General features: G+C 33.4%; 6 protein-coding genes across 15 annotated transcripts in view; 2 read left to right on the top strand and 4 right to left on the bottom strand.

The window, feature by feature from the left end:
- Positions 1-4,310, bottom strand: part of LOC129925782 (uncharacterized) — an 11,924-nt gene extending 7,614 nt beyond the window's left edge. The window contains exon 1 of the mRNA XM_056026312.1: positions 2,821-4,310. The gene's annotated coding sequence lies outside the window, so the exon portion shown is untranslated. The remainder of the gene's footprint in view (positions 1-2,820) is intronic.
- A 10,475-nt stretch (positions 4,311-14,785) lies between these two features.
- LOC106053310 (nicolin-1-like) lies at positions 14,786-36,804 on the bottom strand. Of its 3 annotated transcripts, XM_056026327.1 has the most exons (9): positions 36,358-36,804; positions 33,192-33,212; positions 32,422-32,512; positions 24,445-24,548; positions 20,587-20,697; positions 20,382-20,456; positions 19,366-19,410; positions 16,698-16,802; positions 14,786-14,947 (listed from the first exon to the last, which is right to left on the bottom strand). In XM_056026327.1, the coding sequence occupies exons 1-9, from the start codon at positions 36,511-36,513 to the stop codon at positions 14,906-14,908; spliced, it is 750 nt and encodes a 249-aa protein (XP_055882302.1). In that variant the 5' UTR covers positions 36,514-36,804; the 3' UTR covers positions 14,786-14,905. The 3 variants fall into 3 exon arrangements, with proteins under 3 accessions (XP_055882302.1, XP_055882304.1, XP_055882303.1); XM_056026329.1 differs by lacking the exon at positions 19,366-19,410; XM_056026328.1 differs by lacking the exon at positions 33,192-33,212.
- A 132-nt stretch (positions 36,805-36,936) lies between these two features.
- Positions 36,937-44,697, top strand: LOC106053293 (F-actin-capping protein subunit alpha-2-like). Its single transcript, XM_013208827.2, has 9 exons — positions 36,937-37,087; positions 39,480-39,543; positions 39,634-39,685; positions 40,125-40,188; positions 41,032-41,130; positions 41,438-41,625; positions 42,388-42,472; positions 42,599-42,670; positions 43,282-44,697. The coding sequence occupies exons 1-9, from the start codon at positions 37,043-37,045 to the stop codon at positions 43,501-43,503; spliced, it is 891 nt and encodes a 296-aa protein (XP_013064281.2). The 5' UTR covers positions 36,937-37,042; the 3' UTR covers positions 43,504-44,697.
- Positions 44,698-51,743: 7,046 nt separating this feature from the next.
- LOC106053268 (uncharacterized) lies at positions 51,744-60,850 on the bottom strand. Of its 5 annotated transcripts, none has more exons than XM_013208804.2 (9): positions 60,831-60,850; positions 58,072-58,185; positions 56,383-56,657; positions 55,600-55,663; positions 55,268-55,398; positions 54,429-54,547; positions 53,770-53,902; positions 52,074-52,170; positions 51,744-51,975 (listed from the first exon to the last, which is right to left on the bottom strand). In XM_013208804.2, the coding sequence occupies exons 2-9, from the start codon at positions 58,136-58,138 to the stop codon at positions 51,908-51,910; spliced, it is 954 nt and encodes a 317-aa protein (XP_013064258.1). In that variant the 5' UTR covers positions 58,139-58,185; positions 60,831-60,850; the 3' UTR covers positions 51,744-51,907. The 5 variants fall into 5 exon arrangements, with proteins under 5 accessions (XP_013064258.1, XP_013064250.1, XP_055882296.1 ...); XM_013208796.2 differs by lacking the exon at positions 60,831-60,850 and adding an exon at positions 60,671-60,824; XM_056026321.1 differs by lacking the exon at positions 60,831-60,850 and adding an exon at positions 60,676-60,824.
- Positions 60,851-60,958: 108 nt separating this feature from the next.
- LOC106053301 (mitochondrial inner membrane protease ATP23 homolog) lies at positions 60,959-66,064 on the top strand. 3 transcript variants are annotated; one of them, XM_013208840.2, is made up of 6 exons: positions 60,959-61,240; positions 63,396-63,441; positions 64,203-64,284; positions 64,630-64,764; positions 65,259-65,348; positions 65,688-66,064. In XM_013208840.2, exons 1-6 carry the CDS (start codon positions 60,994-60,996, stop codon positions 65,892-65,894), a joined length of 807 nt encoding a protein of 268 aa, XP_013064294.2. In that variant the 5' UTR covers positions 60,959-60,993; the 3' UTR covers positions 65,895-66,064. The 3 variants fall into 3 exon arrangements, with proteins under 3 accessions (XP_013064294.2, XP_055882300.1, XP_055882299.1); XM_056026325.1 differs by lacking the exon at positions 60,959-61,240 and adding an exon at positions 61,352-61,370; XM_056026324.1 differs by lacking the exon at positions 60,959-61,240 and adding an exon at positions 62,696-62,828.
- Positions 66,065-76,738: 10,674 nt separating this feature from the next.
- On the bottom strand, positions 76,739-104,551 carry LOC106053260 (protein DD3-3-like). Of its 2 annotated transcripts, none has more exons than XM_056026305.1 (16): positions 104,413-104,551; positions 101,047-101,179; positions 100,537-100,590; positions 90,282-90,368; positions 89,376-89,471; positions 89,067-89,205; positions 88,130-88,249; positions 87,823-87,978; positions 87,235-87,443; positions 86,637-86,864; positions 85,796-85,966; positions 81,608-81,698; positions 80,783-80,915; positions 80,013-80,229; positions 79,133-79,250; positions 76,739-78,662 (listed from the first exon to the last, which is right to left on the bottom strand). In XM_056026305.1, the coding sequence occupies exons 2-16, from the start codon at positions 101,148-101,150 to the stop codon at positions 78,276-78,278; spliced, it is 2,310 nt and encodes a 769-aa protein (XP_055882280.1). In that variant the 5' UTR covers positions 101,151-101,179; positions 104,413-104,551; the 3' UTR covers positions 76,739-78,275. The 2 variants fall into 2 exon arrangements, with proteins under 2 accessions (XP_055882280.1, XP_055882279.1); XM_056026304.1 differs by lacking the exon at positions 104,413-104,551 and adding an exon at positions 104,359-104,380.
- Positions 104,552-105,749: the final 1,198 nt, after the last annotated feature.

Raw genomic sequence — 105,749 nt, 5'->3', positions numbered from 1 at the left:
TTATTTCTCTATCATTTATTTTTGTTTTCCTAAATAGTATTCCTTCTTCTATGACATATTTCTCCATTGGGTTATTATTTCTCCTGTCACTAATTCTGTCATATGTTTTCCCAATGATGTTATCTTGTTTTTGTTCTTGAGCCAATTTGTTTATTCCTTTCAATTCTTCTGTTTTCATTTCTTCAGTTCCATCTTTCTGTTTTTCTGCTTGCGTTTCGTCTTGTTTTTGACCTTGTATTTCAACTTCTTTCTCTTTATCTTCTTCACCATTAACTATTTCATCATTCATATCAATAAGTTCCTGAGTTTCTTGTTTTGGCTTGTTCTTAGATCTGGTTATTACCATATTACTAATGTAATTATCTGTTTCAGTATTCCTATTCTGCTGTAACCTTTCATATTTCTTTTCCCATGCTTCAATTTCCTGTCTTGAACATTCCTTCAAACCTGTTAAGTTTCCAATCAACATATCATGTCTCATGTTAGGCATGGCTACTCCCTCACAATGGCCAGTGTAAAAAGGTGTCTCAATAAACACTTTAAATACTTTAAATTCCTTTATACTGCCATCTGCCAACTCCACTTTCCTTGTATATCCCCTATAATATTGCGCCTCAATGAGATCAGCCCGAACCACGAGTGTGTTACAGCCACTATCTCGGATTGCCTTTATTGGAACATTGTTAATAAAAGCTGGGTAGAAAGCAAAATTGTTTTTATTTTCCCTAACAAAAAACACTCTGTCAGAATCTCTATTTTTATATTCCCTGCTTTTACTCCTATTGTATGTGTTATTATTGTAATTGTTGTTGTAATTGCTGTACCTATTCCTACTGTCTGCTCTGTAATTATTTCTACTATCTGTCCTATTGTAATTATGTGTACTACTTGATCTATTATAATTATTCCTACTGTTTGACCTGTTTTGTGTTCCCCTGCATCTCATAGCCATATGTCCTTTTTTCCCACATCTATAACATGTAACATCCCTGTTGTTTGACCTATCTCTACTATTGCTATATCTAAAATGTTGGCTATCCCTACTTCTATTTCTACTTCTTTCATTGTTTTCCTGTGTATATCCCACTAGATCAATATTCTTTTTATCTTTACATGAAAAAAGGTTGTTGGGATAGGCATTTTTATATGTTCTTATTATCTCAGTAACATCATCCAAAACTTTGGGATTCCTTTCTTTGATAAATGATTGTAATTGAGGGTCACACTTGGCTACAAAATTATCAAGTAATATAAAATTTTTTAATCCCTCCAAGGTACTGTCAATCTTCTCAAATCCCAGCCATTTATTAAAATAGTCTTTTTCCAAATTTATAGTGGTTTGTGGTTCTATCTGATTGGAAGGTGTGTTTTCAAAATATTTTTTTCTGAATGTGCTGGCATTGTGTCCATATGCATTCAGCAATTCCTTTTTTAAAATTTGGTAGCTATTTTGTACAGTATGATTATGGTTTTGACAAATTGTAAGAGCTTGCCCTTGTACAAAGTCTAACAAAATTTGAGACCACTCTTCCTCCCTTATATTACAATTAACCATTTTAATTTCATATCTCTTTAGGTAATCTGAAATACAATCTCTAGCCTCCTGAAAGGGTTGTAGTTTTTTCCTCAACCAATGGTTGTTATCACTTGAAATATTAGTGTTGTTTGTGTGATTATTACTATTATTGGTTTCAATGTGATTGTCTGGGGCATTGGTAGTATTAGTATTAGATCTATCATTAGTATTATTGCTATTAACTTTTTGTTTATTTTGTTCAGCTTCAATTCTCAATTTCTCAAGATCATATTGTAATTTCCTATCTGCTTCTTCTTTTATTAATTGTGCTTCCCTATCTTTTTCTTTCTCCCTTATCTGATCAATTCTATCTCTCTCTATTGTCACCATTTGCTGTACATAGCTAGTTAGGTCCTTTCCTTTAAGTTCTAGCTGTTTAGCCTCAGCAATAATTTGCTGGCGAAAAGTCTCCATATAATCAAAGTTTGGAGCTGTTGCCATTATGCTTATTTTATTTTAAACAATGTCTCAATATAGTTTTGATATGGCCTCCCTATTGGCCTAAATTTAGTCACAATTTAGTTTTCACAAAAACTCACTTTCAAATACTTCTTGTAATATATATATATTTATATATTTAAATACCTTTGCTCAGTGTTATATCAACAAATATTACCTCAGTGGACTTACTCACAACCACAATACTTGAATACAACTCAAAATTTTATATCACCTTAATTCAGTGGACTTACTTTAGACCACATAAACAAATATCAATACCTCAATACTTAATTCAATGGACTTACTTCTTGCCAATAAATACCCCTAGGACTATTCTAGTCACTAGTCTAGATTCAATACAACTTCAATACAACTTCAAATAGATAAATCAATATTATACCTCCAACAGTAAATCACAATCCAGTGATACTGACAAAAAATTGTATTCTGACCAATTAGACTGTGTTTAAACACATCTATAAAATAATGTCAACCGATTAATCGGGACAAAAGATCTATATATAAATAATTACTCCTTAGACTCAGTTGTCTTCAGGATAAAATAGATCTAAGGCTCTCATAGGTATAACAATTTAGTTAATACCTGGAAACAATCTAGAATTTATAATCTAGATTAAACGTGGCTTACCTTATCTACTTAAGATAAAATTACTAATATATAATAAGAATAGTGTAAAATAAACGTAATAAGACACACAAAAAAATAAATCTATTCTAATGAGATGAGACTTTTTAGAGGAAGTATACACTGAAAGAGACAAATAAAGATGACTTCACTTGACTTCTAAAAAAAATAAAATGTACGTGGATACGAACAAAACAAGACAATCTAAACAATCATTGAGACTTTATTAAATGGAGCAGGTCCACTTTCTAATGTGTCCTATAATGACGCCCTTATCAGGCAACCTGCTCTTAACAAAGATCTACTGTCCCTAATAGACTTAATTTAATAATAATGGAGAGAAAAAATAAACTTATCTTTAGTTAGATCCCCTTTGTTCAGTCCACGGAGCTACAACGGTCAGTTCCACACAAGTTCCCCACTGTCTTAGTCTTAGGCAAGGCAAGGTGTGCTCCCACAATGGCTACTCGACAGGCAGTACTGAGTTAGGCCAATCTCTCCTGGTGCTGCCACAGTATGGTACGAATCTCAGATAAAGTCCTCTGGTCAGGTTCCAAGGTTCCGGTTCCACTTGATGATCTGTTGGTGCTGGCTTCTGTCTTCAGGTCAGGAACATAAGTCAATACTGAGACAAGCTGGTGGTGCTGTCTCAAGAGAGGTAAAAAAAAATGACTAAGTCTAACTCTCTCTTTTGATGAATATAAATTAGTCAACTTTACAAGTTGAATAGATGGTCACGCAGTGTGGTAGTAGGGTATACCATCACTCGTGTGTAGATTAGATTGTAAGCTCAGCAACACTGCAACAGTCAATTAATAGCTTGAAAAACAAACCTGACAAGGTGACTCGATCCAACGGTCAGCTTGTAGATACTAGATATGTAGACTCAGATGACTTTCCGTACTCACAATAAACAGATAAACCTGACAAAATGAGGTATCTTCACTCTTGAGGTATATAGGTAGAGGTATACTGACGACGGACTGCCCTAAATCACTTCAACGGACGAAATAGTTCTGGATTCAGACACAATAGATATAGATCTAGTCAATATAGATCCAAGTTCAATCTAAAAATATCCAACATGGCTGACAAAGCTAGACGCTGGTAACGGTTTCGAATTTTCTCTAATAGAAAGTCTAGATCCACTGGAACAAAGATGCCAAAATCCAGCTGCAGTCCAGATAATTAGCACAGACGTAGGGTAGATCTAGTAGAAATAAACGAATGTTAATCCAGTACTTCTCCAGTGTACTTCGCCAAGTGTAGAATTGTAGATAGATATATCCAGAACACGAAGTTAACTAGATTGTAGATCAAAATGACGCCCTGGCCGTCGTGGGTCGCCACATCTGTTGATGGTCTATTTTGTTGATGAGTATATATATGTTACTGGTGCATGCGAGTCCATATGACACAACAACAGAATGAATCAAGAATATACTTAATAACGCAGGCTGATAACTTCAACAATTTAATAAACAATAAAAAGGGCACAGTCCTCTGTCGTCGCTAGCCTAGCGTCGTCCTCTTAGGCGTCTTGTCCGTTATTCTTCTTGTTCATCAACCTACTCTGTTCTTACTCGTCACATTACTTAGGAAAAACCCGATTCACATCAACTTCTACGCATCTTGTGTCATTACACTATTTATTACAAAAAAGGTCCACCTGAGATTACTTTGAAGAATTTTCCGAAAAAAAAAGGATGGTAGACATTTCTCTTAAGTGCATTGCAAACCAAACCTGAGTAATGGTGAAAGTGTTTTGCGTCCTTGGCTGATATATTCTGTGTCAGCAGACAAGATATATTGTTTCTACTGTCGTCTACTGGAAAAAACAAAAAAGTTCCTTTTTAACTGAAGGAGTTGACCAGTGGCAAAGCTGTACCACAAGGCTAGCAGAGCATGAAAAAAGACACCATGACCAGTTGCTGTGAAGCTGGAGCAAGACTAATTTAAAAAAAAAAAGCAGGCATTGACAAAGTTCACCAGGAGTTGCTTTATTCTGAAACTAAACGTTGGACTAGTTGCAATTGTACGATTTCTAGCGAAGCGCAATTTAGCTTTCAGAGGGACCATTGAAAGACTTAAAGAGCCAAGTAATGGGAATTTCCTGGTCTGGTTAAGTCTAATAGAATTACTTGCAAAGTTTGATCCAGTAATCGGGGAACAACTTCGTCGAGTTACCAATGCAGAAATTCATGATCGTTACCTGGTGTCACAGATGCCATTATAGATTTATTTGTATATTTCACATTTAAAAGCTTATGTGTAAATAGAAATATAAACCCTTGACTGAGCCTCAGGAATTACCCCACAAATCTAGATCATTGACAGCGCCTCAGGTTTTACCCGAGACGTAATTACGATGTTGCAAATCTATTGGTTGATTTGAAAATAAATAAAGACATTTTAGCGCCAGAGAATTGACGAGAGTAAAAGAAGGAGTCGATGAAAGGATTTCCTAGTAGACAGTCGCGTTTTCTAAGAGCTCCGATTTAAAGCCTTTGTAATGTTATTTGTGCTTGTTGATCTGTAACTTGTACATAAGCTGTACTTATGTTTTATATTTAAATAAAGTTCCAGAGTTGTGTTTTAACAAAGAATCTTTTATTGTGAATCCTAGATCGTCATTTATTCAACTATTTTAATTCAAGTGAAATCCCCGGCACCACAACACACGTTGTGACACCTGGGAAAGAAGATTCAAAACGAACTTATTACTGTAGTAGCTGATGCTGTTGTGAATTCTATCCTTCGAGACATCAAGAATGTAGTGATATTGGATTGTATTCCAGACATAAGTCACAACGAGCAGATGTTATCGGTATCTCTCAGATAAGGGTTAATATGAAAGAGCTTTTGGTTGTGTATGAACGTTTTAAGTTTCTTCCCGTTGTTTCTTCTTGTGACAGCGAAAAGAAGTTGGCTGGAAACATGGATGTTGTTGCAATCTTTCCAGCCAAAAGTCAAAGGAAAAGGCAGTATGATAAATTTGTGGAAAACTTCACACATCGAAAAGCTGAAGATGGCTACAGGATAAAATGTTTCAACAGAATTGTGAACACTGCAATTTACTCCTTGCAGCTGAGATTTGAACTGTAACTGTGGCATCTTAAAGTAATCAAGAATTACTTATGGTCAACAATTCACGAAGAAAGATTGAACAAGTTGGCAATTCTGGCTATTGAGCGTGATCTATGTAGGAAACAGAATTTAGATGATCTAGTATGACTTCGCTACACAAAAGGCTCGTAAAGTAAAGTTAATTTGATCGTGATTTTGTACTTAGTTAAGAATGTATAAAATGCAAAGACGAATTTATTTTTTAATACAAAATCTTAATTTTCACTTATTATCCTTATCCCTACCCAGAATAGGCCCCGCGCAATCCGTTTCGCATAGGGCCCCGCAATAGCTAGGACAGGCCCTGTCTTTAGGCTTGTTGAATAGATCTATGTCTTTAGGCTAGTTGAATAGATCAATGTCTTTAGGCTAGTTGAATAGATCTATGTTTTTAGGCTATTTGAATAGATCTATGTCTTTATGCTAGTTGAATAAATCTGTCTTTAGGCTAGTTGAATAGATCTATGTCTTTAGGCTAGTTGTAAGTCCTGTAATGATTCACATTTCAGAATGATTCCAAAGCTGGTACACATTTGAACATATCTCTACCACTTTCCTTTCTCGGATCAAGTTCAAACCACAAACCTATAGGCCTATATAAAGATCTAAGATTAAAACTTTGCACAATTATTCAATATTCGTAACCATGAATCGTTCAAAAAAATTAACATTAATTAATTAATTAGTGGTAATTATTATTTGTTTAATATTGAAAAGTGAAAATAAATATTACAGTATTGAGGGATAGGCTACGAGTATTTATATATTTTGTGTTTTTTTTTCTTAGTCTTGGTTAAGGAGGCCGTATTTAAGTTGTTTGACAAAGCGAATAGTTTTGGGTTTATTTCTTCATTTCGTTCAATGATTTCCATAAACCTAATGGGAGGTGGTTTTCCTCGTGGGTTCATGAGATAATATTGATTTTATGGCATTCATTGACAGAGATAATTAGCAATCACCTACTTAGGCTAGTTATATAGGCGTACTCTATTGTAAATGTATTTATCAATTCAAGATTTATAAAGCCTATTTATGTCACAATTTCCAATACCCATTTTTACTGTAGGCCTACTCCCTCATGGAAATAAAGGAGTCGACAACCCAAACTGGAAAATGCTTGCCCTTGGCATTGATCGTTCCTCGTGAAGTGCAGCCTTCAACCTACAATGCAAACAGGACGCCATCAGAAAAGAACTCAGAACAGGCGGTCTACAGTATAGCGCAGATGATGTAAAGGTCATCAGTTTCTGTGGCCCACGCTTAATGAGGGTGCCATGTGACCAGCGTAACGTCCAACTGCCTTTACTTTTCCCCTACTAATGCCTGGTACCCATTAGCCCGGGTTTGCTGCCCTGCTGCCTCATCGTGGCGCCCGGGTGGAATCGGTCGTAGGAGGGGACGACTATGGGCAGTGAAACAAGGCTCCCGCAGGAATGCCTAAGGGTTTTGAGAGCACGCTAATTGCACTGTGCGGGGATGTACAAAAAGCTCCCACAGCGATCTGTCAACGTCCAGGCTCTGTCCCTGAAAGGGGCGTTACATAAATGGCGTGTCCCGCACGGTTAGCCTGGTATAGTATAGGAAAACGACGGGGGATCCAGTGATGCGGCCTTCGGTCACGTCTCTAGTCCGCGAGCCCTGAGTGTCCGTGTCCACTGGAAGTGGACGCAAAACTCTGGTGAAAGGGAGCTTTTGTTCGCTTTTGCTGGCCTTAGTGTTCCAAGTGCGACGCATAACACTACTAGACAATTTCAGATGGTATCCATTAGAGCTGGGTGGACTCAGGCAACCTAAAGATCCCGAAATTAAAAATCACAGTCTTCACTAGAATTTGAACCCTGGACCCTTCGATTCGGAAGCCAAGCGCTTTACCACTCAGACACTGCGCCTAATATCAAGAAAAATAAACAAAATAAAGAGCAGAAACAGACAACAACCATGTCTTTTAGCGCGGTCTTCTTTTCAAAGCGAACATTGGATTTCCTAGGAAATGAGATTGTGCTTATATTCTATCATAATTGTAGCTTTTATATAGCTTTTATATAGCGCTACTTTCATGCCAATAGCATGCTCAGAGCGCTATAGTCCAATGGAGGGGAGGGGTGTCTGATAGAAGGTTTTTCGTGCTGCCTTTGGGCGCTCAGTAAACAACTCTGCTTGAGTCGGGTGTCGAACCTCGAGCCCCCTTCATAGGTAGCCAAGCCAAGCTCAATCGTACTTAGTCTCTCGACCACGCTTCCCACCCATGAAGAAGAAGCAATAGGCCTAAACAGCAATACATACCGTGCTTGTGTTGGGCTTCAACCCCATATAATACAATCCACTAAGCCATTGACTGACAATTCAACGTCTCTATTTTCTCAAATTCATTAGTGTAAACATAGTTGGATCAAAGTGAAGTCAATCATAATAAATAACGCTGCGTCTGTACGCATTAAAATTACATACCATCTTCAAATATTAAAGTTACGTCCCTAAACCCTCGCAGGCACGAGTTATATTTTCGACGCATTTTAAAACTTTTTTGTTTAAATATTATGAGGAAAGGTAGCCTACGAATTAGTGGCCCAGATCTTATGGTAATGCCAGGATCAATTTTGACATCGCTCCACCTCTGCTGTGCCTACTTTTTGGATTAGACGGTTAAAGATTTAAGTCCCTCTCTGACAATCCTTGTTGCTCACATTTAAAACAATAATTAAGTTAGCTAGAAATCTAGTTGTCCACAATTTTTAAAAATTCTATTTTTTTTTAATAATGTTGTTTTGAAAAATACCAGTACTTAAAAGTAAATAAACCAGCTAATCACGATGCTTTAAAATATCAATAGCTAAAGGAAGTTATTTTCATACCTTGTTTTTAAAAAAGTTCGTCAGTTTGAGTGTGAAAAGTCGAAAAAAAAAAAGCTGTGGTTTATTTATTAAATAGTGTGTCGATCCGCATATAGCCGCATATTCATAATGGCCCTGATTTGTTTTAGTAGATATTGTCATTTATTATTTATTATTATTATTACTTTTGGTTGTTTTTAGCTGCACTCATAATTCATTCACCTAGTGTTTTATCAAAATAAAAAAGTGACTATTATGACTGTAACTATAATGCATTAGGGCCAACGTGCAGCATAAACGAAGAGATTTAAAGCTTTCGCGTATTTAGTAGTTCACATCTTCAAAGCTATATAGGCCTATATTAATAAGTAAGATATTTACAATAAGTAAAACTATAAGACAAATGTGAATACGTCTTTACAATGATTACATTACAGCTTAATCTATATTTACATCGAGTAAGGTTTGAATCTTTGTCAGGAGAAAAAGTCCTGAAAAAAACTTCTCTCGTCGTTAAGTATTTCTCGTGTGCTAGAAACGCACTGTCACTTGTTACACATACCAAACAAAGATATATGTAACTTTGTTTCTGGTAGCCAACAAGCTTTTGAAAGTATGGATGAACAGCTATACTGTAATGAGTTTTAGTTTGAGCATATTGTAAGTTGTGAAATAACTATGGAGTAAACGAAATTTTAAAGACTTTCTATAGATCTGGAACTTTTTAAATCTACTCTAGTAATTATAAAGTTCTAGTTCTAGTATAGTCTTTTAGTAAAAGAGTATAATTTACTTTTTTTTTAAGTAAATCAATTTATTTTAATTAAGATAAGTATCTGAGCTTAAAAAAGAAATTGTATAGTTTACACAAATAAATGTCGAAGTTTTCCTTACCTTTAGAGCAAATAAAATTCGATTTTAGATCCATCTTTACTTACACTAGACTAACACAGTACACGTAACACTATGTAGCTCTACATCTAGATCTATCGTAACAATTAAAATACATCTACATTGCACGATAACAAAATGAAATTAATCCAACGAATGCTCTAGACTCCACGTCTTGATTTACTTGTTTTTGCCCCAAATGCTGAATGCTACGTTGATTTTTAGTTCTAGAAATCTATCAAGATCCAAACATAATGTTGCAATCATTTCGAGTTTTTCTACTCTTTGATTACAACGAACAAATCTCCTCCTCGTTTTGGTCGCCAGTAGGAGGCCCGAGATTTAAAATCAACCAATGAACCACAAGAAAATAAAACATTTATTCGATTAGTCTGTTGCGTAATTGTTTTCGTATAGCCCACTTATCAGGTTTAACAAGTCTGCCCATCTTCTATGATTGAGGGTGTGATTGTTTAGTTAGCGCCTTTCCTCACCCTCAGGCCCCCACCCCCCAAATCTCTATTGTCCATTGCTGTGTTGACAAGTGGGATAATCCAAAACGAGAGGCGTCGCATAGTCTCACCGTCTCCCCTTTGTGTTACTATCGCTTTGATCGTGGTGGACAAATGACCATAAGAACGCTGATATTTGTAATCCAATGTGGTGTCTTCAAGATAAGACAACTCAAAACATTTTCCTTTTCAGCAGTAAGTGTCCTAGTAAAGGATCTTGAAATCTTTCTCTCTCGCTCTCTCGTTATCGATCCCCCCTCTCTCTGTGTAAATGTAGGTATATATATATATTATGCAATAAAACAAAACTATGTATAAGTTTTATAAATAGCCAATTAATGTTTGAATCTATGATAGACAACGTGCGGTGCAATACTCTGCAGCACTCATAAATGGACCAAAATAGGCCTACTTACTTTACATTCTTACAAATTCGAAAGCAAATATTTTTTTTACCTATGTCTATGTCAACGGTTACATCACTGCGGCAGAATAAATCTTCTAAATTAAAAGTTTAATTATTTACCTTATTACCTTAAATCTTCAAAAGTTACCCGCTCAAATAAACACTACTTTTCAATAGTGCATCAAAAATAAAACTTGAATACAAGGGTAAAAATAGTGTTACCTAAACTGCTTGGCTGACTATCAAGCAAAGGTGTGTTTGCTGAGCGCCGCCTAAAGGCAACACATAAATCGATCGCCACTTATATTATGGGTCAAACTAATTGGACTAGAGCGCGCTGAATAAAGCATTAGAAAGTGGCACTATACAAAAGTAGTTTTAAAAGATACTTATCTAATATAACAATATAAATTGCTACTTAAATCTACATCTTTCTCAATTCGCTTTTTACGGGGAATATCTAAGCAAAGGCATAGATATAAAAAAAAAAGTTGTGTTATTCCAGAAACAATCTTTGTCAGTCGGTAAAAGACGCACTTTCCTCTATTTCTAATTCCTTTTTTCCTAATATATGTCGATAGTTAGGCTATATTTTATACCCTATATAACATGTTAATAATTTTTTACCATTGGTGTATAGACAACTTTCAAAATGAAATTAGATTTTAGGAAGCATAAAGGCCATCATGCAGAAATTCAGATCAACAAGCAAACCATAGACCAAATGTAAGAATATAACAAGAAAAGCATAAAAACTGCTTTAAAAAAAGGCTAATTAGAAGTGTAATTGTAACAATTAGTTTGGAAATATTTTTACCTATTGTTTTTGTTTAGCGCAATTTCATGCTTTTACCTTTCTCAATGCGCTATGATCCTATCACTTGTCTGGACCAGTTGGGAACAAAAAAAAGGGGTGGGGGTTAGGAAGGAAGTATCCATGATCGTTTCTGAAAGGCAGTAAGCACAACAGTTGTACGACTTGAACTCAAGCCTCCTCAAGGGCACTAATCCATCTTATACCACCACATCTGTCATGTAGGCCTACAATTTCTTTACCTTGTTCGATACCAAACAACTACAAAAATTACCAATAGTTAATTAATTCATTGGTATTTGGAACAAAAGATGATTGTACAAAATTTCAACTTGATCACTGTAGCAGGTTCTCAACTAACACATCACTTAGTGGCAGGTCAAACCTCTTAGAATCGTAATATTTTGCGACCTTATGGATTATGCTCACAGCAGCTTGCGCTTCCGTCGACTAGCGCTCAAAGCGGATCGCGCTCACGTAGTGTCTCCCGCTCTCAGTCGCCTGCACTCACAACGGATCGCCATCTTCACAGCGACTCGTGCTCATAGCGATTTGCGCTCACATCAGCTCCAATCTCCAATAAAAACTGGACCCCCCCACACACACACAGACACTCCTATCCCCTGAAAAAAATAAAGTTTAATTATTTACCTTATTACCTTAAAGTAAAAAATAAATAAAAATTTCCGCGTTCAAGTTTAGCCTTTAATTTTTTTTCTCTCCAGCATCATTATTATGTTTGTTGTATGTGATTTGTAGTTTTTGAACAAATTTTTAAGGTCCAATGGAACCTACTGTTTTGACGTCTATGGGTCTTATGGTATAGAGTAGAGTCACTATTGCGGAACAGTTTGCATCTACTTTTAGTTTTCAATTTTTTGCTCCGTAATGGTTAGACCTATGGAAAAACTAAAAGTATCTAGGCATTGCCTATCCATTTTCCGATAAAAATAGACGCTTTGTTTAGTTTTTCAACAGATATTTAAATTTTACATTCAATTCGACTGAGATATGGGTAATCACAATTACGGAACAGGATTTTTAAAGAAGTCAAAATTGCGGAACACGGTAAAAATGTCGGAACAAAGCCTATATAAAGCATATATTTATTACTCTTATACTTGAACTCCTTATCCTTTACATTAATTTTATTTTATTAAAGCTTAAGACAACACATTGTCACTTTTAGATTCTCTACCTCTTCTTTAATTGTATTTGACGTCACATTACCCTGATTTTCCTTACAAGGTTTTTTTCCCCACTATTCTTTTATTCTTTTTGTTATATTAATATTATATATATATGGTATTATGATTTGTCTTCTTTTTGCTGGACGTATGGTAATCATAAATTATATATTATATGTAATATTATTCTCTAAATGTTTTTAAATGTATGTATACTAATACAAACTCATATTTAAATTCCGATATCTAAATCAGTATGTAAATATTAAGCTAAATGATAGTAAATGCGCAGGTCAAATAAATAACATCTATAGTGTTCCACAATTGTGACTATCTTTAAAAAGGTAAAAACAGGATAAACACATCCTAATTTTTTAAAAATTGAATTCCTGGTAGATAGCTATGATATGAAGTTTTTCCACATCCATTTATAAACCGAAAAATATGTGTATCATGCAGGTGATGTGTCATTATCATTTTTAAAAAGCCTTAGCCATGGCCTATGCGGTTCTCCTGGTACGTGAAAAATAATGGACGATTCCACACCTGTCAACTTTAACCTGGAGTCAAAATTAATTTTCTGCTGTGAAAGGAAAACTTTTATATTGGAAATGTAGAGAAATGGACCATGCGAAGTACCGTTACAGTAGTTTAACAGAAAATTTCAAAATAAAATAGATTTTAACTAATTTCGACGAGCTGTTCCGCAAACATGCCTGCTCCGCAATAGTGACTCTACTATATTCCGTTAGGACAACTCTCGCTATCTGCAATAAAGTCAACAGTGAAAAATGTATTAATTGATATGAACTTTATTCAAGGGCTAGATCAAATCTAGAACCGGTGATCTAAATGACTGTTCATGTGATTGTTGTGATTATTTACACACTGAAACACAATTAGTCATTGTAAATAAACATCCGTCATTGGATTATGACCCTTCGTTGAGTTGCTTCCCTTCACGTTATTACAGTACTAGTGTAAAATGTTTTGTAAATGTTTTAGCCTACATATTTCGGATGTTACTTCAGAAGATAATCTACGTCTTAGTCCAAACCTCCCGCAGGACGACGGGAGCAGGGAAACAGAGAGTACGACTTCGGGACCATCGAGACGACCGAACGACAGTCCAGCGTGAATTCCGCACCACCAGACAGCCAGCCTATAATCTTAGCCTATAGTTGTATAGTACGCAAACTGAAAGTACGGGAGTTGAACAATTGACTATATATGTTTTCTTTCTTAGTTTGGATTAGGTGCAAGCAATGTCTTTTATACCTAATCATATGGAGTGGCCGTCTGCGTGATCAGCAATCGTTGTGGTTGGAGAAGGCAGTAAGTAGACAAGGGTTCTGTTTTCAATGAGTGTGTCATAACAAGTAGGTCAGAGCTAGGATTGAGAAGTCTTGTATTCTCTTTGTTTTGTATAAAATTAAAATTATCTTCTGTATTTAGGGACTGATTTGTAGTTATTTACAGTAAGAGTAAATTATTATACATGTACTTTGTTGTTCTTACTGATCCTACTAGCTGTATTAAATTATATTAACAAAATCATGGTTCAGGTATTTTATTTTGAGTTACTTTTTAAACCCACGAAAAGTTTACTTTTAATAAGATTTTTTAAAATTTTATATAAAAACATCATTTATATATAGTTTGATGATTGCTTTGTGAGATCAAATCATCCAATTTTTTTGTCTGTATTTTTCTCTGATTGGACTAAAAGTCCATTTAATATTCAAGATAGTCAACATGCTTATCATGTTCATTTCTATGATTAAAGAGAAGAATGTATAAATAATTATAATCACCATAAGATATTTCTAAGAAAAATATTTAAAATCCTTTTAAAAAAGTGTGGAAGAACTTCACACTTATAAATATATCTCAATAATGTAGGAATTATTTCCCTTATTCTATATTAAACAAAATAATAAATTATCAATAACTAATTGGTTATTTTTTAATTGATCCATTTTTTGATAGGAATAAAGAATAATTGATTAAAATTTCAACTTGATCTGAGAAACAATGTGAACAATTATATAAGAGAACCAAACCCTACCAATTTCGCCAAATCTGTGAATACTGAAAAATTTGATTTCCCTTGTCAGTATCAAACAAAATAATTAATTACTTCTAGTTAGTTGACTAAATGTTTTTTTTATTATTGATTCATTTCTTGTCTATGCCAATGAATATTTGTACAAAGTTTCAACTTGATTTGAGAATGGGTGTGGGAGAAATAATGTACAAACTTTTTTACCAGACAGAAAGAAGAGTGAGTTGATATAAGCTTTGTAAAAATAAATTAGCATTCAGAGAAAATATTAAATAAGAAAACACAACAAGAACATATCATTTTTTTTTAATGGAAATGTAAAAACAAAAATACAGTTCAGATTCCAAGATTCTATCAAATGTGTGCCAGATGGTCATTGTAATGACTGACTGAGCTTTTACTTTCATCTTTCATGTGTACGCCAATAAGTTGATATCATAGCAACCATCAACCTGCAAATATTAAGTAACAAAAAAGCCCCCTATAAAAACCTATTCTATTCTAGAATAGCGTAGCAAGTTAAATATAAAAAAATACTTTTTCAAAAACCTCGCTTATATTGATTGAAATTGCATCAATTATTTTGAGATCAAATATGTACTTAATTTTTAATAGATCTAGACTAACAATAATAAATGTGGAATAGGAAATATTAATAATTGTTTTAGTTGAGGCAAAGTCAATTGTGCTACTCAATTTTCATCCAGGCCTGTGAAGGTGGGTAAAATCAGTCAAACTATTGGCCTCAACACCTCATGGACATTTGATAATCCTTCCCAGGTGGAAGAATGGAAAGTTAAATTGTATACCTATAATATACAGTTAATAATGTTTATTGTTTTTATCAAATTATAAAACTTTGTATATAAGATAAGAAATGAAAAATTTTATTGGTCCAATCAAATGGAAATTCAGTTTCCATCTCAGCGTAACTACTATAACAATAACAATATAGATGCAAATACGAACTACATTCACACACGAAACAAATACTTGAATTAAATACAGGTGTTTATCTTCATTCAAGATCTTTTGGAAAACTCTTCGATGTATCCAGATTGAAGGCAAAAAATAAAGTTAGGTAGGTACTAATCAGGGAACTCCTCTACACAGATGATGCAGTTAGTGGATAGCCAAGGCAATGGGCACCATTTCATGGTTGCAGAAAAGAGTGTGGGACAATACCTTGCTGATTACCAATACCAAAGCCCTGGTCTATGAGAGCTGCAGGATGAACACTCTGCTATACGGTAGTGAAACATGGTCAACCTGCTCTTGGCAGGAAAACTCTTTAATGCATCCAGATTGAAGGCAAAAAAAAACAAAGTTAGGAAGGTACTAATCAGGGAACTCCTCTACACAGACGATGCAGTTAGTGGATAGCCAAGGCAGGAAAAAAAGCTGTATATCTTCATCCTCAGATGCTTATTGTGGATTTTAAAAATAAGATGGCAAGATTAATAACAAATGAGGAAGTACTGCGAAGAGCAAGGTGCCAGGGCATCTATGCTGTTATTAGCAGCAGACAACTTGTTCACAGAATGCCACCAGGTCAACTCCCACAAGACATTCTGTATGGTGATTTAATGAAAGGCAGGAGAGCCACAGGTTGCCCACTTTTAATGTATACTGATGAATAACAAATGCCACATGACACTCTTCAAAATTAAAACTAACAGATGGGAAAAAAAGAGGCTCTAGTTAGATTCACATGCAGAGCAAGCATAATGGACGGGTCCTGGATTGCAGATGACATACACACCAGAAGTAGAAAGAAGGGTGAACGTGCAACAGCGCCTGGTGATTACAGATGCCCAACCTGAAATAGCAGCTGTGTATCAAGGATTGACCTCTTTTGTTACATGAGAAGTTACAAAAGGAAATGGCTGTCTTTCAAGATGTAAAATGCCACAGACAATACAGAATCAGACATACTACCTGTAAAGATTAAAACTATTTGTTTTCTGTAATAAACAAAATATTATATTATTGATCAGTAATTTAAAAAAAAATCAGTGACATTGATTAAGTTAATTTTTCAAAAAGTCTATATTACTTATTAATTAATCACCACTTTGATTTAATAATAAAAAGTTTTTTGAACAATTGGCAGAAAAAAAAGTATGCATGTCAACTGGAATCTTTTTAATTCTAAATTTTAACTTTGTGTCATAATATTTATACTAAATAAAGTTGTATTACCTCATATCTTCCTATACTTTGTTCTGGCTGATTGGCAGCTGCTTCTTCTGCCAAGGCCCACATCTGTTGCAAATTTGATGACAAAATGTCAATATCTGGTACTCCCTGATTAAAAAATAAAAATAAAGTTCTACATAATTTTATAACAAGATTACCATTCTTAGTACTAGTAATCTAAATCTAATGAATAATTGTAAAAAATCTTCTTAAGGAATTAAACATTAGCATTTTAATGTAACAGTAGTAAAATAATGAAGGAATTGGGAATCATTCAAATTGAGTCAAGCCATGAGAACTGGGAGAGAAAACTAAAGATGGAATTACAGCAGAAAAGAACAAACATTTTTTTTTCTGTCTTTATTTCCTAACTTTTCTTGAGAAAAAAGAGTTTTAGATTAAATTGATAAAATATTTAATAAATGAAAATATAGAAAGGTGCCACAAATTAAAATAAGAAGCTACAGAGTCACCTTAAAGACACTCTCCACTCTAAGAATAAAAAACAATGTTTATAAAATTAAGACTACCTGCTTAATTAATTTATTTGTAAATTGAGGGACAAAAAAAAAATTTCAGAATAAATGATAAACTGGGTCAGGTGTAATTTATTTTTACATAGCCTATACCAAATCACTCTATCTGTCTGTCCAAACGTTTATACATGTTATTTTTCCAACATCCAATTTCAGATCAAGCTAAAATTTCGCAGAATTATTTCTTTTACCTGACAACACAAGAATCAATTTTAAAAATTAACCAATTAGTTTACTGACTATTGGTAATAAATTATTTTGTTTGGTATCTCAAACAATGGAAAGAAATAGTACTTGACTAATGTGCTAATGTTGAGAAAATATTTGAAATATTAAAAAATAAAAATAATTAATCCACAAACCAGGGACTTTTTGTAGTTAACAACTTAGACAATCCATGTCAATAGGAATATGTACCAAGTAAATATTTTCTGTCTAGAGTCCATGGGACACAAACTATTAAATTATATGAGCATCCAGCAAAACAAACCACCTGTACTCATTTCTATATAAATAAAAATACCAGCCTTCATTGTCTATTGAGATTAAGAGCCTGAGCTCAGCCACCCAGTATTATACTACATTACCAGTATATGTGTACTGTTAAGATTTGGATAAAATAGATTAATAAAATAGTAGATTATCAAGCCAGTGTTTCTTTAAATACATAACCTTTTATTACAAAAGATAGCATACTAGATATAGAGGTGCTAAGTAAATTGATATTTTATGAAACGAAAATTTAAAATGAAATACAAATACACAAATGTTTTTAGTTTTGCAAGGTAGGAATTGTTTTACATTAATATTTAGAATAATCTTTTTCATAGTGCCTGTAAAATAAGAGCTTCAATAGTTAGTATTAGTCAAATAGTAAATTAAATCATCTAAAAAGTTTTTAATGGAATTAAAACATAAAAAAAAAAAAGAATTAAAAAAAATATAAAAATAGTTAAGTAAATAAATTATATTCCAATACAAAAAAATGAATTAAATAAAAAATATTTAAAATAAAAAAAAACAACAGAACATGAGATTGTATAGTACACAAACTGGTTCACAATCCTGGCAGTTCAGTGGTACCCACCCACATTTTAAGTTACAAACTCACACCTAAATCACATTTCAACCAGTGACCTCTATTGACCCATAATAGAAAATTATTTTCATTAAAAGTTAGTGTAGGAGGAAAATGAAGATCTTGTTGAAAACTTTTGCAGTCTTATTGTAGATAGTTTAGACACAAAACAGATATTGAATAATTTGAATAATCTTTTTAGTCTTGTTTAAAATAGTTTATATATGTGCGTACATTTGCATACTTAATTTTTCAAGCAAAAGGGCATACTTTCATCCAACCATAAATAGTTATTGCATCTATGAACATCTGCCAAAAGGCAGGCGACTCAAAGGCAGACCCCGAATGCGATGGATAGATGACGTGGAAGCAGATCTGAAGCAGCTTGGGGTTAGGGCGTGGAGACGAAAGGCCCAGGAGAGATCTGAATGGAAGGATGTGTTAAAGCAGGCCAGAGCCCTCCATGGGCTGTAGTGCCACTGGGATGGATGGATGGATCTATGAACATATAAACATATTTAATATAATGAAGAGTATAGTGAAATAGGATTTAACATAAGATATAGTGCATATAACTACTTGCCATATTTATTCCAAAATAAGCAACTGTACTGACCAGGGCAAAAGCCAGTGACCCTCCAAAAAAGATCTTTCTGATCAGAGGCATACGCAAGCACCCATTCATGCCCTGGGCAGTGGGGTCCCTTTTGTTACTATATTTAATTCTACATTCTCTCATAAAACATTAGGTCCCTAGTGCTACCTTTGTTTATATAATATATGTATGTATTTTACAAGTGTATGAATTATTCATCGTTTCAGCTCATTGAACAAATCGATGTGGATATAAACAGTTCATAAAATTTTGTAGTCCTACTCTTCACTAGGGAAGTTGATTAATTTTAATAAACTATCTGCTTATTTAAAAACTGAAAAGCAACTAAAGTAATTTGTTATGATTATTAGTTATTGTATACAGCACATGCTGCAATTATTAAAGTTTTTTTTTTAGACATGTAAACATTAGAACTACCAATAAAAAGTTTCTCCAGCTTACCACCACCTTGGGCATTTCTGTTTTTGTCATTAAGTCATTTCCTGGCTAAGTTATGAATGTATCCATGTTATTGATAATTTTTTTCAATGTGTAATAAATCCTAATAATTTTTAGAATGTTACAAAACCTTCATATTCTTTTAAAATTAACTCACTTACTACAAATAAAAAAAAGGCATAGCAAAAGAGTAAAAAAGAATGCGTAAAGAAAAGAACTGCATCATTTTTAAGTGATGCAAATCTGATGAGTTGGATTTCTTCATACTTTGAAAAAATGAAAAAAATTTATGAAAATGGTCAAAATATTTACCTATCCTATTCTACATTAGACTATGCTTCCCCAACCCCTGACTTCTAACTCAAGTAAAGTAAACTTGTTCAGTAGAGATAAAATAATACATTTCTTTTTAGCAATGCTTTAAAAAATTGAAATTTCATAAATTTTCGGAAGTTAGTTTCTAAAATTTTAAGATTAAATAAAAGTTTTTTAGTAGGAAAAGTTGGAAGGGGAAGAAGTTGACTAAGAATTAAAGACAGAAATTAACGACTGGGGCATGGTGGCTGAGTGGTTAAGCGCTTGGCTTCCAAACTCTGGGTCCTGGGTTCAGATCTTGGTGAAGATAGGGATTTTGAATTTTGGGATTTTTAGGGTGCCCCTAGGTCCACCCAACTCTAATGGGTACCTGACTTTAGTTGGAGAAAGTAAAGGCGGTTGGTCATTGTGCTGGCCACATGACACCCTGCTTGTTAACCGTTGGCCACAGAAATAGATGACCATAACATCATCTGCCCTATAGATCACAAGGTCTGAAAGGGGAACTTTACTCTTCTATTAATGACTGCATCTTGTAAAGGTATCTTATGCTTATGCTTGCTACAATGAACTTACCCATCTGCAAAAAGATATAAAAATAAGCATACTGCAAAACTGTTCTTTTGTACAAGCATTTGCACTGTCACTTGAAATTAAGATAATTTATGTGTAAAATAAAAACTTATAGAAAACAAAAACTGTACCTCTAATTCTTTCCTTCTAGGCTTGGAACTGCCACTTTCTGTAAGCCAGTTAGGTAAAGCAAAATGTTTCCTGTTCTACAAGCATATAAAAATGCATCCTTTAAGCTGCTTTTGATATTTAATTTTAATTGTATATTCATTAAGAAAAATTGTATACAGTTATTGTATACAGTTATAAGATGAAAATAAAATAAATTATTCTTACTCCTGAAGACTTAAATAACTTTATTTTATGTATATTAAAATCCTTCCACATGGGTGATGGTTGTTGTAGGATGAAGCGTAGAGAAATAACATTGTTAAGATCACAAGCAAACTGAAAAGAATATTAAAAAAGACATAATGATTTCACAGCAAGTGGTAGACTGGATATTATGTTAGAATTGATGAACAAGACAAGACTAACGAAATTTCAAAATGTTCCTAATTAGAGTTTTCCATGGTAACAAAAATATTGTTAAATTTGTTTAAAAAGATCTAGTTTAAAAAATGTATATCTAGACCTAGGCATATGCCACTGTGATCCTAATTTTGACGACAATAAAAATATTTCAATACATTATTTTGTTCTCTATCTATTAAAACAGAGAAACAATTTTGAAGAATCAGACATTCCTGCCAAAAAGGAGATTACTATGTCCTACATTTTTTTTATGTTGCCTTGTCTTCAGGGGGCATGGCTAGGGATTTGGGGGCCCGGGGGGATCGACCTCTTTGGGGGCCCTTTGCATTGTGAAATTTGACATCATTATATGAGATGATGATATGAGATAATGTACTTAATGAATTTATAACCCTACATTCAAATTGGTACAGAATATCAGTAAAATTAACAAGAAATAATCATTAAGACTCCTTTAATGAATAATACCGTTGTTTATTGGCGAAATAATACATAAGTGACAAATCTCAATTCATATCGCTTCACGTCGTGCTTTCTGTGCAGCAAAGGCATCTACAACATCAACTACATTGATAGTGTCTAGTATTTGTGACTCCACTGACATTAAAACCATGCTAAGCCTTTCTTGTGTCATTGTGCTCCTGTGATAGTTTTTGATTAACTTGAGCTTTGAGAATGATCTCTCATATGATGCAAAGGAAGTGGCCTGAGTTAGCAGTATTCGAATGAATGTTGCAACTAGTTGCAAGGTTTGAGCACACATTATTACCATATGAAGCCAGCTTCCTCAATATGTCAATCGGTGATTGTGGCACTGGTTTGTTGATGAAATGTGCTCGTGCATCAATGACACCATTAAACAAGTGATTTGCCTGTATTTCATCAAACAGAAAAAAACAGTTTTTCATCAGCGTGTTATCAACCATAGACTCCAAAAGATGTCTTGGTTCAAGAAGAAACCCAAAGGTGTCCAATGATTTAACAGCCTTTAGAATCTGTACTTCATTTCCAGCACTTCTGTCGCAACACGTTTGAATTGCAGTTCTATTGACAGTACTGCATCAGAACTCAACTCCCCATCAAGTCTTTTCTTCTGGTAGTTTTGTTTACAGGAAATCCCTAGCATTCACTACCTTCTTTTGCTCTTTCGATGGATAGGGTGATCAATTCCATCAGTTTCTCATCATTTTGCAGAAAGTATGAAAGGGTTTTAATTTCTTCAGCAGAATCCCGTATGTGCAGTCCAGACTTTTGTGATTTCTTCTGAACTATATTGATTTGGCACAGGAGATTTGACCAGAATTCCAGATAAGTAAAAAAAATCTTAATTTTCCACTGCATAATGAAGATTCTGTACTCTGCTTCTAGTGTCCATTCTTTCAGTTGTTGATTCAGAAAGCTTGAAGATTTTGTTGAGATGCAAGGAAACTGCCGACGTAGCTTCTTCTCTTGCGGACCACCTTGTAATACTCTCCTTTTTTAAACTCCCGGCTCCAGCTTCTTTCAGTTTGGCTCATCTCTGGGGTGAATTGGAAAAAAAGTTGAACTATTTATGTACAGTACCAAAAAAGAAGGTGACAATTGCTGGATCTATCTTAGCAGAATTAAGAGGATGGCTGCCTGGTCGTGTGGTTTGCGCGCTGGACTGTCGTTCAGATTTATCGATGGTCCCGGGTTCAAACCCTGCCCGCTCCCATCCCCCGTTTGGACTAGGAAGTAATTATCTTCAACTCTGAAGGAACATCCGAAACATGTAAAACATTTTACAAATATTTTTACAAACATTAAGAGCTACCAGGTTCAGAGAGTGATTATCACAGTTCAGAAATGTTGCCTTTGGATTTATGTCTAAGAGACAGATGGCCACTCATTGTGGCTGCGTTACCATAGGTTTGACCTCTTCACAGATCAAAATCCACTCCAATGTCTTTATGAGTTTTCCGAAAAAGTTCTTCATAAGGTTTCAAAATTTCAAAGTAACAAATGAATGACTCTTTTATTTCAAAATTATCAACATCCAAGTAACGAACAATTAGAGATACCTGTTCTCCATGAGAAACATCTGGGGTGGAATCAAGTATAAGAGAAAAGTAACAAACTTGCTTAACTTTCTCAACAATTAATTCCCTAGCTTTATTGCCCATCACGTTTATGAACTCATTTAAATTTCTGGTGACAAATAATGTGTCTTCCCATATTCGATTCTATGTAAATGGTGTTTCGTAACTTCATCAAACTCTGCAAGAAATTTCAAACTTTGTGATTTATTTTGGGTAAACTCTACTGGAAACAATACTGTTCATCTATGTTTTGGAAAAATAAGCTAACTTTAACACAATCTTTGCTCCCAGTTCCTCAGATAAAATTTTAGGCTCGATATATCCAAAGTTTTTGTACTTAATGACAGCTTCTTCCACTTCTGGAGAAAGTAATTTTGGAAGACCATCACTTGACTCATCATCAATTACTTCAGATGTTTTCTCTGACTGTGGTAAAGAACATTCCCCTGGAGTCTCTTCAGCAGTACTTCTCTCATCAAGAGACATTTTCACTTCTTCGACTTCTGTATCTTTGTATGAATCATCTGAATAGTGATACTTTTCTTCGACACGTTCATGGTATCCTTTGTTTTCAGTGCTCTTATCAGGTTTCTTCTTAAATGATTGGGATGATGAAATAAACTACCTTATATACCAAGTTACTTCCTGAAAGTAACACAGCCCTAGTCAGCGCTATGGAAGTTACTTGAAATTGAGACTAACCCCGCACGGAAAGTGTTAATACTCTGTGTGGAATACATACAACATGGTCACTAACATATATAACAACATGAAAAGCAAGATTACGTGACAGTGACGTAATATTTAATTTATTTAAAAGCAAATTTCAGACACTCATTTGGAGGCCCGGGGGGATCTTAAAATTCTCCCACTTTCTCCTACGCCACTGCTTGTCTTTCATGTTAATTAGATAACTTAAAGTTGTTGATTTTCCCAGTGGTTCAGGCAACCAATACCATGCTTGAAAAGCACTAATACTGGACTAACTATGGCTAAGAAGCAATTTAGTCTTAAAAGTTAGATTTTCAAGTTCATCAGCATGGACATTTTTTTTGTACTATTCATTCACCATAACATGTAAGTACAGTTGAATCTGGTTAACTGGACCTCTGAATAATTGGGCCAATCACTTATTCAGACAGAAGCCTAATGTATTGAAACAAATCCTATTATATGTGTAATGTTATTCACTAATTTGAACACAAATTCTGTTAAATCAGACTAAAGAACAGAAGAGTGAGGAAGAAGAAGCCACTAGTTAGAGATGTGGAACTTCAACACATCCTAATCAAGCTTCAAGGCCACTGTGAAAATGAAGATATATATGCTGTGATTGTTGCTTGAATTCCAGAGCAACACATGACTGTTTCTCCAACAATAATATGATATTCCCTCCTATAAAGGATTCACTATAGCACATTTCTACTACTATTGATCTGTTGTTTTTTTCCAGTTTCCTATTTTTGTCACTATCCCTGTAAACAGAACATTTGGTTAAGGTCAGGGTCAATCAGTGCCACCAGCACAAGTCTCAGTTTAAGTACAAGCACTGCTTCCTTATTGCATTTAATTAACTTCTTTGGATTTCTATTCAACACACCTGTTTTCTTGTTATGCAGAATGTATCCTGAGAGCCCATCTCTGCATGACAATCAGGCATTAGCTTAAAAGCATTAACAACTGTTTTCCAGTCTTGATCACTTGCTGAAAAAAAAATTACTTATTCTTAAGTTTCATTTTATTTGCAATAGTAATAGTATATTAATATATTACATTTATACTTTCACAAACAGCTGTTGCTAAAAACTGTGTAAATTATAAATTTTCAAAATTTAATATTGGCTTCATAAATTTAAAATAATTATTAATTTTGTTTAAATTCAGTCCTTAAAAAGTTTTGACTTTGGTAAACCTCCCCCCCCCCCAAAAGTATTTTGTATATTAATATAATAATTTAATACTTTAAACATGGATGTCAGTGCAATCAATAATAAAATGTCAATAAAGCATCCAAAATAACAACAAGATGACCAAGTGAGTTTGCATTTCACACAACCTTGTAGATGACTAACTTTGTAGGACAAAAACTGAGGATCTTTGTTGACATTTCTTGTGATCTGGTTGGGAGCTTTTTGCAATACACATATTAATTTAAACAAAAAAAAAAAAAAAGCAAGTTAGTTTTTGGCAGACCATATTATGCATTGAACCTATTCTCTGTTTGATGAAGACACTAGTGAAATTATCTTATAAATAACACACTTTCCTTCAAAACAGAAAATAAATACTTCTACGCGTTTCCATATGCTAATCTAGTCATGCAATGTTAAATAGAGACGTAAGCTTTACTAAGTAATAGGTATTTCTGGCTGATTCAGGTGACCCATTTCATGCTCTAATGGCACTGGGGGAAAAGCAGCACTTGTATGATTATGGAATAAGAAATGCACCTTTTAAAGTTGTGTCTTTCTTAGCATTTTATTAGGTTATACTTTTGTATTTGTAAGTTACAGTTTAGTGTTTTATGTATTATTGCTACTTTTCTTTCATAATAGTCTTCTGTCCTAAGTTTAGTGATTTTACTAATGGTGTTATTCTAGTCAACTTTCAAATGTGTACATTCATTTGTTATAAACCTCATGGCTGTTCTAGTTTATTTATGTTTTCTTAAGTTGAGCAGTCCCAAACATACTCTAATATTGTCTGACCAAGCATTATAGTTTCATGTTCTTATTAATTTGTAAAATTTTAAAAAATAAATCTCAATGAATTGTTTGATTTTTTCAATAATTTCGTCAATGTGGGGATTCCACGATAACTGCATGATGATAATAAGGTGTTTATTAGTGGGTTACAGAAAAACTGACCTTTTCCTATTCAAAATAAAATTAAAAACAAAAAAGTTAATCTTTTTTTAGACTCTATGGAGCTTTTGCACTTATTTAGAGCATGATAATGATGATAGTGGAAGATTTTCAATAGCCTATTACCTTTTTCAAAACAATACTGATCATGCCTTTTTCAATTTGTTTTAAAATGTATTTTTTTATTGTTAAAAAAAAAAAAGCAAACTCTTACATAAAACTATACGCAGACTTCTATGAGAATTATTAAAATGTGAGCATTTATTTCCACTTAAAAGTGATGCTTCTTCAGAATTTAAAAAATCCAATGGCCAACAGAATCACATTTTGAACTTTAATTAACTGAACTGCAGTATATAAAGTGAATAGGCACAGTATCTTCTCTGAATATCCCATTAACCCCAAAACCTTTAATACAGCATTAAATATATTTTTTCTATTAAATATCAATTTCTATTAGTCAAACTAATACATTGCAAAAAGAATTTTTGAAAAATTCCATATAGTAAAGATTCTGTAAGATGTACACTGGCAGTGTACGCTAGCAGGAAGTGGCCCGTGAGTAAAACTATATAGAAAATTATTTTTTTTTCTTACAATCTATAAGTTACAACAGATTGGTTATAACATTTAAAAACACAAAATTAAGCATATTAACCCCAGATAACATAGGTTTTAATGTTTTATTTACTATAAAATTATAACAATATAGTAAAAGAATAGCATGAAATGTATAACATTATCTGGTACTACCCAGTACTATCCAGGTATATTTTTTTACAACAACAAATAATAATAGGGTAGTGAGATATTCAAAGATCATGTCCATAAACAAATATTTTAATAATTGAAGAGCAGTTGAACCAAATACACTGAGCCTCAACTGTATATCCCATATGCTTATCAGTTATTAATAATCATCAATTCCACATTTTTCTAATTCTTTTCATTGGGTCGCAATCATCATTTAGCATATTTAAATTTGTTAGCTTTGATAGTCTATGGACTCAATTCCCTTGTTATAATTAGCTATATATGAGTGAATAAATTATAAAAATAATTATACATAATAAATAATGGTATCTTACTCTAATCATTGACTAACAAATGTTTGCATCACATAATTGATGTTAGATGGTCAAACTTCTTCTTCTTTGTTCTCATATAGTTTTCTTTCTATTCTATTGGGGTTTTTTGGGGCCAGTGTCTTTTACGGGCCTCTTGGTAAAGAGAGCAGTTTTGGAGGACATGGTCAGCATTCTCTGGTGATGGTCAAACAAAATTTCAAACCATAGTCTGTGGGACATAACCCAGCAAACACTGAGAAGATCGGTAGACCAAGAGGCAAAGACAGCAGGATGAACATGGACACAGTTGAGGGGATTGCCCAGAACAGACTCTGTAGGTTAGTGCTTTTGCAGCCCCTATGCTCCAGTGTCAAAAGGATTAAGTCAAGTACAGACCACGCCTTCCGTCATAGCAGTTCTACTTTGTGATATTTCATAGTGAAATCAGATTTTCAATTTTTACCTTCACCTTTACCTATCCCTTAGTCTATTAGACCGTTGGGGCACCATGCAAGATTTGTTGACCGTCTTTCTCCATTCCTTTTGCCTTAGTTAGAACCTCTTTCAATAGCAGGCCCATCCATTCTTTTATGTTGTCCTCCCATAACTTTCTCTGTCTGCCTCTTCTTCTTTTTCCTGGTACTGTTCCCTGAAGGTCTTTGCGAGCCCCAAAGATCTTGTAATATGGCCATAGATTTTAAGCTTGCGTTTTTTTTTACAATAGTTAACAGATCATCATGGGGTCCAATCGCTGCAGTAACCCTGTCTCTTTGAATGTGATACCTAGGATCCTTCTGTAGCATCTCAATTCCATTGCTTGCTAGGATCCTCCTCTCTAGCTCTGCAGTCAGCGTCCAAGACTCACAAGCATATAAAAATGTGGCTATGACCAGGGAGCGTTTTAGTCTGATTTTGGTGCCGAGAGCTAAGCCTTTGTCTTTCCATATTATTTTAAGTTTTGAAAGGGCTGCTGTGGACTGTGCTATTCAGGACAGTAGTTCAGGTTTCGTTTCCTCATCTGAGACAATAGCTAAGGTATTTGAAGCTGCTAACACTAGTCAGCTTTTCACTTCCAATACTGATGCCCTTTTTAAAGCCATGTTGGTTATTGGTCATAATTTGTTTTTTTTTTGGCATATATTTGCATACTATTTGCTGCGGAAGTTTGTCAATGCGCATCACCAAGTCAGCTAGTTCTTCTTCTGTCCCTGCTAGGCCATCAATGTCATCTGCTAAGCGCAAGTTAGTAATTCTTCTTCCTCCAATGCTTACAGTGCCTTCATAGCCCTCTAGAGCATCTTCCATTATCCTTTCAAGGAAGATATTGAAAAGTGTTGGTGAAGTAGGCAGCCTTGTCTTATTCCACCTGTGGTTTTGAACCAGTCTCCAATATTATTGTTGAAATACACCGGACTGGTGGGATCAATAGTAATTATGAAATTTTTAGAAAAGATAGGGCTGATAATCATGGAGGAGTTCTTTTAGCAATACAAAAAACTCTTATAGCAGAAGAAATTACCTTACCTAACTCAAAAAATATAGAATCAACATTTTGTAAAATTAATACCACCTCAACGTCCCTAGTAATAGGCAGCATTTACAGACCACCAAATTCTAGTTTAGAATACATGCAAGAACTATGTAATCAGTTTACTACTCTTAAAGAGACAAATAAAAATGCAGTTTTTTTGGATTATGGGTGATTTCAACCTACCTGATATAAATTGGAAAACAATAACCATAGATAAACACCAAAACCTTAAGGACATAAATGAGCTTTTCATAGAAACTTTACACAACCTAAGTTTAGATCAAATCATTAAAAAGCCAACTAAATTTAACAACACATTAGATCTCTTCTTAACCAACAGACCTGGATTAGTATTATGATATCATCCCTGGTCTATCAGACCATGAGATCATAAAAAATACACAGTCACATAAAAGCAGTAGCCAATATAAAACCCAAAAGAAAAATGTTACTCTGGAACAAATGCAACCTAACACAACTACATCAAGCTTGATAACTGTCTCTCCATATAAGTAGCAGCCAACAAAACCTATCAATCATCATTAGACACAATCCAAAACCAAGCCTTGCGGCTAATTAATGGAGGTATGAGAACTACTCCCACAGCAGCCTGTGAAATAGACTCCAATATTGAATCTCTTAAGTTAAGGCGCATCAGAGCAGCATTAGAGGCTATTGAGAGATACAGAAGGTTGGAGGACAATCATCTTAATAAACTACCAACACAGAGAAATAGGAAAAACAATAAAAAAAAGCAAAGGACTCAGATCCAACTTACTGACGAACTAGCCCTAAAACACCACCTACCCAATAACAGAGAAAAAATTATCAGATTTTCAAACATTACACCCGGACTAAACTAAAAAGAACCAACCATCAAAACACATTTACTAAATAACACCTTAACAAAAGAATCAAATCCACTAGAGCTCAAAGTAGGCACCCTTGAAACAATTGAAAGCTATCAAAAAACTGCTATCCATATTTATACAGATGGATCAGCTTTCAAAGCCACCATCAATGCTGGTCTTGGTGCCTTCCTGGTCTTCCCTAAAAATAAACACTTTGAGATAAGTGCACCCTGTGGCGATTACTGCTCAAACTTCCAAGCCGAAATTGAGGCAATTACCATAGCACTACAGATAGTGGAAAACAAATTATATGAAGGAGTGCAACCACCATCAGATATTGTTGTCTTTACAGACTCCCAATCTACTCTGCAAGAACTTAACAGCAGCACCTCAAACAGCCCAAGATAGTTGACAACACTCATTGTGATAATCCATCAGATATCAAAATTAAATATCAATATCACACTACAGTGGATCCCTGGACACATTGGCATCATGGGAAATGAAAAGGCAGATAAGCTATCAAAGGCAGGTTCATCTATGGAACAACCAGATAGACCTGTTAACTACCTCACCCTAAGGTCAATGTTAGTCAACAATCACAAAGAGGAGTGGCTCAACCAATGGGCATCAGGAAACACAGGCAGAGCCATGTACAAAGAAATGACTACGCCTAACAAACTGGACAGTATTAACTTTCTCCCCCGCAAAGAACAATCTACAATCTTCCAACTAAGAACAGGACACACACCACTATTAAATTACCACCTGAACAAAATAAACTCCACACAACACACCCTTTGCAGACACTGCGCCTACCCCTTTGAAACCGTAAACCATATCCTCTTTGAATGCCCCTCCCTAATCCACCTTAGGCAGACCCTACTTCCACTACAGCCCAACATAACCAACACCCTGTACGGCAGTGCTGAACAACTGACGAAAACAGCACACTTTTTTTCCTTGGCACAGTCTGCAAAAGAGCTCACAGCTCAGCAGCAATAAAGCTGGCTAGAAGAAGAAGAAGAACATCAAGCTGCATTAAACTTTCAACAAACATTCTTATCAGAAAGAGACATTAATCAACCAGTTGATGACCTCTGGAATTTCATAAAATACTATCTTAAAAACATTATAGAAAACCATATACCAACTAAATACATATCAAACAAAATAATTAAATGCTGGTTTAATAATAGATTAAAGAAGCTTAGTAAACAGAAGGAAAACCTATTTAGAAAATTTAAAGAAACTAAGGCAGAAAGAGTTTATAAAAAGTACATACAAATTAATTAAACACCTAACCCAAAAAGTAAGCAGACAGCTGCAGAGTGAATACATCAACAAAGTAATATCTAAAGATAACAACAAAAACCTATGGTCATACATTAAGTCTAAGAAAATGGAAACAACAGGCATAGCGTAATTAAAAGGAGAAGACAACACACAATGATAATGAAACTAAAGCTAACATACTAAACAAATACTTTGCATCAGCATTCTCAGCCCCAGGAGACAAAGACATATTACTTAATGTGAACAAAGTAGACAACATAGGAGATATAGAAGTACAAGAAAAAGGAATCCAAAAACTATTAGCCAACATCAAACCTAATAAAGCATCTGGACCTGATGGTATTCCAGCTAGATTACTCAAAGAACTAAGCAATGAGCTAGCACCAGTGTTCAAAATACTTTTTCAGGCATCTCTTAACCAGGGCAGAGTACCAAGGGACTGGAAAGAAGTTAATATCACCCCTCTATTTAAAAAAGGACAATAGACCAAGTAGAAAATTTTATATACCTTGGGAGTGTAGTCAGTATATCAGGTGGAACAGATGAAGACATTAAACGCCGTATAAATCTAGCACGTCAGACATTTAAACAGCTAAAACCAACCTGGAAATCCCCTTACATCTCAAACAAGACTAAACTAAGAATCTTTAACTCTAATGTCAAGGCTGTCCTACTGTATGGTTCTGAAACATGGAGAACTGAAGCCACAACAAAAAAAATACAGACCTTCATCAACAGATGCCTGAGAAATATCCTAAAAATACACTGGTATGACAAAGTAGAAAACACCAAACTGTGGGAGATGAGTGGACAGAAAAATATAGAAATGCAGATCTTAGAGAGGAAGTGGAGATGGATTGGTCACACCCTTAGAAAAGATACCAGCAACAGAGCTAGGCAGGCCTTAGAGTGGAACCCCCAGGGAACAAGACGCAGAGGAAGACCAAAAAAAACATGGCGACACAGTGTACTTGAAGAAGCAGAGAAGACCGGGAAGAGCTGGGACACCATCAAAAAGCTAGCAAGAGACCGTGGAGAGTGGCGTGTTTTTGTCGAGGCCCTATGTTCCACGAGTAACTCAAAGGAGTGATGATGATGATGATGATTTAAAAAAGGAGAAAAATCAGACCCAGAAAACTACAGACCAGTATCACTTCACATGTAAAATCCTAGAACACATAATATAAATCACTTAGACAAACATAATGTCCTTACTCCATACCAACATTGCTTTAGGAAATATAGATCATATGAAACACAACTAATATGACTAATTGATGATTTTTCAAAAGGTTTAGGCCAATAATAGAATATGCATCCTCCATTTGGGACCCCTCAACTCAAGAAAACATTAAGAAACTGGAACAGACACAAAATAGAGCAGTGAGATTCATAACAAACGAATATTCACATTTGACTAGAGTAACACCTTTAGTTAAATCACTAAATTTAGAAAGCCTTCAGGACAGAAGACGCAAAAGTAAAGTATCAATTATACATAAAACACTAAACCATAATCTTCAAATACAAGATTTAATAAAATTCTCAGATAAAGGCACATTCCTCATCCCATATGCTAGGACAAATTTGTACAAATACTCCTTCTTCCCTAGTGCTATTAGAGCTAGCCAGGAAAACCAGTGACTTGGCAGAATTTAAGTCATTGGTTAATATGCATGACTGAATGCATGACGTGTAGGACGTAATCATCTTCTTTTTTGAAGTAATTTCTGTATTACATAAGATAAGAAGATAAGATAAGATCCTTGTAGAGGTTTTGGATAACTTTAATTGTTTTTATTGATGTTGTACTTTTCTATTTACAATATTTTCAATAGCACTTACAATTTTTGAGATATAAAATTAACAGAAAGAGACACTAAATATTTAACAGTAATGATACGAGTCAAAAAGAACAAGAATATAGTTGCTTTTTTTATACAAATACTATTACACTGGCCTACTCACAAGCTGGTTTAGTTGCCTGATCTGTTGCTTTTGTTTTCACTCTAATTGTAATAAATGCTGCATAGTCATTCTGAAACTCTACTGCACCAATCTACAAACAAACAAAATATTTTTGCTTTCATTAATTGGGATGGAAAACTTATAAGAGCTTATAAGTTAAAAAAAAATATTCTACAATTTAAACAGAGTAAAAATCTAAATAATTTTTAATTATTAAGTCAAATAAAACTTTTTACAAAATTTATTTCTAGTAATAGATAATCATACTTATAGAATTTTCATATTTACAGTATGCAATATAAATTTGTGCTCTTTTTTTTGTTTTATCTTTTTTATATTCTTATTAGAAAATTTTACATCTACCACAGATTAAGGTTTTAAAGTACATATTTTTCTTAAAAATTTAAAACAATTAAAACAAAACAAAACCAAAAGTTTAAAAGTGAAAAAAAAAAGTATATACTAGAAGAAGATAAAGTTATATTCATTTTAGATTTGTAAAGCATTTTACAGATGAAACAATTATAAAATTAACACCAAAAAATTGTTTTAAAGTAGGTGCATATATTATTGTCTACAGTTTAAACAAATACTTTGTAATAAAGGAAAATGCAAAATAACAAAGAAAAAACAAGCAATTTAAAAAATTTAAATTTAATTATTAATTTAATTGGAATAGTTAAACAATAAAAACAACATTAAAAATAAACAAACCATTAAAACTAAACATATAAAGAAAAGAAGAAACTATCTACTTAAATTATACTTACTATTTCACCACCCTCTGAAGCCTAATAAGTATATGATTATAATTTTTTTAATGTATATATTTTTAGATTTTAATTATAAGCTCATAAAATTACAATCTATTTTTAATATTTCTAACACCTTCAAAAAAATCAATAAAATACTGTTTATATGTTGAGGTTTTTAGTCTATTCCATACCCTATAAGCATACATATGTAGAAATGCTCAAATATCTATCTATCTATATATATAATTCTCTTCATGGCCTAGCAATTTCTGACACCACCAAGAAGTAATGGAAAGATAACTCTTTTATTTCTGCAATTGGACTAGAGTTACCCCACGTAACTTTTGCATTGAAAAAAAAAAAAGGGGGGGGTAGAGAACAAGCACTCTTCTTTGTATTCACCCATCACTAAATAGCAGGGCCGGACTTAACCATTGCAGGGATTTATGCGAAACGGATATTGCAGGGCCCAGTTTGGGTATGAATAAGGATAATAAGTGAAAATTAAGAGTATTAGAAAATAAATTTGTCTTTGCATTTTATTCATTCCTTACTACGTACAGAATTACGAAGAATATATCATAAAAATTATGTTTCCTACATAGATCTCCCTTAGTAGCAAGAATTACTGAAGGTTTCAATCTATCTTTGAGAATTGTTGACCTCAAGCAATTCTTCATTAGTTTGAGTCCCGAGAAGCTTCTTTCACCAGATTCCACAATTACAGGTATGGTATAATGCAGTTGTTTTTTTTATCGCGCATAGGATTGGCGTTTTCCATATTGAATGACTAACCAAAATCACAATTTTGTCTATATTTCAGGAGATTTTTTATGTTTTCAAAAGGTTTTAATAATTTCCAGAGATTTCCATGACTTTTTCGTATATTTTGCATTTCAGGAGATTTCAAGGTGCTCCTGGTAAATCAGGAGGCCGTGGAAAATCTGTTATAGATTATAAAATGGTTTCATTTAATAATTTACACCTAGAATTAGCGTGGGGCCTATGAAAATGCGGGCCCACTGCAGTCACATAGGTTGCAGTGCCCTAAGGCTGGCCCTGCAAAATAGCGGGGTATGCTAAGCAGTGGGTCAACTAGTAGGCTATATATATAATATAGATCAGTGTTTGCTAATTTTTTCATACTTTTAAAAATGTAGTGAAACACTTCGCTTATTATTTTAGGTTGGATTATTAAATATTTTAAAATATTGATTAAACCATATTCTAAATTTAGCATTCTTTTCTATTTCAAGTATTTAAAAAAAATTATAATAAAATACAGGCATAAAAATCTGAAAAAAAAAGGTGTAATAAATTTGAATATATATCTTTCCTTGAAGAGTATATCTTCTTGATATCAGGCACAGTATTGGTAAGCTGACTTCTAATGTATGGTATGGGTCAAAATTTGTTTCTATTCTTTGACTTTTTACAACACAATAAGTAAATCCTGCTTCACACAAATCTTGCCAACAACATGAGGTTGCAAACATTTGGCTACGCATCATTTTCAGCATCAACTTAGGAAATTAAAATCTCCCTTAATATGAAGGTGCTTGATTTTTTAAATTACCTCCTCCAAAGCTTGGAAGAATCAGTCCTAGACTTCTTTTGGAGCAGCAAGGGTTGGTGAGTGGACACAAATGATATTTACTTTACCTTGCAGGGACGCAAGTTCCATGTTTACTACCCTTTCATTGCCTATGGGGAACATAGAAATGCAGGGAATGATGTTTCCTATTGTGAAGCCAACACCATGTATTTGGGACTTTGTTCAAGTTTTCCTTGCCAGTAGAATGTATAATTACTTTCTGTAAGAGATCCACTGTCTGCTATTCTGGTATCTCACAGACAGGCCACATCAATGTTTAGTCTGCTGACTTCTCAGTCGATGAGTTCTGGATCAGTATTATGAGGAAACAAAATGCACAGTGAAATTTAATAAAGCACAATAAGCACCAATTGAGGTCAGCAACAGTGTCAAGCAGGGATGTGTGATCATACCTACTCTGTTTGGCCTTTTCTTTTCTTGCCAACTGCATTATGCTTAATACATTAACATCATTGAAGGTGTATTTCGACATACAAGATCCTCTGGAAAACTCTTCAATGTAACCAGATTGGGAACAAAAACCAAATATAGGAAGGTAGTAATCAGGAAGCTCCTCTAGATGCTGTTGATGCATCTGATCTATTGTTGCAGAATCTGCTACTCAGTTTCAGACCCAAGTTGACCCTGCTGCATGCCAGAAGTTTGATGTAAATATTAGTCAAAGCATGACCAAAATACTAATTCTAGTACTGGACTTGTGTGCGATGAGCACTCTGCTGTATGATAGTGAAACATGGTCAACCTACTCTTTGCAGGAAAAAAAAAATCTTCCACCTACCTCTGATGGTTAAGGCGGATTTTTAAAATAAGATAAAATAACCAATGAGGAAGTGCTGTGAAGATCAGAGGACATCCGCACTGTTATCAGCAGCAGATGCCTTGGCTGGCTTGGTCATGTTCACAGAAAATGCCACTGTAAGACATTCTGTATGGTGATCTAATAGAAGGCAGAAGAGCCACAGAAGGCCCACTGATGATTGCAAACATGACATAAAGCTCTTCAAAATCGACACTAACAGTTGGGAAAAAAAGAGTCACTGGATAGATCCCCATGGTGGGCCCTAGTTTGCAGATGACATACACACCAGAAGTAGAAAGAAGGGTTAAAGTGCAACAGCACCTTATTTTATCCAATAAAATACAGAAGTTACTTCAAAAAAGAAGATGGTCCTACGCGCCATGCATCTAGTCATGGTGATTACAGATCTACAACCTGTGACCGCAGCTGTGTATCTAGGATTGACATCTTGTCACATGAGAAGTTGCAAAGCGAAAATATATTCTCTTGAGATGTAAAATGCTACAGGCTTCACAAAAATATTTTTTAGGAACAAACTGAATTACATAATAAAATAATTGCAAGTTTTTGAAATATTGTGATACTCTTCAAACTCGACCAGAAATCATTTAATGGTTGATCTTTCTAGCTTTGCTTCACTTTCTAATTAGAGTCAGTTAACATACTAGTAGTATTACTACATAACAAAGGACTAGCTAGGTAATAATCTATTTTTTAAAGAACATATATAAAGTAGAGAAATAAGATCTAGAGATCTAGATGGCTACCTCAGGGTTGATAACACTAGGAAAATATACATCAATAGCTTTGCATCCACTGTGAAAAGGAATTCCTTGACTTGCAGTTGCTCTGCCACTACTTGGGCTTAAAGTTACTGTATGTTTTATAGTACAATTTATCGGCTTTTCCCACTTTTCGTTCATTATAGAATATAACAATTGAAATCTTGATAAATTTTGTTAATGATTTCTACAGCAAGTGGTAGATCTAGAAATTTCTAGATCTATATGTTAAGTCTAAGTCAGTTAAGTCAACTTAAGTTAAGACTTAAGTCTAAGTAAGATAAAGATTCGATGAACAATACACGGACTAACGAAATTTCAAAATGTTCCTAATTAGAGTTTTTGAGTTTTAATATGAGCCAAGCGTCCATCGCAACAAAAATTTGTAAAAATAATTGAACAATATAGATTCTAGACTCTAGTCTAAAATGTAGAGACCTAGGCATGTGTAATTGTAATCCAAATCTTGACGGCAATAAAAATATTTCAATACATTATTTTGTTCTTTAAAACAGACAAACGATTTTGAAGAATCTTTTAGTACAGAAAAGAAATCAACAGATCAATGAGAAGAATCCATATTTATAATTGTTTCATTACTTCGTATAAGTTTTACTATTAGTATCGGTATTTTCGCGAGATCTGCATCACGCACCGGACCGAAATTAAAATGGCCGACAACTACGATGATGAACCTATTTCCGATCAGGAAAAGGTAAATTTATTGTTTTTCTCCATTATCTTAAAGAATTTATTTAGTTCTAAGGGTCTTCTATTAAGCTGAAACTAAGAAATGCGCTATTTTTATTACCGAAGCTCTTACTAATGTAACATAAAAGCATTTAATGTGGATAAGATTTTAACCAGGAAGGGGAGTGGCTATTTTTGAAGAATTTTTGTTATGATTTTGCAGGTAACATAACTTCCGCATTTCTTTAATGTACAACTCTGCAATATAGATAATATAGAATCTAGATATCTATTTCATCTTATTTAATTGTCAAATTAAGCTAATTATTTAGTATTGATGCATCTCTTGGTCACAGTGATTGGTGAACAAATGATTTACAATTTACAAATCTTTCTTTTCTTTACATTTTTATGACATTTAATTTATGATTTATAATAATGACTTTTTAATGTCACATAAGACTTATGATAAGTGACATATCATAATCATTATCATATGATTAGTGATTAGACTAGCGGTAGCAGCTAGAACTTCAGTAGAATAGATAGATCTAGAGTCTACAGTCTACTCTTTTACTCTAGAATTTAGATATAGATAGGTCAATCTAGAATCTACTCTAGTCTAGAGTCTAGGTAGACTAACCTAGATATATGATACATGACATGATACTAATGATATGGTAATTATCATCAAATGACATTTGATTTAGATAATCATTATTCATCATGAATTCATGTCAGTCATGACCATGTCCTACTCATATTAGATCAAGATCTATTTTAATAATATTTTATCTATGACACTGATACACCACTTGACTTGATACAGACTCACAACTCACAGAGTCACTCAGACTTGACTTACTTGACTTAATCCTGTGCACTCCCAGGGAAGCATAGGGCAGCAACCTCACCTCTTCACTAAACTCGGTTCTGAGCAGCTTTCTTCATCTGCTCCCTTGTCATTTTAGTATCCTCAGCTTCACTGATGACTAACCTTTTCCAGGTTGCGTCCTATCCAGCTCCACTTTCACTTTTTGATATCTTGGGGTATGGGCTTTTGTCTAGTTCTCTCACACAAATCGACAATAGTTATCTTTTTACCTAACCCTAACACCAAAATCAGACTGATGCGCTCCCTGGTCATAGCCACATTTTTATATGCTTGTGAGTCTTGCACGCTGACTGCAGAGCTAGAGAGGAGGATCCTAGGTATCACTTTCAAAGACCGCATCACAAACCAAGAGAGATTAGAGTCAGGGTTACTGCAGTGAGCGAACCCCATGATGACCTGCTATTTTAGTGAAAAAATGCAAGCTCAAAATCTATGGCCATATTACAAGATCTTTGGGGCTCGCAAAGACCTTTCTTCAGGGAACAGTACCAGGAAAAAGAAGAAGAGGCAGACAGAGAACGCGATGGGAGGACAACATAAAAGAATGGACATTCCTCTGACATTAAAAGAGGTTCTAAACAAGGCAAAAGACAGGGAAGAATAGAGAAAGACGGTCAACGAGTCTTGCTTGGCGCCCTAACAGTCCAACAGACTAAGGAATAGGTAAATGTAAAAAAAAAGCCACCTAATTCCTAATATCTGGCATAGGCATCTATTAACAAAGATTGGGAGCTTTTCCATATTTTTGTTAGTGACTCTCCATGTCTCTAAAGTTAGTTTCTAGATCTAAACTAAGTCTAATAAACTAGTTAAAGACTAGAGTAGTATTAGTATTAAATATAGAATCTAGACTAATCTAGAACCAGGCTAAGCATTTAAATTTATTAAGGACTAAGGTCAGTCTAATGAATTTATTTTGTAGTCACTAGATGACCCTTCTTAAAGCAAAATAAGATCATACTGTCACAGAATCCCGGTATTAGATTTTTTTCAATGTCTTCGCACTTTAAACCTTTTCAACTATTGTACAAGAATAATTATGGTGCCTTTGGTAATCTTTTATTGAGATTTTTTTAACAAAGTAGATTAAGGTGTTACAAGTCTTGTACATTGTTAATTTTATATTTTGATCTGTCTACTAGTTTTAACTGCAAACTACTACTAGTGTTGTGTATATCTGTTAAGTAGATAACTAAGACTACTAGTTTAAACTTAAACTGTTTTAAGTAGAGATAATTAAGTACTATAAAATGGCTATCTAGGTCCTTTTAAGTGTCATGTTTACTCTTTTTATTGACATTTTAGTCGTAGGTCTTCTGGTCAAGCAAAAAAAAATACAAAATTTTCATCAACATTATTAGGTGGTCCAGATTTATTGCTAATTATAAGCAGCAGCATTCTAGGAATTGAAGATTTGGCCTTTGAATTAACTATTCAACCAACCCTTGACTGAACTTAATCATTTCTCTTTAATCTAAGCTATTCAGTTGTTTAAGTAATGTGTTTCTTGTTTTCTTTTAAGGTTAGGATAGCTTCAAATTTCATCCTCCATGCTCCCCCTGGTGAATTTAATGAAGTATTTAATGGTAAGTACCTTGATTGGCTCTTTCATTTTAGTCACATTTTTATGTTTGTTAAAATGTCAAATATTTACAAATATAAAAAATTTTTTTTAGATGTTAGAATTCTAGTGAATGAAGATAGTCTTCTGAAAGAAGGTGCATCTGGGTGAGTTAACCAGTTGTTAAAATCTTTTTTTATCTTAAACATTTTTTTGTTTGGTCTCTATCTATAAACAGATGTTCTAACATTTTAGAAAAGTTCAGGTTGCCTACAAAAGGTGAAAAAATGAATGCTCACCTTAAATATATATTAAAAACATTTTCACATATTAGTAAATTCAGTTTCACTTAAAGAAATAGTCAAGACAAAGTTATCTTATAATAAGGCTGTAAACTGTATACATTACCTTTATGTTCCATAAGTAATAAACTATATAACTAATTAATTGTTAAAAATTAAATATCTTATATCTTGTTATATAAAAAAAAAAAAGTAAAGTTCCCCTTTTAGTCGATGCAGTCCATATGGCAGATGATGTTAATTAAGGTTATCCTTTTATGCAATCTTTTGTTTTTGTTTTAAAAAAGCTTGTTTGTGTTTTTAGAGCATTTGCCCAGTACAATAAGGACCAGTTCACTCCTTGTAAAATAGAAGGCTCTGATTATCAGGTCAGTATTTCATGCTAGTGTTTAGCCTATGGTACAATAAGGAATTGTTTGCATTTTTTTTTTTTTTACATATTTTTTAGACTTCTTTTCTCTGTCATTTCTTCCTTCTGTCCAGTATTGTTTGGTATTTTTTAAATTTGAAAAAATTTAGTCATCAGTAGAGTTTGGACCCACACCAAGAAAGAGTCTGGTGTACACAAACACACCATAGATCACGTTGACACATTTTCATTACATTGAAATATGGAATAGTCTTATTCAGAAAATTCCTGTCAGTGCCTATTTTGTTTGTGAAATGAAATAAATAAATCAAAATATCCATTTAATCACAGTTTCCATTATTTTTTTATTAGAAATAAAAAATAATAATTATAAAGAGTAGAGTCTCATTATTGTCTCAACACAAAAATTATGTGTTGTATGTGAAGGTTGCTATTGTATGTGTATTATGTGATGTCAAATTTAGAAGTACAAGTGAAACCAATGTATGCTATTCAAATTCATTTGAAATAAATTGAAATATTAAAATAATTAAAAACTTAAAAACTATAAAAAAAAATAAAATATTTGAATGGGTAAAATCTTTATTGTATAAAATAAACAGCAGTATGGAGCACTGATTTGGGAATTTTGTTTACTCAGATCAAACTAATTATTTGTTATATTTATTTTGGGGAAATCATTAATAGGACCAATGGGTCTCTTCTGCTGAGGAATATAAAAACATGATATAATTTTATGTTTCAGTAATTTCAAAGTGTTTAGGTATTGGTTATGTAAAAATGTAAGTGATTATATAAATTATACATTATTATTATAAGGAATGTATTTATTAATCACCAGGTGCTTATAACAGAACATGGAGATTTAGGCAATAATAGATTCCTTGATCCAAGATCTAAACAAACGTTCCGTTATGACCATCTAAGGAAAGAAGCTCAGGTGATTTGAAATTATTTAGTATTGTCTTCATGTGATGTAATGCCTAATTAATAGCATTGTTACCTATGAATATGTAAAAACCAACTTTGACTCTGCTGGGTGGGGGTATTGTTGTGAGATTTAAAAATCTGTTGATGGGTGTAAGGCCAGATAAATTATGTAAAAAAAATTTTTCTCAACTAATACATTGTGTCTAAAGAATTCATATTGCCTTATTTGTGTTCCTGTGTCATATATAAATCCATATCATTTTAAAAAAAAGCTGTTAATGAACATTTTTGTTGTGAAATACTTTTTTTTGCTACAGGATGTTCAACCAGTAGACGTTGATCAAAAAGCTGAAAGCTGGCGTCATGCAGTGGAAGTCGCTCTCACAGCATACATTTCCTCACATTACAAATATGGTGTTACCACTATCTATGGCAGCAGAAGGGATGGAAATATAACTATCATTGCCTGCATAGAAAGCCATGCCTTTGAACCTAAAAACTGGTGGTAAGCTTGTTGTTTCTATTACTTAAGATTTACATACCTTTTTTTGTGTCTGGCCTGCTTGTACTTGTCTGTCTCTCTGGTATATTCATCAACTTCAGACAATGCATGTCACTGTATGGACGATGAACCCATATGATGAACTAATCCCTAAAGTCATCTTCTTTATGCAACTTGTACTAGTTACAAAGAAAGCTGGTCGCCCCCCCCCCTTTTCCCATCTCCATTGTGAGGTGGATAAACTCAAAAGGGATCTTAAAGCAGGAGACACGGATGAAAATGCTTGAGAAGACATAACTCTAGATCACAATATATGGAGAGAAGTGGTAGCAAGACAATAGACGGGGAAGTAGCAGCTTTCTCAGCAGTCAAAGAATAGCAAGCTGAAGGGAAAAAGACCTGCTCCTTCGACACTTTGTCAGATTCTAGTTTTACATGTGCTGTAAGCTGGCAAAAGTGACTCTCTAAAATAGGGAAACATAATATGCTCCACAAGATGAGCAATAGTCTTCTTATGACTGATGATGACCATTACTAAACCTGACCTGTTTAAATTATTGATCTTTATGAATTTTTTAAAATAGAAATTCACCTCTAAAAAAAAAATTTATTTAATATTTTTGTGACCAAAAAAGTTACTTTTAAGTTCATTAAAAAAATATGTTGTTTTTTTTTCTTATTAGTAAATTTTGTACTTTTCAGTACTGTAGTTTACAATAGGCTTGCAAAGTTTTAAAAAAATTATATTTTTATTTGATTTAACAGGAATGGTAGATGGAGAGGTCAATGGTCTGTAACATTTCCAGAATCTGGTGGTTCAGCTGAAGTGAGCGGTTTGTTGAGAGTTCAGGTGCATTTTTTATTAAGAAACATTATATCAAATTTATTATTATTTTTAATTTTAATAATTATTATTTTTTTGAACAAAATCCTTTTTTTTTTAAAAACTAATTACTTTTCTCTGTTTATATTTAAGGTCCATTATTATGAAGATGGCAATGTGCAATTAGTAAGTTCAAAAGAATTCAAGCAGAACATAAAAGTACAGGTAATATTTCCTGCTGATTTTAAGTTTGGTTTTAGTGATATCAGACACTTGAATTGTAAAGTATCTTTGTATAGGTTATGGTACATATTCACTATTTTGTCCCCATTTAGAAATGTAACCCTTAAGTTATGTACAATAATAATTAAATATTACGTTTAAATCAAGTTTTTTTTTTTTTGTGTATTTTTTTAAATTAATGCAAATGGCATTGTGCCTGCTCAGCCTGTATTGGATACTTGTATTTAGTAAATTTGGGGTAAGAGACAGGCATTGTTAATTTATACTCTGCAAATAGTACATTTATAACACGTAGTGGTTTAAGATATTTTTAGGATTTCCCATGGGGTGTGGTGGCTGAGTGGTAAAGCACTTGGCTTATGAACTAAGTGGTCTCTGGTTCAAATCCCAGTGAATAATAGGATTTTGAATTTCTGAATTTTTTTTGGGTGTCCCTGAGTCCATCCAACTCTAATGGGTACCTGGGGTAGGTAAGAATCACATGATAAGCACATGATAAGCATTTTATCTCTTTGGATTAGCACATTTTGTAAAAGTAACTATGTATCTAAGTGATACCAATTTAATGTCATTTTTTTTTCAACAATTTTTAGAATGAGGCAGAAACAGCCAAAAACTTTGTCCACTTGATTTCGGAATCAGAAGGAGAATATCAGCGAGCACTCTCAGAAAATTACCAAACCATGTCTGACACAACATTCAAAGCATTGCGTCGTCAATTACCTGTCACAAGATCAAGAATAGATTGGAACAAAATCTTGGGCTACAAAATTGGTGGCGACTTGAAAAGTAGTAAGGGAGATCAGTATGATTAGTTTGATTTTTTTATTTTATTTTTTGTAATTTATAATTTATTTTTGTTTACTGCTATCATTTGTTTTTTTCAATTCATGATAAAATTAATACTGTACATTGGCATTTATAATTTCTATTATTTTAAGAGAAAATATTGTTTTAATGTGGGTTAAATTCTTGCAAGGTAGTTACCATATTTTACAGCGTTTGTTTTGATCCTTGTTAGTAAGACAATGGTAAAGAGTTATTAAGTCCTCTGCTATTGTAGTACTTTGGGGTACATAGTAACTTGTAGACTAATAGCTACACACTTGTATGTGTGTATACATTTGGCCCTGCTCTAATCTTTCATAACAGTTGATAGATGGATGATACATTTTATTGGTACAGTTGTTAGACTATGTACATATGAAGAGTATGATGATTTGTTTTTTTCCCTTTTCCGTTCTCCTGTTCCATCAACATTTTGTTTTTTGTTAAGGTGGCATTTTATGGTTCATTGTAAGATCAGCCCATGTACAAAATGTTTGTGTGTATGTTTGTATTTTGAACAAATGATAATGCTCATTTATTTCTCTTCTCCTGTGTGCCCTTGACACCAAGTCTCTTCAAACTGGAAACGAAAAAATAACTTTATTGTAAAATATTCTAATCCAACAGCTTTTCGTTGATAATAATGCAACAATAAAAATAAAATTCCTTTTAAAAGCTCAGTTTGTTTATTTTATCCTGTCTTGTGTTCGTTTAAATTTTTAATGAAAATTATCTTTAGTCTAAATTGTGTTTCATTTAAAATTTTGTTTCCTTAAATATATAAAAAAGATTTCTACTTGCTAAAAATAACCTACCAAAAGCTTGCTAAAAAAAAATAACAAAAAGAAAATTGTTGTTTTCTCAATATTTTTTTATCTGTAATCAATCTTTCTTAAAAAAAAATTTGACAGTTATTCCTAATATCATCAAATCATGTTTTCAAATGAATTTTGATGTATTTTTGTGTATGTATTAATGTACAGTGAATAAATGCACCCATACATTTATCAAATCTATTGACACTTGAAATGAATACTTAATTGCTAGTTTAGAATACTTCAGGCTGGAGAGTATCATTCTTTTCAGTTGGTTAGGAAGTCACAAAGGCAAATATTTCTTTTTCTTATTGCATATGTGAATATGTATGAACTTATTGTATTAAAGATTTACCTTGAACAGTTTGTATATCTTACCTATGTTGTTTTTGTCTGAGTGTTGAAGTTACTTCAATTGCTACACACTTTCTGTGGCCATGCTGTCTTTCAACACATGGATCATTAAATAGGAAACTTTTATTCACAAGAGAACCAACCACCTGTAGAAGTGTATGCTTGAAGCCCATGTGTGGAATGGTAACAAAGATAGAATAGCGAATTAGGTTGTTATGTTATACAAGATGTTAGACTGAAGTAACCCATTGTGTCTTGTCTTATACATTCATTCCCTATTGTTTCTTTGCAATGTACACGGTAATAGATGCAAATTTGCTTCATTCGCAGCTAATATTTCAACACTTAGTTATCAGTATTGTAGATAAGATTATTGTAAAAAAAAAAAAAAAAAAAAAAAAAAAAAAAAAAACATTATTTTTACAATAATCTGGCAGAACAGGCAGAAGAAGCAGCAGGTAAAGGAGATATAAAACAACTATACAAAATCACCAAACTTCTCAGTACCAAAAAGGCTAATTGCAATGTTCCAGTCCGAAACAAATACGGAAAACTACTTTCTTCAATAAATGAACAACTTGAAAGATGGAAAGAATATTTTCAAGAAGTGCTCAATAGACCTAAATCACGAAATCCACCAGATCTAAATGCAGGACCAACACTAGACATAAACATGGAAGAAATAACAAAAGAAGAAATAAGGAATGCACTCAAACAAATGAAGACAGGTAAAGCAGCTGGAATTGACAACATACCACCCGAAGTCCTAAAAGAAGGAGGAAGTGAAATAGTTGACCAAATGCACAAACTATTCAACAAAATTTGGTTAACAGAAACACCTCCGGGTGAGTGGAAAAAGGGCTTGCTAATTAAAATACCAAAGAGTGGAGATCTATCACAATGTGAGAAATGGCGAGGCATCACTTTGCTGTCAGTACCAAGCAAGATTTTTAGCAGAATCCTACTAAACAGAATAAAGGGAGCATGTGATGAACACCTAAGGGAAGAACAGGCCGGATTCAGAAAAGGGAGATCTTGTGCTGACCAAATAGCTACACTCAGGATAATTGTAGAACAATGTGTCGAATGGCAATCTCCTCTCTATGCAACTTTTGTTGACTTTGAAAAAGCTTTTGATAGTGTCGACAGAGAATCTATCTGGACAGTAATGAGACATTATGGGATCCCCAATAAAATAATAACCATAATCAAGAACCTTTATGATGGTTTCACCTGCCAAGTAACCCACTGTGGCAAGCTGTCAGAGGAATTTCCAGTCACAACAGGAGTCAAACAGGGATGTCTTCTTTCACCACTCCTGTTCCTTCTAGTACTGGATTGGGTCACAAAAGAAGCCTACTCTAACGCAGGGAAAGGAATCCAATGGACTCTCACACAAAAGCTGGAAGATCTGGAATTCGCTGATGACATAGCCCTATTATCACACAGACTACAGGATATGCAAGAAAAGGTCACAGCTTTAAGCGAAGTAGGAAAAAGAGTAGGCCTCAAAATAAACCACCAAAAAACTAAAGTACTTAAAGTAAACAACCATAAACAAAGTGGAGACATAGTATTGGATTCTCAGACAATAGACCAAGTAGAAAATTTTATATACCTTGGGAGTGTAGTCAGTATATCAGGTGGAACAGATGAAGACATTAAACGCCGTATAAATCTAGCACGTCAGACATTTACACAGCTAAAACCAACCTGGAAATCTCCTTACATCTCAAACAAGACTAAACTAAGAATCTTTAATTCTAATGTCAAGGCTGTCCTACTGTATGGTTCTGAAACATGGAGAACAACTGAAGCCACAACAAAAAAATACAGACCTTCATCAACAGATGCCTGAGAAATATCCTAAAAATACACTGGTATGACAAAGTAGAAAACACCAAACTGTGGGAGATGAGTGGACAGAAAAATATAGAAGTGCAGATCTTAGAGAGGAAGTGGAGATGGATTGGTCACACCCTTAGAAAAGATACCAGCAACAGAGCTAGGCAGGCCATAGAGTGGAACCCCCAGGGAACAAGACGCAGAGGAAGACCAAAAAGAACATGGCGACGCAGTGTACTTGAAGAAGCAGAGAAGACCGGGAAGAGCTGGGACACCATCAAAAAGCTAGCAAGAGACCGTGGAGAGTGGCGTGTTTATGTCGAGGCCCTATGTTCCATGAGGAACTCAAAGGAATGATGATGATGATGATGATGATTGTAGATAAGATGTATGAAGTTTGCCTCAGTACACACCCACACATAAATCTAAGCACAGTACATGCTTTACAATGTCTTGTAACTGCTGAGCACACTTAAGAAGCTTTTTTTTAATTTTGAAAACAGACATGTTTGTCTTGACTAATTATTGTTTCTAATACATTTCAACTTTTTTTTAATGTTTAGCCTGACAATAAGAATTTATTTTTTCAGCAGCCAATGTGACTGGAAACTTAGAAATTTATGAAATATATTATTGCTTCACAAGCAAATTATAATTATTACTTATAAATAATAAACTCATTTAAAAGCATGATTGAAATATTTATATTACAAAATCAGTTTGTCTTTTGTTATCATTTGATCAGCAATGATCTAGATAATTTAAGTTCGGAAATTAGTTAAGATCAAAAATAATTTGATACTTTTAATATTTTTTTGATCTATGAAATCCCTTTCAATTTTCAAGAATATAACATTTTGTTTTTCCTGGCAACTTATTGATAAAGATGAAAATGGTATGATTGGAAAAATGCAACTCCTTTAGCATCATATAAATGACATACCTTTCATTATGAGCAGAAATGGAGTATATTACAGTAATTGCTAAATATTTTGTTTAAACAAATTCTGTACAATAAGCCAATTAGTTACTAAAATATTCATTGTTATTTGGGAAAGAGTTGCCAACTACCACTTTATAGAGAATCACAAACTACCTTCACCTTTAAATAGTGTTATTCCACAATACAACAGTCTACTGTACGGCATAATTGAGAAAGAGTTGTGAATCAAATTTAGTAAAATCTTTTCTTCCAACTTTGTTTACATTGCTTAACTGGGTTTTTTTCTTTTTGTGAAGTTTGCCTAAATGTTCCCTCCAATTTACCCAGAGCGATAATCTTGGCAAAAAGTCTTGATAAATTCAAACAATTCTACTTTCTATACATCACGTTTGGGTGTTTGTCTCATTTTTCTTCTTCCCCTTATATGATTTCAAGTAATAGGACTTGACCATACTCTTTTAGCATTCATGTATCCATTGTGATGAATTTGCATGGGATTGGAAATAATGTGGTGTTTCTTTTAATCTGCTACACTGTGTGTTATACAGTTGAGAAGAGAGAGCAACTCAGATGCACACCTATAGATGTCTTAAAAGAGCAACTCAGATGTAAGCCTATAGATATCCTAAAAATTCAATATGGTTGGCATTGTGAAAGAGGGCCTTCATAATGCCAATAATATTATCAATGCTGTGTCTCATCTATTAAGCTTTTCTTTTGACTGGGGTGAATGGTTTTCATTGAACATTCTACAATTCTTATGATTTCTTGTTTTGTGTAGTGAAATGTTTCAGCATTGGACCCTCTTCCTTTGTCTTCCTGATGGTCTAAAATACTTCTTACTAATACTGATTGTAGCTGTTTAAGTGATTCATGAAGTGGTTAAAGCATATTTTCTTTGTAATATATGTTTGATCAAAAGAAAAATGTTTGTGGAATTGCAAAAACTTTATTAAATGGACAAACATTAAATAGTGGAAGAAGAGCTTAGGTAATATTCATATATATATATGGCTCCTTTTGTCTCGAAAGGCAATGGATGCGCTTAAGTGAGTCACTGGTTTTGGCTTAATCTTGAGACGGGGCAGAATCTGGTGTGGCTAATCAAGCCAATTCTAGAACGGCAGACTTTGCCACAATTCGTACATTTGTATGCCTCTGATTTAGGGCTAGCAGACAGGGCAGCTTTCTTTTTTTCCCTCTTGATTAAAGCCGCTTCAATTCTTTTGTTCTCAGCAAGGGTTGTCCCAGCACGCACAGTCTGTCTCCATGCACTCCGGTCTTTGGCTATGTTTTCCCACATACTTTCACTGATGCCTGAGGCTCTCATGTCTCGCTTGCAGACATCTCTATATGTTAGTCTTGGGCGGCCCTTGGGTCTGATTCCTTCCACAAGCTCAGCATATAAGATATCTTTCGGGATTCTACCATCTGGCATGCGGGTGACATGTCCGAGCCAGCGTAATCTCCTTTGTGTCAGGAGAGCATACATGCTGTTCATATTGGCCAGTCTCAAAACTTCCTGATTGGAGACATGGTCCCTCCAAGAGATGCCCATTATGCGTCTCAGGCAGCGCAAGTGGAAACTATTCAATCTGTGCTCTTGGTACATGTATGTTGACCAGCTTTCACTGCCATAAAGGAGAGTGCTCACAACACAGGCGTTGTAGACTAGGATTTTGGTCGCTGTGGTCAATTTACCATTTTCCCAGACGCGCTTGGAGAGTTTTGCCAATGCTGTGGTAGCTTTTCCTATCCTTTTTGTCAGCTCGATGTCTAAGTCTAGGTTACTGACAATTGTTGAACCCAAGTAGGTAAATTCCTGCACCACTGAAAGGGTGTGGTTCCCAATTTGTATTATAGGTATTTCTGCAACGTCTTGTGCCAGGATTTCGGTCTTGGAGAGACTTATAGTAAGGCTAAACTCTTGACAAGCAGCTGCTAAGGCGTTCACTAGCTTCTGTAGACCTCCTTGTGAGTGAGATACGAGTGCCGCGTCATCGGCAAACAGCAGCTCCCTTATCAAGATACGACGCCTTTTCGTTTTGGCTTTAAGACGTGCCAGGTTAAAGAGCCTTCCATCGGATCTGCTATGGATGTATATTCCGTCTTCCAGGGATTTAAAAGCACTGGATAGTACGACTGAGAAGAAGATGCCAAAAAGTGTAGGGGCCAGTACACATCCTTGTTTTACACCGCTCTTAATGGAGAATGGCCTGGAGGAAGAACTTTCAAACTGAACGGTGCCCTGCATATTTTCGTGAAAAGCTGACACTAGTTTTCTTAACTTATTTGGACAGCCGATTCTCTCTAGTACAGCAAACAGACCGCTTCTGCTAACAAGGTCAAAGGCCTTGGTCAAATCAATAAAAGCTATGAAGAGGGGCTGCTTTTGTTCTCTGCTCTTCTCCTGTAGCTGCCGCAGAGAGAAAATCATATCTGTTGTAGATCTTCCTGCCCTAAAGCCACACTGCGACTCTGGATAAACACGATCTGCCAGGATCTGTAATCGCTTTAGTAACACTCTAGCAAAAGCCTTTCCGACTATGCTAAGCAGTGAGATGCCTCTGTAATTGTTACAATCAGAGCGGTCGCCTTTATTTTTATAAATTGTAACAATGTTGGAGTCTTTCAATTCCTGGGGGACCATTCCTTGTTCCCAGCACAAGCTTAGCAGTTCATGGAGTGGTTTGATTAGGCCTGAATTACTTCAGCAGGAATGCCATCTCCTCCGGGTGTTTTCCCATGTGCAAGCATGTCAATGGCAATGCTCAGCTCCTTTACTGAGGGCGTTTCGTCTAATTCCGTCAAAACTGGAAGTGATGGGAAGTTGGAAACAGCATTTGGTGAGATGGCGTTTTCAATCTGGTAGAGTTCTGCATAGTGTTCTACCCATCGTTCCATTTGCAGCGCACGATCGCTGATGATTGAGCCATCTTTTGACTTGAGTGGAGCACACTTGCTGGTGTGAGGTCCAAAGGCTTTTCTCATGCCCTCATATAGTCCTCTTATGTTACCACAGTCGGCACAAGATTGAATATCTTCGCATAGCTCCTGCCAGTATTTGTTAGCACATTGTCTCGCTACTCTTTGGGCATTGTTACGTGCAGCTCTGAGCCTTTTTAAGTTGCTTGGGGTGGGATCCTTCTTGTAGATTAGCATGGCTGCTCTCTTGTTCGTAGTGGCAGTTTCCATTTCTGGTAGACTAGCTTCAAACCAGTCTTCGCTTTTCTTGGTTTTGTTTCCAAAGACCAGTGATGATGTTTGGTAGATTGTATCACGCATAAACGTCCAGCTTTTTTCTACCTCAGTCACAGAGAAGTTTTTAAAAGCTTCCTCTAATTTGTTCTCAAATTCGGTGCAAAGATCAGGATTTTTTATGCTAGTAGTATTCAGGCGTGATTTTCTTTTTCCCTGTGAAGTGTGGATCTTAGTTGGCAGCAGTCTTGTCCGGCATGACACTAAAGTATGATCAGTATCACAATCCGCGCTTTGGTAGCTACGTGTCAGCAGTATATTTCCAATGTCCTTTTTTCGTGTCAGTATCATATCCAGCTGGTGCCAGTGCCCAGACCTAGGGTGCCTCCATGAGACACAGTGCTGTGGTTTTGTTCTGAAGTATGTGTTGGTAATGCAGAGCTTATGGTATGTGCAGAATTCAAGCAGTCTTTGTCCGTTCTCATTCATCTTTCCGATTCCAAAAAGCCCAAGACAGTCTGGCCAGGTAGTGTGATCTGATCCTACTCTGGCATTGAAGTCACCTAGAAGGATCATATGTTCTTTTTGAGGAATGTTTGCAATGGCTTCTTTGAGGTCTTCATATACTGTACATCATTTATATGATATTGCATTGCAAAAGCAACAAATGTAATAAGGAACTAAGTAAATGCTATATCTATTTTCTTCTATGACTTTCAACATCATCTATTATCAAAACACCACATGTGGTCCCATATCTTCACTGCCTGGTATCTTTTAATTATTTTTATGTTAATTTAAAAGGTTTCCAACTCTATTCACTATTAATGTCGCCAAAATTTGATGACAGATTTTAGTTGTGCTTTTGGCTGATATTACTCAAATTATAAGTTAATATTTAAAAATGTTAGAACCTTTTTTTCCAAGAGCAAAAAGTCATAACAACTAATGATGTAGATGGAGTCATGTATTAGTGCAGGCAACTATCAATTCAGTATTTTTAAATTATCAAAGTTGAAAGAACTTGAATCACAGATTTAATCCACTTAAGAATAAACTTGTTTAAAATAAAAATTGATGTCAATTTATTTTAAATACAGCATAATTTAACAATATTTATATAGATAAATATAAAACAAAAACTTAAGGACTTGTAACTTGTGTTAACTCTATAATCTGAACAAATGGGATTCAAATTTTTAACAAAACACAGAATAGCAAATACTGAATATCTTATTATCGTCCATCATAATAGGTCTGTAGAGGAGAATGCAACTGCTCTATGTAATAGCTTACATTAGGATCTGAAAATAGACCAAACAAGTATTGAAGATTTCCATAGCATCTATCTGCAGTTAAATAAAAAAAAATATTGCCCAAATTAAAAGTGTAAATTATTTACCAGAATCTGGATTCAAATACCCATGACGGATAAGGAATTCAAGACAAATAGCTGCACAATTAGGCTTAAAATTGCCTCCAACAAGTAAGTCTTTTAACTACAATAAGGAAGAAACAATGACAATATTGACTAAAAGTACTTGAAAAATGTTTCAAAAGTAAATGTATTTGTGTTGGCCTCCTAATATTGTAATATATATGTTACCGGCAAAGTGCGAAATGCAGGCATGCTATAGAATGTAATAAAAATGAGTGAAAAAAAATAAATAACAGGATTTCTTTGGACTAAAATTACCTATTAGGCTCATATCTTAATACACCTATGCTAAGTGCAATTTCAATCTTTAAATAATCAAATATTTTTTTGATCTTCAAATCATATTTTAAAACAGTAATATACATTGGTAAATATAAAATTCTTTAGTTTCTTCTAAGTAGACTAAAATGATAAATTAAAAATGGCAAAACATTGAGCAGGTAAAACTGTCTACATCTAAACAGAATCAAAGTAATTCATAAACTCTTAAATGCTGCTCTTATTTTTAAATATTTTTGTTAGTTTCTTCTTAAATAGAAATACAAAATAAATATAACAATGTTCTAATAAGTTGTCTTAACTTATACAATGAAAGGATAATTTTTAAAAATCTTTCGATAAAGGAATGAAAAGTCTACATATTCTAATTGTATGGATTTATATTGTATTTTCAACTTTTCCTTTGTTCTTATAAATTATGTTGAGAAAAAACGCATTTGAGACCCACTGATGCTTAGTAGACATGTTCAAACCCATAGGAGGATATTAAAAGATATAAAACCTCACAGAAGACCGAAGATCAAGACAAACTGAACATTAAAAACTAGACTTATAAAGTATTTAATGAGAAATGTTAGTGCTAGGCTGTAAAATTAATTATTATGTACTTATATAATGGCGAAATGTGTCATTTCAGACAAAAATGAAATGCACCAAAGCTTTGTTTAACACTATAAATGAACTAGTGTTTTCCATGATCATCACAACAACATGTACAATTACGTAGTACAAAGCTTGCACACTAAGGCTGTCGTAATTAAACATACCGGTATTCCACACTTTAGAAAACAAGACTAAATTCTATAGATTACTGGTGAATAGAAATATTATTTTGAGAAATTTATATCATTAATAAAATACTTTAAAAAATCATTTAACACTTTGCCTAACAAAGTTGTAGTCATTCTGTAGGAGGCCTGGGCATTTTATACAAAGCTTAGGCAAAGTAGGAAATGGAAAAATCATTTCTCACTTTGTCTGGATTATTTGGGCATTCTATAGATTGCTGGTGACATATATATTAGAAATGTTCAATTACAAATGATAACAGGTTGGCTACCAGAATAAAAATAATTCATATTTCAGAAATCATTTACTAACAAAACAAAAGTAACCATTAGGACTAAAACAGAAAGATTTAAAAACTCCTTTATCCCACTTTCGGTCAGAGTGTTACAAGGTCATCTGTCATCATTGAGAAGTACATAGAAGTCTAATTCATTAAGCCCTGGTTGTGAGTTTGTGTTTCGTGTGTGAATGTTGTTCGTATTTGCACTTATAATGTTATTGTTACAGTAGTGGTCAATTGTAGTCAAACTGAATTTCCATTTGATTAGACAAATAAAAATTATCTTATCTTACTGTAAGACAGTGATCTCACCTCTTCCAGTGAAACAAGAAGAAATTCTGCAACCTCTCCATCAGCATTAACAGGAGTGAAATCTCCAGGGAGTTCAAGGTCATAAACAAATTGACACTCAGGGAACAATCCCCTCTCATCTTCATAAAAATAACTGTGGAATGAGAATAAAACAAATTTGTTTCGTTTTACATGTATTAGATGTTCCTTCATAATTGAAGATTTACTAAAGGATGTTTACAATTAACATATTATTCTACAGTATAACACAGTAGTTCTTTGTTTATGAATTCTCAAATACATAATGCATTTAAAAAAAAAAGGAAAAAAAGCTTCAATATATTTAATCAATAAATCTGTTTTTGTTATCGATCTAGATTAATAGATAGAGTGAGTGGAAAAAGACAATGATACCAGGGACATCAAAGTATATGCTTTCTATGTTTCTTTAATGGAACCTGAAAATCTAGTATTAAGCCAAAGTACATTTCAAAGACAATTTTAAAATTGTATTTTAGTTCATATTAATCATCCATTTAACTATATAGTTAAAGATCATGTTTTATTATTGTAGAGCATAAAATATTAGAGCCTTTATTTATATAAATCTGTGGGTGAAATAAACACAAATATTTGAGCTATAAAATACTCATGACATGAACTTAACTTTAAAGATGCACCTTAAAGTACCAACAAATGTCAAGTCCTCCAATAGTTCATCAGAGATGCTGGCCTCTTCTTTACACTCTTTCTTAACACACTCTAGAATCCCAAGTCTAGCAGTTAGACCCCCTGCACACTGTTATCAAAAGTAATTGACAATACATGTTACTATGAAATCCATTTCTTAAACAGAGAAACTGAGTGTTGGCAAACCAACAAACATTAGATACAATTATAGAGTAGCACTTAGCAATAACGGACTGAATTAATTTTTTTTTGTAACGAAGGGATAGTACTAAATACATTTCTTCTCTCAGATGTTTTTATCAACACAATAATTTGCCTTAATTTTGTAATTGCAGTGTCTTTAATTACTATAAATAACCAGACGCCATGTGTTATTTTCTTTTTTTTTTTGTTCCATAGCTCCAACTCAAAAGTACTGTTGCTGTACTAAAAGACCTTATGGCATCAGTGATATTTTGTGATAATTTTTTTAAATTAGGCCTATTTGACTAGAAATTATTATCTAGACCATTCAAACCAGGAAGATGTAACTTACATTTTGATCTTAGTCAAATGTTTTTTTTTTTTTTTTCTTATGCCACAATGATTAATTTTACAGATTAATTTTACACTTAATTTTTTTTTTCCCCACAAAGAAGGAAAAATATGATCTTGGGTTTTACATATCTCCAATGGTCTACATGACATCTAGGTAGAAGCTTTAATTATCTTGATCAACAGAACGTCTAAATATAAGCTAATTTTAGACTTCTTAAACAATACTAAACAAATAGTGAGCCTGTTTATACATTTTTAATAATTAAACTTTAAAAACATAATTTACACATACCAAATTGTCATACATACTTGGAAACGTTTGTTTTGTTTTGGATCTTTTTCCAAGCCATATTTTTATTTCTCCATTTGGGCTCTTTACAAAACCATTCACATGAACACCATACTGAATAGTTCCAAACAATCCTAAATGTATGATTTTAAGAAATGTATAGAACTAGAAATAATGAGCAAATTAAAGAGTTATGCAACTTTTTGTCAAAAACAAGATCCTGAACAATAAGCTATTTAGTGCACATGTAAGTCAAATGGTTTTATATTTGCATTGGATTGAAAATTTGTTTCATTTTATAGAATTTGTGTATGGTTTTAAAATGACATACTAACCACAAGCTGATCTTTCGATTTCCAAAAGAGGTTCATCTGTAAACTTTTGAGAAACAGAATAGTTCTAAGAAAAAAAAAAAAATAATTATAAAAACAACAGTTTTTCTTTCCTTACAGGTGTCTCTAATTTTTTTGAATCAGCTGAATAAAAATAAATATAAAAATATTCAAATGATGTAGCACAAAACTTAAACATACTGTTTCCTTGAAGGTAACCATAACCTATATTTAAAGAAAACGTGACAGTGAATTTACCATGGTATGCTGTTAGTAACAAAGATACTTGGGGACTAATCTAGCTCACTAGCCATTTATCACAATATTACTAACTGAAACTGAAATAACAGAGTTTACAGCTAATGTAATAATTGCAGTTTATATTCAAGAACAATGTACTTTTTTAGCCTTTATAAGAATGTATACAATTAAGGAAGATGTAAAATAATTCATGGAAACTCATGTAGTGACATATTAGTATTATGTCTTGAAATGATAGCTTGAAATAATGCCCGGTGCCATGATATTGATACCACACTGACAGGATTTATATTACCTTATTTAGGATTAAACAAAATTAAACAATATAAACAATATATTCTAAATATAAATATATATGTTATATGGAAAGAAAGTAAGCAGAAAAAAAGTGCTGGCTATCATCTTGAAAGAATTCAGTGAATCGTCATTTAACATTTTGTATGTCTTTAAGAGCTTGGCAATGATTAACAGTACGACATATATTAGCTCAATAAGTGCAAAATATTTTTGTATGTACCATTTTACCTCGTTTCTCCAGCCTCTGAGTGGTAAAATAATATTCTTTTGTCTTAAATTTTCTAGCATGCCATGTATGGCAATGGTTCTCTCTTGGTGGGTCTTGAAGGATGATGACAGATGAACACCAGGTTTAAGAAGTGTACTTGTATGTCCTGAAGCATTCACCTCTACAAATTCAAGCACATCTGTGTAGTTTTTAAGATGTTCCCAAAAATCAGGCCTTATCAAACCAATCATCTTATTTTCAACATAAAAGGACTTGCATCCTCTTTGCAAAGCATCTAAAGTAATAAATAAAATATTTTTAGAAATGTTTTAGTTAATAATATTTATTTTAAAAAATTTAATAATAACATTTATTAAAAAAAATAAAAGTAATTATTTATTGTACTTGCATTTCGCATAAGATATGGTCACCACTAGACTAAAGTCAACATTAAAACTGTTTTGTTGCCCAATCAAGGATTTTGAATATAAAGTCAAGTGGATTGGATTTTTTTTTTATTTTGTAGCACTCTGAATTGCTTCTAAAGCATTGGCTAAGAAAGAGATACTAAGTATGCTGAGCATTTCATCTCTGTTCATCTATGGAAATGAAGAGGCAAAGAGACAAGCTTAAGTTGCTCCCTCCCTTTAATAAACAGTGGGTCTTACCTCCACAATGCAGTGCATAACCTAAAAAAAAATTCCTTAAATAAAGAAGGGACCATCAAAAGTTCAAAGTAAGAGAAGCTCTAGTTGGGATTCAAATACAGTACAATGTTGTTTATCCAAAACATCAAATATCTGAACTGCCATTTTTTAGTTTTTTTTTACAGTACGGTATTTAAGTGCTCTTGCAAAATGATCGACGTTGGTGCAGCAAAAGATCAGCAATTATTTAAATAAAGGTAGGCTATTACATATAACACTTTGTTCCCCTATATATTTTATTTGAATTTTATATTTACATATGGCATAAGAATTTTCTTTATATTGTTGGTGAATTAGGCCATTTTTTAATTTGGTTGAATCCGGATGATCAAAAATCACAACAGACCTCATTCCCAATTAATCCAGATAATGGACGTTCTACTATAATATGACAAACTGTAAAACATTGAGTTGCCTGCAAGAGTGATCATAAATATGTTGAGAAAAATATGTATGAAGGACATACAAGAAGACATCCTCTATCCAATGAGATTCTGTGTACAGTACTGTAGGCCATAGACATATGTGAAACCAACATTACCTGCCCCATGGAATTCCAGGTATTAAACAGACCTTATCACCCATAATTCTATGCCCTCTATGAAATAGGATTTTCAAACAAATTACATATATGTGGTTCTTAAAAAGTAACATACATGTTGCAATTTTAAATTCTATCTAGCTAGTCTATATTCCTTTCAGGAGCAACATAACTCTACATATATAAAAGTTTGTAGCACTTTAAGTTTCAGATGTTCATTAGAAAAAGATAACTAGGTCCTAGCCCAAAACCATGCCAGGAGAGCTTGGAAATATCTCATATATGTATTTACAAGACTAGAGCTAATTCACATATTATATATAAAACACATATTATATGCTAGTAATAATTTTAGTTATTAGTTAATAAAACACACAAATTATGCTAGAAATATTTAAGTTATTAGTTATAAGTGTTTTAAATTGGTTATAAGTTGTGGTAATTCATTTTATAATGTCTACCTTTAATTGTCACTTTATTGAGGTTGTTCAATAAATGTAATATTTTATTAGAAAATATTTGATCCATTGACTTGATACACTGAGCTAACAATTTCCAGTTGTAGACAAAAAAATCTGTATAAGAAAAAATAGATATGAAAACGAGACTTAATTAAGACTTCAATTGAGTTTTAAATCAACAGAAGCTTGAAAAACTTTAATTTAACTTATGAACTACAAATGCTTTTGTATAGTGATCCCATTCAGAGTAAAGCTACTATTGTTTTCAGTGGCATCACTAGCAGGGTGCAAGGGGATGCAGTCCACATCAGGTGACACCCACTACAGGCCTTCCCATACAACGTTGCCTGCACTGGCTTGGACATGTTCCCTGGATGGAGGACAGTCGGGAATTCTTTAGGACAAATCGCGTCTGGCTCAAGAAAAACTGGTTGTCCCCCACCTCTGTTACATGGATGTAATAAAACAGGACCTAAAAACAATGAACATTGATATTGATAATTGGGAAGACAGCCATAGACCGCACTAGATGGAGAGAGACGATAACCAAGAAAGCTATGGACAAAAAACATGGGCCTCAGCTCTGAAGAAAAGCATGGCATAAGAAAAATAGCCGACTCCTATACCACCAAAATGAAAGCCACCTTAACCTGCGATATATGTGGACGGGAGTGTCTTTCCAAAATAGGGCTCCACAGTCACGAAAAAGTGTGCGAGATGAACCATAGTCATTCTACAACTAAAGGAGGCCAACAACAAATATAGATCTATATGTCATATATTATTTGACTCATAATGTCTCTTTCATAAATATAGATCTGGATTTTTGTCTATACAATATGACTCATATATTATACTTTATAGTAGACAATATATAGAGATACGTCACAATAGAGACGATTAGAGTAGAAGACTAGACGACCATTTTCCTCTGTAAATAAATGTTTTAAAGGTTTACTAAGCGTTATCCAGTTCATTAAAGAGCATTTGAAAATGTGAGCAGCTGTGTGGACTCGCATATATGTGTTATAAGTCTTGATTAGAGCATAGTTAGTGGTATTACAGAACCATAAATCTGCTTCTAGATAGACATAAAATATTCAAATAGATGTCATAAGAAAGATGATGCTTACTATTTATTTTATAAGCTATCCCAACAAGACCAACGTCTAATCTTTCGACTCAGGACCGGACACAACAGAATGCGACAACACATGTACCGGAAGCTCAAAATTGGAACCAGTGAAATCTGCCCACCATTTATCTTATCACCAGAGAATGCAGACCACGTCCTCCAAAACTGCTCTCTTTATCAAGAGGCCCGTATAAAACATTGGCCCCAAATCACCACAATAGAAAGAAAACTATATGGAGAGCTCCCTGATTTGGAAACCACTGCGCAGTTCATCTCATGTATTGGTCTAGTCATCTGAACACTCCAACATAACAATGAGAATGAAGAAGAAGAAGAATGTCATAAGAAATCACTGAATGATAAAAAGATCATTTTTCATCAAACATCTGTCTGTAGCACTTAAATGTCTTGAGAGATGATCTTCTCATTTTGACTGAAGAAGCCAATCCTAGCTTGATATGCAGATGCAATCACAGGTAGGGAATAGATCTGTAATCACAAGGCGCTATTGCACTTTCACCCTTCTTTCTTCTACCTGGTGTGTACCCCTATGCCATAGAATCTACAATTCAGGACCATTTCTTTATGCTTGCATGCTCTCCATGTAGATCAATCCAGTGCCTCTTTTTCCCCAACTGTTAGTGTTGGTTTGGAAGAGCTTCATGTCGCATTTGCATACATCAGTATACCTTTAAAGTTGGCAACCAGCTTGAACTCCCCTGCCTTCTAGACTCTATTAATTATATATAAGGTCTTGTGGGACATAATGTCACTTAACACACACTACATACATTCTAATAATAGATCTATATTTCTATATTATAGACAATATACTTTACATACTAGAGCCTACATATTAATTATATAATATATTATATATTATATATATATATATAGGCATATTGCCGCATATATATATATATATATATATATATAATACATATATAGGCCCTATATATATATATATATATATATATAATATATATATATATATAGGCTACATATAGTTTATAGATCTATACTATTACTATTATAATTATTTTTTAATAAATCTAAATCTTGACTAGCTGGGAAAAAATGTAAAATATATAAATATGTACAATACTGACAATAGCCTATAAAAAATAAAATATAAGTAAAAGGCTATAGATAGTTAGTATACTTGGAATACTAGTAATTCACTAAATCTAGTAGTAATAGTATTACTGTATTAGTCTAATTAAATCTAGTTAACAATACTGCATTAACACTCAGACTCTCAGTGTGACTCAGTATAGTATACTAGACTACTAAGTCTAAGACACTGTCACTGTGACTAAGTGAGTGAGTACTTGCGTCTCGTCAACTTGTCTATACTAGTGACTAGTCTATAGTATAGATAGTATAGTATTAGTATAGCATACTATGTGACTTATGTCTATGTGTATGGCGACTATGGCCTATGTATGGGGTCTATCAGTTTACCTTGCCTTATCTTATATAATAACTATAGTGTCTAAAGACTAAGCCCGTCTGGTATCTATATAGAGTCTAGATCCAAAGTCACGTAAGTGTAAGTCTATGTCTATGGCCACTATGGGTTGAGACTTGACTCTTGAGAGCCAGTCAGCCAGTAAAGTTTTACCCTAGAATGTTATAACTAGAGTCTAGGTCTATGATCTTATCTTTCAACGGATATAGGTCCGTGGCAGAGTGTCAGACATAGACAGTTATAAATATATATTTTATATAGGTCTGTGGGTTGTCAGTGGCTCTTTTCTTAACGGAGTTAAAAATAATAGTTTAAGATGGCAGCTTCCTCAAAGTCGACTGAAACAAAAGAAAGTCAAGCAAATACTGTAAAGGAAAATAACACATCTAGTAGCGATAGTGGTATTACTAATCCAAAAGATGGCGAAGATTTTGGATACTTTTTCTTTCCTGAAAGAGATAGACTTAAGAAGCAAGAAAAGTCTTTTCTTAGTAAACTTTGGAATCGCGAGGACATTACAAATTTCAAATGCAAAGCGAATGTTTTGTCTTGTATGAAAAGCAGTAAGTTTATTAAATTATTATTAATTCTTTTAATGACACTAAATAACTAATTTAGACTGGGGATTTAGTATTAACAACTCAGCAAAGCATTGTTCCAGACTCTTTTCTGCAGCTTTGACATTGTCACAGTGTGCTCATTGAAGTTATCCTGTTAGTTATTAATTTAATTAATCATCATAATTAATGTCCTTATCTGACTTATCAACTATAATCAAGAATCAAGTACACATTTTGATTAGTGAATTAGTGATAATAATAGAACCAAGCAGCTAGTCTAGCAGTTTATAAGCCAGTAAAGTAAAGATGTCAAAGTACCTACTGTTATTAATGTCCTTATCAAGAATCAAGTACACATTAGTGATAATAATAGAACCAAGCCACAAGGTTTAACAGAAATAAAATTTAATAATCAACCATTTCCAGGAGTTGGCCATTAAAGGTTATGTAAGGCTCATTGCTTGTGTTTTGGGCTAGTACTTTGGTTTTGCTTCAAAATGACTAATTATGTTTAAATAAGTAATAATTAAGGAAGATGTTTCTAACATACGTTCTTTGCATTTAATATTTCTTACGTACGTTCTTTGCACAATAAAATAAAACAAAAATGTGCATGTTTGCATGTGTGTATTTTTTTGCCTTGCATTAAAACCTTTAGAAAGAAAGCTAATTTCATTGTTTAATTATTTTGACTTAATAAATAACGGAAAACCTTACAGTAAATTTTAAAATTGCATAAAATAAATTTAATAATAGTACCGCAGTTAGATCTAGCAAACAAAGAAACAATATGCTGGAGCATAAAAAAACAACAAAAAACCCTTGACCTCTTACTAGTGGACGGGTATAATTTATCTATATGCTTGACTGACCATGCCAATGTGTTATCTTTTTTGACTGACACCCAACTCTATTGCGTGCGTATGCTCAAGGAAAAAACAATGCTTGATGGTTAACACAAACAACTATACACACCACACTAGGACTACATGTGTAGGCTCACTAGGTATATCTGACCAGGTTGTTGGTCTGAAATTCATGAACACATATACAAGGCAGATTGCACTTTACTTATGAGAGATTTACATTAGTAACTAGTTAAATATATACTAACATTATTTACATTGACCTTCCTAAACACATCCTTTACAGTTGGTGGCATCGTACATACACACAGACACACTCATGCTATACAGATTTTTAGAAATACTGTTAAGCTTGAATAAATCAAACAGTAACAGAGTTTAAAACAATAAGGTATATAAAAGGAAAAAAAATAAAACCAACCAATATAGGTATGTTATTTAAGAGTTTCGTAAAATGTTCAGCAACACAAGCTATTAACAAGACACTTAGGGCCCCGGGCGAATATCAAATTTTACTATCAGGTCATATCCGGCCCCGGCCGGATATCAAAAAGTACTATCCGGTGCATCCCTAATATATATTATATTGAAGAGTTTTCCTAAGGATATTGTATACAGAGATACACATTAAAATAAATCTTCCTTTGTGAGGTTGTAAACATGTTGACAAATCTTGCATGGTGCCCCAACGATCCAACAGACTAATAGATAGGTAAAGGTAAAAGGTAAAAACATGATGCAATAGGCAGGAAAATAATATAAAATAGAAGAAATGCAAGCACACATGCCTGTTCAACACCACTGGTGAGTTCAAAATGGGCTGAGTGAGCTCCATTAAATTTCACCTTACTTTTGTTCCCTCTTGAAAAAAAATAGTCTTAATAGGAATCTGGGTTTGGATTCTATTCTATGCATATTATTTACTTTTATATTATTTAGCATCTTTCTCCATTATACAATGGTGATGCCAGTTTTTTTTTTTTAATATATTTATATATGCAAATCCATACGCAATCCACTCCTAACACACACACACACACATATATATATATATATATATATATATGTAAAAAAAACTCATATCCTGGTTTATAGATATTCTTAAGATTTTAGAATCAGGAACAATTTCATTATTTAAAAGTATTAAATTAAGAAAAATTTTACAATTCATTTTATTATACATCCACAGGTGCTCCCTAGATTGGGTACTTTGTGAATTTTAAAGAAATTCTGTTATAATTTTGTTTTAATTAAATGTATAGTATTTAATTTTCAAATATCTTTTTTCTAAGATGATAAAGTAAAATTGATGGTGACTGCTCTGGAAAGTCATGGATGGTGAGTATTACAAATTTCATATGTATAATATATTTTTAAGTTATTAAGAATAAAAAATTATCTTAGATTTTCACTTAGATGTATTTAATAAAACTAACATATATAAATATAAATTTATAAATATATAAATAAATGTATTTATTAAAACTAACATTTAAGTCTAAGTATGTGAGTATAAAAGTATGTAGCATAAAGTATAAATAAGTACATTTATAAATGTATTTAATAAAACTAACATCAAGTATAAGTATATCTAGGTTTTTCCTGTGTTGTGGGTAGCTTTTACTTGGACAGGATTTTGCCATGCTGTATCTAGCTATCCCTAATTTTTTTTTTCTTTCATTTGTTGAGAGTGATTTTGTTAGATGAGTCATAAATAAATTACTTCTATGTGGTTGCATTATTTGCTTGCTGTAAAATAAATACATTTATTTGGGCCCACTCCATTAATCAGAGGAGAGAAGGATTATTTTACTTCTTTTGACGATGAACATCCACAAAAGAGGTATGAATCAGTCACATATACTGCATTTAAAGTACTGACACAAAAAAGATATAGGAAATCAATAGCACCTACCTGCATTTGAAAGTATGCCGATTTTCTTCACTGCCTAGGAGTTATTAATGGAAAACATTCATCTTGCTTCTCTGTTCAACATTGGATTTATGTATTTTAATTCAAAAGAATATTATTCAGCAATCGCTAGACAAATGTGTGGCAATAATCAAAGCTTGTATTTTAATTTTACTTTCTATTTAAGTCCTGTAGAGTTGGATCGCCATATATCATGTGAGATGTGTAGAGACAGAGTGAATGGTGGGTTTGATCCTAAATCAATGCAGGTAAATATAATAAAAATAAAATAAGTAGTTCTCTACTGTATTGAAACTTTGCAGTCTTGTAATTAACAAAAAAAAACTTTATATTTTGAAGGAAATTTTGTTTTACAATTTTGCTGTTTAGACAACAGTTAAGCAAGCAACATGTTAAATATGCACAGATACATAAATGTGCATTCATTTTAAAGATATCTGTCATACATTTAAAAATGGATTGTAGAAGTTAGTTATGGCTATATAATTTATATAAAATAATTTTTAGAAAAATAGTATAGAAATGTGGCCTACATAGAAACAAAATGCCATTTCTTTAAAAATGTTTCTATTTGTTTTGTACATTTATTTCAGGTTGTAATTTGTCAAAACAATGTACACACTCAAGATGTATGTTGCAATGTCTTAGCACATGAATTGTTACATGCATTTGATTATTGTCGAGCTAAAGTCAACTTTGAAAATTTGAGACATTTAGCATGCTCAGAGGTTAGTATGTTAAGACAAAAGTGCATTTATGCTTGAACTAAAAACCATATGTATCTATATATAAAGGACATATGTGTATATGTATGTATGTATTATTTTTTTTTCAAAATGGCTCTGCAACATGCAATTTGTGCTTTCAAAGTAATGCACAAATTGTAAGACAAATTTCCTTACGGACAATAAAGATTATTATTATTATTTAAATTTATATTACACACAAATGTAATGGACATAGAGTGAGTGGTTAGTTGTCTAATAAATGTCCTAGTTAGAATACCACTGCCTACACTTAACCAGGATGTTTGGGCAAATATATGTAAAAGTTTGTTTGTTGCTTTTTTTTTCTCCAGAGAAAGTAACTTTGCAGTACAAAAATAAAGCCTAGCCTAGTACTTGTGAATCTAAATGAAAATATGAAAATATCAAATATATATCTTAAAAAAGAGAAGTATTTGAGAGAATTATTATTTTTTACTTATCTATTCTGTTGTCAGATTAGAGCTGCCAATATGTTTCATTGTTCTCTTGGGGCAGCCATGAGCTCAGGAGAGGCATCTTTATTTCATGTGAAGGAGAGACATCAGGTGAGGCTTACTTTCATCTCCTTTATTAATTTTGTTTACCAGTCTACACTATATATGTACTGACAAGTCGGGGTACATATTTATGTATCATGAAAAGTTGGTTTATAGCTAGACCTTTATCCACCCATTTGAAAATGTTAAGTTTACAACTAAAAAAATAATCAGAATATTAAGAATAGTAGAAGTTGAAGCATCCCTTTATGTAAAACTCTTTTGCACATCTCACTGGGTTGGCTTAAGAATCCTGTTAACAAGTGAAGTTCTGCAGGCACTCTTCTCCCCACCCCCAAAAAAATGAATATGTAATTTTAAATTTTCATATTTTTTCTACATTTGCAGCTATGTGTCAAAAATAAAGCCCTCCAATCTATGAGACTTGTTAGAAATGTAACTGAATTTGAAGCCATGATGGTGATAGATGACGTCTTTGACAAATGCTACAATGACACAGAGCCATTTGGCAGGAGGTGTTTTAAAAACTTGGGCCGAGCAAAAAGGGCTTTAAATGAATCGAGGAATTATTATGATTTTAGTGATATTGATTGATGTAAAAGTGTAATTAGTTCTAAAATGTTGAGTCATATTTTATTAAAATCTATTCATTGTTAGATACATTTGTATGAAAGTTGGTTTGTGTATGCTTTAGTATATATTTATCTTAATATAATCCATTTATGATGTATGCAATAAAAGATTTAACAATTTTTTTTCAATGATAGTAGAGTTTGTGTAGTAATGCTCAGCTTTTTTTTTTTAGTTTAGGCTCTAAGTGACACAGCTCAAAAAGTTAAATGACATTTCTTCTAGCCCTCTGAGGCTCTTGTACAGTTTGTGGCTCTTAAAAATACTAGTAACACCCTCCTCATCTGCTTCAATTAGCCGTGTGTTGAGCGTTGATTAGACCACAAGGCACACAATTAAATGTTAGCCACAGAAACAGTTGAATATCTTTTCCTTCAAAGTGTAACTTATGGATTCATGTCACAGGAAGAGTTACATGTTGGTAATAAAATACTATACTTTGACTAACTTTTTAGTATCTGTAATAATAATTGCAAGAAGAGAAAAAAAAAACAATCTTCATTCCACTTTAATACTTTTTTAAAAGTTATAGTCATTGAATCAAGTAAAGAGTCAATGTAATTACTGAGGTTAAATTAGATATATATTAGATTTATAATTTAGTTTAGTGCATTAATATAGTAAGAGTTTGTAAATTCAGTGAGTGCTGTTATCTTGCAAGCTGCATGTGAAATAAAACTAATTTAAAATTGTATTGAATCTAAACAAAGAAATATTTGTAAAATTATTTAAGAGCTGTAGAGTGATAAGGATATTAAGTTTATGGATAACTGATCATAGTGCTTAAAACTACATGCATTAAAATCTTTAGTGTAGATCATGCATGTCAAACACAGCATTCGTGGGCTGCATGTGGCCCGCTTGGCCATCTAAAAAATTATCAAAATAATGTTAAACTATTGCACTGTAAAATAAGAGGTGACAAGCTACTTGAATTGAATAATAGTATTTGTTAAAGTGAACAACGAGAGTGAGTCTGCAGTGAAAGCAAGCTACATTTAGTCAAACTTATTTGCAAGCCTTATCAAATCATTTAGTGAACGTGATTTTATGAAGGATTGTGTCGTTAAAGCTGCCGAAGTAATTTGTCCAGAAAAGGTGAAATAATTCAAAGAAATAGCATTAACTAGAAACACTGTGGCAGATAGAATAAATGACATGTCAATCAGCATGCGTGAACAATTAAAGAACAAAATAGTTGATTTTGAATGATTTTTTTTCGCTCTCGATAAGTCAACTGATGTAACTGGTGTAGCACAGTTGGCTATATTCATAAGGGCCTGTGACAGGAATTTTAAGATACATGAGGAGCTACTTGAGTTCTGTTCTATGCATAACACCACAAACAAGGATGTTTTTGATAAATAACAGGAGGTGATATTGTTTACCTTTGGTAAAGCTAGCTAGTCTTACAACGGATAGCGCACCAACCATGAAATGAAATGGTTTTGATGCAAAGCTACTTGTAAAAATTAGTGAGACTGATGCTAATTTTAAATTTTCTGTGCAAAGCAATTAGATTTCCAACATGTCATAAGACCGGTTTCAGTAGCTCTCTTTAAATCATCACCAATTGTTTATGTTTCTGGATGACATTGGACACGACTTTGATTGTATTCCCTACTACACAGTAGTCCGCTGGCTCTCCTGTCATAAAGTATTGAAGAAATTTATTGCACTGCATGAAGAAATCATATTGTTTCTGAACATGAAAGGTGAACCTGCTGAGCATTTCCAAACTGACGAATGGGTTCAGGATTTGGCATTTGCAGTTGGTCTTACTGGTCACCTGCAAGACTTGAATTTGAAACTTCAAAGTAGAAATAATTGTCACAACTGCGTGTGATGATGTGAAGTGCTTTCAAGCAAAATTACGACTGTAGATAAACCAAATATGAAGAGAAAATCTTGTTCACTTCTCAACATGTCAAGAACTAAAAAGATTAAGTCATCTGATCAAAATTTGTCATCAGTGATGAAAGTGTCAGTGGCATACAAACCTTAATAAACTTGTATCCCAGAAACGCTGTCAAGCATCAGGACAAACAAAATAGTGGGAAGCGTGGTCGAGAGGCTAAGTGCGCTTGAACTTGGCTACCTATAAAGGGGGCTCGAGGTTCGACACCCGACTCGGGCAGAGTTGTGTTTACTGAGTGCCTAAAGGCAGCACGGAAAAACCTTCTCCTAGATACCCCTGTTGATGGTCTATTTTGTTGATGAGTATATATATGTTACTGGTGCATGCGAGTCCATATGACACAACAACAGAATGAATCAAGAATATACTTAATAACGCAGGCTGATAACTTCAACAATTTAATAAACAATAAAAAGGGCACAGTCCTCTGTCGTCGCTAGCCTAGCGTCGTCCTCTTAGGCGTCTTGTCCGTTATTCTTCTTGTTCATTATCCTACTCTGTTCTTACTCGTCACATTACTTAGGAAAAACCCGATTCACATCAACTTCTACGCATCTTGTGTCATTACATATTTCCTCCCCCCTTTATCAAAAAAAAAAATTTTGTCAATTTTTTTTTTTCAGTCTAAAACACTATCCCTACTGTCATGTCTGTACAATATACATGGCCAAAATTTTGGGGAAAGACAAAACAAACATATATCTTGATCTTGATGGACATCATCATGTTTCCCATCTTCATCAGTTCCCTGGTGAAATTGTCCATGTTCCTATGTCACAAAGTTCACACTGTAGTTGAATGTTGACACCAAGAAAACAATACAGTTCCAATACAGTTATTAGTAAGAAAATATCTGGTATGCGGTGTTCTAATCATCACTCATTGACGATAAAATAGTATAGTACAGTGTAATAGTTTCACCAACCAATAGTACTAAGTCCATCAAGACATGTATACAGTCCCCATACGACGATGCCTTTGTCGATTCCACAGACATAAAACAGTTTTTCAGAGTAAATACACATGTATATAGTCCACATACGAAGATGCCTTTGCTGACTCCATAGGCATAAATCAGAGTTTTTCAGAGTAAATACTGTTATTGGCTATATGTTTGTTGGTGGTTGCCTCATATCACACCAAACCCCTCCTGTCAGACAAAATGTAATATTTGTGTCAAAACAACTTTCCAAATTATTCTACCTAACTTTTTTGTTGGGTACCAATAAGTATATTTTCTCTCCACTTACCATTTCCAAACTGACCTAGCCTTTTACTAATGGATGATAATGATTATATAAAAAAAATAATGACTGTAGATGATCATACTTACTTTAATTTACACCTTTGACTTCAATTATTGAAATTTTATAATTATCTCCCTTGATTTAATAAAATTCCCAATTTATATTTTACTGAGTTATCTTCCTTTAAAGGAAATAAAATATATATATAGTCCATATATAAACAACTTATTCATACCCATTGACTAGAACATATACATATATATACATGCATAAACAAATCAAAATGAATAATCATTATTTACAACAGTTTATCTCACTGTAACTCTTGACAACATGTCAGCTACAATATTAATTTCTCCCCTAATAGCCTCCAATTGAAAATTATATTCTTGTAAAATTAGAAACCACCTGTATAATCTACCATTTTTAATACTTTTTTCTTGCATAAACTTAAGAGGCCTGTGATCAGATAACAATATGAATTTGTTTCCCAGTAAATAGCTTTCCAACTTAGTTACAACCCAAACAACAGCTAAAGCCTCCTTCTCTATGACACTGTATCTCTTCTCAGTATCAGATAATTTCCTACTTACATAAATTATTGGGTGTAATTTATCATACTGTTGCATCAAACAACCTCCTATAGCACTACCAGAAGCATCAGTAGTGACATAGAATATTTTAGAAACATCCGGTAATCTCAATATTAAATTTGTAGAAAAAATATGCTTAACTTTCTCTATAGCTTCTACACACTTTCTATTACAAGTCACTTTTCTAGGCTGTCCTTTCTTTAATAACTGGTTTAATGGATCAACTATCTCTGCTAAATTTGGTATGTATTTTCTATAATAGTTTATCATCCCTAGTATTGATTTAATCTGTTTTTGTGTTGTTGGTATTTCTATTTCTAATATCTTCTTTACATTATCTTCAATGGGACTGATAGTATTATTTTTAACTCTATGTCCTAAAAATGTGATTTCTTCTAAGCCAATCTCTACCTTTTCTGCTTGAACTGTTAGACCATTTTGTTTAATTAACTCAAAAATCTCCCTAATTCCTTTTAAATGTTCTTTCCAATCCTCATGAAAAATGCATATATCATCTAAGTAACAGATTACATTTTTTCTATGACCTATAACCGACATCATCATCCTATTAAAGGTAGCTGGAGCATTTATAAGCCCAAAGCTCATAAAGTTCCATTGGAATATTCCATAAGGAGTGATAAATGCAGTATAAGGTTTAGCTCTATTGGTTAAAGGAATTTGCCAATATCCTTTTGTCAGATCCAATTTTGTAAATACTTTAGCATTGGACAATTTGTGTAATATGTCATCAATGTTAGGCATAGGGTAAGGATCAAATTCAGTTATTTTATTTAACTGTCTATAATCTATGCATAACCTTATATCCCCATTCTTTTTCTTTGCTATAACTATTGGTGAAGCATAAGCTGAATTGGATGGTTCTATTATTCCTAGTTTTAATAAGTTGTCTATTTCATCTTTAAATTTTCCCTGTAAGTGTAATGGAATCCTATAAGGCTTCATGAAAATAGGTTAGTCACTAGTTAACTTTATGTCATGCTTTATGATATTTGTTTTTCCTGGCAAACTGGAAAAAATTTCTTTAAAATCACTGATTACATTTATTATGTCTTTTGTTTTTTCTGGAGATAAATTTTCTAAATTCAGTTTTTCCCATGTTTGGTTATCTTTAGTTTCTAGTATAGGAATATTTTTAATATCATTTTCATTAGTTTCCTCATTGATTAAAACAATTAAACATTCATCTACTTGATTTTCATTTTCCACAGTTTCTGTATCTAACTTTTGAGTTTGATTTTCATTGTTTACTTCTGTATCCAAATTTTGAAATTGATTTTCATTTCTCTCATTGTATAACTTCAAATTATTTATATGATATGTTTTTATTTTTCCATTCATATTAATCTTATAGTTTACTTCACTTGTTTTATTTGTAACAACAAATGGACCCTTCCACTGTTTTCCTAATTTGTTTTTTAAGTCAATTACCAAAAGTAATACCTTGTCTCCTACCTCCAATGTTCTTAATTTTCTTTTTTCATTTAAGTTCTCATGTACTGTTTCTTTATATTTCATGTTATTCTCAAAAGCTTCCGCCCATATTTGTTTTAAATCTAAAGCTGTTTCATTGTCATTTTCCTTTTCTATTTTATTTAAGATCAAACTTTCTTTAAAAATTTGTATTTCATCCCTAGGTTTCCTTCCATGTACTAACTCATATGGTGAAAATTGAGTTGCCTCATGAATATTATTTCTAATAGAAAATAGAACAAAATTAATATATTGATCCCAGTTTTTCTGATTATTTTCTACAATTTTAGCTAAGGATCTTTTTATAACACCGTTTAGGCGTTCACAAAGCCCGTTGGCTTCCGGGTGGAATGGCGATGATTTAATGTGTTCTATACCATATTTTAATGTCCATCTTTTAAATAACTCAGATGTAAACATAGAAGCATTGTCTGATAGTAATGTTTTTGGTATCCCATGTCTGACTATGAACTTTTGATCTAAAGCATTAATAATATTTTCTGTGTCTATATTGGATAATACCACTGCTTCAGGATATCTACTGAACATGTCTACTATTGTCAATATGTACTTATTATTATGTTCTGTTTTAGTTAAAGGTCCTATGATGTCTATTGCTATTTTTTGAAATGGTTTATTTGGTTCATCCATTGACTGTAATGGAGCTTTACCTAATTTACCCTTAAGTCCCCTTCTTTGACACATATCACATGATCTTATGTATTTTGATATGGTTCCTTTCATTTTAGGCCAAAATACTTGAGTTGCTAAATTTCTAAAACATTTCTTTATACCTCTATGTCCACTTAAATTACTGTCATGTGACAAAATCATGACATCCTTCCAATACTTTTGTGGTAAGACTAATTGTTTTATTTCTCTATCATTTATTTTTGTTTTTCTAAATAGTATTCCTTCTTCTATGACATATTTCTCCATTGGGTTATTATTTCTCCTGTCACTAATTCTGTCATATGTTTTCCCAATGATGTTATCTTGTTTTTGTTCTTGAGCCAATTTGTTTATTCCTTTCAATTCTTCTGTTTTCATTTCTTCAGTTCCATCTTTCTGTTTTTCTGCTTGCGTTTCGTCTTGTTTTTGACCTTGTATTTCAACCTCTTTCTCTTTATCTTCTTCACCATTAACTATTTCATCATTCATATCAATAAGTTCCTGAGTTTCTTGTTTTGGCTTGTTCTTAGATCTGGTTATTACCATATTACTAATGTAATTATCTGTTTCAGTATTCCTATTCTGCTGTAACCTTTCATATTTCTTTTCCCATGCTTCAATTTCCTGTCTTGAACATTCCTTCAAACCTGTTAAGTTTCCAATCAACATATCATGTCTCATGTTAGGCATGGCTACTCCCTCACAATGGCCAGTGTAAAAAGGTGTCTCAATAAACACTTTAAATACTTTAAATTCCTTTATACTGCCATCTGCCAACTCCACTTTCCTTGTATATCCCCTATAATATTGCGCCTCAATGAGATCAGCCCGAACCACGAGTGTGTTACAGCCACTATCTCGGATTGCCTTTATTGGAACATTGTTAATAAAAACTGGGTAGAAAGCAAAATTGTTTTTATTTTCCCTAACAAAAAACACTCTGTCAGAATCTCTATTTTTATATTCCCTGCTTTTACTCCTATTGTATGTGTTATTATTGTAATTGTTGTTGTAATTGCTGTACCTATTCCTACTGTCTGCTCTGTAATTATTTCTACTATCTGTCCTATTGTAATTATGTGTACTACTTGATCTATTATAATTATTCCTACTGTTTGACCTGTTTTGTGTTCCCCTGCATCTCATAGCCATATGTCCTTTTTTCCCACATCTATAACATGTAACATCCCTGTTGTTTGACCTATCTCTACTATTGCTATATCTAAAATGTTGGCTATCCCTACTTCTATTTCTACTTCTTTCATTGTTTTCCTGTGTATATCCCACTAGATCAATATTCTTTTTATCTTTACATGAAAAAAGGTTGTTGGGATAGGCATTTTTATATGTTCTTATTATCTCAGTAACATCATCCAAAACTTTGGGATTCCTTTCTTTGATAAATGATTGTAATTGAGGGTCACACTTGGCTACAAAATTATCAAGTAATATAAAATTTTTTAATCCCTCAAAGGTACTGTCAATCTTCTCAAATCCCAGCCATTTATTAAAATAGTCTTTTTCCAAATTTATAGTGGTTTGTGGTTCTATCTGATTGGAAGGTGTGTTTTCAAAATATTTTTTTCTGAATGTGCTGGCATTGTGTCCATATGCATTCAGCAATTCCTTTTTTAAAATTTGGTAGCTATTTTGTACAGTATGATTATGGTTTTGACAAATTGTAAGAGCTTGCCCTTGTACAAAGTCTAACAAAATTTGAGACCACTCTTCCTCCCTTATATTGCAATTAACCATTTTAATTTCATATCTCTTTAGGTAGTCTGAAATACAATCTCTAGCCTCCTGAAATGGTTGTAGTTTTTTCCTCAACCAATGGTTGTTATCACTTGAAATATTAGTGTTGTTTGTGTGATTATTACTATTATTGGTTTCAATGTGATTGTCTGGGGCATTGGTAGTATTAGTATTAGATCTATCATTAGTATTATTGCTATTAACTTTTTGTTTATTTTGTTCAGCTTCAATTCTCAATTTCTCAAGATCATATTGTAATTTCCTATCTGCTTCTTCTTTTATTAATTGTGCTTCCCTATCTTTTTCTTTCTCCCTTATCTGATCAATTCTATCTCTCTCTATTGTCACCATTTGCTGTACATAGCTAGTTAGGTCCTTCCCTTTAAGTTCTAATTGTTTAGCCTCAGCAATAATTTGCTGGCGAAAAGTCTCCATATAATCAAAGTTTGGAGCTGTTGCCATTATGCTTATTTTATTTTAAACAATGTCTCGATATAGTTTTGATATGGCCTCCCTATTGGCCTAAATATCCCAATTTAGTTTTCACAAAAACTCACTTTCAAATACTTCTTGTAATATATATATATTTAAATACCTTTGCTCAATGTTATATTAACAAATATTACCTCAGTGGACTTACTCACAACCACAATACTTGAATACAACTCAAAATTTTATATCACCTTAATTCAGTGGACTTACTTTAGACCACATAAACAAATATCATATTATATACTTTTATCAATACCTCAATACTTAATTCAATGGACTTACTTCTTGCCAATAAATACCCCTAGGACTATTCTAGTCACTAGTCTAGATTCAATACAACTTCAATACAACTTCAAATAGATAAATCAATATTATACCTCCAACAGTAAATCACAATCCAGTGATACTGACAAAAAATTTTATTCTGACCAATTAGACTGTGTTTAAACACATCTATAAAATAATGTCAACCGATTAATCGGGACAAAAGATCTATATATAAATAATTACTCCTTAGACTCAGTTGTCTTCAGGATAAAATAGATCTAAGGCTCTCATAGGTATAACAATTTAGTTAATACCTGGAAACAATCTAGAATTTATAATCTAGATTAAACGTGGCTTACCTTATCTACTTAAGATAAAATTACTAATATATAATAAGAATAGTGTAAAATAAACGTAATAAGACACAAAAAAATAAATCTATTCTAATGAGATGAGACTTTTTAGAGGAAGTATACACTGAAAGAGACAAATAAAGATGACTTCAACTGACTTCTAAAAAAAATAAAATGTACGTGGATACGAACAAAACAAGACAATCTAAACAATCATCGAGACTTTATTAAATGGAGCAGGTCCACTTTCTAATGTGTCCTATAATGACGCCCTTATCAGGCAACCTGCTCTTAACAAAGATCTACTGTCCCTAATAGACTTAATTTAATAATAATGGAGAGAAAAAATAAACTTATCTTTAGTTAGATCCCCTTTGTTCAGTCCACGGAGCTACAACGGTCAGTTCCACACAAGTTCCCCACTGTCTTTGTCTTAGGCAAGGCAAGGTGTGCTCCCACAAAGGCTATTCGACAGGCAGTACTGAGTTAGGCCAATCTCTCCTGGTGCTGCCACAGTATGGTACGAATCTCAGATAAAGTCCTCTGGTCAGGTTCCAAGGTTCCGGTTCCACTTGATGATCTGTTGGTGCTGGCTTCTGTCTTCAGGTCAGGAACATAAGTCAATACTGAGACAAGCTGGTGGTGCTGTCTCAAGAGAGGTAAAAAAAAATGACTAAGTCCAACTCTCTCTTTTGATGAATATAAATTAGTCAACTTTACAAGTTGATTAGATGGTCACGCAGTGTGGTAGTAGGGTATACCATCACTCGTGTGTAGATTAGATTGCAAGCTCAGCAACACTGCAACAGTCAATTAATAGCTTGAAAAACAAACCTGACAAGGTGACTCGATCCAACGGTCAGCTTGTAGATACTAGATATGTAGACTCAGATGACTTTCCGTACTCCCAATCAACAGATAAACCTGACAAAATGAGGTATCTTCACTCTTGAGGTATATAGGTAGAGGTATACTGACGACGGACTGCCCTAAATCACTTCAACGGACGAAATAGTTCTGGATTCAGACACAATAGATATAGATCTAGTCAATATACTTATATAGATCCAAGTTCAATCTAAAAATATCCAACATGGCTGACAAAGCTAGACGCTGGTAACGGTTTCGAATTTTCTCTAATAGAAAGTCTAGGTCCACTGGAACAAAGATGCCAAAATCCAGCTGCAGTCCAGATAATTAGCACAGACGTAGGGTAGATCTAGTAGAAATAAACGAATGTTAATCCAGTACTTCTCCAGTGTACTTCGCCAAGTGTAGAATTGTAGATAGATATATCCAGAACATGAAGTTAACTAGATTGTAGATCAAAATGACGCCCTGGCCGTCGTGGGTCGCCACATCTGTTGATGGTCTATTTTGTTGATGAGTATATATATGTTACTGGTGCATGCGAGTCCATATGACACAACAACAGAATGAATCAAGAATATACTTAATAACGCAGGCTGATAACTTCAACAATTTAATAAACAATAAAAAGGGCACAGTCCTCTGTCGTCGCTAGCCTAGCGTCGTCCTCTTAGGCGTCTTGTCCGTTATTCTTCTTGTTCATTATCCTACTCTGTTCTTACTCGTCACATTACTTAGGAAAAACCCGATTCACATCAACTTCTACGCATCTTGTGTCATTACACCCCCTCCCCCCACCCCATCCAGGTCCACAAATGAGATTGGACCAAAGCGCTCTGAGCATGCTATAAGCATGAAAGTAGCGCTATATAAAAGTCATAATTACTTTTATTAATAGTGCGTATTCATAGTAAATTGTACTACAAATTGAGCTAAGTAAGGGACAGATAGCATTAATTATTGTATTGTTTCTAATTTACATAAAACTAGTAGGCGGTTTTGCAACTGATTTTTGGCTGCGACTCCTCAGGTCATAGTAAATTTTTATGTGACCCATACACCTTAATGAGTTTGACATGCCTGGTGTAGATGCTTTTATGAGCCACACTTATGTAGCTACTTAGAAAAGTAAATATAAACAAGATAAGAATTTTGATGACTGCCTGCAGTAATTTTATTACAAATTTAGTGGAATGTTTTGAACAATGTATATAATAATAATACAGTAAACTTAAAACAAAATTACATACATGAAATACAAAGCATTAATCTTCTTAACATTGTTAATATTTTATACAAATTTTAAAAAAAATGTTCTTGATTTTCTGCAAATATTTACAAAAAAAAAAGAAGCTTTAAAAAAAAGTGTATGGCACTTTTAAAAATCAAAAGTTCACAGTAAACCATTGATAAAAACCAAGTTACAATGAACAAAACATTGATAAATTGTACAAGACAGAATGTTTCATAGGTAGAATCTGAATCAAAATGAGCTTAAATGGTAAATAAAACATTTTCTCTTTTTTTTTTTCTTTCTAAAACAAATATTTAACTTATTTCTTAACAGGAATTCTTTTTAATGAAAGCATTGATAAATAATATTCAAAAGTTTACAAAAAAAGTGAAGAGTTAAAAGTCTGGCACTTTTAAAATAAAAAAAACTCACAATAAACCATTTATAAAAACCATTTTATAAATTACCAAAATATTGATAAATTAGATATATATATACTCAAGGAGAACGGGTTATGGTACCAATTTTTCCATGTTACTTTTTAACACCCAAGAAGTTATTATTGGATTCAAAAATAAAATTATTTCTGAACATATAACTTAAGGGGGAAATAATGTCTGCACATTTCTGAACATCATTACCAGCATCCCTCCTTGTGAATGAACTTACAAAAAGTAGGCAAACAGGTATCTATATAATTAATAAGACTCAGAATAAATGACATAAAAAGTTTCTAGTCCTAAAAATGGAACCAGTATGGGTAGTCTACAGTAGATGAAATAAATTATACAAAACAGACTGTTTCATAGGCAAAAATGTGAATCACAATGAGATTTAATGGTAAAACATTTTCTTTTTTTTTCTAAAACATGAATATTTAAATTATTTATTACAAGAGGATTGTTTTTTTATTTTTTTAAATGAATGCATTGATGAACATAGGAATAAATTATGTACTATATTTATAAAGTTAAAAGTTTAGGCTCGCTTCAAGACTCATGAATGTCAATATGGTAAATGGTGTATATGTAACAGATAACAAGCATATCATATAGCATCTACATTTCCATGTAAGGCACTTACTGAAGGTGACTGAACTTGAGGACATATTCTGCATGACATGTAGGACGTAATCATCTTCTTTTTTGAAGTAACGTTTGTATCATATAAGATAAGACATACTGAAATCCTAAATTTAAAATCCTAGTCTTCACTAGGATTTAAACTACCAGGAAATAGAAACCTTAACAATTGGGCCATTATGCCTCATGAATAGTTGACATGACATATATAATTAGATGACCAGCATCTATCACTCTGCAAAGAGCCATAAATTACAATTTTTAAAAAAATGGCGTATAATCCATGTAATTGTTTCCCTCCAAAAATATACAGGAATGGTTTTGTATTTTATTGACATTGACCTTGTGGTTGACATCATGTTTTCTAACACTTAAACTTTGCTCTGTGTTGATCTTTTGGCTGCCCTGCAAGTCTTCCCTATTGCCTGCCACTTCTTAGGGTTTCTCCTAAAATAAATCACAGATGCCACAATGATAGCCACCACAACGATGCAAGCAATAACTATTCCGACGATCATTCCAACATTTGTTTCCTTACGGGCCACATAGACCCCTCCCCTGGTGGCCTGCAATTTGGCCACACCACTGCCAATGTCAGCATTAACTTTGGACCAACCAGAAAACTGGACAGCATGGTACACTTCTACACCGCTGGAGTCATCATTTAGTTTCAGTTCCAAGGTGAAGGACTTTCCTTCCTCAGAGATTAGTTCTTCGGGATGAATGACAAAGAAGTCACTTGCATAACTATCCCCCTGCTGTAATGAAACATTTAGAAAAATTAAGCGCAACAAACAATGCAAAAATGGATGTTACTACTTTCACTTAGTAAAATAAGGCAAGGATTAGTTATATGAAAAAAAAAACTAATCAAAGAATGTCATTCATAATGTCAATAGATATAACAACTATTGAACCCTAGCTTGGAGTGAGTTATGGACAAACTTAAATCTTTAACCTCTTTTAGCATACCATCATTTTAATATGCTGCTGTATTAATTGAAAATGAAAGGCAAAATTTAAAAGATGATTTCCAAAAAGATGTAATCACATGATAATATTTTCATTGTTAGGCACAATTCTACAAGTAACCCATTGCATTTATTTCAAAAGGAAACACATGAATATTATACTTTCAAAAAATTTATTTATTTAAAAATTTATTCAAAGTCAAAATTGATATTTGCACTTTAAAGCTATTTACAAACTGAAATAAACAATTGCTCACTGTAAGTTCTCTGTTGGCAGCACTAAGGGCAGCCTTTCCATCTTCAACACTCATCTTGACTATTCTAACATTTTGCAGTGTACCAAATGTGTCCTCTTGCACTACCAGTTTGGCTAACCTGATGAAAAAAATGAATTTCATGATGCATGGCAAATGAAAATCTGTAAAATAAATTATTTTCAAGTTAATTTAGACGCATTTAGGTTAAACCAGAAAGACCTGTTTCATCACAACTATATATGACATTTCACTGAACCTTAACTAAATAAGGGATGTAGTGGCTGAGAGGTAAAGTGCTTGGCTTATAAACCAAGGGAGTCTCAGGTTCAAATCCCATGAAGACTGGGATTTTGAATTTCAGGATTTTTAAGGCACCCCTTAGTATATCCAAATATAGTGTGTTATTAGCATTAGTGGGGAATAGTAAAGGCAGATTGATCATTGTCGTGGCCACATGACACCCTCAGTAACCATGGGCCACATTACATTTACTTACTTTTTTATTTAAAATGTTTGAATTGAGGATTCATGTTTATACTTAGTCGAAGAACCAATTTTCTAAATTTTTGGTAGATAACCTAGAGTTTTAAAATAGTAATATGCATAATTATTTCATAGAGATGACATGTAGAGTTGGAATCTGTAAGCACCTCAATAATGAATCAGATGCTGTATTTAAACAAGATATTAAAAGTGGAATAAGCCAATCAGAAATTATTAACTATTTTGTATGTATGAAATGGTAACATGAATCAAATGAAATAAAAGCTAATTAAAACAAAGAAAAGAAATAATGATCTACCACTACTCTATAGATCTTATATTTTTTTAATAAAATAAACAATCAAATTTATTTGTGTTTGGATATAATAATGATTACCCTGGTTCCAGTGTTAAAGTTCCTCCCATTTTACCAATGGCTCGAGCTGCAAAGCTATCTGATGACACAGTTATCTTGCCCTTCTGATCTCTGTTGGAAAAATTGTTGTTTCTTGTGCTCATGTAATGGTAAGTTCCCTTGGCTGTCACTTTCCTAGGCTGGAGGTTGAAGTATGTGCCAGCGTCATCCAACTCAGAAACTTCACCTCGAAACTGGCCTACAAACATTAACATAAAGGAAATTTTGCTTCTTATTTTAGAACCATTTCACTGAGAAACAAATAAACATTCTGAATAAACAAAATAACTTGCTTCAATCTTAATCTTCTGCCCAATTGTGGTATGTAACTACCAATCCAATAAGTAAAAATCAGAATTTTTAAGTCCAGTGATTGTATGTCAAATGTTTGTCAGGTATAAAAATTGGAGAGTTTCATAAAAAAAACTATAAATAGCTAGCTTTTTGGTGTATCCAGAGTTCAAAATCAAGAATGTGTTGATGAAACTTTTTGTGCACTTTTGAACACAGCAAAAACAAATTTCTTGCACTCTTAGACTTCAAACTAATTTTAAAATGGGGAAACTAATTAGCAGTAATAAAGGAGAGTTGATAAAAAGATCAACCTTTATGCATATGAGATAGAATTAAAACTATGGCTAAAATTCATTGTTATTTAGTTGACAACAGCCAAGTTCAATTTAGCGTCCTTGACCTTGTTTGGTTTAGGGATAATATATCTAATATAATTAAGACATTTAATTTCACACTACCTGGATCAGAAAAAGCTAGAGTCATAGCATCCTCTTTAGACCAACCAAGGAAGGTCATATTTTCAGCCCTCATTGGTAAATTCAAACTATAATGTCCATAAATTCCACTCCTCTGAACACCATCAGAAAATGGCTGCAGAAAAAATTTACATTGTTTGAAATAACATCATTAATTACTTTTACATGCTTACAGAGTTTTATTACATAATGATGAGGTTTATTGGTCATGATGCCTTAGTGAGTCATATTTTATTGCTATATAGTATAAAAAGTCACTTAATACTTGTTATTATGTGAGATTGCATAATGAATAAATTAAATTTGATTTTTAATCAGAAGGCATATACTTATAATACACATTAGCATAAATGCATAATTATTATTTAAAATTACTCTTTTTTATCACTGTTTACAATTAAAAAGTTTCCATGATATGTCTTCTATTCTAATACATAGTCTCACCCAAAAATGTGATAATTATTAATTAAGAAGTTAGAATGCGCTTGTACATTTCTTCATGTTTATTTTAATTACTTTTAATATACTAATATACTTTTTGCAGCTTCTAAAATCTTTAAAAAAAAACATAAATCAAATAATAAAATCTTTAAAAACAAAACATAAATCATATAAAATACTAAGTCCAGGTATTATGAGTCTAATTAAGTAAATCTAATATCAAAGTCTTTAAAAACATAATAATAAGGCTTGTCCAAAGATTAATGAGGAATGCAGTATTTCTAAAAACAAAACATAAATCATATAAATTAGGTATTATGAATCTAATTTATTAAATTAATTTTTCAAATGAAAAAGTTAACCAACTTGATGCCCCAGGAGAACTATATTATTTCTGTCAGTGCCAGCAAGACCTTGACCATCATTATTGCCAGGATTAGTGTTGGAACCTGTCCACCTGTACAGTCAAATTACTATTTGTATACATTTTAAAATTCAGTGAAGAGATAAATTTAATAGAACATAATATTAACATAAGCACCTTTGAATCATTTTAGTTCTCTTAATCTTAACAGTTAAAACTTTCTTAAACATTTTGTGAGCAAGCATTTTTTCAATAGTTTTTTTTTTTTAATTCTTACTTTTTGCCTACTTTCAACAAGAAAAAAAAAACAGTTCTATTTATTAATAACAATTTTATCAAAAAACTATTGAAAATGAAAGTTCCTATAAAGTGTAAATATAATAAGTGACAAGGCTCATTCTTTCCAGTCACTTAACTTTTGCTTAGTGTCAGTTGTTTTCTCTTATGGAAAGCAAGATTCTAGGAGAAAGATCTTATTTAGACTAGGGGTGCACCGGATAGTCCCTCCGGCTCCGGCTTCTGCAGAATATCCGGCATTTTTTACTATCCGGTGCTATTCGGCTCTGGTCGGATATCACTACCGGATAGTAAACCGGATAGTAAAAAATACACCTATTTAATATGCATAAAGTGGACCTCGTTCCATTACTGTCTGTTATAGAATGTATTAATGTTTATATGAAAACAAAATAATGTGCTTAAAAATAGAGCCATTATAAATATGCATCAAACATCATTTATTATAAAGACAAGGCATGTTAATAACTTAATATAAATAGAGATGAAACTTTACATCATAAATGCGCTTTACATACAGAGCAGCAATGGCTGGCACTTTTTTCAATTTGTCTTGACCTTTGTGTAAGTTAGTTAACATGTTAAAAAGCTACATTCCTTGACTACGTCATGCTGACCAGACGTCTGTCTAGCTGTGTGGGTATATCTCCAGAGGTAGAGATGAACAACTCCCACCCCCTTTTATTTGTTTAGTCCAACACATTGAGTTTATTTATAGGCAGGTAACCACAAGTTAAATACGATGGACGTAGGTTTAATGTCAGTGTATTGACACTCTCTAGTAGTCACACCTTTCGAGGGAACTGAGTTTGTTTACTTAGTAGTTAATCTTTATTGGGGGGGGGGGGGGCTGGACTACAAGAGCCACACCTCTAAGGTGACCAGGTATATTTCTAGATGAACATCTCCCTCCCCCTTTTATTTGTTTAGCCCATCACATTGAGTTCATTGATTGACAGGTGAACCCAAGTCAGATACGATGGACGTAAGCACTCTCTAGAGGTCACACGAGGGAACTAGGTTTGTTATTGGGGGGTGGACTAGACTTTACATTATAAATTCGTATTACATACGTAGCAGCGATGTCTGGCACACTTTAAAAGCTTGTCTTGACCTTTGAGTGGTCTAGTTCTTCTTCTTCTTCTTCTTCATCGTTCTCATTGTTATGTTGGAGTGTTCATATGACTAGACCAATACATGAGATGAACTGCGCAGTGGTTTCCAAATCAGGGAGCTCTCCATATAGTTTTCTTTCTATTGGGGTGATTTGGGGCCAATGTCTTATACGGGCCTCTTGGTAGAGAGAGCAGTTTTGGAGGACGTGGTCGGCATTTTCTGGTGATACTCGAAATGGGCAGATTTCACTGGTTCCAATTTTGAGCTTCCAGAACATGTGTTGTCGCATTCTGTTGTGTCCGGTCCTGAGTCGAAAGATTAGACGTTGGTCTTGTGGGGATAGCTTATAGTAAGCATCATCTTTCTTGTGATTTGGATGGGAGCTCGTCCATTTCTTATTTATTTTATCTACAATTAATTTCTTCATTTCTTCTGGATAGAGTGCAGAGTTTACTTGTGAGTTTGTTCTCCCACTCTTGGCGAGTGTGTCAGCCTTCTCATTTCCTGCTAGTTGTATGTGAGAGTGGTCTAGTAACCATGTAATATTTCTTAACTATGTCAAGCTGATTGTCTAGATGTGCGGGTATATCTCCAGAGGTAGAGATGAGCAACCCCCACCTCCTTTTGTTTGTTTAGTTCATAACATTGAGTTCACAGATAGGCAGCTGACCACATTAAGCCAGATGTCAACGTGTGGACACTTTCTAGAGGTCACATCTTATGAGGGAACTGAGTTTGTTTACTTGGAGAAGAATTTTTATTAGGGGCGGGACTACAAGCCAAATCTCCATAAGGTTACTCTGGTATGAGTATGTTTATTATGTCAATCAAGGGTCTGGACCACAACCCACACCTTTTATACTATTGGCAGGGACAATAAGTTTGTTTACTTAAAGTCTCAATTAGGAGGCTGGACTACAAGCCAAACAGACACTGACCAGGGGTATCTTTAAAGGGAGGGCTCAAGAGACTCAACACGCTCAACTTCTTATTTGTTTAATCCATGACAATATATTGATAGACATTGACCATTCTTAAGCCAGAATGGATTAACGCAGATTGTTGAGAAACATTGACACTGTCTAGAGGTGACTAGATGAAAAGACTAAGTTTGTTTACTTGGAGAGAAATGTCATTTAGGGCGCTGAACACACGTTCGCTGCACAATAAAATAAAACAAATATGTGCATGTGTGCGTGTATGTATTTTTTCCCCTTGTATTAAAACTTTTAGAAAGAAAACTAATTTCATTGTTTAATTCTATTGACTTAATATATAAATGAAAACCTTACAGTAAAGTTTAACATCGCAGAAAATAAATTGATCTAAAGCACCACGATTAGATCTAGCAAACAAAGAAAAAATATGCTGGAATATTAAGAAACACTTGACCTCTGTAACTAAGGTACAGATATAATTTATCTATATGCTTGACTGACCATGCCAATGTGTTATCTTTTTTTGCCTGCACACTAAACACTATTGCGAATGCCCAAGAACAAAAACGCGTGATGGTCAACACCATCATCTATACACACTACACTAGGACTACATGTGTAGGCTCACTACGTCTATCTGACCAGATTGTTACTATCAGTCGAACACAGTCTATTTATGGGTTTTTTTGTTTTTTTTTGGTACGGAGGGTGTGAATGAGTTTTTTTTTTCTTCTATAGTTGATTTTCCTGATTTTTTTAGATCTATATAACAGTAGATCTAAACATAGATACCAATAATAGGCCTACAGACTACAATTAAATCTATGCTTCGCAACATTTAAGGCTCAGGCTATGAGTAGGTATAATAGATGTTCCTGCTGTTAATAAAATATCGTTTGCCGCAAATGGATTAATAAATATATGACCTACTACGCTTCAGATTCCAACTATTAACTAACAGCTATCAGTATTAAGCCCTTGAAACCAGAACCAGAAGCAGTCTTTGGACTTAAAATTACAAGTCTGATGACCAGTTGTTGGTCAGAAATTCTTGAACACATACATCCAACCACCATACAAGCCAGATGAGAGATTTACATTAGTAACTAGTTAAATATATACTAACATATTTTACATTGACCCTCCAACACACAGCCTTTATGGTTGGTGACCTCGTACATGCTACACAGATTAATTTTTGTTTATAAATACTGTTAAGCTTGAATAAATCAATCAATAACAGAGTTTAAAACAATAAGGTATATAAAAGGAAAAAAAAATAATACCAACAAATATAGGTACGTTATTTAACAGTTTCGTAAAATGTTCAGCAACACAAGCTATTTACAAGACACTTAGGTATTCGGCTCCGGCCGAATATCAAATTTTACTATCCGGTCATATCCGGCTCCGGCCGGATATCAAAAAGTACTATCCGGTGCACCTCTAATTTAGACTAATAATTTCTTTGGAAAAGCTTGCATAGAGTGCAGCCGATCAATACGAGCCCAGATAGGTTTCATACCGCCACACATGTGTATGCACTAAAATGCAGTGCAAAGCCATCAGCCCCCTGGATGACAAAGTAGTCATCATCATATTATGATATATAAATATATATCAGAAAGATATAATAGATGATTGATGCATCTTGTGAGAATTTACTCTTGTTTAAAGTTTATTTGAAAAAAAAAATGTTTTGAAATGGAGAAGTAAACTCAGAAATTCTACATGCATCCCTCAACCAATGTAATATGATAAATCTGCACAACTAAATATGGCCACAAATCCTAAAAAAAAAATAATAAAAATTTTAATATAAAGAAAAAACAAACTTACTGGATATGAACACATTCTCCAACACCCATGTTCAGATCATTGGGCACAAAGTCATACTCAACACCAGGGTACACCTGAACTATGTTGCCCCTTTTGCCTCGAACATTCAAGTTGTATATGTTACAGTCAGTGAGATCATCTGGGCGTTTGCGCACTGCGAATGTGTGTGACCTAAAAGTAAAATTGTAAAGATTTTTATGTTTCAAAAAATGAAAACCAATGTAAGAGCCTTTCTTTTTTTTTCTTTTAAAATTTCATTTTGAGCATAAAGTGAAATTCAATAGGATAATCAAAAAAATATTTGAATACATTTTAATTAGCATTTACTGATAACTTCCAAATAATTTCATTTTTATAAGAGAATTAAAAATGAAAAAAAAAAACAAGATTACAAGGATAAAATCTAGAAAATTGGTTCATGAAAAAGGATAATAGCAATCAGTCTGTTACTATGTTGCAAGTATTACAAGACAATACATTTTTTCTATCTTCACTTTCCCTCCAAATGTCAAAATAACTTAACAAAAAATACTCAGATTTAGAAGCTACTTTAGCGCTTCTATGTTATCCAACATGAAATACATTTTATTTTATTAAAGCTCTTCATATTTTGGCTAGCTAAAAGAAGAGAAAGGTTTATATTCATTTTTTTTCTTTTTAAATATTTTTATGGGATTGTTTTTAAAAGACTAATCTCCCTTTGACTAGGAATGAAAATGACTTTGACCTGGAAAAATAGAAGTAAATGGTTTACGCTGTCCTGTAGGTTAGTTTAGTAACAATTTTAAAGCCTTGTGTTTGCTTCAACAATGAGCATATCAGGAAATAAAATGTCTCTTACCTATCCTGGAAAACTCTGCCATACTGGGCTGTATTAATAGCCAGGCGAAGGCTTAAATTGATACCGGTTCCAGGAAAAATGTTCACTTCAGGGTTTGTTTTAAAGATGTAACCTCTTGAAGAAGCTTGGGTTTCATTGTTGAAACCTAAAGTAGGGGCTAATTGAATCTTCCCATTATCTGCAGCATAAGTATTCCAAGGTGAATAATCATTGGTTGATATATTGTATCTGCATTTAAAAACCAGATATCAGCCTTATAATTCAATTGGAGTAGAAAATATTTTGGCAAAAAAATTGTAATACTGTTGTAACTAAAAATCTAGCAATACACATGATATGATGAAATAGTTTTAATATGCTGCAATGTAGCATAGTCATCAAATTCTCAACAAATTATTATAAACTAGATAAGGGCATTAGTTTGATAAGGGAATAAAAAGGCTGGAAAGTAGTTAAAATTTATGAAAGGAGATGAGAAGCTTACTTGATGCTTAGCCTAAATGTAATAAAGATTGTGGAGAAAGTGGAATATCTACAATTCTTTTTGTCTGCTTAGAATGAATGATATTCTGTGATGACAACTTGGATTTCCACAAACCTGATTCTGAGGACACAGCTCTCATGCTCCAGGTAGTTAGGGATGGTCCAGTTGTACATGAGTGGGTGGCCACCATAACCATTGCCCAGATGGTTGTCCCTACTATATTCTGTCTCTCGACACTCAGGAGCAGGCACTCCATGAGCTGGAAACTCTTTCCAGACTGGCTTACGTATTTCACTATCAATGTTTTTAGGTAATTCAAATGTCTAGTTTAAAAAAAAAATCATGCTTTAAGGTGCTATAGCTGACCTAAAAAAAAATAACCAAGAAAATGTACAGAATACAACAGTTGTGCTTTACCTAAGACAGTTATGCTTTACCTAAGATGAAACTGAATGTTATTAAAGGAAATGTAGATATTTCTGAAAAACTACAATATATTTAATTGGGAAACATTATTTTTCATCTATACAAAAAATACCTTATTATACTTCCATGCATAACTAGATGTAAAGAAATAATTTTTAAGCAGAAATTATATTCAGTTAGCTAAAAAATCGTATTAATTTTGTATTATCCCAAAATATCTTTTTAATATTATATTATCTACTAGCTCAAGAAGTGTTCTTTTTTTTTGCCAGTTACCTCACAAGCATTCTTGTTGTTAGGAAGAACAAGTTTGTTATTTATAAGTTCCATCACAGCAGGAGGAAAGACACATGCCCATCTTGATTTGACATTTTGGCTTTCATTTCTGTAATAATAACAACGTGACACATCATTTGTCAGCACTGCTATATCCTGCAATAAAGTGAAACACAATATAATTCAATGCAACATGGGAAACAAAAATTCATCTTAAAAATCTAATCATCATAAACATGAAGAGAGCCAATAATTAATCATTAATCTATGAGTGAGATAGAACAAGATAAGAAGCTAAAAAACTGACCACCCAAGGGGAAGGATGCCAGTATGGATAGTAATCTCTCTCTTCTGGACACTCATAGCCCCGTCTAGTTGCCTGAGGATTCTGACGTGTGCTGCGTGCTGAGTTTTGATTTTTTAGATTCTGTGGAAGAGAATACAACATTATAAAGTCAGGATAAATAATGGATTTTGTTGTCCTTTTACATATAAAAAAAAGTACATAAAAATTTAGAAAGCTCTCTTAAAAAAAAAGAGTCCATAGTGGAAAACTAAATTTTAAATGTCAAGAATTATGATTTTTTTAAAAAGTCACAAAAAACATTGTACTAATAGTGTAATTATTTCTAATTTCTAACTCCACTAGTTATGACTTATGACGTAGGTCTAGAGAAGAGATTTAATGACTCCAAGTGACAGAAAAATAATTTACTAGAGCTTAAATAACTTAGTCATGTCCCAAAGTTGAAACGTATTTGAGAGGGAATATTTTCTATTATTTCACTGAGTTGTCTTTATAGGTTATAAGCACTTTAGACACGCAATAAATAAAAAAAGGATGTTTTACACATTTGGTTTTTGTATAGCAAAAGCTAATTGATAGTATTGATTGCATTAAAGCCTTAAAAAAACTTTAATTAATCCACTAAAATGTTACTATATCAATGTACTGTTGTACAAAACTTCAAAGACATTCTGCTTCTTGTGATATTCTAATCAAAGTTAACTGTGTGATCATTACATTAAGCCAAGATAACGTCATAGTAAACAATGAAACAATAGCAAACCATTATATATGAAAAACTGGATCCCAATAAAATATTAGTAAGTATAAGTATTTGAGCTTTCCCAAGAGTCTTGAAACAGGTTAATTATTTCCATTATAATTTTAACTATGTAACAAAGTAACAGGGAACATTTTTACTTGATTTTTATTCCCAGATTTTTAAAAACATATTTACTTGATCTGCAGTAAATAGTCCTTTGTTTCTCTCCCTTAAACTACACTCTTGATAGTAAGCATAATTTTCATGCATTCGGTACCGTCTGTCCATGTCACAGTTGTAATTCTCACACTGAGCACGATTAGCTGGAATTGTTCTGGAAAGAGCACAACATAAGAGAACAACTTAAAATATTAATTAGATAAAACAGGCACAAGAACCAACCACCTTTGCAGATCTCAGGTGCCTCATTAGAGCGAAGTGGCTTCACAAATACCATTATGCTTCAGTTAACAATAAATACATCCCATAAACCAAGTGACTTACGTGGTAGTTACACCATCTCTCACATCACTGTCACACATGTACTGAAGGATCAGTTCACAGTTGTTATTTGGGCCATGACAGGAGTGCTGGTTGGTCCTGATAGAAAGCAAACATTTCCCTTCAAATTGTTCATTATTATGCAAAGAACATCATATAGCATCATTTTTTTTCATAAAGCAGAAGTTTCCATTAAAAATAAACAAAAAAGATGATCAAAAAAGAATTTGACAACATTCTAATTATAAAGCCGTAAAACTTTATAGTAGCTGTTCAATCAAAGTTTTAGCTGAGTAAAGATCCTGGGTTCAATCCCGACATGGTGTTCAGGATATTGACCACTGGACAATTTATAGTTGTAATCACCTTTACTTTTGGTATCAGATTTTTGGTAAATCTACCTTTTTTAGTGTTGTTTAAGTTCCCTTTCAGACCTTGCGATCTATATGGCTGATGATGTAAAGGTCATATAGGTCCAAATATACCAAAATTAAAAATCCCAGCTTCACCAGGATTCTAGCCTGGGACCCCTGGTTCAGAGGCCAAGCACTTTACCATGATGCTGAGTATACTCACAAACATTTGTAAAACTTTTAATATAAATCTTAGACTCAGTACTCAGCCCCAGTACTTTCATCTTTTCAGCTAAGATCTCAACTATTCAGTAACCTATGCTATATATGACAGTAATAAACTAAACAGAGTAAAATAAAACTTAACAATCATGATGAAGGCTTAAGGTGCTTTGCGAAAACAGACAAATAACATAACTTAAAAGTCAAACTAGTCTAAGTAAGTTTTGAAAAAGGTCTTAATATTCTCATCAAACTTAGTGAAGCAATGTCAGTCTACATAATAAGACAAAGCTATTTAGATTGGTGACTCAAGGAAACTAAATAATTCTCATACCATTCTATGGACAATATGGAGCCTTGGTAATACAACAAAGATCCAACATTGTATCCTCCCCTGTCATTGTTCTGGGAATCAAAATTGCTGATAGAAAATAAATAAATTAGTTACTAAATTAGTTAGCTAACAATTATGTCTTTAATTTGTTCAGTTAAACATTCTTAACATGAAATTGTATAACTAGTAACTACTAAGTTTAAAAAAACACACATACTGAACAATATTTACAGTTCTAGTAAATCAAAGAGTTAGTGAAATTTTTGTAACTATGAAAACTAAGAAGAACCCGGGAAGACAGCTGATTAAAATAATAAAGTAAAATAAACATTCACATTTTATTTGTTGTTGAAAGTTGAGAAAAAAAAATTGACCATATTGGGAATTGAACCCATGACATTCACGTAAATAGCACAACACTCTATCTGCTTAGTTAAACAGTTATACTACTATGTGCACAAATTCAACTTAAAATAAATTGTACCATTTTTTTTTTATTTACTTTTGATAAACTTCCACCTTTTTACCTCCCTTGTTAGCTACTAATATGCATTGAAACAAATATCATAAGATTTATGACGCCCATAATTAACATAACAGTTATGTAGACATTTTCTTTCTTATTTTTCTTAAATTGCTCCATAAAGTGTAACCCCCCCCCCCCCACCCCCCAAAAAAAATTATATGTATTATATAAAGATCTATAAAAAGCATATTTGTAAGACAATGCAGTAGGCTATATGTTAGGTTGGTATCTATTTTGGTATTGAATAGATAGACAGACCAAGATGAATTGAAGATGGACAGATAGAACAGACAAATCAAAACACAGACAAGCCAGCAGACTGAATGATAGAAAGATATTTAAAATGAATTTCATTTTTTTTAAAATTGTAATTAGTGTGAAAGAAAACGGCAGGGGCAGGTAAGATAATTAGCAAAAATTTTGAATCAAAAAGTGCATCCATCCATCACTTTTCAGTACAAATGTTGACATAGAAGAAAAAAAAATAGCCTCTATACTTTCCGGAGCTTCAGAAGACACACACACCCATGGGCTCAAAAATAATTCGCCGTTGTTTTTTTTTTCTATACCCTTAATTTCTGAATCACGTGTTGGTTAAAAAGCTTTTTTTTTTTACTGCCGTGTGTTAATGTAGTCACTTGTGTGGATTGCAAGAGCCTTGTCAAAGTAATGCTATTCAATCTGAATGTTTTGTTTTTCATAGCTTTGGGCGCTCCTTCTAATAGTAGATTATTACATACTAGCCCAAAAAATTATCGACGGAGGAGGATGGCTGCGGTCAAATGTTCACCTCGGTACTGACACGTTTAAAGAAACCTAATACCACCGTGGTAATTAAACAGACTGAAAACGTAAACCACACAAGCCAAGACAATGATTCTGTTTCATGTACATAGCACCAAAGATGACGTTACAATAAAAGTCAAATGTATTTGAAGAAAGGGCGGAAACACACGTCACATGGCTTAGATCTCCATCTAATTTGCTTGACCATCAAATCAATTTATGGTTCAACAGATTGGTGGCGCTTCTTTACAAAATCAACTCATAGATCGGCCTGGTATTAGGTTTCTTTAAACGTGTCAATGTCGAATTCTATCAAAAGTAAACGCAACACTTTCGACGCCATTTAAATACATGTTCTGAGATTTTTTTTATTCGCCATCCAAAATTCTGAAGAGGGAGATACTAGACACCGCAATAATACTCTTCCCCACCTTAGCCCTAAACAAAATTATGATTAATCAACACTATGTGCGTGTGTGGAAATGAATTGAGTCTAGTTCAATGTAGATAATTTTAAGCCTTTAGCTTTTGCTTACTGCGATTTTCCTTTTGAGTCATTTTGTTATTCTCTACTATCACGAGTGTTACTCAGTAAGGCTCTTGTAGCTACACATAAACTTTATGTGGGCCAGACAATTCAATTTCAATAGGCATTCAAAGCGAGAGCTGGTAAATAAGTCAACAGCTGAACATAAAAGCATGTGTTTAAAAAAAGAAATTCCCTTTCTGGCTACTGTCCAAGTTGGCTGTGTCACAATCACATGGCGGATATCCTAGGCATATAGGGTGAAAAAAAAGGGGGGGGTGAGATACAGCCGAAAATAGAGTACGATATTCCTGTATGAATCAGACAAGGTAAACCATGAAGTGAACGGGCCTACGGAGCATGTTTTTATCTCATATGGGAATATAAGTGTAAGGCCCTAACTTCTGGCTCTTAACACATGGTCATGAAACTTCCCATTGAGACGCTGATACAAATGTTCAGCGTTTGTTTTGTTTTTTGCATGGGTAAGTTCGGGTGTTTAATGTGTTTGGTAAAGCAACAAAGTACAAGCGAAAGGGAAAGAAAAAAACACGAAGAGATGAAGATATTTAAACATGCTTTAGAAATACTATAAAGTAAATAAGGAATTCCAAGACCTACTAACAATGAAAAGAATCAGATACATAAAGGGGGCATAGATAGACTGCAAGGTTATCAGAGAACATGTTGTAGCAGTTAAGTGTCGCGCTGCGACAAGTAGTCATTGTGAACCTACACGATTTTTACGGAGAGAGAGGGAGATGTTATCAGATGAATGATGTAAAACCTAAAGCTAATGATGCAGTTTTTATATCTGTCGTAGAATCACGAGAGCTACTTTAAATATACAGGGGGTAGATCAACTAAGTGCTTTAAAAGTTGTCCTTTTAGCCAAGGTTAGCTTGTAGAATATCTGTCGTAGAGTCACAAGAGCAAAGTTTAAATAGATACAGAGTGTTGCTCAACTATGGGGTTCAAAAGTTGTTCTATTAGCGATGGTTGGTTAGTCAATGGTGGACCCACATCGATGCCAGAAGTGTAGGTGTACAAACTTTAAAAGCGAACAGAGGATTAGCATTTTGTTGTTCTTGGAATATTAACAATGGTTCGACAGCAGCATCAAGTCTGCTGTCTTTTAAAGTCTTGTGCATGGGCCCCATAGCTTGAAGAAAGATCAAAGATCACTGAGAAGAAGTGTCGTAGGATGACTGACGTAAGGCAAGCATAGTACTTTCAACGGTTAACAATTAACAATCTGCACAACCAATCAAAGGCGCTTTTTTGGGCGTGTTGATTCCAGGGGATGTTTCTTAAGACTCTTTAGCGTGTTTCGTGGAGCTTGAGAAAATGGCGATTCTGTTTTTCCGAAAAGTCAAGGTCTCCTTTTAGGCCCAATGGCACTCCAGTTCTGTAAACATCTTTCAAGTCTACTATAACAAAGTGGTTCTCATAATTTGATCCTCATAATGCTAGTCTTCCATAACACTCTCTCCGGCGAGCCGAGAACAAAACTATAACAGTAGGCTTCAATAAGACAGTGGCCTTTCCCATACAAAACTATACCACAGTAGGTCTCAATAACACAGTGCCTTTCCCATACAAAACTATACCACAGTAGGTCTCAATAAGACAGCGCCCTACCCTCATACACACTCATGTGAATTTGAATACCACCGGCCGAACCAAAACAAAAAAACGAATTGATTAATAATAATAATAATAGTAGCTTGTATATAGCGCTAAGGCACGACATGGCCTAAATTGTGCCGATGTGCCTAAAATCAAAATCAAATCATATATAGCGCTACCTTCATGCTTATAGCATAATTATTAGATTCCTTCATGCGGCTGAGCATGTTATAATGTAATTGTAATAACATCGTCAATGACTTAATCTTCAAAGTATGTTCTTGGAAAAATAGTTTAGTCTTATTCTATTTTACTAACGCTTATTCATTATGCACTCCCGCAAAGTTTGGCTGAAACAATCAGGTTCAGATGGTGCGCTAACATCCGTACATTTATAGATCTATAGAATTTATCTTTTTTGAGTACCAAGAGCCAATAGATGGTCAAGTACAAGTGGACATAAGTGCATCATGTCGCACGTGAAACGTGAGCAACAATGACTGACTCATTGTACAGCGGTGGGATACTTAGTGTCTTGTGAAGTAGGCTATGTACAATGTATCCTGATACGTTACCCAAAACTATCTAATCTGGGTTTTCAAAAGCAGCAGATAGAAGAACCTAAATGATTAAATTGTGAGAAATCTTTTGCACCATTCTAAGTAGGACCTTTTATATCATTTCGAAAGAAGCATCTGCATCAATATCAACCCAAATGACTCTTTCGCAAAGTCTTTCAATACGTCACGGCCAGAATTTCTTGTGAGCACCGAACTATCGTTTTGTTGATCTATTTTCGGTAAATAAGGCGGCTTGTTTAATACGAAGATCTTACAACACGACATCGCATGTCTGTCTCAAGTCAGTATCAACCGTTCTGCACCCTTCTTTAATTAAGTTTATTTGACGGGTGCTCTTTTTACTATGGCACACTAGTGCAGGGGTCGGCAACCTTTTGAGTCGAAAGAGCCAAAAAAGTACAATTTACTAAATTTTAAAGTTTTAAAGAGTCACAAAAATTTTTCTTGCAACAATAAATAGTACTAGCACAATTTTTATTTTTTATGAAAAAAAAAAAAATCTTTGTATATATATATATAAGTAGTGTTTTTCACAACAAATTAAATTTTATATATATATATATATATATATATATATATATATATATATATATATATATATATATGGCATTATTATATTTTTATTTCGGTAACAACTAAAGCAGTTAGGCTACAAATTACCTTAAACATTAACTTTAACTTCAATAACAAACAATTGAGCAAATAGATTCAATGGGAGCGTTGGCTTCGCATGGTTTTAGAAAGTTTGGATACATTTGGCTCATAACTTGTTGTTTTTAGTTTCAAACACGATTCTAGATTTTCTATTGTTAGTTGGCTTCTTACTTTGCTTTTAATTATATTCATGAAAAAAGAAAAAAAAACTTTCTCGCACGAATATGTCGATCCGAAGATAGTTAGCACTCCAAATGTAGCAATCTGGAAGATTATTCCATGCGCCGAATCAACTCGCGGCATTCCTTAGAAAGATGTCCACTTTTGTTGCGTTACGTGCATACATTTCTGGACCTCCAACTTTTGCAACTTGCTTTTCAACTCTCTAAATTTTCCACCCCATAAAGCTTTACTTTATAAATCGACCAATTGCATTTTTAGAGATCCAGTATCAATTTCAAATGGATCAATGTGAATTTGTGTTGAGAGGATTTACTAAAAATGCTAGAATGGTTTTGTTGGTTTTGAACTCCTCAAATCTATCAAGAAATTTATCTTTGATTTTTTTTTTAAACTGCCGAAGTAATTCGTGTCAAAAGTAGCTCTGATTTTATTGCGATACTGCTTTAGACATTGAAAATGAAGTAACTTACCGCTCTGAATATCTTCTGCAAAAAGAATTAATTTTTCTTCAACCAAACCAATTCTTCGACCAAAACATGCAGTTTTAGATTTAGCTCATTTAATTTCTCTGCTATATCAACCATAAAATAAAAAGTTTGTAAATATTTGTCGTTTTCTAATACAGGGAGATTAATGTCTTTATCATTTAGGAATGAATGTATTTCCTTTAAGCACAGAACAAAACGTTTCAACACCTTACCTTTGGAAAGCCATCGCACTTTGTATTTTAAAGAAGGAGGTCGTCGGAATACTGAGTCTCCCATTTCGTTTAAGAATCGTTTTGGATACAAAGCGCTTCTTGGTGTATTATTCGATGAAACGTAAGAATTTCTTGGTTTATTTTGCTCCGACGAATCGTTGTTGCCCTTTTATTTGTTCATGTCATACTTCTGGCTCTGTCAGTTGCTATTTAAATGATTTTTTTTAAATCGATCTTATTGTTTTCAATTTATTTTTGTACGGCATGCACTATATCTTCTCTAGTTTTCACGAGAGCGGTCGCAATCCTTGAAGTTCTTCTTTTGGACATTGGGAAGACATATACCTAACAAAATGGGCAACTTGTGCCGTGTCTTTATGTTGCAAGACTAGCAAGTGATAGGACAAAAGAAAGTTGAATATCTTCCACCTGTAAATATGTTACATTTGAAGACATTTTAAATATTCTATCTTGTACTGTTTTAGCAGATAACGGCAAATCGTTGGTTTTTTTTTTTTTTTTTTTCAAGATTTCTGGTTTGTTTTCGAAATCACGAAAAAGTATTTTCTTCAGATGCATGTAGAAAGCAGCCTTTGACATACTCACCATCTGTAAATGGTTTGCCTTTTTGTCAAATTTCTAGTGGTGCCGCAAAGCTTGCCAAATTAGCATTAAGTATATTGCTTCTAAGTTTGAGAAGATAATCGCTTCTAACGTGGTAAAGACGCCAATTCATCTTGCGTCGAAAGCGAAATGAAACCACCGACAATGGCGTCATTCGAGAACTTCTGACTGACTGACAATATTGACGACGCGTGTAATGGTGGAGGGGTGTGGCGAAAAGCGAGTACAAGTGGCTGAGAGCTAGAATCGGTGCCTTATCCTCGTTAAACGATTCAGAAATATTTAAGAAATGTTTATATAAAATAAATAATATTTGCGTATGGAACTAAAGAGCCGCAGCTTCACACCCAAAGACCCGCAAGTGGCTCGCGAGCCGAATTGCCGGCCCCGGCAATAGTGCCATGTGAACCAAGTAGATCAGTAACAAATTCGCTTGACCAGCTTATTAAGGAGAGGAAGATGGGTCTTTTTTTTTTCTCAGTAATATATTAAGAAGAAATTATTTAGCAGCTAGAATAGCGTCTCTGAGGAACTTATCTTATAACAGGAATAATAAGTGTGTAGATGGAAGTCGGCAGTGGTTTAGTCATGACTTCAAGGCAGTAAAGACCGTAGGTTAATGCAAACCATTTGATATTTTAGCGAGGCCGGGAGAAAGGAATCCAGTCAATAACTACTAGAGAGAAAAAGTATCCTTTTAAAATGTTTCCTAAATGGACATTTGGTGTAGCTAGGGGATAGGACTGTTAAGTTCTTGTTGTTGTTGTCTGTTTTAGTAGACATATTCATAAAGTACAATTATGTTGTTGGAGAGCAGGGCCATACAATAGTGACAACATGAATAGGATAAATTAGTTGAACAACGATTTTAAGATCTTAAACATTCTAGGAGAATCCACAAACAGTATATTATATAGGCCTATATCCAATTCACTATTACCCAACAAGTAACTAGCAAGCTTTTTCATAAGTACATTAAGTATTTTGATAGGCTGGTAATCAAGTAGTATCAGAATTGCGTATGGATTTAGAACACTAGTTTATGTCATGTTCTTCATTGGCAAGATTGAGCAGATCAGAAATGACATGACATCGCTCTCATCACAGCTTGACCACTCTCCAATCTTTACAAATTCTCCTTTTTGCGAGTTTTAGCATGTATCTGAAGATTATGTCAAAAGTACTATTTTTAAATTGCCAAATAAATCTTGTGACCTTGATCCTATTCCAACCTCCTTGCTCCTTGAATGTTAAGATGAGCTTGTACCCACAATTACTAACATTGTGAACTCTTCACTGACTTCAGGCATTGTACCACAGCAATTTAAGCATGCACTTGTCAGGCCCTTATTAAAGAAGTCTTGACCCGGAATGTCTAAAAAAAACTATCGCCCGGTATCAAATCATCCCTTCCTGTCAAAGCTTCTGGAGCGCATCGTGTTTGCACTAATTCTTTCTCATCATGAACAGTACTGTCTCTTGAAAGAATTTCAATCTGCATATAGGAAGTGCCGTAGCACAGAGACAGCAGTGGTCAGGGTACTAAACGACTTACTTCACAATTCCGACATAGGCCACATATCAACTCTTTCCATGATGGACTTGTCCGCAGCCTTTGATACGCTAGACCATGAAATTATGATGGCCAGATTCTCTGCCACTTTTGGTTTAGCAGGAGTCGTCCTTAAGTAGCTTGGATCCTACCTGACGGAATGCACCCAAAGTGTCGTTGTTAGCGGGACGGAATCAACAAGCTTACTTTTGAAGTACTGAGTACCCCAAGGATCAGTTCTAGGCCCAGAAGGCCTACTGTTCACTATGTATACATATGCACTCAGTGTCATACGGCCAACCGGCATCCTATACCATTTCTTTGCTGATGACTCACAGTTATACGATTTCTCAGTACTCTCAGAGGTGTCACATCTGGCAGAGAAAATCAGTGGTACCGTTGCAAGGGTGAGCGATTGAATGGTTGAGAATAAACTCAAGATGAACGAAGACAAGACAGAAATAATTAAGATTGGCACTCGGAATAACGTCTCAAAAGTCACAAACTGCCAAGTTCCTTATGTCCATGTAGTGCGGAATCTTGGAGTTTTCTTCGACTCAACACTATCTTTCGACCCACACATAAGTCAGCTCTGCAAGGGTCCTTATCTGCAGCTGCGCAGATTAGGCCAGATTCGACCATATTTAACAACGGAGTCAACAAAAACGTTAGCTGTGGCATTCATACTCTCCCGCCTTGACTAATGTAACGCCGTGCTAGCAGGTATACCCGATGACAAAATAGCCAAGCTGCAACGTATTCAGAACAATGCCGCACGAATAGTCCCTAGAAAAACAAGACGAGATTCTGCTACTACGCTCTTGCGCACGCTCCATTGGCTTCCTGTGAAAGCGAGAATCGACTACAAGGTCGCCACACTGTGTCATAAGTGTATATATAACAATGAGATGCCTTTACACCTAAGCGAACTGATTACTTTATATGTCCCTCAGAGAGCCCTGCGCTCAATGGACTTAACGCTTCTGGTGGTGCCACGTTTCTCCCTCAAAAGCTAAAGTCTGTGGGGCTTTTCCAAAGGTTTGGAACTCACTCCCCATTGATCTCAGACAGACAACATGCTACACCACTTTTAAGAACATTAAGACCTACCTGTTTAATTTTTTTTTTTTTTTTTGATTAATTGTCATTTTAGCTGTCGTGTTTGTGTTTGTAATGTTATTACAGCGCCTTGAGCCTACATTTTGTTTGTTAACAGCCCTTTATAAATAAATTATTACCGGTATGTTCAAAACAGTATTTCCCTATTATTTCAAAGTGAGAATGTACCTACTATGAATTAGAGAAAGCAAAAAAAGAAATTAAATATCATTGTGAAGTATCTGAGTCTACAGAAACATTTAACAAATTATGTTCATGCAAATCAGATTAACAAGTACTGGGAGGACATAAAATTTTAAAATAAAAAATTATAATCATCACCAGGATTGGATTTTCATCCCATTCAATCAACCTGTTACTTTTTTTTTTCATGGTAAACCAGTTCATTAATAGAACCCAGAGACAAACAATGGAAAAAAACTAACAATATGGAGACAGTGAGCTGGGTGAAGCTGAAAACACAGTAAAAATCAAAAGACTATCTAATAATTTTTATAAGGCCTAAAGGATCCCACAGCTGAAATGGTCAAGACAACATACCACACTACATACTCATGTTAGTTCATACACATACAGTCCTTTAGTGTATGTAAAACTGTGTAACAAAATGACATTAGGAAACCAGATATATATTTTCAGCTACACAGTAATGCCCAATAGTAACATATGTACAGGAGGTCTCAAGTTACATCAGTTCCAGTGCAGAAACTAGTTGGTGTGCATGGTAGAAGAATATGTCATGATATAGCATGGCTGTGAACCAAGGAAGACGACATCACCCTAGTCATGTTGTAAGCCATTTTGGCATTTTACTGTTTCATTTCATTAATAAACATATTTTATATTTCTTTGATGTGTTTTTGTTTAATTATGCAAGGTGATGTGTTAGGATAGGTGTTAGGATATAAGTGCTTACAGTATTTACATACAGTAAGTGTATTCTGACTTCCACCAAAATTGGTTTACAATGAAGAGTAGCAAGGGATCAACATACTTCATTGATACAAAAAAAAAATTCATACAAAGAAGAATTTATTCAGTACATGTGCAATAATAGCAATCAAATAAAAAAAAATGTTTTCAATTGTTGGAATTTGTTCTTTCTTTTTTTTTTTTTCACAAAGAAATTTTGAATAAAGAACAAGTAAATTAATTAACACCATGGCTAAACATGGCCAATGTCAGCCCTTCTTAATCTAACTATTTGCTTTGTGCTCTTGTGCACACCAAGAGAATGAATTTCTGAAGATTAGAATGCAAGACAACACTTGAGATCGGGGAGGGGAGAAAAGATATGTGAATCACTGGCTTAGAGTGAGATGCATAATACAGCACATGCTTAATGCAATAAATGAGTTAACAAAAATAAACTCACTTGTTCCCATTGGTCCTTTCTCTAGTCTGTTCATCTAGTCGATTATTACTTCCTCTGAAATAACAACAATTGATTTTTTTATTGTGAAGAAATCATAAATAATGTAAAAATAATGAATAGTATTTCTATTACAAGGTTTACAAATAACAAGATTATTCATTCCTTATGTTAAACCTCCTGCAGAGAAGCAAAGAAAAAAAAAGTGAAATTTCTCATTCTACTTAATGAGTGGCATTGACCTGCGCAAGCCAATTACCACTTTAAAAGTACTGACTGCAGGCTGGAGGAAATGCAATAATTTTTTTAAGACTCTGTAGCCACATGAAATACGGCACTCCTCCTCAATCTTTGGACTGGAGGACAAGCCATAAATATAAAAGCGCAAAAGAAATACAAAAACAAAATACTTTGATATTATGCACACTACACTCTACAAATATCTAAATGTATACATCATCATTACATACATGCATACAAAAAAAGTTATATCAATATTTAGAAATGAATTACCTGGGGTTATGAAGGTATATATCACATTTCACACTGGATGTTAATATCATGTAAACTAAAACCCCATAACTACTTGATGAAAGCAGATACTTTTCAAACATCATTGTTTCTTCCCTCTTGATTTTTTTTAACCCTGAAATAACGGAATTGAACATTGTTTATTATTTTCATATCAAATAGTGTTGAAGTGTTCTGACTTCTAAATAAATAGAATATCTAACTTTAAAAATAGATAATAATAATAGTATACTTCATGCTCTATTACAGCATCTAGATTCTAGAATTATTGTATCTCTGTTATAATGAAACAGCCCAATCTCTTTCCTTCTTTCTCATTCTAGAACTCACATTTTGTTAATTTTTTTTCCCCCTGCACATTGCAATTTCTTGGATATAGATGTTTGACTTGATTTAGATAGACCCACTTTATTACACCTCTCCAGACACATTTACTCATACATATATATATATATGGTTTGGGCCTGTGAATTCTAGTATCACTTTTACTTATCTGCTTCCGCCCACCTACCTTCTGCCCACAACAAAAAAAGTTATCATACAATCTCTGACATTTCTTTAGCTTCTCTATATTTAATATATAGCTAATTGGTTGTTGGTTTTTTGTTTTTATTTTTTGTTTGTTTTTTTTGGCTTTTCAACTATAACCCCCTGCCACACACACAAACACCTGCTTTTACTTTTCGGCCATTTTTATATTACAAAGGCAACCCTTAACTTTTTTTTTAGTTATTTTTTCTGATTGATGAACTTTCACATTACACTTTTCAGCTTTTGAATCTATAAATAGCATCTATGAATATTTTAAACTTGTTTTTTCATCCCTTAATCATAAGAAAAAGATTATAGATCTAAATCTATCTTTTTTATCAAAGGTATTAACTCTTTCTCTCCATAATTATTTGTCTACATTTTGAGGGAGTTCTTCATTTTGCTCATTATATTTCATTCCCCTGTTATGATTAAGCTTCAATAGCTTTTTCATTTGTTATCAGAAAATGTTTTATTTGGTCTAGAATTAAATGGAAATGCATATTCTTTTTATAAAACACAAAGTCAAGTTTATTTAATCAAAAATTAATTTAATTTAATGAGTTCAAATCAACGATGGTATCGTCATTTAGATAGAAAGAGTTAAATCTATAATCTATATTTCTAGACCAGTGAGTCCCAAAGTGGTCTATATTGACCTCCAGGGGTCTACAAAGATTTCCAAGGGGTCTACGAATGTAAAAAAATAAATTGGGGGCCTATCAGATGTCCACGGGAGTCTATGATAATGGAATTCATTTAAACAGGTTGTGACTTTATTTTTCACATCCCATTAATGTAATTATTTCATACACTAATACATGATTTGTACCTTAGTTAATCCTTTAAATATTTATCCTGCTATTCACAAGAAAAGTGTTTTGTTTCAATACTTATTTAAATATCTTAAGCTTGTATACATGTAACTAATGTTTAACAAAAAGAAATGTAGACTGTACAGCGTTGATTATTTAAAATTGGAATTCATTGCATCCTTGTCAAACAAGTGGTTGTCTAAGTGTCTTTATATGACAGTATGAAACTTATTACGCTGGAGGATCATTTGAGACGATGCCACCATGAGAATAAAGATTTGAAAAAAATTCAAACACTTAAAGATAACGTTCAGAATAGACCCCCCAAATCCTGTTCGAAACTTACTGGTACGCTATGGGAAGAGTTTGAAGGGGGTACGCATTGCACCTCATTAACTATGCTAATTTTTTTTTAAATACACATTTACTATGTTCTGTTAATAAATTAAAGTGTAGTGGGGGGAGGGGTACTCAGCATTACAAAAATTATAAAAGAATACACAAAGGTCAAAAGTTTGGGAAACACTGTCATAGAACAACAAATTCTTATACGAAACATAATATCGGTAGCAACAGAAGATGAACCTGCAAAAAAAAAATAATTTTCATTGTGTTTGCTGATTCCAGTAATATACCGGTATATATATATATATATTAATTGTTATTTTAATTGGTTTAAATTTGAATTTTATCAATATAAAAGATAGATCTCTTATAACTTAAAATGTAGCTTTAAATTACTTTTTCACTCTTCGACTCACTAGAGTTAGCAATTACTGAATTAGTTTTAAAAAATATGAAGCTCATATATTTGCTAAAAAGCAATACAAGTTAAGCAGGGGGGCTACCGAAAACCAGAAAACATGACAAGGGGTCTACGAGACAAAAAAGTTTGGGAACCACTGATCTAGACAAACAATTAGTAGTAGAGTATTAGATTATTATCATTTAATGTGTCTAATATGATGATTGATATTGAATAATTGATATGATATAGATTTAGAATTCTAGATTATATTTATAGAATAAAAGATCTTTCCTAAGTCTATAGATATTTTTATGATAAAATTAATATATCATGATTTTTTAAAATATAAAAATAATTGATTATAGATCTAGATCTACTATCGAGCTAGATTTTATAGATCTAATAATATATTATTTATAAATATATAATTATTCTAATTCAGATTAATTATCATTATAGATCTAGTATTTTTATAGATATATATCTATAGTCATAGTCGAGATTTCGAGATCTACTGTGGTCTAGTGACGTAGTGTACATCTTAGTCTTAGTCACTATCAATACGAATCAGACTAATGGTCACTAATCTAATCATAACATAAATGATAATATAATTAAATATAATACTAATCTTATCTAGATTTCTAGATTCTCATTACTATTATACTAATTACAGTATTATTTACAGCATAACATTAGTCTTTTTATGTGACTATAGACAGTATAAGTATAGTGTACTATAGTGAGTCGTTAGTCACGGTTAGTGACTATAGATCTAGTACTAGGTTTAACTAGAATCTAGATCTATTTACTATAGTTTACCATTATTACTATAGTTATACATAATACAGACTATACTATACTGACTATAGGCCACTATAAACTATATAGCCACTATAACTTATAACGTGACTATAGGCAGTATAGGCCTACTATAGTATAGAATAAGACATTATAGACTACGTTGATGATTGACTGCATAAATGATATGATGAATCTAGATCTAGTTACTAGATAATCTAGTATTACTTATTACTATTACTATTAGATCTAGACTCTAGTAGTCTAGTATAGTACTTATAGTAGTATTAGTAAATTTAGTAGTATCCGCAGTACTAATCAGTAGTAGTAGTATCATCATGATCATGGTCATGATGATGATCATCTAGATCTAGAATCTAGAACTAGTCGACAACTCACACGTCATACACACTGTACTCAGTACTTTGTAGTATGAACTAATGAAGCGTTTACCTTTAGATCTAGGCTACTCTAGTCTATCCTATATTATAGTCTAGATCTAGATCTATTTATAGTCTATATACTGATATAGAATCTAGATCTAGAATCTAGATCGGATTGTGTTGGTAAACAGATAATGCCTAGCCTATATAGATCTATAATGGAAGCATCCTGTTTCAAGTGAATCAAGAATCAAGATCTACGTTCGGTTTTGGGTATTTTCATTACATATAATCTAGGTATTTTATTTTTACGTCAAAGTGATGTTAACAGTATCCTCATTAGACCTAGATAGATTCTAAATCAATGTTTCGGGGTTCTTTGTAACTGTCCTAAGAGTTGTATCTAAGACTCTAGGCCGCCATATGCCTGTCTGAACCAACTTCTGTCTTGGAAAGATCCAAGTAGTCTAAGTAGATTACTACATTAATTCCTATTAACGATATGACTCGTGTATCCCATTGCCATTATAAGACGCTGGCATTAGCAGCGAGGCCAAATTTTATGGCGCTAATAGGTCAGCTGTTGTGCTCAAATCAAAATTAAGACTTCATCACATGCGAGTCCGCACAGCTGCTCGGCTTTTCAGGCGCTCTATAAATAACTGGATAACGCTTTACTAAACATTTAAAACGCTTATTTACAGGGAAAATGGTAGTTCTTTATCTTCGCTAGTGCTATTAGAATATGGAATGGGTTGCCTGAGCCAGCCAGGAAAAGAATTTAAGTTATTGGTTAACATGCATTACTAGATTGACCCAGAAACACGCGCTGCTCCATCCTATAGGCTTGAACTATGGCTTGAACCGTGACCTCCGTGTCGAAGGCGCCGTTTGAACAGATGAGCTCTGTAGAATATTACGTAAGCACAAGCGGTACTGCACTGACGCACTAGTGTGCAAATGTATATATAATACCAATATGTTACAAGCTCGACACAATCTAGACTTTTAGACCGACAGGAGTAGGCTAACATGGGCGTAGCCGTGGGGAGGGGGGGTCAACCCCCCCACCCCAAATGAAATCCCCCCTCCCTGCGGGGGGGGGGGGAATCGGAATTTAGTAACTATTTTTTTTGCTTTGATTCTGTTTATTTTAGGTGAGATTTTAATACTAACCACCTCTTGCCCCAGCGGAGCCGAGGGGGTTTTGAGTTTAAAAACCCCTACCAGGGGGGTTTGTAGTCAAATTCCTCTATCCTAAAAAAAAAAGAATACATATGACAATTCTCAAATTCCAAGATCATTTTGATTTTAAAACCCCCTCCGAAATTTACGTTAAACCCCCACTTCAATATAAAACTATCCATATATCATTCAGCAGATTCTATTAGCGTAGCCAAGAGAGGT

This window comes from Biomphalaria glabrata, chromosome 4 (assembly GCF_947242115.1).
Source record: "Biomphalaria glabrata chromosome 4, xgBioGlab47.1, whole genome shotgun sequence".
NCBI lineage: Eukaryota > Metazoa > Mollusca > Gastropoda > Planorbidae > Biomphalaria > Biomphalaria glabrata.
This window is presented reverse-complemented; position numbering and strand designations above follow the sequence as displayed.

What these genes read in the sequence shown, in the direction of transcription:
- LOC106053310 (XM_056026327.1), bottom strand. Translation starts at nt 36,513, where the DNA reads ATGAACGAAAAGTGGGAAAAGCCGATAAATTGTACTATAAAACATACA. An exon ending in TCTGCATAACAAGAAAACAG is followed by an intron (nt 20,698 to 24,444) that starts GTGTGTTGAATA and finishes TATTCTTTTCAG; the next exon opens with TTTGCTTGTGATCTTAACAA. An exon ending in CAGAAATGCCCAAGGTGGTG is followed by an intron (nt 16,803 to 19,365) that starts GTAAGCTGGAGA and finishes TTTTTTAATCAG; the next exon opens with GGAGTACCAGATATTGACAT.
- LOC106053293 (XM_013208827.2), top strand. Translation starts at nt 37,043, where the DNA reads ATGGCCGACAACTACGATGATGAACCTATTTCCGATCAGGAAAAG. An exon ending in CTATTTCCGATCAGGAAAAG is followed by an intron (nt 37,088 to 39,479) that starts GTAAATTTATTG and finishes TTTTCTTTTAAG; the next exon opens with GTTAGGATAGCTTCAAATTT. An exon ending in CTGAAAGAAGGTGCATCTGG is followed by an intron (nt 39,686 to 40,124) that starts GTGAGTTAACCA and finishes TTGTGTTTTTAG; the next exon opens with AGCATTTGCCCAGTACAATA.
- LOC106053268 (XM_013208804.2), bottom strand. Translation starts at nt 58,138, where the DNA reads ATGGATCAAATATTTTCTAATAAAATATTACATTTATTGAACAACCTC. An exon ending in ACATTTGTTGGTACTTTAAG is followed by an intron (nt 53,903 to 54,428) that starts GTGCATCTTTAA and finishes CTCATTCCACAG; the next exon opens with TTATTTTTATGAAGATGAGA. An exon ending in TTCTTGTTTCACTGGAAGAG is followed by an intron (nt 52,171 to 53,769) that starts GTGAGATCACTG and finishes TCCTTATTGTAG; the next exon opens with TTAAAAGACTTACTTGTTGG.
- LOC106053301 (XM_013208840.2), top strand. Translation starts at nt 60,994, where the DNA reads ATGGCAGCTTCCTCAAAGTCGACTGAAACAAAAGAAAGTCAAGCAAAT. An exon ending in GCTCTGGAAAGTCATGGATG is followed by an intron (nt 63,442 to 64,202) that starts GTGAGTATTACA and finishes TTTCTATTTAAG; the next exon opens with TCCTGTAGAGTTGGATCGCC. An exon ending in ATGTGAAGGAGAGACATCAG is followed by an intron (nt 65,349 to 65,687) that starts GTGAGGCTTACT and finishes CTACATTTGCAG; the next exon opens with CTATGTGTCAAAAATAAAGC.
- LOC106053260 (XM_056026304.1), bottom strand. An exon ending in ACAACAAGAATGCTTGTGAG is followed by an intron (nt 87,444 to 87,822) that starts GTAACTGGCAAA and finishes TTTTTAAACTAG; the next exon opens with ACATTTGAATTACCTAAAAA. An exon ending in AGCTGTGTCCTCAGAATCAG is followed by an intron (nt 86,865 to 87,234) that starts GTTTGTGGAAAT and finishes TTTTAAATGCAG; the next exon opens with ATACAATATATCAACCAATG.